Source organism: Rhamphochromis sp. 'chilingali' (genome assembly GCF_963969265.1).
Source record: "Rhamphochromis sp. 'chilingali' genome assembly, chromosome: 16".
NCBI lineage: Eukaryota > Metazoa > Chordata > Actinopteri > Cichliformes > Cichlidae > Rhamphochromis > Rhamphochromis sp. 'chilingali'.
This window is the reverse complement of record NC_137943.1, coordinates 28,405,136-28,528,027: the sequence shown is the minus strand read 5'-3', so window position 1 is coordinate 28,528,027 and position 122,892 is coordinate 28,405,136. Positions and strand designations below refer to the sequence as shown.

The following is a 122,892-nucleotide window of genomic DNA, read 5'->3' as shown; positions in this document are numbered from 1 at the left end:
ATATGTCAGGCTGATTATGTTTCCATTTGCAAACAAGCTTACAAAAAAAACCCCACAAAGCAAAAAGCAAGCATCAGATTTAATCACAAGGTTGCTTCACCACATCAACTTCCATCTTGCATCCCCCCCTCTCTGTTGTTATGTCATGTCTGATGTGAAATCACTAGTTCCTACAAAAAATGGACTCTGAATATAGAACAACTGCTGCTTAGTTTTGACTCCCCTCATGATCCACACAGCAACTGAACAACAGTAAGAGCAACAATCGGCTGTGTCACGAATATTTATAAAAGCTTGATTAACTCCATTTATAACTAAAAGTGCACACTTGGAGTAAAAGTCTATTATTAGTGTTTATTTTCATAATAACCTGGATACTGGGGGAGGTTTGTCTAATAACAGCTGCTTATATGCTGTCTAATCATCCTCTTCAAGCTTTCAAAATGCTGTTAGAAAACTCTTTTTGTTGCTTTGCGTCCTCATAATCCCCACTGCATATTTCCCCTCTAATTGCACATTAAAGCTGGAACCAGCCATGCATATAATCTGTCATTTGCTCATGGGTGAGTAAGATAATTGCTAGATTGCATGGATTCATACTTATAGATTGCAATTCTTCTTACCACTCAAAGGACACATGATGATTTTTAATAATAATGGCTCATAACTCAATAGTTTATGAATGGCTGATCTCAGGAGATATTGTGGTCTGCAGCCCTGTGGGCTTTCTGGCATTGTAAAAATGTTTCCTGGTCTCACAGCGCCACCTGGTGATACGTCTTCATTTAGATTTAGGATATCCAAACAAAACGGAAAAAACTCTCTCATTTTTAGTATTTTACTCTGTTTTGAATCGGTGCCAAAAACTATTACATTACTTTTTTTGTTTTACATACGTTATACATTAAAACATCTCTTTGCAGATAGCTCGATTCAAAAGTTACAGGATGTCTTCTACTACCACTTTTAGGTTAGATGACAGTGACGTTTAAAGCATCCACACTTGTATAAGTGGCTTACTTATTATCCCAGTTACATGTGATTGATTACAGCGGTATGTGAATAAATTCTGAATGTCTTCTTTACTCCAAGATTATTCGTATGCTCAGCATTTTACTGTCTATCAAGTCGTTAGATACCTGAGTCTGTAATGAGTTGAGTTCTTGCAGCTGAACTATAAACTCTGATGTGGATTGATAACATGCGTGTAAAAGAAGATTTAAGTAGCTTTAAGTCCTCTTGCATACATAAAGTAATGGAGTGTCATTTTTGGACTTTTCCCACTCATATCATTCCTCAAAATATATCAGGCATGATTTTGTGCCTCTACTATACAGTATTACAATATGGATGAAGCTTCCAGGTCAGAAGCCTTGAACCTGCATCCTATCTGAAGGCCAGCAGATGGCGATAGATGTGGCTGCAAAAAACATTTCCGTTCAAAGTCTATGGGAAAAGGGCTTTCTTGTCTTATCTTAATGCTTCAGCAGACTTTTCTGCTGAGCTTATGTGTTCAGTCCCTTATTTTGATTCATATTCTACAAAAAAAGTTTGAATAACACTGATATACTGAAATATTAAATTCTCACCTTTTAATGTACATGAAAAAAAAGTTTTCTTTTTCATCATTATGAGGGAAGTCTGTCTCTTTTACTGTTCAGATCATCTCAGTAGCTGCTTGATAAACACACGACTTATATTCATATATTTATATAAATATTCATAGAAATATTTGCACTTTGCATTTTTTTTTCTTTTTTTGATATATTTATAGATGGAAAGACCTCCGGTGTTACTTGAAACCTGAGGAAACGACCTTACAGAAAATTTCCATCAGATGACTAACAAAACAATCCAGTCAGTTTGAATTGCTGTCTTACATTTTATTGTGATGGGGAGTCATAGAAATGGAGCAAACCTAAAATAAAAACAATACAAAAAGACAGTGGATTTACAAAGGGTGCGGAGAGGACAAACAATATGCAGCCTTCAACAGTACAATGGAACAAGTTGGCACAGAACGGAAAACAGGGTGACGGGACGTTGGAAATTTGGCTTCAAAATAAAAAGAAATTTAAAAAGGGGAGGAGTAACGTCTTCATAACAAGATCCTTCATTTAAACGGCGACGACTCATGCTTTTAAAAAGTTTTAGAATTCAGTAGCTTTATAACGACGCAAAGAGCGGATGCACATGTAACAGTTTCTATTTGTCACTTCATTCCTGTTTTTTTTTTCTTTTTCTTTTTAGCTTAAAACAGAAGTCAAGTTTACAGAATACATGTTTTATATTTTTAGGGTTTTTTTCCTTTAATGTCTTTCTTTTTTTCATTTTTTGTTAAAACAAACTTCATTTCCCAGAACCACATTTTGGGATTTTTTTTTTTTTGTTTGTCTCGAGATTATTTTTCATACTAAAATATATTATTGTATCAATTCAAACTACAGTAATGTACACTACAATGTGTAATAAATAACCATAAAAGAAAATATAAAAATAAGACACATAAATATAAAAAAGTCTTCTAAAAACTAAACAGGTATATTTTTTTTTAATCTGTGGAAAGGGTTCTAATACTGCCATTGTTGACAAAAACATACAGAGGACATAGTTTTAAAACAAAAAAAAGTAAAACAGATTAATACTATAAACACTGTCTGGTAAAACCAAAGCAAAACTCTTCAACAGAGACCACATTCACTAACGCTTGTTACCTCAAGTGCGGGACAGCTTGCCACAATGAATTTGTTTCTTTTAATCGTCATCTGAAAATAATAAGTGCACAAGTGAGACTAACTTACTGAGTCTCTCTATCATTGTTTTATACTTTAAACTTTTGTGGGTTTGGTCTGGTTTATCTCTTCCTGAGCCGACCTGGTGAGGCACATTACTGAGTTTGAGTGTTGAGAGGTTCTTAAAAATTTGGATTTATGCAGTTCGAAAGTTGGAAACTGATTATCTTACATTAGAAGGCATTTTAAAAACATTGCTCTAAACCTCAGACTTTGGACCTACAAGCTGCAGCCATTGGATACTGATGAGTTAGTAATTCATAACAAAAAAGTTTTAGTCAAGAGCAAATATGCAATTTTAAGTACCAGGAACAAAAGCAGAACTTTTAGACATGCCTGTAGATTTAATTTACTGATAGAAAAGTGCTAAACATTCTCTGGCTTTAACTTGTCTTTTTGAAAAACAATCATTGTAAACTAAATAATTCTAGCTTTTAGTTTGGCAGATAAAATAAAACAAGACGTCACCCCCAAGTGGGCTATTTGGACAAGGGGTCTGTCTTTTTACAGACAAAACAGCCCAAATACTGTTTCTCAAGTGTCCTTCTTTGTTGCTGTGACAAATCTGCTGTTCTGTGCAAGTCAACAAACATTAGTCAACATGGCTCCTGTGTAAGTAACAGAGGGACATAATACTGGCTACATGTGTGAGGAAAAAAAATAATAACACTGTTCAATGGCACTTTTAACAGCACACAGGTCTTGCATAAGGCTGGAGGCATTGGGGTGGAGCAGGAAAAAAAGCCCCGATCCTTCACGTACAGTTTGACTTCATATATAAGCCGATAATACTGAAACACTCGCTGAGAACTAAAGTCAACCAAAATAAGGAGAAGCTTGGTAAGAACAGGCGCGTCTGTTTTGAATCCACAGCCGAGCCACGAGGTCGGAGTCTGCTTTTATGTCTTCACCTGGAGACTCCACCCGTTCGGGCAGTGCTGAGCAGCAAAACAAAGGCGCGCCATGCTGGCTTTGAGGTTGTGACTCTGCCTTCCCTGATAGGACAAATTTGGTTATGGCGTACAGAAGCCGCATTCTCATCCCGGACTCCCCATCCCACCCCCCAACCCTCCCCAAGAATACTTTGTTTTCCTTAAGGCTAACAGTCAAACTGAAATCAACAGTAATGCTAGCTAGCAAAGAGTAACACTAACACAAACAACATTTCGCTAGCTAGTGTACATATATAACACTGAAGGGCATACAATGCATGAGGCATGTATCCATAGGTAAACCAGGAATACTGTAGTGCAGAGGTTTTTGTTCGTAGAACTCAATAAAATACTGATTTTAGGAAACTTCATTGGCAATAAAAAGGTATAGAAATCTTTCTCATCTTTAAAGGTTAAAAGGTTTTCAAACAAGAACACGATTAGTTAACACTGATTGAATGAAAAGAAACAACAAAGCAACCTGGGATGTCTCAGTAACAAGTCTAATGAGTTGATGGGTGAGTTCTACTTTAAAATCTGTACTTCTATAAACAATTTTAAACACTGATATTTCATTTTCACAAAGAAAAAGTCACGTTTTTTCTTTTTTTCTATTTCTTTTTTTCTTTTTTCAAGTTCAGGCACACCTGGGTTTTTGTACACAGTAGTGGACCGTTAAGATCAGGCAACTGCCGTGACTTTCTTCTGATGGCAAGATGTGGTTTTTGTCTAAGATTACCCGACTTCAATAACCGACACACTCAAACTGTCCCGAAGAATATTCTTCCTTCATTTGGTGTCTGTCACCGCTTCCTCTGTTGTTTCGGTGTTTCCTGTCCCGTCCCTGATGCTGCTGTCTGTATTGACTTCACAGTCTGCCGCTTTCTCTGCATCCACACTTGCTGATTCCTCCTTTTCTTCGGTTCTTTCCTCCATCTCGGCGTCCTCCACGTGGTCATCTCCCAGCTCCACTTCTACTACGTCACAGGCAAACTCCTCCTGCTCCTTCTCTTTTTCAGTCTCTTCTTCTTCTGCTGTCGCCTCTTCCTCTGCTAATTCCTCTCCCTCTTCCTCCTCATCATCGTCGTCAAAGTTACCCTCGTAGATCTCGCACTCGCCGTCGTCCACCTGCACCACCCGTATGTCGTCCATGCAGATGGCCTCGTCTTCCTCTTCCTCACTCTCCCTCTCGTCTGAGTCCATTTGGGAGGGCGGGGTCGTGGTCCGGCTGTCTGACTGCAGTCTGCCGCTTGGGCTGCCGAGCTCTGACTGATCCCTGGGTGGCCCCGAGCCGGAGCCCGAGTTTGGCCCGTCCTTCTTGCAATAGGAGTAGCGGTGATTCATATGCTGGGAGTACGAGCCTGAGTGAGAGAAACGCTTCCCGCACTTGTCGCACTGGTAAGGTTTCTCACCGGAGTGCAGCCTCGAGTGTTCGATCAGGTGGTGTTTGTGTTTGAAAGCCTTCTTGCAGACGTTGCACTCGTGGGGTCGTTTTCCTGCAGATGAAACCAGAGCGAGTTAGAGAGGAACTGTGCTTAGTATAGAAAAGTATAGAAAAAAATATTCAAAGCAAGTGTTCCTTATTTTGGTTTGATTTGTTTTATTATTATTTATTATTTTGTTGTTTCACTGCCTGTGGCACGCTTTTATACTTGTAATGAAATGCACTATATAAATAAACATGCCCTGCCATCAATCAAGCTTGCGTGTTCATTCAAATAAACATAAGCAGGTTTGAACAATTCAAATATTACATAAATATAATTAAAATAGCATAAATAAATGAATGCGTTTGTAACTATAATAATTAGGTGATACAGAATAGAGATTTGTTACCGTAGCTAAACATCGGTCTCTTTGTCAGCATGAATATAACAATAAAGATTTCACACAAGTTTGTTTGTCCACTTCACTGTCCTTGTACCAGCAGCAGTGCAGGCCTATCTGAGGTTTACACTGGACAGGTAAATAAGACTGCAGCCGAATCACAGGTCTCTTTAACACAAACCCAGATGCATTAAAGGTACTCTGCAGTGAGGGAAGCAGACAGCTGCTGGCAGTGGCTGTCACTGCCATCAATCTCCAGATGCACTACAGATAAAGATTAACATGCATGACTAAATCTAGTTCATTTACATGATGAACCTAAGGGCTCATGTTAATTATATGCATTGTACCTTTAAATTAAAAACAGACACAAACTGCTGCTTTATTTCCCAAACAACTGAATGTTTAACTTTAAGATTTACTAGCGCCAGTTCCAAAAATGTGAATATTTCTAGCATTTCTTCATTGGGAGCCATATTATACTAAATATCAGAGTTTGTTCTAGCAAAAACATTTTGGAAATACAACAAAACGCCTAAAGGCAAAACAATTAACTATGAAAAAATAACCTGATACTTTACAATCCATTGGGAGAATTACACAAATATATATATATATTTTTTTAATTTGCTCAAATCAGGGAATCAGAAGTTTAAATTGTTAAAAAGCAAAAAAAGCTTGGGAGCCAATGTTTGTTTTAAGTATTCAGAACTCTCAGCACCTGGAAAAGTAATTGCTGACATACCCATACAAAATGATCAAAGCCACACATTATCAGAGGCTTTTATGAAACAGACTTTAAAGTGTCTTTAGAGTATAGCATTTAATAGTTTTTAACATCCCCTGCCAAAAGAAAATCTCACTAACAAAGCTCATATGTTATAAGAGTACGGCAAATTTGAAGGATAAGGATGTTTTCTTTCTTTCTCTTTTCTTTCCTTTTTTTAAAGTGGATGTCAAGGCTGAACCAAAACACAGTAGTGCAGAGTAAAGATAACCGCTAACAGATTTGAATAAAACCACTGCCAATATGATGCTACCTGGAGCTACTAGGAAAATATCCTTTTTAATTCACCGCACGAGTTACGTGTCTATAAGCACTGATGACAACTGGGACATTTACAGGCCAGGTGTCCCATAAAAGTCTCAGAGTACCGCGTAGTTAACGAGGGATGATGTCACACGTAAAAACACAGCCTTCAAAAGTAGAACTCTTTTGAGAAGTAACAGAAATCTTGCTTAATAGACTAAAGCTGAAAAATTCACTTAAACAAGACGTACCTGTGTGTTCATATTTATGCCTGAGCAGGGAGCTGCCCTTCTGGAAGACCTTGGAACAAAGATCACAGGGGTAGACGCCATTTTCTAGCCGCCGCTTCTTCATCGCCACGGCTGAATCTGAGTCGTTCTGCTCCTCCACTGTGGAAACACCCTCAGAGCTGCTCTCCAAACGCTTCTCCTGTTGTAAACAGAATTACAGTATGTCGGAGTCACATTATTTACTCTCCCATCCTACCCTTCAGGAAAGCAATTTCACCATAAATATTGTGTGACAGGTATGTGAAGAGCTCATTCTTTGACTGAGTTGTTCTTGAAAATGTTTTCCTGAGAGCCTGCAGTGAAGCTCTTCACTTTAGAGGTAGATAATTCTCCTAGTGTGAATACTCTAACTTACTGAGAATTAAGCAGCAACAATCATGGGTGGAAATGTGAAGCTAAGACCCGAGTGCAAACATAAAAAATCCTCTAGGTGACACTATAGGCTGGCTACAAAAGCAAGTCGATACCTTAAGACTCACATTTAAAATGCATGTTTACAGCCCTGCACATATAACAGCCTCGTATTTGAGCTCTTTGGATAGTTTTTCCCTTCATAAGAACTCGTCCCCCCCTAACTCAATCATCTGGATAATCATTAAGGTTTAAAGATATAGATTAACTAATGCTGGATTAACTGAGCTGTCTCCCCTTTGCTAATTTAAGTCAATGGCTGCTTGGCCCTGAGCGTGGTTCTGTTGGAGATTTTTCCTCTTAAAAGGGAGTTTATCCCCTCCACTGTTGCCATGTGCTCACTCACAGGGGGTCGTTTGATTTTGGACATTTTCTCTCTATTATATTAGCGTCTTTACGTTACAAAATAAAGTGCCTTGAAGCGACTGCTGTTGTGATTTGGTGCTATATATAAATAAAACTGAACTGAACTGGATAGTTCGACCCACATCTACTGATGAAATTCATGCTGCGGTGCACTGTCCAGATGGTTTCTATCAGCAGCTCCACAGACACGAGGTTTCATGTTTAAGTAAATTTGGTTTGAGGATATCGTATTACTCAAAGGCAGTTTGGGTGTTCTACAAAGTCATCACATGTAACGAGGACAGGATGTTATTGAAATGTTTAATGAGTTCACGGGGCTACTGCCATCGATTGAAACTGAGCTAATGGTATTGGTGAAGTAGATATGAACAGTTCAAGTTAATGGAATCAGAGAATTACCTAAAAACTAATGAGTCATTACTGGTAAAATAATGACTTCAGGTCATCGTAAGTGGCAACCGCAATGCTAACGATGTCTGGTACATTCTGACTCTGACTGGCTCCAGCTCAGGTAACTAATGTTTGTTGCCGTTTCTTATATAGCATATAATGGCTTCTTGCAGACTTTTATGACTGCTTTGTGGCTTGACTACCGATTCTCACTTTGACTGCTGAACTCAGCATGTCTCAGGCTTTTGGAATTTTCTATTTCTCTTGACGCACATTTCTTCAGTTTTTTTGTGTTGAAGGACTGACACTAACAGGATGCTTTTTATTTTGGGTTAACTCTGGTACTTTCCACAGCAAAATGCACCTAAAGGTAGCATGTTAGTCTTTCCAGTAATCTATAGATGCTTAGTTTGTAAGTAGTTTGTTTCAGTGTAAAAGGAAACAACCCTCACTCCCGGCAAAGAAACTTGATTAAAAAAAGAAATAGTCATTGCAATAATCAATTCTGGACTGGTCAAAAGTGAGAATTTTCTCCTTTTCTTAAATTTCCAGTTAAAGGGGAAAATTTTAGTTACATAAAACAAATAGTGCAGTGTCAAGTTAGGCCCTGGGAAAGTCGTATAGAAATTTGAAGAACTAACTAACCAATAAAAACTGCAAGCTGCAACAACAAGGTTTTTATACCTCTTCCACTTCAGTGTTTTTGGGGTTTTTTTGTAATTAAGACTTATGTATAGTCGACTCTCCAGGTACTGAATTTGTCTCGGTACAAATAGACACATACTCTTTGCTTCAGTACTTCAAAGTAGGCGTGCATGACAACCATTCACTTTAGGGAATCAAACAGAGCTCTAATTAGAAACCTCTTGCTAACTTTTTTTACATATAACTTTGTTATCACTCGCCGCAATGATCAGCTTCCCATTTATTCTGATGTTGGATGACAGACTACACAAGCAGCTATGTCTCGCTCTCAAAGTACTTTCATAATGTGACTTGAAAAGTTTCAGTTCTTTCTCAGTTATTCAGCACAAGCAAATTAATTCAAATCCATTCATTTGAGTTGCTAGTTCCTGGTGACTGGTGATCACACAGTGATCAAATAAAAGATATAAAACCTTTTATAATAAGAAAAAATAATCACATTGTATAAATAAAAAAGAAGTAACTGTTTTGCATTACTAACCTTATGACCATTGAGAACAACAGTCTTTGCTCCAGTGGCGTTGCCAGCTGTAGTGGCGTAGGTATATGTGAGCTGGGGGATGAGGATGGTGCGCTTCGTGGTGGTGTTGAGGCAGCCCTGACCAGCGATGGCAACTAAGGTAGGAAGCTGTGCGGCAGTGACGATGTTAACAGGTCTTCCGGTCTGAGGTGTGGTCACATAGATGGTTCGACCCTCGAGCTCCTCCTTCCTTAAGCAGGTCAGGTTCAGAGGCTGTTCTTGCTGCTTGGCGGGAGGTGTAGTCATTTTGTTTTCCGATTCTGTTGCGATCTGTTTAGGAAGAGAGAGGTCCAGAGGTTCCGCCTGGGAGTCAGAAGCTTCCGGGTCTTCTGGTTCACTTTTAACGATGACAAGGTCCTCGTTGTTGAGTGATTCAGAGTCTGATGGGGAGGCGCTGCGAGAGTCTGACGAGGCTTTGTTGGATACCTCCTTGATTGTATTGTCTTCTTCTTCCTTTTCATTCTGATTCACAGTGACCTCTGAGCTGGAATTTGTGGCTTCAGTGTCTTTAGAAACTGCGGTTGCATCATTGTGGCGCTTGCTCACACTTTTCCCCGAGTTCATCTTCATAAACCACTTTCTAACCACATCCACTGGGATACTGACAGACTCTGAGATCTTTGTCAGCTCCTCATCACTGGGATTGGCGTTGGAGGCAAAGTATGTCTTAAGAAGTGAGAGGAGATCGACGACAGGCGGCTCCTCCAGGGTCACCCCTGCCTCGTTTAGCAAGGCGGCGAAAGACGGGTCCAAAGCAGCAGAGTCGACGGCCTCTCCGTTGGCTGCTTTGCGATGCTGGAGGAGATGCAGCGCCTCCAGATTGTCAGGACAGTCATCGCAAAGTAAACATGTACTGGTGCTGTTGGGCTTTGGCTTCTGAGCTGCTTCTGAAGTTTTATCGGTTGCCTTTTCTGTCTGCGTGGATGCCTCCTTCTCCACATCTGCGATGGGGACTGTTTCCGGTTCTTTCTTGATAATCGTAAGGTCGGCCGCCTCTTGGGTTTGGGGTTTAGTTGTTGTGGTTGGAGTGGGAGCTGCAGCATCCACAGTCGTGATAGTGGGAGGCAGAGTAGGGTTATTTTTGACAACAAGCGGTGTAGGCTGGGCGGTGGCAGTTGTGGCAGCAGCAGGGCTAATGCTGTAGTTGATGATGATCTTCGTGGTACCGTCGTGATCCACGAAGGCAGGAAGGCTGATGATCTGTTGCTGCGGCTGCTGGACCACAATTCCCTGCTTCCCCTGCGTCACCACCCCATTGGCTGAACCCAGCACCTGCCTGAGCACATTTCCATCCATCGCCACCTTGAGCACATTCTGCAAGTCATTAAGATTGATACTGATGGGTGACATCAGACCTACTGTTGGTACAACCATAGCCACACCCTGAGGCAGGGTTGCAGCTGGGACCACAATCGGCTGTGCTGTTCCTCCGTTCACCACGCCGTTACTGCCGGCTGAAGTTGCCGGTGCCGCCGTCACAGGCTTGCACTCAATTTCCACAGGTTCTGATTTGATCTGGGTGACAGGCAGCTGCTCCTGGAGGGGTTTGCTTTCAGTCTTGTCTTTAAGAACCACACGAGCTGGAGCGATCACAACAGGTCTCGTCTGTGCAGGGGCTGGGGGGGACTTAATCGATGTTCGAGCAACACCGTTGGGGGGTGTAGCACCCACACACTTTTTGCTACTGATGTGCGAGCTGTAGGAGCCTGAGTGGGAGAACCGCTTCTTGCAGTTTGAGCATTCGTATGGTTTCTCACCTAAAAGTATCAGAGAGCGAGAAAGAAATGACAAAACTTTCAAAGAGAAGATTCGAAACATGAAAAACCAAAAACAATTCAAATTTTTAGTAACTTATTTTGAAAAGTGTTGGGATTTGATACTGAGCCCAACTTACAGAATTGACAAATTGATTCATTACAGCAGAAAAACAGAGTTTGGTCACTCCGGCCATAAAACCATTTAAAAATACTTGTTATATGTAAAGGGTATTAACTTCCTTCTTTAAGGAAAGCAGGGCATTTAAACTTCCTTTGGTATGGCAACTGGAGTGGACACCCATTACCAATCTGTAGCAAAAGATGATGCAGTAGGTCAGTGCAACCTTCATTTAACTAGATCAATTCATCAAAACACATTCCTATGTTCCCTTTTGAAGAAACAGGGATGGGGTAAAAAGCGTTAAACAGCAGCACAGATTCAAAAAAGCTTTAAAGCCCCCGACTGATAAAACAAGCACTTTTATGAGACTTTATTAAAAAAAATGTACTGACCAATTTTGCACTAGAGGCCTCATGATGTCATATTTGGACAAACTGCATTAGTGTGTCTACAGCAGGGATGCCAAACTCATCGAGGCCCACACACAGCCCACTCTGATCTTAAGTGGGCCGGACGAGTGAAACGTCACTTTCTGTCAATGTAAAGACGTTTAACTACACATGTAACCCCTGAGATATCTTAATATAAGATAAAGAAGTGCAATTTTAACACCACTTCTCAGTTTTTCTACACAATGAAATTCACTGCCCAGGCTGTCCTGTATTTATAAAACATAAAGATTTGGTTGATTGATGAAAATGGTCTTTTTTTTTAAACTAAATTTTTCTGTAATTTAACTGTTTAACTCTTACTTAAATATTTTCTTTGTAGTATATATGGCTGTGGGGGAACTTTATCAGCAGGGAAAGCTGTAAAACTTGTTTGTCCTCCTACATGTTTTCCAAAGCCGTCCAGCAGCCCATTCTGAGCCAATTCTGGCATCCAGGCCTTATGTTATTGACATAGCTTACCAAGTGCACTAAGGAAATGCTCTATATTAACCAGCTTTAATGGAACACCTGAAATCTGGTGTCCATTAACATACACAGTGCCAATTAAATACACGAACGAAAAAACAACCTAAAATTTTCAGTCGGTTAATGTGTACATTTAATGAAAATTATTAGTCAGTTGTAAATGCAGTAATTGCAGACAAATGTTCGATGATTAGAGGCCTGCAGTTTGGAACAGCTACACAGGTTGTAGCAGACTGTGCATGTGTGCAGCAGCTCACCGCTGTGAATGCGCAGGTGCTCCTTCAGGTGGTGTTTGTATTTGAAGGCCTTGGAACACTCGGTACACTTGAACTTGCGAGTTCCACCTGTTCCTACCGATCCTCCTGTTGACTGCGAAACGTGACGCTGAGTCAGAAAAGAAGAAGGTCTCTATTATTTTTCTGTGTCGTTCAGTTCTTTTAATATCAGATGAATATTTCATAGGAATTCTGTGTGAAAGCTTTAACATTTTTGAAAACTGTAGCTCGAAGGTTTGAAAGGAGCACTGGGGACGTGTTTTTGCTTACATAACAGACCGAATCTCATGCATAATAAATCAAAGTGCACAAAATTTTAAAACCGAAAAAGAAATATCAGTGAATTAAAGTTGAACAACATGACAAAATGTTCATCCTAGTGATCCTGAGGCAGAGATTTGAGTCTGGGTAACAGTTTCACGTATCAGACCTGATTTCGCTCTTAGTTTGGCGCATTGCGTCTTCGGTTCTCATGCTAAGAGGTGTTACCTGCTCTCTGGAGCCTCTGTGGTGGCTCATGTGCCTCTCCAGCTGCGAGCGATAGGTAAAGGTGTAGCTGCAGTGTGAGCAGCTGTAGTTATCCTCACTGGTCTCGTGGCGATACTTGATGTGCTCCTTCAGTGAGGCGTTGCGTTTGTAGCCCCGGGAGCAGTAGGGGCAAGTGTGCAACTGGGAAAAAGAATCAGGTGTTCCTGTGGTGGAAGAAAAAGGGAAACGTGGATGATAGATGATGATTTTTTTTTTTTCTTACACTTCATATGAAGAGCATGTCGGACAGTCTAACAGCTCCTCCTCCTCCTACACCTTTCTGATGTTGGTTAGCTCATTTCCTTAACTTTGCTCTCCAGCATCCACAACTCTCCATACAGTAACTAGCCAGCTGGATGGAAGGAAAAAGTGACATTCCTGTGCATCTACCTCTGGTTTTCCCAAACATTTTTTGTGTTAAGTCCAACACATAAGCTAAATATTTTGGATATAAACAACATAGTTTCCCCACTCTCTGTATGAAGGCCTGAGAATAACCTGCCCTTCATAAAACCTCTCTAGACTGTATAAGTTTTACTATTGTCTTTGCCCTTAAATCTTCCTTAAAGCTATAACAAGCCAGCTACTGTTATTATTTCAGCATTTATGCCTTTCTTGTGCTCCAGAACATTCAGAGCTTCCTCCAAGTAAGTAATGTTCTTTGACCTGTGCTATCTCAACTTTATCCTCAACTTCACCAGCTGCTAGTGGAGCACTCAACACTTGAGTTTAGTGGTTATACTTTGGAGTTTGAACCTTAGTGTCTCAACTGTAAATGGCAGATTTGTGTGACAATATCTCACTTTTCTGATTGTATCTTTTATTATAACCTCAGAGGTCCATTATCAAGAAAATGTGTTCTGAGATCTTCAGTGTTTGAAATAAAAGCTCTGAAAATGCAGCCGTTTGTTATCCACCCCAACAACTAGTTTACCTGTCAGCTTTTCAAACAATTCACAATCCCACTTATTTACTGCTCACTTCTGAAGTGAGTACTAAGCTGAGTATAGCATGCTATGAACTCCAGAATGCTGAGCAGGAAGAAATTGGAAATTTGTAGTGCTTGACATCAAAGAATTTGAAATTTTGACACAGCAATAGTAATACCTGAACATCTGCATCATGACATTCAGTATAATATGTGATGTTGGCGTGTTACCGTTTTCATCGGCTCCTCCCGTCTCTGTCGGACTCTGCTCGTCCTCGGGGGCTTCAGGATAGATGATGGCTGTGTCTCCCTGCTGGAGAATCTCCTCCACTAGAGCATCCTTCTCCACCTCCTCTTCTTCCTCTGATGCACACTCCTCCTTCACTAAAAACACAAATGCACAAAGGTTAGTGTTGCTGTATACAAAGAACCCAATTATCCACCACGGACAGCACTACAGATACAGACAGACTGAATGACTTTGTGTTTAAATCATTTTAAACGACTTATTTTCTCTGTGAGGAATCCCTTCTATGAGCTAATGCTTGAAGTACCACCACTAGAGGGCGCCATATAACTTGTAAATGATTTGATAACGGGCTCATCACTTGAGCTATCGTTGTGCACTTTGTATTCTCAAAAAACATTTGTTGGGCAATTTAAAAATGGCATAGCTGCCGAACATTATTCTTAAAGAAACCTGGACTAGTTCTGCTAACAATGTTCAGAGATCCCTAAAATCAGAAGATTCTGAATTTGGGAAGTTGTAGCTACAATGCTGTGGAAAACTATGGAGCAGCTTGTTTTAGCAGCAGTAACTTGAAGGGATCATTTATTGTATGACTTTATCAGTCTCTCTCGTCATTGTGGAGGAATTTGGGCCCACTCTTTTTTACAACATTCCTTCAGTTCATTGAGGTTTGTGGGCATTTGTTTATGCACAGGTCTCATAAGTTCCTGCTACATCATTCAGGTTGAGTTTTGAGTCCCTTGATTCTTTTCTTTTTCAGCCATTACGATGTAGTGTACATAAGACCATCCTGTTGCATGACCCAGTTTCATCCAAGCTTTAGCTGCTGGACAGAGCTCACATTTGGCTCTAGAATTCTTTGGTACACAGAGTTGACTCAGTGACTGCTGGGGCTGAAGTCCCGTGGCTGTAAAACCACCCTAAATGATCACCACTGTGTTTGACAGTTGGTATGAGATGTTTGTGCTGATATGCTGTGTTTGACTTTCATCAATGTGGCACTGTACATTCAGGCCAAATATCTCCATCTTGGGCTTGTATATCCAAAGGACACTGTTCCAGGAGTGGTCTGTTCACATGCAACTTTGCAAACGTAAACGAGAAGGGGATGGCTTTCTCTTGGCAAACCTCCAAAAAAGCATACACATTCATGTTTCTCTAACCGTACAGTCAAGAACTTTGCAGACCTCAGTTAGCATGGTTGATGTCAATGTCTGCCACATAGCTCTTGGGCTTTTTGCTGTTTATTTGCATCTTGACATTGGCATGAATTTGCTTCAGACCAGCAAACTGCTAAAACATCTGCTTGTATCCAAAGTGGTCACACTTGCTGATGATCCGTTAATCAAGAGCATTTGATTAGAAGCACTTGATAGCTTCTTACCCTCCTAATTAATATAGAAGCAGTAAGGACATAATTAGAAAGCTCTGACGTGAGTATGCAGACCAGTGAAAAACTGAGCCACGCGACTGTAATGCTGACCTTTATGATAACATTTACAGAGGTTCATGCTGTATGTTTATACAGCATGAACCTCTGTAAATGTTATCATATTTAAATATTGGAAAAATAAACTAAACACATTTGAAGTAATTAGAATTAACACTCTACTACAAAGTCCCAGCACATACTGTTTGCTAAGATGAAATAAAATCAAACCTTATTATACTGAACTTTTAAAAATTAATTTGGAGCCAAATATTAGACAGACCAAACCGTACTGTGATGCTGTACTGTCATGTTACTTAGGACAATATTAAAAACAGAAACCCTTGCTTCCTACATACCTGCTAATATTCATACATCTTTAATCATCTATAGCTACAGCCAGCTGAACTGTTAGCGATGTTTGAGTTCACTTGGAACAGCTGGTTTGCTGCACAGACACAGACAGTATGTTTCCCTGCAACCATAATGAGCCTTACAAAGAATAATTACAGCCCTGGGCGTGATTCAAACGTGGCACTTCAGAGGGAAATGAGTCAGGGACGTAACAGTGGCACCACACTGACAGTCTGTCCTCTACCCAAACATTCCCTCTCATTAAACCAAACACACTCCTCTATTAAAATTAACCTTAAGTAGCCGACATGGAACAAAACAGATAGCAATGAATATGCTCAGGCAAACTTGGCATCTACAAGTGCTTCAAAAAAGCACTGCGTGCAATTTTATATCAAATGCATTTTGAAAAGATGGTGACCTGAATGCAAGTAATAATTTGCTGTTACCTGTTACTTCAAATGTTTGCAGAGCACCATCAAAGAAATGGCAAAGAAGGCCAAGCCACTTAATTGAAGAAATGAGTTTAGGATCAAAGGCTTCCTCATTCCTATTTTTTTTTGCCTTTTTTTCTTAAATATGCGAAGACTGTGACGCATTTTCCAACACTCGTCTTATTTTTTCCATCCACGATCATTCACAGCATACAGTTAAACTAGACAGCCATGCAGATAACACTTCAGACTGCAGAAGAAACAGAGTAACACTGCACCGCCTGTTTATAACACAAGGTCCCCGTTAAGTAATTGAAGTCTCAACACCAATCTGAGATAATGCTGATGGCATGATTTATTTTTCCACTAACCCCCAGCCCCATCTGATTTACTTGTTCAAGTACACTAAACTCCTCTGTAAAACTGGTAGAGTGGTGAAAGTGAGTCTAATGTTAAGGCATGCATAATAAGCAGATTATCTACTCATTTAAATAGCCAGTTGTTTGATTCCTGACTTCTATAGTCAGCATGTAGAATAACTTTAGACAAGATACAAATGCATGAATGTGTGTGGCTGAATATTCCTTTGAGCAGTGCACTGATAAATGGATGCATAGTATATACTGTACAGTATACAGTGATTTTCTTTATTTTAGAGCTCAGTCAGGGTTTTATTCTTGATTTTTTGCAGTTACAGCATTTTTTGTGTGCATATTGCTCTAAGCAGGATTTCATCCCTCTGAGACAAAGACTCTTGCCGCTCTTCCCTTGATCAGATCGGATGCTGTGCTAAGTGCAAATATCATAACAAGAGTAGAAGAGGAACTTAGGCAGAGCGCTTACTTCACTTTCTGAGTATAAAAACACTGATAAGAGAAAGCAGTGAGGTGAAACTGTGACCAGTGTTGTCATGGTGCTCAAGTATTTTAAATGCAGGCAGAATCAGCAGGAAAGGCCACGCCTCTTCCTGCTGAGCCGTGTCAGGGACAGGTGCAGCTGCGTGTGTGTGTAGTCAGCAGGATCTGCAATCACAGAACCAGTCATAAAAAGAAAAAGAAAGGAGGGGTCTATGCTGAACTGTGTGTGTGTGTACGCCTTTATAAAGAATAGGCGGGCCCAGGCCGAGCCCTGTTAAGCCTCATATTAAACACACAGATCTTTACTTCCCATGATCTCATCCAAAAGCTTTCCAAATCTCTTTTCCCCCTCTGAGACTCGCTCATCTACCCTTCAAGCTTCCTTCCCCACCTCTCTTTGCTCATTCCTTTCTCTTATAGCCTCTTATATCGTCATTTTCTCCTTATCTTAGTCCTTCCTTCAGTTTATTTATGTAGCTCACTAACATGTACAGCATTCAGCATCGTCTGTCTTTAAACTCTTCAATGAAAAAAGGGAAAAACTTCACTCCTCGAAAAAAAAGAAACCTCAACTAAAAGGAAAACATGAAAAAGACTTCAAGAAGAGCAGAGCAGAGGAGTCTCTTAAATCCGTTCTAGAATATGCCCTCACTAAGCAAGCTAAAAACACATTTTGGCCCCCTGGCATTTGAAAGCCGAGCTCTTTGAAAACAGTCTCCATTTAGGAAAGTGCAGGGATGAATGTGAAAATGCTGACCTTGACTGACTGCAGACCTTTGTGTCAGTAAAATCAAGGACACAGGTCGACTCTGACTCTGATTTTAAACATAAATACTTCTAGTTACACAATGCAGCTCCATTAAGCCATTTCCATGATGATTTTGGGGGCTTTTACTATAATACTGTGTCAAGGTTGACTGCAACAGCTGACGAGTTCCTGCCGGATTAATGTGTCGTATTCATCAGATGCAATTCACAGTTTTCTAATTGTTCAACTATTAAACAGTCAAAAGTGTCACAGCTTCCATAAACGACTTGTGCATCGTTCTTATGCATGTAAGCATGTGTCCACCTACCGCAAAGGCAACAAGTCTGATAACATATGTGGCAGAATCTTATTTCCGATCATTTGATGAACAAATATATCGCTCTATGCTGAACCCCTATTCGTGGCGGTAGTTAACAAAATGCAGTGCAGTGTTGGGTATTTTCATTTGGCTCTGGCTGAAACGGTTTTGCAGAGGTTACCAAAAATAAAGACCCCGCTAAAGAGTAAGCGAACAACAGTTTGGAAAATGGCAGGTTTAGCAAGCTGAGACTACTTATTTACTGAGTCATTATTTAGAGAACTTTACAGCCACAATAAGATTATTTCCAACTGTCCCTAAGCTGCAGAAAGTTGCAGGTCTTAAAGATTTAATTGAGAAAGGATGTCACTTTCTGTTAAACGACTACTTGATTAACAGACACATGTTTACGGATTAAAAAGGTTTAAGCTGCAATACTATTCTTTGTTCGTTTGCCATTCAAAAAAGAAGAAACAAACATGTTCTATTGTCATGTTTTCTTTTTAAATTAGCTTCCTCCTCTCCCTTTCTGTCTTTGTCTCTTCCTCTTCCTTCTCTTCAACCACGTTACCAACTGCTTGTTTCCTCAACCTCTCCCCTCCCCACAATTTCTTTAATCTAACTTCATCTCCCTCCCTCCTTCACTTACTTTATTTCCCTCCATCACCCCTTCGTTCCAATCCCCCCCTCACTTGATACACCTCTCTGCATATTTTCCCACCACACTCTACAATTACTCTTAATGCCTCACAAAAAACATACATGCTGTAATGACAACCAGGACCCTGCAACACACACATGTGGAATATCAGAATGGAATGAAAACAGGAAATCATGTGGTTCGCACACACGCAAACACACACATACACTTGCATACTTACACCAGCCGAGTTATTCACAGGCACATGCACTCTCTGCACACAGCACTCGTATACCTTGCCAGAACCTGTCACTGTGAGTCCATGGTGAATTTATAAGGCAGGATGGATTGGAGCTGCAGTGCGGCCTAGACTGCAGGGGGAGTAGCGCACACTAATCTCTCACCAGAGGACCAATTCAACACCAGCTGCTCTCCGTTCTTTCTCCTTTCGCCTCAGACGGGGAGGAAAGAAAGGACTCAAAGTCAGACTATCCAAAAATATCACGCAAAGCCTTTGAAGGGTTCCCACCGTGGCCTTACAGCGCTGCAACATTTCATGACTTTTCCATGACTTCCCTCCAACACCGTCAGAGCTCCTCTGCACACACTAAATATGTAACTCCTTCCTGGTTTGTTAATGTTTTTCTAAAGGAGTGAACAGGCTGCTTTCTATCGCAGGTGCAGTTGAAAAATAACAAGTACTGCCGTGAAAGCACGAGTCAATTCAATTCGTTATATTATACATTTATATCAAGACCCCAAAGAACATACTACTACTACTACTACTACTACTATCACCACCTCTGCTGATGCTTTCCTTGTTTAAACTGTCAAGGTTTTGCAAACTGAGCATTTTTAAGATGTAAAATGTAATTGTTAATGGCACATTTATTCTATTTAAAAACTCTTCTTACTGTGAAGTCAAGAGAATTAGTGCATAACTACATATACAAGTTCACCATCCTACCTTATTACAACAAAAAGGCACCTGACAGGACCGGTCAAAGGTGAAAAAAACAGAACATTCAGTCAATAAATGAAGTCTCTCTCTGCTCAGCACTGCATATTTTTCTCACATTGCAATCTTTAATCAAAGTGTTTATCTAAAGCTATGAAAAAAGTTCGATTTTATTAAGAAAAGTGTACAAATCTAGGTATTTTAAAAAAGTCGTTTTAGCTAACCAAACACACCTTTTTATTAGCAGAAATTAATAAATAAATGAAATCACTCTGATTGGCTGCCCTTTTCAAACAGAAGCTTTGAATACAAAGGTGCGTGCTGCTTCTGTGCTCACAGTCAAAGCTGGTGATCATGAAAAAAATTTTTTTTAAAAAAAGAAAGAAACACAAATGTGTATGCCTGGAAATTTTAAAGTCAGGCCCAGTGCTAACAGTATCACATGTATTTCCATCATTATTCTCTGTAAAGCCCTCTAAAATACCAATCAAACCCTGCACTACTGTGAATATTTGATGCAGACCTGTTTAAATAAATATACATGCTGCAGGTCAGGAGGTAGAGTGGGCTGTCTGAGTATATGTGTGACAGTTAGATAGACAGTGAATATTCAGCCCTGTATAAACGTGACTTGTAGTAGTATTTGAGTGGAAAACTGCTGTATAAGAACAGTCCAAACCTACTAAACTTTGCTATGTAGTCTGGGTGTACAATCATATGTACTATTCTGATGTCAGGCTAATAAGTGAATGTATTATTTCACCTGACATGCTAGTTTATTGTGAGAATAAGGCTTAGAAGTTTTAGCTTGTCCCAAAAAGTTGAGGTTTACTGAACAACAACAAGCGTAGGAAAACCTCCATGGATAATTAATAATATCCAAAGTCAGAGCACCACCTATCACTTCAAACACTGTGGGGAGGCTTTCCTACAATATCTGTAGTTGGATACTCAGCCGAAAAAGAAGGGAAACAAAAGCAAGAGAAAGCAAGACGAAAGCCTGGCAGAAAAATACAAAGAAATGAGAAGGGATCAGTGACTGCAGAAAAGTAGTGAGTACAGAGGAGAAAGGATAGAGCTGAGAGAAAGAGGGAGAGAAATAAAGCATGGTGTGAGCAGCACTCATGAGCACTGCTCACACCATGTAAGGCTTTATTCAGGAACAATGAAACAAGCCTTGAGAGCAATATCTCTGAGTGTCACATTCTCGCCGTCTCCATGGTTTTAGTATTTCCTGCTTGGCTGTAACTAACTGCTGTCGAGATGAAGGCAGATGCTTGCGTAGGCTGAGCTGTTTGAGAGGAATCAAGGATTAAAAGGGCATTGAGAATCGGCGTAAACACAAGCCAATCAACTTCGGCTGTTGAATGCAGAGTTGGTTCTGCTTCTGCTCGTTAAAGCTTGTGACACTTTTGCTGTTTTGTTTGGATCCTGAGGTGTGTTTTTGAAAGTGTGCGAGCACGGGTAAGCGCTGATCCTGCAAACGTACTTACTTCGGGGTATCTGGAGGTTTAAAGAGTTTTAAAGAGCTTTACCATGCTGCCTGAACGTGGAGTGGAAACCAATTAAAAAAATAAAATAAACACAAAGTCTCTAGAAAGTCTATTTCTGTCTGCGCTTCCTGCAGCTGGTAAAACTTCAGAACTTCGGAGTAGGAAGAAGGACGGCAGGAAGTTGATGGATGAGCAACTTTAGGTCCAAAACTGTTGACTGCATCAGATGTGAATCATCATGATATGACTAAACCTGTTCCGCGGTTCCCAGCGGACGTGCAGCGCACAAAAACCCTGTCTGCAAAGGGAAACAACAAGCAGTTCAGCTGACTCAACTCCACACAGTCACACACCATGTCAGCAGTGTTAATGAGGGAACTCATTAAGCTGTTATTTCACTAATATATAAACCAAATCTCTTGTTTTTATGTTGTTTGAATTATAGAAATAGCACTGTAGAACTGAAGCGATAAGCTGATTTTATAATATTCAATCAATTATTCATTTATGTAAATGAGCACAATATTTAAATTAGAATTAAGTGATTATATAATTTGGTCTTTCCTAATGAATATTAATGCAGCAAAGGGTCAACTGCAAGAGCCTACAGACAGAGCCTGTTAAAGTCTGACATGAGGAACGTGGCGTTGTTGCCTGCACACATTTGCTATGCATCTGCAAGCCACTTAGCAACCCACCACCATCGCAACTCTTCTTTTTATGCTGTATCTGACATGGTTAATGTCTGTTGTCACTAGTGTCATATCCTCTGTACTGTGCGGGTCTTGCTGATCTCTCCTTGCCTCATGCTGTCCTCGTATGCATGTGGAAGGAACAGATTCATACTTTAAAATATAATTAAGAAATAAAATTCTTCTTCCTTTACTCCAGCAGTCCTGACTGAAAGGTGTGACACATCAGCAGGAAGAACACTGAGATCCTGACTGTCTATTTAGCTTAAGCTAAATGTTGTCACTGACAAATCTAAGGCTACGTTCACACTGCAGGTCTTAATGCTCAAATCCGATTTTTTTGTCTGCTTGTTCACACTACAAATAAAATGTGACAGCAAACGCGCTCTTGTGTGACCCCTCAAAGCGCCCCGCATGCGCAAAAGAAGACGTCACACACAACGTGCTCTGTTTCGACCCAGAACAAACAGTATTGTTTGACTGATGGCCTTAATATAAAGACTTGTTTCGGACTTTACGTTTCCCAATTTTGCTTTAAGTTATAAAGTTATTTTGTTATTTACAAATGGCCTAATAATGATCCTTATTGCTGTTTTAGAGAAGAGCGGTGCTTCAAAGGATAGTTGGAAATTTCTGTCAGAATCTGCCGATTATACAGTACAAATAAAATGTTCACGTTTCTCCAACGTTGTCTTCCCAACAGTTTCACTGGATGACCAGGAAGCGTTCGCGATGTCTTCTCCGGCGCTGATAATTGCCGTCTGTCAGTGACGTAAAAGACGGATTTAATGCGACATGACCATTCAAACAGCAGTCATTTTCTGAAACATCAGATATGTATCAGATTCAGTACCACATACCAAAGTGATATTTGAAAATATCGGATTTGTACTGTTCAAACTGTCATACCATGATCGGGTATGGGTCGCATAGGGTCAAAAAAGTTGGATTTGATGCGCTTTCGCCTGCAGTGTGAACGTAGCCTAATATGTGAACATCACTAATATTTTGAGCCACCTTGAAACATGTTATTAGTATTTTAGCACTCTGCAGCATATCTGTTAACAACTCTTTTCCCCTCCAGTGGGCGGGGCTTTCACTTACACTACGTCTAGTGTTTATCTAATTTATAGACACACAGTGATGACAAGAGAGGATATTAAAAAAAATGCTCTTTTTTACATTTTAATGTACATTTTGTCACCAGAAAGAAATTCAAGATGTTTCTGGCATGTCACCTGTCAGTGAGCACTTATTGTTTGGAGAACAGATAAGCAGTCAGACACCAGTCAGAGGAGAAAGATGACAAGGAATGATGGATGATGAAGCTTGTCTCTGTGTTTTATCAAAGAAGAATAGAGAGGGAGAAATTCGATTCAGAGGGAGGAGAGAGTGGATGTGTTGGTGGATGTGTGTGTGTGTCATAGTTAGATTAGCCTTTAGGATGTGGTGTCATACAGGCTGACCTACAAGTGCGAGACAGAAAGAGCAGAACATCTGGCTGTGGCGGGCGAACGGGCGTTCCCCGAGGCTTGGAGGAGGATGAACTAATCCGATCAAAGAGAGAGATGAGATGTACAGACAAACAGTCTTATACAACTGGGCTCTATCAGCAATATGGCTGTCTTTCTACATGTCACACTGCAAGATGGTGCTAATAAAATCTTGGGAGTACAACCTCAATATTGGAACAGATCAGATTGTGTGATGGATACCTAGTGGACACAGGCTCTGTGATTTAAAAAGGAAGGAAAAACGCATGCAGATCTGCAACACAGGCTCTCATGCTGATTGGTTAGCTTGTACATGTGGGTTGTACACCGTCAGAAACAATGGTACCATAAAAATCCACCTATGTCCGTAAAGGTAAAATTCAATGTATCTCTCCAAGGCTAATTACAAAACTGCAAGGTGTAACATTTAAGGTCTCTGCATGCAGTTACAGGTGCATATTTGCACCATTTCTATTTGATTTTTGTAATATACCATTTCTGTAATATACTTACATATCTATACTATTGCTAATATATATTGTAATATATCTATATCACTAAAGCACTTCTGGATGGATGCAAACTGCATTTCGTTGCCCTGTACCTGTGCATGTGCAATGACAATAAAGTTGAATTCTATTCTATTCTGATTTCAAGGTGCAGTCCAAGGACACAGTCTGTTTTCAAGCAAAAAATGCATGAATCTGCTCAGATTTCAAGATTTGATCACTTAAGCTAAAAAAAAAAGCATTAAATACACACTGACAGAATTTATTTTGCATCTGTCAAAATGAGATGGCACAAAGGTTAGTAAGTAAGGATCTTCTTTGTTAGTACTACTAGAAAATGGTTGAAAATGTGCCAGTACAGCTCCTTGTTTGTGCTGATGCTATTCTTGTAGGAATTGGAGACGATGTGTGGCTTGTAACAATCAGCAACACTTGGTCCCGGTGTGCCTGTGCTCCATAAAACACTTTTTTAGAGCTTAGTTGCTGTTCTGAGGGGTATTCTATGAACAAAGCTCAACACAACCAGGTTTTCTTTCCCTTTGCTGGATTAAAAAACTTGAAACCCCAGTTGGAGATAATGGGTATGACGGTGGTGGTTATTAACGTCCTTTTCTAAACCGGACTTTCTGCCTCAGGCTCTGTGCGTGCTCACATAAAACGGGGCATTTCACAGGTCATATGATCCTTCTGCAAAAAAATATCCCCGAGCGCCACCAACTCCAATCAGAGACATTATCAGATCTATAAAGAAAATAAAAAACAGAAACAGAAAAACCCAACACAGTTCCAAACAACACAAGAGAATAATGCTGCAGGAAATTGTAATCTTGTGATTGAATGCACAGAGCGGTAAAGTTTATATTTTATATAGTTGCTTGTTGCTTTGAACTTCTGTTAGTTAATTACATTAAGATCCATACAAACACACATCACACTCCAGTCCAGTCGCTTTTCTTTCCAAGCTCCCTAGATTATTTTGGACAGTTAACCTGAAATTCTCACAACTCACTAGATTGGCCGGTAGACCTAAAAACCCTCGTAGGGTTTTTTTTTTTAGGTATTTTCCACATTTTAGATGCTAAAGCAAAGAACAAGTTGATGTGCAAAGCTTGAAATACAGCAGACTTTCTTCAAGAAATGACTGATTAAACATCTGAAAACTCATCCCTAATATTATTACCACATTGGTTGGCTGCATGCCAAATATCCCTGGGCAAGAGACTACCCCATGTTTGCCTACTGGTGGTGGTCAGAGGGCCTGGTGGCGCCTCGCCTCTGTCAGTGCGCCCCAGGGCAGCTGTGGCTACAATGTAGCTTGCCATTGCCAGTGTGTGAATGTGTGTGTGAATGTGTGTGTGAATGGGTGAATGACTGAATGTAGTGTAAAGCGCTTTGGGGTCCTTATGGACTGAGTAAAGCGCTATACAAATGCAGGCCATTTACCATTTACCATTTACAATTGATCTACTTGCAATCAACACCATTTATCAGCATAGCAAAACATTCTGAAAATCTCCGACTGGGTTAGAGTTTCCCTCTGAGTCTCACTTCACCAGCCGTCACTTTAATCTCAGCTGAAATCACATGTGAGCATCTACTGTGTTTACACTATGCGGCATGCCGTGTGTAAAGCAGCATATGGAAATGGTTACCACTTATCTGTATTATACGTAACAAGTTAATAAGTGAAAATGTTAAAACGCAAAGGGTCAATCTTACAGAAGGTAAGGTAAGGTTACAGAAAAATGTAGGAATAAGATGTTGCTTTAAGTATTACTGGCACTGACAAAAATGTTCAAGCACAGAAGATGCAGCATAAACTGCATGTAAAGACCCGCCCTTAGGCAGAGCATTGTATTATTAAAAGGAATCTTTGCCAGTTAGGGAGTAGATGGGATTTATTAAAGTTTGCTGGATGTGAGAACTGGAGATTATAGAGAGAAACCTCTGCAAGACTGCCGGCTAGATTAAGGATTAATGAGGGCGTTACAGAAACATGTCTATTCCTCAGACGAGCTTACTTCCCCTCCTTATTTATATATCTCTTTCCTCATTTGCATCCTCTCTCTCGCTGCTATAAATTCTTGGTTTCTGGTTACTCTTTACTACTCTTTACTTCTCTTCTGATCTGAAAAAGGCACACCACACTGAGCTGTGATCGTGTTCAGCTGACTCATGCCTCCAGATTTTACACCCACCAGCACCGCATGCAGGTTGCTTGGTTCCTGTGTTCATGTGTGTGCCCCCTTCAGATCACTTAATTCAATAAAAGCACTACGTATGTGCTTAAGTTAGTACAGTTCTTCTCCACAATGATCCACAACAAAGTCAGTGAACATAACGCTACTGCTGCTCTGATTTGGATTTACTTGCTAACAGTTGGGTGGGTAATCTCCCCACCTGCGCTAATATACAGTATCTCCTGAAACACAGAAGCCAACACTTGATTACATAAATATGAGTACTGAGCGGACCCGTTGCTGTATTAATGCACCTTTTAAGCTTCACTTACAACAGCAATAAGGACAAATTACACATGCCAGCCCTAAGGACATTTTTGTGAAAAATACTGGCTGTTACCCTCCAGTGTGATAATTGACTTCAAGGTGTCATGGTCCTGGGCCATGTTGGCCCAGTGTTCTTAGTTTTCTTGTATGTTTGTATTTTGTTCCTTATTTAGGCCATGTTTTCTGAGTTGCCCTGTTGTGTTGTTCCCTAAGTGTTTTCCCTTCATGGCTTTTACCCCCTGTGTGCCCCTCTGTGTATCTGTGAGCCCTCGTCTCTCCTTATGTTTTATTCCATGTTTCCCCTGCCCATTATGTCCAAGTTCTCCCCGTGCTCTCTCTCCCCCCCCCTGTGTGCCCTGTGTATTTATGAGCCCTCATCTCCCTTTGTGGTTGTTTCATGTTTCCCCAGCCCGTTATGTCTGTGTTTTCCCCGTGCTCTCTCTCCTCCTGTCTGAACCTCTGTGCACTTCCTGTTTACTTTGTGACTCTCACGCCCGTACATGTCATGTTCAGTTCACCCCGCCCTGTCTCGTTATGATTATCAGTGTCACCTGTGTTCCCCGTGTGTTCAAACTTTCCTCGTTAACCCTCTGTGTATTTCTGTCTGCGTCTCCCTCTGTTCGGCGTGACGTCGTCCCTCATGCTGTGTGTGGATCTCCCTGTGTCTCACTGTGAGTTCTTAGTTTATGGTTTCCCAGTTTAGTCTAGTTTGTATGTTTGTTCTACCAGCAAATAAAGCTGTGTTTTGAGTTCACCTCCCCGAGTCTGTGAGTCCTGCATTTTGGGTCCAACTCCTGCCTGCCGCACAGCGATTCATGACAGTACGACGTCACCACAACATGGACCCAGCAGACTTACCCGGGGAGAGCGATCTGATACGTGTCCAACGCCTAGTCGAGTGGATAACCCACACTTCCAATACAAGGGCAAAGATTGTGGGGATAAATGCTATCGAAGCAATCCTCAAAGGAAATTCTCATCTCCGCCAGGTCAGAGGATGTTTGGACTTATTGGCCAATTTGAATGAAGCCCGGGAGGCGGCGCGAACTCGGGAAATATCAGACTTGGCCCAGCAGCAACAGACAACAGCCACCCTGGAGCAGCCGCGTCAGTTTCACCGGCCGGATGTGGTTTTTCCCGGCCCTTTGGAGCCATCTGCGGGGAAGAAACGTCGATCACGCCGCGGGCGCGCCACCCCACAGCCGGACGTTCGGACTTTTACATCGCCGGCTGTGGTGAATAAGGACTCTTTTTCTGTGTCGAACCGTGGGACTATTCGTTCAGGGGTTGTGTTTTGTGCTACGGATGGTAATGTGAACAGTTTATTAGCTGCCCAGCCTCCTGAAGCTCTCTTAGCTGCCCAGCCTCCTGAAGCTCTCTTAGCTGCCCAGCTACAAGCTGTGTCTCCTGTGTCCCCGCTAGCACAGTCATTAACTCCACCACAAGCTCCATTTTCACCTCTACCATCGCTTCAGTCATCAGTTCGGTCTGCCACTCAGTCGCCCTTAGCTCCATCATCCACACTACCACCTGTTTCTCTTCCACCACAACCGTCACTACACCCAGCCATTCAGGCTGCTACTCAGTCAGTCATTCAACCCATAGCCCTGCCATTAAGGCACTCTGTAGCCGAGCCATTAGCCGCCCGACCCGCAGCCACTTCAGCCACTCCTCCACCCGTCACACCTCCACTACAACCATCACTGCAGTCTCTAGCGCAGTCTCCTGCAGCTCTGCTTTCCCCAGTGCAGTCTCCAGTGTCCCCAGTGCAGTCTCCAGTGTCCCCAGTGCAGTCTCCAGTGTCCCCAGTGCAGCCTCCTGCAGCCCTGCTTTCCCCAGTGCAGTCTCCAGTGTCCCCAGTGCAGCCTCCTTTAGCACAGTCACCCACTCAACCACCAGCACCACAACCGTCACTACCTCTAGTTCATTCCCCTGTGAAGTCATTAACTCCACCACCTACTCCACTCTCACCACCACCGTTACTACAGACATCAGTTCAGTCCCCTGTGCAGTCGTTTACTTCTCCACCGTTAGCAGCTCAGGTCCCCGTGTGTCCAGCAGCTCAGGTCCCCGTGTGTCCAGCAGCTCAGCTCGCACCTGAACCTTTGGCCCAGTTCCCCGTAGCAGTGCAGTTTTCTAGCCAGCTTAACGTTGAGCCCGGGGTCCCAATTCTCTCTGGCTCTACATCGGCTCCTGCTGGAAGCTCGGATGAGCTCATCCAGCACTCCGCGGCTCCCGTGTCGCCATCTACCTCGTCCGCTGGGGGTTCCAGTGAGCCCAGCCAGCACCTCCTCGTCTCCGCTGGAGGGTCCGAGGGGCCCGTTCAGCCACCCGTCTCCGCTGGAGGGTCCGAGGGGCCCGTTCAGCCACCCGTCTCCGCTGGAGGGTCCGAGGGGCCCGTTCAGCCTCCTGTCTCCGCTGGAGGGTCCGAGGGGCCTGTCCAGCCTCACGCCTCGTCAGCTGGAGGGTCCGAGGGGCCCGTTCAGCCTCCTGTCTCCGCTGGAGGGTCCGAGGGGCCCGTTCAGCCTCCTGTCTCCGCTGGAGGGTCCGAGGGGCCCGTTCAGCCTCCTGTCTCCGCTGGAGGGTCCGAGGGGCCCGTTCAGCCTCACGCCGCATCAGCTGGAGGGCCCGAGGAGCCTGTCCAGCCGCCACCTGCGACCGCCTCGTCGTCGCCTGGTCCGGCTGCATCCGCCTGTGCTTCTGCTACGCCTGGTCCGGTCTCAGCCTCTGCTTCTGCTACGCCTGGTCCGGTCTCAGCCTCTGCAACCTCGTCTGGTCCGGCCTCAGAGTCTTCGTCCTCGTCTGGTCCGGCCTCAGAGTCTTCGTCCTCGTCTGGTCCGGCCTCAGCCTGTGCTTCGCCTGGTCCGGCCCCCGCATCGCCACCGTCTGGTCCTGCCTCGTCTGGTCCTGCCTCGTCTGGTCCTGCCTCGTCTGGTCCTGCCTCGTCTGGTCCTGTGCCCACCAGGCCATGGCCAGCACGCCTGAGACTGGAGGGCCGCCGCTGCCTTCCGCGCGGTCGGCCCCCTGAACTGCTCCGTCGTCTCCTTCGCCGCCGCCGCTGCCTTCCGCGCGGTCGGCCCCCTGAACTGCTCCGTCGTCGTCCCCCCCTTCGCCATCGCCGCTGCCTTCCGCACGGCCGGCCTCCGGACCAGCTCTGTCACCTGTGCCACCCACCTGGTCGGCCCCCCGACCGTGTGACCCGTGAACTCTTGTGCCTGTGGGCTCTGGGTCGGCCCCCTGAACCTTATTTGGACTATAGTCATGTGCTCCTGTGTTTTCTGTTGTTTGTTTTTGTTTCCCGTTCTGGTCCCTCCGTCCTGGTCCCCCGCCTCCCGCCCTGGGTGGGTTGTTTTCTGTTTTTGTTTTTTCGGGTTTGGGCTGTCGGGAGCCAGCCCTTGAGGGGGGGGTACTGTCATGGTCCTGGGCCAACATGGCCCAGTGTTCTTAGTTTTCTTGTATGTTTGTATTTTGTTCCTTATTTAGGCCATGTTTTCTGAGTTGCCCTGTTGTGTTGTTCCCTAAGTGTTTTCCCTTCATGGCTTTTACCCCTGTGTGCCCCTCTGTGTATCTGTGAGCCCTCGTCTCTCCTTATGTTTTATTCCATGTTTCCCCTGCCCATTATGTCCAAGTTCTCCCCGTGCTCTCTCTCTCCCCCCCCCCCCGTGTGCCCTGTGTATTTATGAGCCCTCGTCTCCCTTTGTGGTTGTTTCATGTTTCCCCAGCCCGTTATGTCTGTGTTTTCCCCGTGCTCTCTCTCCTCCTGTCTGAACCTCTGTGCACTTCCTGTTTACTTTGTGACTCTCACGCCCGTACATGTCATGTTCAGTTCACCCCGCCCTGTCTCGTTATGATTATCAGTGTCACCTGTGTTCCCCGTGTGTTCAAACTTTCCTCGTTTACCCTCTGTGTATTTCTGTCTGCGTCTCCCTCTGTTCGGCGTGACGTCGTCCCTCATGCTGTGTGTGGATCTCCCTGTGTCTCGCTGTAAGTTCTTAGTTTATGGTTTCCCAGTTTAGTCTAGTTTGTATGTTTGTTCTACCAGCAAATAAAGCTGTGTTTTGAGTTCACCTCCCCGAGTCTGTGAGTCCTGCATTTTGGGTCCAACTCCTGCCTGCCGCACAGCGATTCATGACACAAGGCATTTGGGGTCAAGATTTGTTGATTCAATTCTGCAGAAAGGCTGCATGAATTACAGAGAATTATACTGAAACCACCATGAACTACTCTTACCAAGATACAGCTGAGTAAACGTCTAACGTATTTCCCGTGAAGTGCTACACATCTGTGTGGAAACAGCTTGTATAAGCCCGTGGGTGTAGCGAGCATCTCCTGGATGAGATGCTAAGAAAGCGCAAGCATGCCCAGGAAACTGTCCCAGATTAAAAGATAATAAGATCAGTCTTAAAGGCCTAGTCTTAAGATATATAAATATAAACAGAGAAATTATGAGAGAAAGAAATGCCAATCAGAGAGTGAACTGAAAAAAATGCAGTGACCAATGAAATAAAAGGTTTTTTAATGTATTATCTAAATTATCTAATCAGAGGTTTTTGAAGATGGCTGCTAAGTGGCTCCTAGAAACACTTTGGACCTGGTACCTGTGTTTAATCTCACCTACATACTAATAGTTTGTTTACTCTAGTCCGAATCAGTTTATAACTTTTTTCCAGCTTTTCCCCATCATTTGGCTTCTAAAACCCAAATAAACTCTAAGCAAACAAAAATGCGTCACTACAAACCACGTGAGAATGTTCAGTGCGCTCACTGGCCAGATGTGTCTGGGGTCAGAGCAACAAAAGTAAACAGAAATAAGGTGGAGAACTTATATTAATCTTAGAGCTATTTTAGCCCGTACAGATATATAATACCTTTCTGCATCGCAAAAAACAAAGCATACAAAGCTACAGGAAGTTTTTTACCTTAAACTTGCGACGTACATGTGGTAGCTGGTTCAGATCACATTCACATTATTAAAGAACCGCTACACCTACATCCTCCGCCACATCCTCCAAAAGGTCTCGATGCAGTTGTTTTGGTCCGCACCCGAGTTTGATTCAAAGAAACTAAACACTGCAGGTGTGAAAACACCCTGAAAAGCACCTGTTGCTGTGCTAAACACACATTCCTCATGGCTCGTGCCTCACCTCCATTCCAGGACCCGTTGTGGGGTAATACTGTTACGGTGGCGTCATGGTCATGGCTGTCCAGCGATGTGGTTCCATCAGCATCTGTAACCTCAGGCTCCTGCAGGCTGTCCTCCTCCACAATGTGTAGCTTGTCCTCGTCATCGGAGTCTGAGCTGGCCTCCAAGCCATTGTTGAAGTTTGTCACTGCAAGGAAGGAAAAAAAAAGATTTAGTGTTTTGAAATGATGTAACCACTTGATAACCACATAAACAACTCGTTCTCAACCCCAGCACTGAAAAGCCAGCACCCTGTTGCTGTAATCAGTGTTTGATTCACATGTGGTGAACAGAATAAAGGCAATTAACTTCAGTGTGATTAGCATCTGAGCTGCATGGGGAAAAAGCCTCTATGTGCCCCCTTAATGTCTCCCATTCGTACATTTCACATCATAAAAGAAACTTCTTGAATTCAACTTATGCTTCTAGTTTGTGTGTAACAAAACAGAAAGTTGAAATGTATGTGTTGCAAAAATACATAACAGGCCATGCTGACATTAAATCATCTACTTCATTTGTACTGCAAGCACCTGTGATCCTGTATATACATAATGCTGGGCTTACACTGCGATTTTTGGCCCATTTTGAGCCGATTTTTGAGTCGTGCGACCGTTTTGGCGATCGGCCCGATTTTGGCCTTCATCGTGCGTCGTGCATCGTGTAGTATACGTGGGGTAACGAGAATCGATTAACACCTCACGACCAGCTCCCAATCATCAATCGCTTGGTCGCAGGGGATTTCAAACCCTCGCGACCGTCGTGAGGCTGTCAGCGCAGCTTCTCACACTGCGCACGCGCAAACACAAATGTCAGCGAAAAAGACGGAGTAGCACGGCAGTGCAGCGTGTGATCTGGACACAAGCGATGGAGGCACAACTTGTAGAACTATGGCAAGCTCATCCGAGCCTTTTCCATGTGGCCTCACAAAATGATCACGACCACAACAACCGTGAAAATAGCTGGATCTAGACTGCTGCCTGATCAATGTTTTTCATTAGCAATTTAGCAAAGTTGATGGTGGTGGTGTGCGTGTCTGTGTGAGTGAAAGACAGAGAGGGAGAGCGAGCGACAGAATTTCTGTTATAACCTTCATTTTATGGACGCACAGTGTGAGCACTCAGGTCGCATCAGAGCATCGGGCCGTATAGTGTGAGACCCTGCATCGTGACCTACGAACTTCTAACCCCCGCGAGTCAATCGTGCAGTTTGAGCAGAAGCTGGTTAACGCGACTGAAAAAAATCACACAGTGTATGCCCAGCTTAACCCTGCTATCCAGCAGGAAACGCATCACTCCCTGATATGAAACCCTGACTCTGCCTCTGAAGAATATGCTGTATTTTCTTGTCTGTTCACTCTTTTGTTTTTAGCATTTATTGAATTAGACACAAGGGAGGGAACAAGGGGGACTCGCATGCAGGAAACTGTCTGAGGCAAAATCAAACCCTGGCCCCTGCAGCCTCTCTGCCTCAGTGTATGTGGGTCACCTGCTCAACCAGGTAAGCTATAGCAGCACCTAGAGCTGGGCGATATGAGATTTTTTTCATTTCAGGCGATAACGATATCTATCACGATATAAGCCAAATAACTATATTTGTAAGATTTAAATGTGCCGTTGCTCACAAGTAAAATGTGAAATAATCAGCAGCTTGTTTTGATTTAAATATTTATTTCTCATAATAAGTTCAACAGGGTAGATGTACTTAAGGAACATGAGACTTTTTCAGATAAATAAAGGCAAATATTGCAAACTACACAAAAGGCAGCCGCTAAAGCGTTTAAGTTTCAAAATAGAACAAATGAAACAGACTAAATTGTCAAATCCACTTAGAAACAAAATATTAATTCTAAAAATAAATCTTAGTTTGTTTTACAGAAGAACAGACAAAACTGACTAACCTTTGTCAATATCAAATAAACTGAGAACTAAAAGGAAATTCTCAATCTCTCCTTGTTGTATAGCTGAGCTTTTCAAACAGTTTTAACAGTTACTTTAGTCTGACAAAAGCCGAATGACGAATTAGCGCTTCCAGTCAGAGACTGAGGCTACGTCCACACGTACACGGGTATTTTTGAAAACAGAGATTTTCCGTTTTCGTTTTAAAAAAGAATCCCGTCCACACATAAAGGCAGAAATGAAGGAAAACGCTGCTATGAACATGCCAAAGCAGCAGGTGGCGCTAGATTCCTAACCGTGCAGAAATGTTGGCCAATCAGAAGTCTAGAAGCCTCGGTGGGAAAAAGTAAACAAAGCTGGGGCATAGAAGCAGAACCGAGTCGTATGTGTGGACGGACAGTAACTGTGTATATGTAAGCATTTAAACACTGCAGAGAGTAGAATTAACAGTATTGTAGAAATTCATTTCACCGAAACAATAACGTGGCGCACAGTGTGACGCATGCACCAGTTTATTGTATTTCCAGACTTGTTTTCGGCACAATTTACAGTGCACGCTACTCTGTTTTTTGTCAGACTTGAAATAGCCGAAATACCTTCACACTACGGAACTTCTATGGCTCTTCCGTTCGACAATCTCTCCGGCATTGGAACCATCATCTGTTTTCTCTTCGGTCACGCTCGGTTGATTTTTCTAGTCGGCACACTCATTTCCTCCATTACGCGCTGGCTCCATTACCCGCTGGCTGCTTCCCAAACAAACACACGTGCGGCTTGGCACTTGTGCTGTACGTAACAAGTCACACGACGTGACGCTGCGGCTGTGATTGGTTCGGCTCTGCGCTACTTAATTTGGCTGACTTTTTTTTTTTTTTTTTTTAAGATGACAAGAGCGGCGAGGTCTATCGCGATAGCTTAATTTCTCTATCGAGTAAAAGTTATATCGCGATACATATCGTTATCGTTCTATCGCCCAGCTCTAGCAGCACCTGACTTGTTTTTCCAGGAAAGCACTGACTGTAATATTTTGACCTTCAAGTTAAGCCTGTAAAATCTGTGAAACGCATTCATAAGTGAAATGACTGTGTGTGTGTGTGTGTGTGTGTGTGTGTGTGTGTGTGTGTGTGTGTGTGTGTGTGTGTGTGTGTGTGTGTGTGTATGTGGACGGGTATTAACATCTTTGTGGGGACCAAAAATTGGAAGTTTACTATATTCGTGGGAACCGACAGGCCTTATGAGGACCAAAATCCCAGTCCCCACAAGTTTGAAGGCATTTTTGAGGCTCAAAATGCGGTTTTAGTTACAATTAGGTTATGGTTAGGTTTAGGGTAAGGGTTAGGCATTCATTTTTGATGATTAGGGTTAGGGTAAGCGGCTAGGGAAAGCATTATGTCAATGAGATGTCCCCACACTGCTAACATAAAACACAATAAAATGTCAATGCCCACTGAATACAGAAAGAAATCCATTATTTTGAACATGTTTGTATTAAATGTGACAAAACAAATGTATCTTATTTGAGCCACAAATGTTGGTTTTAGTGCCTTCTCTCTGTGAACACTGCAAAAACCTTTTTAATAGACCATATTATCATATCTTAATCTTTAAATCCTGAAATCTGATCCTCAAAATCGTTGCTGCCCTAAAACCTGCATCAACAAAAATAAACCATTGACTTTATGCACGTGCAATTTTCATCTCCAAATACGAGGAGACGATATTAAAAAAGGACAAATGGCAGCCGAGGGTAAAAATAATCACTTGTTTACCAGCCTCTGAAAGCAAATCTATTTCACACTGCGCTGCAGTCACTGAGTTTGTCTGTAGGATACGACTTCTTAATGGAAGCTCGGTGTGAAAAATGGACCAACTGGACCGATCTGAATGAACTTAAGAGCGAGAAGTGTGCGGGGGGGATTTAGCACAAAGCTGTAGATGCTCGAGACACGGATGCATACAAGTAAGTGATGATGAGCAAAATATGCTGCAGTGGCTTTTTAACTGTCAGCATGAAAACACAAACGAGCGCGAGCGAGCACACGAGAGTGTGTATATAAGTGAATAAAACTGCGTGTAAGTGTGTGCACTCCACAGGGAAGATGTACGTCTCTGCAGAGGTGCTGAAGACGCCTAATGAGGAGAAGAGCTCGGGCTGTTTGTTCACAGGTGACAGGTGCACACACACACACACATAAAAAATGCACGCACGTCTTCAACCACAAGACAAGCTCTACATGTATAGTTCAGGTTGTGCCGTTACCTCATACCTCTTTGCATGCAAACACTGCACACCAGATCACACACACCTACTGAAACCCACCTACATTTAGCCTATGACACCTACTGAGCTCACACACTTTATTTAAACACACAGAGACTCCAACACCACCCCTCAAGAAGTGAGGTGGTGCTTTCTGGAGACAATTCAGTCACTGCTCCAGGCAGACGAGCAGAGCTGTGAATGCAAAGCCCTGTCTGTGTGTTTATGGTGTGAGGTCGATGCCTGTCTGGATCGATGTAAGAGGCTGGAGAGTCATAAAAAACATTTGCTGGGGCTTCAGTTTATGATGTAACACCAACCAAATGATGGAAATACGAGTACTCGAAACATTTTAAAGGTTGGTGTTAGAAATCCTTGAATGTGTTTATGTTAAAAAGCGATACAGGAATAATTTTCATATGGCATCATGTATCTGTGATGAGCAGAGCAACAACAAAAATGAATAAATATCTCATCTGTACACTGTGATGAAGCTGGTGACCTCAACTATATCTGTAATTATTTAAATCTTCGCGTTAGTCTCCCAAACACTTAGTAAAAGATTTATAGACATATCTATCTGACCAATAGTCTAAAACCCAAACACCCATGTTTGGACTCAACATGCAAGCTGGAGCTTTGTATGTATACACGGATTTGTATCTTTGTTCAAAAAAGAGAAAAACCAAATGATCCAGTGATCTGCTATGAGCAAACACTCCAACAGCAGGAAGAAAAAAAGCTCCTTTTAAACTAGGCTCAGGGAGGGCGGCCGTCTGTTGCGACCGGTTATTCTGTGGGAAATGGCTTCTGGATAGTGAAAGCATCAAAGTGTGAAAGTGATCACTGTTAAAATTCATTGAAGCTGTTTATAAATAAACTGCAGTGCCCATTTCCTGTGTTCGACTTATCACTGAGTTTTTTTTTAGTGTTTGGGTGGTCAGTTAAGCTGTGTGTCACTATTGTGTGGCTATAGCAGTGTTGGGCAAGTTACTTTAAAAAAGTAATTAATTACTAATTACTTAGTCAATATTGTATCTAAAATACTTATCTAATTACTGTGTCAGAAAAGTAACTTAATTGGTAAATAAGTAATTTAACTAAATACTTCTTAAAATCCCTATAAACCTTGAGTGGGCAAACAATAGAAATTAAACTCTTTAAATAATAAATACATTTTTTTAAAGACGGAGACTCTACGCAGCAACAGTATATAAAACATGGACGTTGACCAATGGTTGAGGACTTGTGACAAGACGGTGGGGTGAAAAATGAAGTAAAAGACCAAAGCAAAAGCTTCATGGATATACCTCATACTGGACATGAGGATATATTATTTGTGAGATAATGCAAGTAAAATGCTCCAAAAGGTACCAACAGCACAAATACATTTTTAATGCTGTTAAGGTGGACATTAGGAGTCTATCGGGACTGACTGGACCAGCCTCTAGTGGCCACTCAAGACACTGCAGTTATTAGCATGTCAATGCAGGTCTAGCTCTTTGGTCCTAAAATATTTTTTTTATCGGTCGTCCAAGTTAAACAGACAAAACTGTTACCAAATTTCAAATTATTGATAAAAAAAATGTCGGTTTAGCTACTTGCTGTCTTGCTGCTCAGTCTTATAAAAATAATGCTTTCTTTCCTGACCTCAAACTCAGCAACTTTAAACACATTGTTGTCATTTAAACTAATCTTAGCATCAAAATATGATTAGTCTTATACAGTGTGACCAAAAACCTTAATGGTATTTTAGGTGAACCACTGTGGTTTGGCTAGATGCAGATTAATAATGTGTTTAAGTACCACACCGCAGGCATTCAGCGTAAACACACCACCGTAGGCAGCAAGTTCCTACATAAAAAGTCAACAAACTGTCTCTCTTCATTTAAACAAAAAGTCACATTATTAACCAGGCAGGCTTGTGACAGTTCCGATAATAGAAAGCACTTCTTCTTTCCTACACACCAGAGGCTGCCTGTTGCAAAATGGTTTGGAATTCTTAACAGAACTGGCTGGAGGGAAGCGCGAGCAGCTGAGCCCCTGATAAAACTGCTTAAGCATCACACACATAAATTCTTTTTTCCTGGATTTTAGTCAGCGTGTTGAATTTAACAGAATTAATCTTGGGAGCACGATAGTGAAGGTGACAAATCATGTGCATTAGCAGATGAAAATGTAGTTTCTTAAACTGCATTCCTAAATCTCACTCTGTACTTTGTTTCTGGTGTCTAGTTAGCATGCTAACTCAGTGATGAGCAATGCTAGGTCACAGTAAGGTTAAACCCCACGCAGGGCTCCTTCTGTGGCTCCATCGTGGCTATGTGTGCACCTCTGGGAGAATGTAATTCATTATTACTGCCAGAAGGGGAGCACTTGTGCTTGTTTAATGGTGACTGTTTCACAATCACCATTAAACAACAGAAATAGAAAACGGATGCAAATGAATGTAAATGAGATCCAGTGCACACTCTGTCAGATAAAGCTACACTGTCACAAGTCTGCAACACTCTCACAGTCAAGTGAGAGCGGTTTGAGGTGGGAGGGGATCAAATAAAATACAGCTGACAGAAAAGTCGAGTAGTTCTCAGTGCACATCCCTGATATGGAGAGGAGTGATCTTCTCCACGTTCATTTAATTCCATCCATCCATCCATCCATCTTCATCCGCTTTGTCCGGGGCCGGGTCGCGGGGGCAGCAGCCTAAGCAAAGAGGCCCAGACCTCCCTCTCCCCAGCCACCTCCTCCAGCTTATCCGGGGGAACACCAAGGCGTTCCCAGGCCAGCCGAGAGATATAATCTCTCCAGCGTGTCCTGGGTCTGCCCCGGGGCCTCCTCCCGGTGGGACATGCCTGGAACACCTCACCCAGGAGGCGCCCAGGGGGCATCCTTGTCAGATGCCCGAACCACCTCAGCTGGCTCCTTTCGATGTGGAGCAACAGCTGCTCTACTCTGAGCCCCTCCCGGATGGCCGAACTTCTCACCCTATCTCTAAGGGAGAGGCCAGCCACCCTTCGGAGGAAGCTCATTTCTGCCGCTTGTATCCGCGATCTCGTTCTTTCGGTCACTACCCACAGCTCGTGGCCATAGGTGAGGGTAGGGACGTAGATCGACCGGTAAATTGAGAGCTTCATTTAATTGCACTGATAAAAATTTTTAAAAAAAAGAAAAACACCCTCTCTGTCAGGTACCGTCTCGAAGTGCTGCCGTAACAGACATGTCTCATTTCATGTAATTAAGGTACACTTTAATACACTTTTCCCTGGTTGCCCAAATAATTTTTGGGTATTTACCAAGACGAAATAAGAACACAACAAACTTTAAAGGAGGTACAACTCTGCACTTAGAAAGCTGAACTCAGCACCCTAAATCTGCCCCCCCCTTTCACCATGAGATTTAATCACAAACTCATCTGTTAAGCAGATATGAGCATGATGTGTGTGGTTAAATATGATTAGTTTAAGGATTTGTGATTTGAGACGTTTACATCCTTATGCAATGTTGAAATTCGCTGTGGTCCAACTATTGCTCTGAAGACACCTTAATGAAAACCTATAACCAAACAGCAGCTGAGCGGAGCACACCCTGAATACAAATGATCCTGAGACTCATAATTCTTGCAGACCCTGTTCCTCCTCTGCTGTATTTTACATAGTTTTGTTACAAAGTCAACAGACAGGGGGCAGCACTGAGCAGAGCAGGACAGACAAAAACATAATAGGTAAGCCAGAGAGGGTTATTGTGTAGGAGAAAGAGAGAGACACAGAGACCTGTCCACATCATCATGACAATGCGTCAAGTGAACTGTTAATCCCCCATCTGGAGCTCTGTGAAGAGGAGAGGCCGGCTAAGAGAGGAAGAGAAAAGTCTAGACAAAAGCATTCCTCCCTTCCTGCCATCCATCTCTCTGATTAAATCTGTTTCATAACAGGCTCCTTCATTACTACTCCAAACTAATGTTTTTTTCTGATTTTTTTTCTGCCAGTTTGAGTTTAAAAACTAGCACAAAAATACATGCATTTTTCCTGCTTTTTTTTCTGTTCATGATTGAAATCATTTTTCTTTATGAAAGGCCACATATTTTACTTAAAATATCAACTTTATGTACCATATGATTCAGCTTAGGTTAACATCAGTGAATTAATAAATAGGTAATAAAACTGTGGAGAGCAAGTGAAAAGTTTTCATCCTTTCTCACCTTATTCAAGCACATTTTCTAAGCTTACACATTGTTGTAAGATATATATGAAACAGGTTAAGAGTCATATATTGATATTATGGCCTATATTCAATAACAGCAAGGGCTGCGTGCCACCACTGAATAAAAAGACCAGGTTTAATTTCAATAGCACTCTGCTGGCACACACAAAGATGCGGAAACAACATGTCACAGGTTGGAATTTACAATATCTTGGAATTTATGTTTGCAGTTTTAAATTATTTATCCATTTAAAGAGGTATTCTCACTGAAATTAAAAAAAAAAACATCTTTGAAATAAGAATTGAACTGGTGGTTAAAAACATCAATAAATAATAGACTTTAAGAACAAACAGCTGCTCTAAGAAATCACTACTATAAATACACAATTTCCCTCACTGTCACCTCTGCAGCTACTGCCCTCTACACAAAGCCTTCTATTTATCGTTCAGCAACTGAAAAAATAGTAAATGAAAAATTTCTCCCAACATTTGCTTTACGGAAAACCATACGCAAAGCAAAAATCATCAACGGTTCACTGAGTGATCAGCAAGGCAACTGATTTCCTCAGTTTTAGCATCAGGCAGCCAAACCCACATCAAGACACGTGACCATGGAGAGGAAATCACGTTGGCCTGACACACCACAACATAACCCGAAGTGGACCACATGGTCTGGTATCTGGGTTAAAGGTCAGCTGCTGTGCAGGGACAGAAGGGGGGAGGGAGAGCAAAAGCTAGAAATAGATTACTATCAGTCTGCATATGTGATTTATCAGTACTATGCTATTTATCAGTACTATATAAGTATGTGCATGTATGTGAGGCTGTACTAACTAAGTTAAGTTGTTTAACAAGTCCTCTAATTAAATGATCCTTCCTGAAATAACTATTGTAAGGACTTCTGATATGATAAATAGGGTCATTTCCACTGTAAATGTACAATCATGCCTGACTCATGTCTGAAGCTATTCTTCAGTTTCAGTTTCACTCAATTTATTTTCGTTTTCACTCGCTGTTTGGCTGGTATAAGTTTGATTACTAAGTTAGGATTAGAGAAAATTTACTCGAGTTCTACTGCAGGTGAAAATCCCTCCTCGTGCTGTTAAACAACTATGAGAAATTCCCATTTTCTAGGTTACTAAAGTCTAAAGGTGATGACATCAGAGCTCATTGTACTTGCACGTATTCACACAGCCACTAGCTGTCAATTAATGCTAAAACTAAATTAGAGGTTGTAATAAAAGCTTGCTCGATTGACCTGTGAGGTCATTTTTCTAGGAGAAGGCTACTGTTACATATTACAATTCATTCTGAGGGGACATGAATGTCTGTAAAAAACTTTGATCAGTTTCACTAAAACCACACACATCAACCTCATGATGATACTAGAGAAAAATCCAAAGGATCGTTTGTACAGAGGTTACCAGACACCATATCTTTATTGGTTTAAACGGTCACTGAAGCCCACAAAATCGCAGACCCCAAAACATTTGAGTCTGGAACAGTCATAAACTGACTGACCCACTCCGTCTTTAGATCTTCCCGTAGCTAAACAAATGAATCAATGTGTCTTGGCATATATTTAAGTTGAATACTAATATATTACTCATTATTGTCAACACATGACTAAAGACTCCACCTGAGCAAGTACTACTGGGGATGAATGAAAAAAAAAATCACTTTTTAAAAAAGTCCCAACTAAAGAAAGATGTGTGAGCAAAACATCACACTGTGACAAAACCGCAGCTAGTTTGCTTGGTGGGTGTGTGTGCATGTGTGTGTGTATTGACCCAGTGCAGCTGTGCAGCTTGGGATCTTTGCCAAACCTCTAACAGACAATTACCCCACTGTGTGTGTGTGTGTGTGTGTGTGTGTGTGTGTGTGTGTGTGTGTGTGTGTGTGTGTGTGTGTGTGTGTGTGAGACAGCCAAAGAGGAGTGTACATCACTAAAGCTGCCTGTCTGCTACTAGATGTGACCAGACTTTAACATGGTGAGCAGCTGCAGAGAGAGGCAGCCCACTTAAAGGTGTAGTCACACATTTTCTTTCCTTTGTAGTCGACAACTATGGTAGTTTATGTGAGAGACAATCTATATTTAAACTCTAAATGACGATGACATAGAAGATACCTATATAAAATTATTTTTTTCCAATAAATACTCAGGGTTCATAATTTATAACATTCAGTGGCGTGTGTTGGAAAGCTGCAACATGCAGCTGGCCTGCCAAGATCCTAGCATGCACACCTATCTTGTCATCTCTGTTATTTTATCTCCACAGCAATGCTAGTCATTCATAATGAGAAGCTCAACAGTATCCTCCAGCTCACCACAACAAAAAGGAAACACGCCTTGGTGCACTATTCAGGCGTTGCTGTTGATAAATTACTTACTGAATTAAGTTCTTGAGGCAGCAACAAATTAGCAAATGCAAATACGAAAATCAGGCAAAAACCCCCCCAAAAAAGACAGCCCACAAATCGTGATGGACCAGACTGTAATCTGATAGCTGATTATTTTTGTCCAATCATCCGACCCCTGCTATAAAAGATTAGACCGCATAACAGATGCACGTAGCTATCATGAAATCATCCACTGCTTTCTGAAATCCTGTTCTGAAGCCTCGAGATGAGCGATTCTGCCGCCGCCATCTTGGTTGCAAAAGAACGGATATGACAATAAGGGGCAGGTCTGACATTCAAGAGTTGCTAGCCAATGAAAGTACCACAGATAATCCTCCTGTTTGAAACAGAGTCAAACGGCCAAGACTTTTTTTTTATTCAGTAGAATTCAAAACAAGTATCTGAGCTCAGCAGAAAAGTGTTCACAGAGTAGGGCTGAACGATTATGGAAAATAATCTAATTGCGATTTTTTGCCCCAATATTGCGATTGCGATGCGATATGCGATTATTTTTTAAGGTCTTTGTCTTCTGTATTATTAAACAAAGACAAGCAATACATCATATAGTATGGCCAATACTATATTACATTAATTTTAAACTGTTCTTTCCTGGAAGACAGACCTCTGTTATGATGACATGAGGTGATGCATGAATTGATGACTGACATTTTTATTTAACTTCTTCTATCACAACAGTATATTTGAACATACACAATAGTTTATTTTTAGCTTACAAACATCTGAGCATAAAGTGCTGACAAGGAACCCTGGTGTAAACATTAAAATGAAAGTCAGTACAATGTGCAGATTGCAGAAATATACATAAAAAAAAATCAGTGGCTTTACCACACTCAGTTTTTCGACATCTGTGAACTACTAGACAGTCATTCAATTAAAAAATAATATTAAATAAATAAAACTAATAAATAAAAAATACACACATCTTACTGATCTCTGCAGTCAGTAACATTACACATAAAGTGCAAACATAATAGCAATTGTATAAACACACACACAAACACGCCTTTAAAGTTTAAAGGCGTGAAATTGGACGGTCTTCTGATTAGCGTCACCGCTGTCTCGGTGGAGTTTAATAAACTCGGCCGTCTGCTTCTTGCTATCTAAAATATAACCAGACACTGGTGTAAATTCTCGACTGTCTCATACTTCTGTTTAATAAGTTTTCTGTTTGACGTTTAGTCAGCTGTGTGAAAACCAAGGAGGAACCCACCCGGGGGATTAATAAAGTTTTATTTTATCTAATCTAATAACTTTAATCTCAGCCAAACCGATTTACTCACGAACAAACAAAACACTGAAAAAAGCCCAACAATAACATTTTTAGGTTGTCTAAGTGACTTATATATTACGTTTAACCCGAGCAGCGAAACTCCGCGGTGATCTGAAAATGATGTGCCGGGAGTTGTGCCGTTCTCGGCCGCATCAGTAACCCTCGAGCTCCCGGCTAGCTGTCGAGCTGGTGGGTAGCAGACGCCTCTGAAAACGTCGAAGCACTTTTGCAAATATGGGATATCTTGATAAACCGAGCAGATATTTGATGTTTACACAACTACTTTCTCGCCTGAAAATATGTTAAAAGTTTATTTTGTGACCCAGAAAGATTAGTATGAGTAATTTTAAAACTTAGTAGCGGCCGCCATCGCTGGAAACTGGAGTTTGGCTGGGCCGCGCTATGAATTCTGGGATATGGTAGTAATTTGGACAGCCTTATAATCGCAGTATAATCGCAGCCTTTGCGGTTAGAAAATTGCACTTGATCATGTCGCGATATTATCGCAAATGCGATATATCGTTCAGCCCTATCACAGAGGTGAAGCCACAAAGCTGTTTTCCCACAGACTTCTATAGGACTCCAAGTACTACTTTGTTTCTACAAATCCTGGTATTTGAGCAGCAAGTTTGCTCAGAGTACAGGTTTCTGGCATGGTTACACTTAACTTCCAAGATGCACGAAGAGGAACATAAAATCTAGACAGACTGAAGCTCCAGCAACACTTCTAGCATAAGGAACAACTTTTATTGCTTGACCAAGCAGTAAAAGTTGCCATTTTTGGACTGCTGGTAGAATAAACCAAGCTAAGCTTTGGGCTAACTGCCAATATTTCACTTTATTTTGCAACAATTTATAGCCATAACATTTCAGCAATGGAATCTGCAGCAAAGGAAAGACTGAATAGAAGAAAAAAAATGCTACTTGTATCATTTATAAGGTACCATTTCTATAAATCCCATCAACTCTTGCTGAAAAGAGGTTGTTATTTTCCTGACATTGTTTACTGAAAAGAATGAACATGAAGTGATTTGTCTGGTTTTCAGCATGCTGCATGCCTATAAGGGCTTTCCAGGCTACAAAGTGGTTATAGCAAAGACAAAACAGTCATCACTTTATGACTGGAAGTAGTTAACTGTAGCACTGAGTCATGTCCCTGAAGTTTCTGTTAAAGACGGGCATCATGAGGTAAGACTGTGGCTGCGTCATCGACACAGACAGATGGAGGTGAGGTGCGGTCGCTTATTTCCCTGGCACACAACGGCGAGTTTCCATGCCCACCTTGCTTTAACACAGCTGACAACCTCTGGACAAGCATGCGCTGTACAACTCTAAACGCAGCAGCTCCACACACATACTCAGGAAAGCCCCTCTGGCTCCAGCCAGCAATGTAAGTCACAAGCCAGGGACTCTCCCACCCTCCTCCCCCCAAAAGAGATAGAGCATCTGCCACGTGTATGTTCGTATATGTGTGTTTATTACTGTGACAGAGAAAGGGAGGCAACCTTTAAGGGCTTGGGTGTGATTAATAACCATCCAGTGAATCTCTATAAGTCACTGAGGGCTAACCTGCATTGAGAACTGTGCATGAGAACGTCTATGTGTGTGTCCACAGAGTAATCAGGACTGTCCAGCTGCTTCCTGCACTGCCCAGGTGCTCAAGCAGACCTTTTTCTCTTTCTTTGAAGGGTTGGTTCCTCAGTAAGCACGAAGTAAAGAAAAGCTGCCTGACCTCTGTATTCTGCACAAGGCCTACAGCTTACACAGAGAGAACAGCCTGGGACTTTAAATGGGATATAGGCTGAGCTCATATTTAGAAGGCTTGACTAGTTTTGGTAAACGGCTACTTTTCTGACACTGTGTCCTAAATCTAATTTCACACTGAACCAAATAAGTCATGTGCACTATCTTCCTTTAACATATCCATAAAATGACATTTGCATGATTCTGAATTCTCAATTTACTACTTACTATTGTATAAACTATTGCATATCTATTACATGTGCTTTCGGTCTTTATGATAAGCTAAAGTAATGATGGCTGGGCTCTGTATAGCATGGCATCTTCTAACCCAGTGGTTCTCAAACTTTTTCTAGCATTCTCCATTTCAGAAGCCAAAAAAGTTCACAGTGTGACTCAATCTCAAGTGGGTTGTACCAGTAAAACTATTGCGTAACCTACAAGAAAAAGACTTCTACATGTTCCATAAAATACAAGTAAATTAAAAAAATATTTACATATCTTCAGAGAACACAACAGATGATCACCAGCCTCAACTTAATTGAAAATTAAATCAGTCTTCTGTCATTGCAAAAACTTTTACTGAAGATCACATCAGCCTATCCTCTCTTATTTTGGTGTGGTATGGCAGATTATTGGTTATGTCTTTGTTAAGATTCATGTTCTACGAACACTCTCCATTCTTGATGATATATCATGAACTTGCAACACAATTATGGTTTATGGTGACATATGTCCAAAATAATACCCTCTTTCTCTGCACAATCCACAAACCATCCAGTAAACCTGAGTGAACAACTTAGAGGGTTGTTTCTGGCCTGTGTAGGGACGTGCGACACCCCAACTTAAAAAGTATATGCTAGAAAATGCTAGCATCTTCTCAGGACCCTAATGCTAAGTCCTTACAATATAACAGAGAAAAAGACCTATGATTCAGGTTGTGCGTGCTGTTGGCAAAAGCTGTAGTTAACGTCATACAAAGTGCAGTAAATGGAAAACAGCTAAATCAAATCAGTATTTGATGTGACCTTCCTTCACCTTGGAAATAGCACTAGCTCTCTCTAGTACAGTTTTCAAGATATCTGACCAGTAGAGAAAGAAATGTGTCTGCAACAGTACAAATCTGGTTTGTAACATATATAATCAAAACCTCAAAATTAATTTCAGTATTTAATGATGGACACAATATCTCGCCACAGACCAGACAACTTAATGAATGCATAAAAAAGGAAAGTACCAGTTTTTATCTATTATTTACCATTACAGTCTTAGCAGGTTACTGAAAATGTTCAGAGAGTGAGGGAGTGAGAGTTGACTACCTGATCTACCTCTTCTTGTCTTTCTGAGTGAGAGAATCATCACGAATCTAGGTTAGTCCCACTGAGATCAAGGATCCTCTTTACAAGGTAGACCTTTTAGCACAGCTCCATGAGTGTGAAGTGTGAGCGATTGATTTTAAAAGTTTCATTGCACTCTGGAGGCAAAGGAAAATCTATGAGAAATTCACATTTCAGTGTCACAGCAGAGGTCTAAAGCACGTAGAAATGCTTTGGTTGTGTGGCTATGAGATTCTGTTTTAGAACGTTTGAGGAAATTAGGATGCGTAAGGAGATTTAATCCATGAAGAAACCTTGGTATGGGATGTTAGTCCTTTTAACTGTTAAATTAGTACAATATGAAAAAAATTGACCAATGAAAAAACGTAAAAAAAAAAAAAAAAAAGTAAAAAAAAATAATGCAGTGTTATATTATAAGATGCATAGTCTGTCCTTATTACTGGTAAAAATAGCAGTCAATGGTCAACCATTACTTTGTGTCCAACCAAAGTTTCTCATTATCACTGTGATCCATTAAGCTCCTGACAAAACTGATTATATGTACCTGAGTATACAGCTCCTACAGCTCCCATAATTCATGTGGAAATGAAAAGTGTAATACATCATATCCAATAACAGAAAACTCGCAGTGCTGTTATCAGTCAACTGCACCATGTTCTAACAGCAAACTAGAGGACGGAGCTTAAAATCCAATGTCATATCGGAAAAAGCCTTTTAAAAAAAAAAAGTCAAGTACTCGACCACAATCAAATTCTAACATTCACATTAATCATACAAGAGGTACAAACTCACAAGAGAGATAAATTCCCAAATAACAAGTTTAGCCATAACAAATGATTCATAACTCTAATTGTAACCACGTTACCGTTTTTTCAGAGTGCATTTTTAATATTTGGCATTTAGAAAACTTGCACACTCTTCATAAAGAAGACACATACAGACCTCGAGTGACTCTTATACCTTAATCCCGTAATCTTCCGAGATGATGTTGGGTGGCTTATGTGGTACAAACCATGGGTGATGTCATTTCCCTCTGAAGCTACCATTTATTGTAAAGTATGGTCTCACTAGTGACTGACGGAAGCAACACATGATCGTAATTTAAATAAAGCATTGGAGGACTTTAGTAGTTAAGAAACGTATTAATACATTTGTTTAAAATGGTTTAATATTGTTGTGCTTGAACACAATTCCATATTTGGGGTGGTGAGCAGTGAGATAAATTAAACTGGTGACTCAGTTTTTGATTAGTCCTCACACCAAGAAGGCCCTGGGGGTTTTTGACTTTTTTCTGGGAGCTCCCCTTTATTACTTTATCACTCTTTATCAAAAAATATGGTAATTTAATAAGAGCTATCTTGGCCTCAGAAGAAAACAGAGGCTAACAGGATAATGATAAAGGATATTCTAAATCTCAAAAGTTTCACTTACTGGTTAAAATAAATAAACAAATAAAAATAGTCTTTCAGTCCACTATGTGCATTTATCTGACAAATATATATGTAAAGAAATATTAAAATGTAGATATAAACAAATGTGGCTGATTAAATTGGCCCAGGCAGATTCAGACCGTGTGATTATAAGTGTAAAATTCAAAACATGGACAACTGGAACATCGAGCACAAGTAAATCTTTTTGGGTCATCATCTGTGTCTACAGTTACATTTAAGTATTCAGACAATGAAATTATTTTTGTAAGTTTGCCGCTGATTTCAAATCCACTGTGGTAGCGTGCAAACAATCAAGTTGTGAATGAAGTGCAGATGTTTAGCTTTAATTTAACAGGTTTAACAAAAGTACATTGACTGTTTAGGAATCACAGGCACAACTATATATCTAACTATACCTAACTAACTTGGGATGTGCACACAGAAAGCAGTTACCGAGGACAAGTAGTATTAGTTGTTATACTTTTTTTTTGTCCAGTGCATGCCAGCTATAAGAGTGATTAATATATGTCTTTATCTTAAAATAAAGATTTGTATTTGTTTTTACTGCCACCTGGTGCAATACACTACTACTGCCAGGAGGTGTTGGTAATGTACCTAGAAGCTGTTTGTCAGACACAGCAAACACAGCAGAAGAACAAAACATGCTAACATATGTAAACCCAGTAGAAACCAAAAGTTACATTGCTCTTGTGCTATTATTTAAGTAAATAACAAACTAAATCCACTGAGCTGGACTCCTCTGAGAAGTCAGAAATTAATGAAACCACTAAAATAAATTTTTCTGTTCTGCCTTTTTTTTTTTTAAACACTAAATTAGAAAATTCATTGACAACAACAATAATTATATTTTAGCATAACAAATATAATTATGATTAAAAAGCTTGTGCTTACTGTTGGATTTTGGTAATTACCAATATTTTTAATTTAGGGTAGCTGTGGAATAAATCACTGGGCGGTATACGTGCATTACATATATACACCAACACAACCGTACATAAATAACACAAATAAATGATACAAATAAAATGAAATGATGACAAATGTGAATGATCAAATCATGAATTTTAATATGCATCAGGCTAATGAGCTGCCCAGTGGTACATGCTGAATTTCTGCAGTGTATGTGTGTAATGAGTCATGCTCCACAGGGGGTGGCAGTGCACCGGGGCATTACGTAACATTCTCAGCTCAGATCTCAGTGCTGCTATAGCTGCCTGGAAAAACCAGCAGTTTGACTGCACCTCTGCTCTACATCATAATCTGTCTAATCAAGTACAGTTCATCGGTGAGTCATATCAACACTAATGGGTGATGAGGTATGCACTGAAGCTGCTCTGGAGAAAGATTTTCAGATAAAAGTCTTCCAGTCTCATCAGTCTCCCTAAAGTGAGGCTTCAAGTCGAGAATGTCATTTGAGCAATCTGTGTCTGAGTGTCACTGTTAGGTCAGATTAGCTTTAAAAAAAATGAAATCAACAAGTAAAAAAAAAAAAGCAGTAAACAAGCACTCTGTTTACAGAAGGCCAGAGTCAACAACAGCAAGTCATCTTCTTGTTTTACCAAGAATGCTTCAAAATGTGGAACCGGCAAACCTAATGACGCAACTCAGATGGAAACCGCCTGAGAACTAGTGTTGCTATTTAAAGGACATTTCACAAACCGCAAAAAGGCAATAACTATGATGTCCATACAGTGTAAAAAGCATATTTGGAATGTTTCTTTAATAGAAATTTCCATTTATTTTCAGAATAAAACTGTCTATTTAAAAACACTTAATAAAGTGTTCCATGTTATGACACAGAGCTATTTGGTCCAATCAAATCCACCTCAAAACTGACAGCTGTGCACCATCAATGTCATCAAACGTATTGAAAATTTATTTTTTGCAATTTGCAATTAACCCTGCCACAGTGTTCTGCTGAGTCACATTCTCCAAACAATACCAACAGCCCCGAGCTGATCCTTTTGGAGTAGGAGCCGAAACATATTAAGCAACAGTTAGATGATCATAAGACTGCACTGCAAAAAAGGCAGAAGACCCTAGAAGAGACAGAGTATCTACACTAGACCGGGAAACACTTTTAAAGATCAAAGTAAACATAAATACAGTTTATATCAACACAATAAAACGTGGCCTATGTGCTTGTTGACTCTTCTCTTATTGTGTATGTTTTGGGCAAATATCTTCATTCAATAGCCTTCCACTGATGCATGCAAATAATAAACAAAATAATTATTTAAAAAGTATACCAACCTATGTAAATAGGTTAAATAAATTACTATAAATGACCTGAAGCAGAAGCTTTAGCATCTCTTTAATGTTTCTAAATAAGGAAGCTCAAAAGTATTATTTCTGTTTAAAATAAAAATGATTATTTTACATTATTTTAATGTATTTTTTTTATATTTTGAGAATACTTTGAGAACTTTGGGAGTCTGGGATTGGGTAGTGAAATAGCCACTGAAGATAAACAACAGTTGAATTAATGGTGCAGGAAAGCACAAAGAGCCTGTTCCTCACCGTCAAATCAAACTCTCTTCTCGTGTGAATGTGTCACATAGAGAGGTGAAACAATACGCTTAATAACTGAAGGTTTTCAACTAAAAAGTCTTTTCTGACGCCAGACTGAAGGCGTTTCTCTGCATGTGACCCGGCCTTCTGACCTCTGATCCTACGGGGGGGATGCAAGACAAAAGAAACTGTGCTTTTGTAAGTGCAGCTTCACAGTGAAAGCAAAGCTGGATTTTGAGATTTGCCCCAAGTCCCACTGAGCCTGTAAGTTGGTAAAAAGTGATCCACAGCCTAGATGCGTGCCTGACATTCACCTGCCATACTAGCTTACCGCTGCCTGCCTAACAAACTCAGAGTCCAGACTGTTTGACGGGTGTACATTCAGCAGGATTTAACTCACCATGACAACAACTGGGTCACACGCTAATATGACAGGATTGGGAATTGACTCCAATACAGTATAAACACAGCTTTGACCTACACATCACACACCACACTCCAACCAACTCACACTTTTGCTACAGAGGTGCGCATTCACCATTTGTGACAAATGTAACCTGAACGCGCTTACAATAAGCAGCCCTTCACATTCAGGAAGCGACATATTGGGAAGTGGGGGGTTTGCGTGGTGAGTGGTCACTTCCTGTTTACCTTAGTACCTCCCCCCTCGAGTCTTCCTCTATATACCCAGTCCTCTACTCTCAGCTCTGCTCTGCCTTCATTCCTTAAATCAGCGGCTGCTTTCTGTTCTTTTAGCCACACAAGGCATCAACATTTTGGTTTAACTGATGTAACAACGAAGCGAATAAAGTATCTGCAGGACTGTGTATTATGGAGATGAGTTGGGCAAACTAGATCCAGGCCAGAGCTTTTAGAAATGCTGTCCAGGTACTTTTAACTGCACAAGAACACCAAACTGACATTTTGCTCCTTTTCTTTTTCAATCCTAAATTCGGAAAGAAGTAATAATTGATGATTACATCTCTGGGACATTTCTACTGTTGTTTTCAGTCTTCTGCTTCAGTGACAATGATACTTCAGCATATCTATCTGCAGGTAGCAAAGCAACAACAATGCTCCCCCTTTCTCAAAATTAAATTAAACTTTGCACCTAAATCTCACTTGCTGTTCCATCATAAACTCATTAATGTGACTGAATCTGATATGAAAGCTGACAAATATACTGTATTTTCTCTTGTCCCTTTGTTGCAGATTTCCAGTCTGGCTCAGGCTAAGCTTCAGTGCCTACCCACTGTATTGGACTGGTCCGTGGCTTTACAAAACATAATCTAATATCATGCTTGCTAACAGCTTCCCAGCTGATCCTCTCTTCTATTTTTGTTGTTTCAGTGCAGTCTTAAACATCGCAGTATAAATGTAATATAAATGTAATGACAAAGAGGCTATGCTTCTGTTTTGATGAGTAAAAATCTAGTATGTCACACTTGTAATTGGGTTTGTATGTCTGTGTGATGCACCAACATAGCTTACAGCTGCAGTATGCTAACCAAATATGGTAACGTCTGTCTTTATCTTAAAAAATTCAAATGCTGTCACAGCCCCCAAGATGTCATGGGGGCTGTGCTCATCTTTTATATGCAGTCCATGATCAGGGTCCATTCCACTGGCAGTAATGTCACATTACTTGATATGGTTTAGGTAAAATTCCTTGTGTTGATGAAACTATCCATCCACTCTGATGACATCCCTCAATTCTGCCTTTGCTTCCATAAGAAGCTAAGAAGCTGAAGATGGTTTAAGTTCTTTCAAAATACGATCAATGACCAGGATCCATTCACAAAAACACAGTCTGATATGCTGTAAAACAACGGTATCGATTTATTAGTAAATCGATTCATTAATCATACAAAGGCACCGTATGACACCAAAAACCAAGAGCTACAGATGAGCATGTGTAATTGTTTTCAGCTCTCACAGACTGATTTCTCACATGCTGGAAACTCCCTGCTGCCGGTCCAGTTCTTTTAAATGCATGGGAGGAGAAACAAGAGTACTCACTTCAAAACAATGAGTACCTAACAGCCTGCAGCCTGTTGGCGTGTGTTTGTGCATGAGAAGTAAAGTGAGCGAGAGATGAGGCAGGTCATCCAACATATAACCTGCATTGTCATACTCACTCAAATTTCCCACCTCCCACACACATGTGCATACACTTTCTCTATTTTAACACACACAAACACACACGAGTGCTCACTCATACAACCTCTCTGGCAGGGCGTTTCCCTTCTTCTTCACTACAGAGGCTGCAGCGGAGAGCTTAAATCTAATTTAATACTACAGTACATGCATTAATCTGCTGCATCAGGAGGCACACACACTCACTAATCTTCCCTTGCCAGAAGGCCATCCATACCAGCTCTACACCTGGATTAAATGGTTTCATACAGTAATCTATCATAGGTGATTTATTGCATACAGCTACTGTTTGTACACTGAACTCAGTGGGTTTTACCTCTTGTGTGGCAATTAAATCAGTGATGAGATCAGACATAGGCTAACAAGGTCACAACTAATGAGACAGCTGCAGCAACATTTTCATTCAATTGTTCAGTCCAGAAAATGTCACAAAAATGTCAACATCCCAAAATGTCCAGAGGAAGGAGAGGAAATCACTTTCATCAAGATGAATTCTGACTAAATGTAGTGAGGTTACAACAAAAGGTCTATTTAACATAGCATAACATAGTATAAAAGATGGCTGTAGCCATGTGGTTAGTGAGATACTGTTATGAAGCTTTGAATCTCACACACTCATTGACTAACGACTTGTCACTCACAAGTCAGTTGACATACCCTGGATAATTCTTACTTCTTATTCTAATAAAGGTTAGGTTTAGTCAATACGACCTGCAACATTATGACTGAATGCGTTAAGTTATCAGTAAACTACTTTCCGAGGTAGCACCAAGACAGTTTACAGCCATTTTCACATACATATCAATTAGGGCTGCACGATTAATCGTTCATACTTATGTGCGATCTCATTTCCAAATGACAACGATTTTTTAAAAAAAAGAAAAAAAAAGAAAAAAAAAGACGACGACGATTTTGATCCGGGACGTACTCTGCATGAAAACAAGCGCTCACTCTTCCTGCTCAACAAATGACAAGGGCGGAGCCTTATACCACGTGATACAGAAGCTGTGCCGTGTGATGCTAAAATTAGCAGGGAAAAAACAACGGAGAGCACGTCAGGGATGACGAGAAAGTGACCGTCCCCGTCAACCACCCAAACATCAATAACGGGAACCTTATACAGCGCTATGTCGAACTCCCGCAGGCACAAAGAAATTACGGAGGCTATCACTTATCACCTGACCAAAGATATGGCTCCCATCAACACTGTGCAAAACGAGGGATTTAGGAAAATGATCAACACCCTAGACAAACGCTACACAGTGCTGTCCCGCAACTATTTTTCTATTGTTGCACTTCTTGCTCTATGCACGCAGTGTCGAGCAACGGTGGAGACGGAATTTCAAGCAGTACAACATTTTGCGGCAACCACAAAACGTGAGACATTTGTTGTTTTTATGTTTATTTATTGTTTTTATGTTCAGTCTCAACTGTTACGAAGTTGATGTGCAGTTAATAAGTGCAATAAATATTTATACTGGAAAAGAAAATCGTGAGAGAATCGTGATCTCAATTCTAAGCCAAAAAATCGTGATTCTCATTTTATGCAAAATCGTGCAGCCCTAATATCAATACAATCAGAAGTGTTTTTGCAACCAGAGGAGTCGCCCCCTGCTGACCAGTGGAAAAGATGCAGGTCAGACCAGGAAGTTGGCTTCATCTTTTATGTTATCTAAAGACACAGTTCACTTCAGTTTGCTAATTGAGATGAAAAATATAGAAGTTGAAAGTTGTTAAATATGAAGCAAAAGACTGAACGAACTGAAAAAACGGCACATTTCCAAATGTGTTTGTGTGAAGCACCACAGCAGAGCTGAAACAAGCTGATTAATCAGCCACTGCTCCAATAATCGTCACAGCTTGTCAAGTTATATGATTTATAGCTTCTTTTTTTATCATTTAAATAAAATATTTTTTTAAGTTTTTGTATTTAGTCAGCTACAAGATGAAAATTTCCCCTCAGGCTCCAGGAAGGTCACTTCTTACTTTTTTCTGACAGTTTTAAAGAGTGGGCCAGAAAAAGACAAGTAGACCAGAGAATAATGTACGTTATATTTTACAACAGAAGTCCTTATCTAGCAACCGAGATTTCTATGTTTTCATGTGGTTTCACTAATATACATCAGTAAACAGGAAAAGCACAAAGTTCTTAAGGGAACTAGAACTGATCAGTGTCTGTCTATCAAAGTAACTTCTGCTTTGCTAATCTGATTTCTTACATTTTTCAGAATTACTTTCAACAGTGGACTAAAATTGGGGACACAAACACTTCTGGTAAATTATTTAGACACAACATACATATTGATAAGACATGAGCATGTGTAATTCTGGCTTCGGCCTCCTGTTCATCTTGATGAGCCAATCTACTTAATTCATTATTAATGGGGTACAGAAACCAGTTTCTGCCTCTTCCAGGGAGGATTTCTTCCTGTTTAAAGGCCTTTTTTCACAGCAGACATTCTGACTTGTCATAGCAGGAGTTACAAAAAACTTTAACAATGGTTTTATTCCATTCAAGTGTCCCAGTAAGCCATGACAGTGTTACAATAATTTCATTGTTAACATCTGTACTTTTCTTACTCTGACATGTCAAAATGTGCTCTGTAAAAAAATACAGGCCTTTTGTAAATCATCCGCGAAAAGTGAAATGTGTAGATAAAAGCCCTCCTTTTTTTGCAAATTGGACAGCTTTCTGATATCTGACTTCACATAACAGGACTAACAATTATTTTTATTCTAAAATAAAAGCCGTTTACATTTTTTTTAATTAAATGTGTCCTACATGCCCCAGATCTGCCTTGAAACCCATTATTTTTTCCTTTTAAACACATGATTTTAAACATTACATTTTTGACATTTAACTCGAGACAAAAAACAACAGCAAAAATTACCACCGAGCACAAAAGGTCTGGGAATTCAAGAAAATCTGTCCATTTGAGATTATCAAAACAATTAAGCTGTTTTAAGTAAGCTGGGATTTTTTTTTTTCTTCTTATAAGCCGAACAGCTTCTCAGCTCAGCCTGACTAACACTGGGACACCACTATAGGTCCCTATACTAAAGTCTCAGGACACCTTTAAAAATACTATTTAGGACAAACATTGTAGCTGATAGGGTCTCTGCTACAATCACCCACCTATGAGTAAGAGGATATAAAACTGATCAGAGTGATGCTGCCTGACCCTTTAGTCTGACATTCAGCCTGCGAAACAAGACATTGAATTTTGGTGAAATATCTCTTTAATCGTCTTCTTAATCCGGAGGTTTAGTTGGAGGACAGGGTTGAGGGCAGGACCTGAAGTCAGGCAGAAAATAGCTCAAGAAGACGTGTGTGTGTGTGGTGTCTCAAGGCTGCTTGGCCAAGAATAAGCGATTAAGAGGAGGCGCTCTGACCCTGTTTTCTAGTAGTCTATGAAGCACACCCGTGGGAATAAAAGAGAAGGGAGGTTACATAAGCTTTACTCTGAGAAACCCTCACATACAGCATCCGCTGTCACTGCCACAGAAAGACTGACTGACTATGCAGACTTACTACATGGTAGGAAGTGAGATAAGTCGAAAATAATAGTGATGATAAGCAGGGGCTCTAATGACTTCTGCAGGCAGACCCCAAGTTACCTGCTTCTAAGACTTTCAGCTCTGCTGGATCTACTCAAATAGTCAGACCATCCCTGATACACTAGGCAGAACAGAGGGGAAGCCGACTGTGAGAGCGAAAATCAATCTGATAGCTTGAGTTTCCATGATAGGGGCCGCATGAGAGCCAGAGCAACCGGGGAGCAACTGATTGAATTTACCTAAGAAACCCAGCTGCTACTGAGTGAGAGGGAGAGGGAGGAGACGTGTGTGTGTGTGTGTGTGTGTGTGTGTGTGTGTGTGTGTGTGTGTGTGTGTGTGTGTGTGTGTGTGCGCGCGCGTGCGCGCCTATGGCAAGAAAAACTGCCATACTAGCACTTTCCTTTCTTCTCTCTTTCTTTATGTAATTCCATTTTATGTAGGTCTCCACTTTGGCAGACGTGAGATCTGAGGCTAAGACATTAAATCTTTTTGGTCTGTTAAACGACTCGTGTGTGCGCATGCTCGTTCACAGTGCTCAGGCTCATGGCAGGCTATACATCATGCATACATCACCTGCCTGTGACTCTTTGATTTTATTATGAGCACAAATATACCGCGGTGCATGAGCTGCATGACCTGCAGTAAACCGGTTCCTTACAGAAAGCTGCTTCTTCATTTTATATTACCGTTTATAGCCTGCGAGTTAAGGCTCATCCTCCACTTTAGTGCAGTGTGCAGTTTAATGTGGCAAATTTAAACAACTTGCTTGTTAAAAGCCATTATAACCTTTGATATAGAATGTCATATTGCAGTCTCTGCTCTCCCTGGTTTAACTCGTTTTTGGAGGCGTCTGGATTCCTGAAAACACCCCAGAAGGCAACACAAAGTGTTAATGAACAGGCCTCGGCACAAGCATTGTTGATCAATCACATGCTGAATCAGGTGACATATGTTCTTAAATGTCTTATATTAAAAAAGAAACTATATTCTGTTCAGACAACTCAAGCGTGAAAATAACTAATGCAGAAGTAGATTCTAATTAGTTTGGTTTCTATCCTCTGAGCTCATTATTATATACACAAATATAGTATATGTGATGATGTATGATGACTAAATATCCGCCAGCGCCTTTAGGTGACAGATCATTTTAGGGTCCAATATAGCAACTGAAACCACTCCTATTCAAAATGATGGCTGCAATTTCAGCGTACTAGAAGCACCTCTCCACTCTGCATCACCTTTAAAAATAGGGGCAGGTCTATTTGTGTCAGTAGACCTTGGCAGGAAGTCACACACAGGAACAAGAACTGCATAGAGAAACCAGTCAACTTCCAAAATAAAAGACCAAAGGTAGAAATGCTCCTGGTTAGATTTGATTCTCTTCAAAGGAATCGAATCTGCATCTGAGACATCACAGTGTATTCCTGGGGTGAAGCATGTAAGTGTGTTTGGCACAGCACAGTTCGAGTTACTTGCCTGAACTATCTTGCAGGCTTGGCTCCATTTAGCTCCCAGCACATTTTTTCTCAACCGTTCTTCATGCTGAGTCGTTAAAAATGTATTATTAGATTTTAGGGAAAAATTCCTCCTGTTACTTGGGAAAAGAAATGATTCTGGAAAAACAAGCCGGATGTGATAATAAAATCTGTCAACAGTGCCAGACACTAATGTGTCGGTATGACAATATGATACTGAATCATGATACTCGTTCTTTTGCTTTGTGCTCCTTGGAGAGCTGCAAGTCTCTCACCTCTCCACTACACTCTGTCTATAAAAACCTGACTCACCCAGAAAACCCCCTCTACAATATAACACAAGTATGACCACCAGACTGACAGATAAATAGTTTCCTCATAGCGAACCCAAGCTGGAGATACCAGTCCACGAGTTTACTGAAAACACAGTTCCAGAGCTGAGGCTAATTATTCGTCAGAGCTGATGAGCCTTGGCACCCAGAGCAGGAGAAGGTCAGGGAATACAGAGGCCTCGCTTTGAGCAAAACCACCCAGCATATTACTGCTGTCCAACATTTATATCTTGCTTACCCGGTGTAGAAAGGTGCAGCAATAAGCCCTGTTTAGATGAAATAGCAAAGGACATAAGGGATGTCGAGGACAATCTTTCAGTAGTGAATCAGCATTTAAATCATTTTTTTTCGTGTGTTCTGCCGATCCCTGCACCATCAGATCAATACGGGTGACAAATTAGGCCAGACTTGATTATTTGTATTCTGCTTGATGCACTGACAAGACCTTCTTGTGAGGTAATGAGGTCAGTCCTTTCCCAGGACTTCGCAGTCACCGACCGTCTGCAGCAGGACGCAGTGGATTACAAATGAGTACATTTAATTTAATGACTACAAATCAGATTTCTTCACTTAGCACAAAAAAGTGTCACTTGCACGCAGAACTGAATACTTATTGCTAATCAAATGTGACTTTAAATTACAGTTTTGATGTCAACATTTATGTTAAAATGCTTCTGTGTTGCAGTGATGTAACTGTTTTGTCTTGTCTTGTCTCTATTTTTTAATTTGTTTTTAAGTTCAACAAATTTATGATTAGCCTAATTGTGTTAAATAATCTTCATTTCAGTGTCGATAATTAAGTAGTTTTACTTCTTAGTTGGTGATTTCTGTATATTAAAGACTTGAATCTGCATGAAAAACCTTTCCTCCTTGTTTGTAGCTGTTTGTAGGTTTTCTTACTAATGAATAGCACACTCATTTAGCTTTCATTGCTTAGTAGAGAAATTACAATACAATAAAAAACATTTGAAACATATTAAGTACTATTAACTGAGTGCACTCATTGATGAAGTGCAGATGGTGACCACCATGCTGATGGTTACCAACAGCTTCTGCCACCCCCCAATGAGCAGCCTCGTTTTAGTGTAAGACCAGAGGCCAGAAAGAAGACGACGCAGCCAAGCTCAGAGCCACACAGTGTCCATTCGCTCTAAAGAGGTCGGAAAGGTCGCTACCCAGCCGTTGCCGTCCACTGACTGGAAACGACCAGTGATAAAGCATGCAGAGGCCATCTCATGGAAGGAGGAGGAGGCTGCAGGAGGAGGAGGAGGAGACAGGACAGGTTAGTGTGTTGGGGAGGGTGGAGAAACTAAGCGCATGGCCTTTAGCCACATGACACTCACTGAGGAAAAAAAGAAAGCAGGGCAGCTAGCTTGCGGTTAAAATTCAGAAATTCGTTGAGCTGGAGCTGAATCCATTCATTTGAATATAAATCAGTTTATCTTCCAGCAGACGCCGGGGAATCTTCCCCAGTGGCACCGGCACAGATGTAATTTACACTGTTGCATTACATGAGTTTTTTTTTTTTATTCCAGCCCAAGCAGTCGGGTTCTTCTGCCAAAACGAGCTGGAAAGACACCCACAAATGTCACAATGTTGAAATGATAATATTCCTAAGCATAGATTGAATTACAATTTCAAACATTAAGCCGGGACCATGTGTATTTACTTTAGTACTAATGAAAACATCAAGCTGGCATGTACTGAACAGCGGGATGCACTCGGCCAGAGGATGATACACAGGCTTTCTACAGCGCTCCTGTTTTATTGCTCCCACCACATTGGCCAAAATTTCTCTACACAGCTACCATCGACTGATCCAAAGAGTACATGTGCTTTCAAACAAAGCAAATGTAGCAAGAGTAGGATGTAGTGACTAAAAGCCAGTTCATGCTCTGCCAGAAGTAGTTTCTGAGACATGCTGTCCAGTGATGTCAGACGTGTTTATATCTGATCGAAATAGCTGCACTCAAAAGCAGAGTGAAAGACCGCCTGTCATAAAGAGTAGACAGACATGATGAAGCCTACATTTTTTGGGGATAATAGCATGTTTCCAGTTAGTTTCCCCAGAGAGACATTGATAGCATTGCTCAGGGATGTGCACATGAAAAGTGCACAAACACTAAAAAATTTAAACTCAGCCTGCTTTCTCACCTCCGCAACCCTGACGAACGCTGGTGATGTGAAGTCGGATAATTGGTTTCAGAAAAAATACAGAAGTAGAGAAGTGGAGACAAAACCCTCATCTTTGTGAAGAGAGTCACAAAGGTATTCCTCCCTTTAGCAAGCTGCACAGACACTAAGGGTGTGTGGTACAGATTTTATCATAGTAGCACTCATTACCGTGATAAACGCACATAGGTCTGGATTTAAAAACATAAAAAGGGAAATTTACCTCCCGCAGCACCTGATGAACTACACCATTGCCACAGGTTATATACATTAACCAGACGCCCCTGGTAGGTAGTGCTTCTTTCAATCCATTAGCAATTATTCTGTCTTGGAACTAGGGCCAGATTTGTTATCGAATCCCAAATCGATTCCTGATCAATTTTGTGTTTGTAAAGAATTAGGCCCACACAGGTTTTGGCACTGATTTAATTGTTTCATTACCTCTGAGTCTGAGCACAGTGCAGAAACAGTAAAACAGAGGCTTGCATGTTTTCCAGTGTGCCAGAAAAACATGTCAGAACTGATAAAAGCAATTGATAAGCCTGGACACGTGCTGTTCCAGTGCACTGGACGATTCCTATCCCGAGGTCTCACACTCACTCATTTCGTTCCGGAGGATAAAGATCTTTTCTCTTAATGTTTTTTGGCCAGCAGTATTGTAGGTAACATACTCTTCCTAACATTAGGTTATTGTTAAGACAAAACACTGTGAATAAAAGTCTTTATTCACTGAAATGAAATGATTTGAGTATCTGAATGACCTTAACTTGTCATAGGACCTTTCTGTAATGCAGCCTCTGGTGCATATGAAGAGGAAGTCCTCTACTTTATTATTTTCCAGCCTCAGATTCATGAAATGTGCCTATCCAACAGTTTCCCTTCCATACAGCTGCCGCATTATGATCAGCAAAACACACAACAAACCGGCAGCTGTGTAGCAGACGACACATTCATAAAGAATTGAAGGTACCCTGGACTTGTCCTTTGTTTTTGCAATCCCGTAGGAGCCTCTGTTGTTCTGCTGGAGTGACAGATACTGGTGAGAGTAAATCTAGGTCATCGCTGTGTATTCGAGGCTCAGCATTAGTGTTTGACCCAGTAGTTTCACCCCACGGTGTTTTTCAAATTTTTGTGTCTGACTCTCAACCTCTGGATTCACCCTGAGAACAATAGAGTGATGAATCGTGTCTCATATCAGTAAAGTCAGGTGAAACTTTTCTGCCACTTTCGACAGCTAATCACATTTCAGTCCTCGTTTCCATGACAATAAAACCGAAACGAAAGACTCCAAAAAGAGGAGTATTTGTAGAGCGGTTCATCACATCGCAGCTGGGAGAAGCAGAATACTGATTGCGCAGGTCTCGATGAGTCCGTGTGTTGGAATGAATTTAAAGAAAGACTCAATCAATAGCTTGTATAATAGTATACGTGATTTGTAACTGAAAACTACAACAACTCAAATACACAACAACAATATTACGTGTGACTCAGCAGGGATTCAGGAGAAGAATGAAAACGGAAAAAAAAATTCCCGTGGAGCAATTCTGCCAGCTCGAAACAAAAGAGAAAAAAAAATCCAAAGCCAGCCACACATTAAAATATTTTTCTACTTTTGTGCATCATTTACTGTTCCTTGGCCCTGATCATGAGATATTCATCTTTGTACTTTCAGGCAGGTCTGCATCCACAGTGATCACAAACGACTCTTTTAGTGTACTTTTGTACAATCATTTATGTGAATTTGATGCTGATAATAATGCATGTGGAACGCAACAAAAGTACATAATGCCTGTTAAGCATGAAGCTCTGTTATGCACATGCATTGGTACAACAACACAACTGGCTCCTACTTTCACTAGCTCTTTGGAAACAAGCTTTCTCCTGCAGCTTTCTCTTCATGCTCCGTCTCTCTCTTTACTATGTCTGCCAGTTTGCACAGCCATCAGGAATTGGACTGTGAGTGGAGATATGTTGTTGGGAGAAACCCAAACAGCTGGTTTAACCCCTCAAACACCCAACCTGCTTAAGTGTCCTTGATGGAAAATCTCTTCTTCTTCCAGCTGAGATGCAGTTATGCAGCTGCTGCTGACCTGTAACCTCCATGTGCCAGAAGAGCAATTCATTGTGCCTCAAACTGTCCGTGCAGTACTTCCTTATACCCTTTAACAGAAAGCCCAGCCCCCTTTCTTTTGCTTCCATCTTTCCTGTCACTCTACCCTGTGAGTGGGGGGTTGTTCAGTCTCTGGTAGGTGCAGCAAGGTTAATATCCTCTCAATCAAGCCGCCCATCATCTATGGCCTCATGTGAAGCTGTCTGGAAAAGCTACAAAGGGCTACTGGAAAGTAAAAACACAACGGATGGAAAAACACTTGACTTCTGCTGGTTTCTGCTTTACATGTTAATACTGTCTCCACTGACCTTTCCTTTAAGACTGCTGCGGGTTATCGCACTCAAAATGTCATTAAGGTTCACCTATTAAGTCTTCAATCGCCTATAGCGCTCTTCTCCCTGCCTGCCACAGCATTAGAAACATTTATAATGTAATAATTACCATTAAATATAATGGGAAAAACTGCGGTTGACAGCTTCTTGAACATGTGCCACCTGGAGGACTCTGTTACCTGCAAAATGACCTGTTTTTAAATCCATGCCTTCCGTTTTGTAAGACATGCTGTGGTTCATTTCCAATTTATAGAGGGACAACTTTAATATCCATTAGGCCCTTGGTATTGTATTACTGGTGCAAGACAAAGGATATCCTATAGCTATAGCCAAACCAGCTACTGCTGAAGCATGCAGCTAATCATACCATTGATCAATAAAACTCCAGCATCTGTTCTCATGGAGATGCTGCAATGCAAATATTTATATTGCCAAACCTATTCTTGACTAGGAATGGGTACCGGTATCGCACCGGATCTGACATAAACGGTAGTAACCAGACCGAAAAGCAGCGCACATTTTGGTGCTTTATTTCTGCGCTTTTTTTTCTTGAGACGTCATACACTTTGGATTCTAGACAATCATTTTACGTTTCCAAGGATAGTAGGCAGGCCCAGGTACGTACGTTCTTTTAGAGCAGAGCTACAGATTAAAAATGCCCAAGGCGAAGCGGTCAAAGTCTGGCTGTACTTCACAGCAAAAGATGCAAACTCAGCAGCCTGCAACAAGTGCTTTAAGGTGATACTGTGCAAAGGAGGTAACACCTCGAATCTGATGAAACACCTAGCGATGCATAGCATTTTTTTAAAAGCCGAGAAATGCACCGTTTTTGATAGCTTGCTGCAAGACCTCACACCGAGCACATCTACTGCGGGTGTGGTGCCTGTTATCGGACCCGGAGTTAGCAACATCCTCCAAGAACCCGAAGAGTAGAGTCCTGGCCCCTAGCCCTGCCAGTGTAGCAGAAATGATGACGGATGATGATGGCAGCAGTAGCCGTTCTTTTCAACGTGAGTAGCTTAATTTTGCTCGTGTGTAATTTACGTTGAGTAGGCTAACCACGCTATTAAATTAATGCATGTAAGGTGAACTAGCAAACACCGTCGTAGTTACATGCGGCTGTCTTCTTGTTTGATAGAGTGATACCATATATGCCCTATAGCTGCAAAAAAGGCTAACATTGTTATCTTTTTACAAAAAAAAACGAAAAAAAAAACCATGAGAGGTTTTAGGACAAAGTTTGTGTTTTCCATTGTTTAAGCACCAGTTCCAACCCAAGGAGGTATGTTGTATCAACAGAAAAGGCTAACTTGGTTATCATTTTGCAGAAAAAAAGAGAATGCTAAAAATAAAAACATGAGAGGTTTTTGGACAAAGTTTGTGTTCTCCATTCTTTAAGCACCGGTTCGAGCACCGTTTAAGCTCCGGCACCGTTTCAAAAGTACCGGTTTGGCACCGGTATCGGATAAAACCTAAACGATACCCATCCCTATTCTTGACTGGCTGATGAGCTTGTAGCACAGCTGATATCGCAACGCACAGGAACATTTTCTCCTCCACTGTGTGATTCACCACAGGTGCCTAAAAGAATCATGAGGTATTTATATTCAGTATCTTATTTTACAGTTAAGTCATAAATCTTTTTTCTCTTCACCTTGCTTTTAGTCTGTACACTTGGAAAAGTCCTGCCTTCATAATTCATGTCCTTCCTTGCCTCACATTGGTCACTGAGTTTTACCAGGAAAAACACTTCCATCTTATCCATAATAATATCTGTGAGCCTGATTTATGCCCCAGCAGGTACCACTGCACTGCTGTGGTCATCTTGTACTCTCCACTAGCTCTCCCAACATTTTCCTTCTCACCTGCTCAGTATTCAAATCACACACTCTCCCTCACTGGCACAAAACTTCTTCGGAAATGGGTCGGAGAACTGTGCTGGTTACAAAGTGCTGCTTAGCATCAGCAAAATCTGAGCTCTATGATGTGCAAACATGACATCTGTGTGTTTAGCTGTGTCTCTGTGAGAGCTAGCCTTTAGGGTAGAGGGGTGTATTGCCGCAAGCAATTTCTGTATCCGTGCTGTGCTTCACTAGGCTAAACTACGCTAAACTAAGCGCCCAGATTAACACTGAGACAGTCATTGTGTGGGACTGGCCTCAGCTTCAGGGTAAGCATGCCGAAGCACAAACGGCTATTGCTGTCATGTCAGAAATATTCTTGGATCACACCGCTGCCCTCAGATATCTGGGCAAATGAAGGTCAACGTTAAGGTAACATCACTCAAAATGTTTCCTTTGGAATGAGCGTGCAACCAGTCTTCTCGATGAGAAATGAGTTTGTTTAGCTTCGTACCAATTCCTTAAGTGTAGAGTAACATAAGGAGGTTGTTAAAATGGCTAGGTTAACATCTGGCCAGGGGACAAGCGTTGAAAATGAGGCATTTGGCTAACACGGGCAGTTTTACGGTTCTGCTGATTAATGTGCACTGTTCCTGGTTCTTTGTTCAACTGTTACTGGATATTTGGAGGGTAATTCAAATCTTTTTTTTCCCCTGATATATTTACTGATAGTCTTAATCAGCATGCAGTTGGCTAATTCAGGGGTTTGTTGCAAATGAGCTGAGTTCAACTAGTTATCAGCCTACCGTGAAAAAGTTTACTCGACTTCAACAGTGATACTATTCTTCTACGTATGCTGCAGATGGTGCTGTAAACACCAGTCAGAGCTGCTCTGACAGACAAACAGATGACGGCACCAATTATTTTTATATGAGATATCTCAGGGATTAAATGTGTAGTTAAACATCTGTACATTGGCAAAAAAAAGCAGTTTTCATCTTTACTTAAATGTGATTATTAAACAAAGCTAGACCCTGTTTTGCAAACTGCAACCACTCTTACAGATTTGAATTTGAACATTTTAAATATAAAATATAATATAAATATCATCTAGCAATGCATTTTCACTTTAGCTACTGTACTAGTCCATCTGTGTTATTGCACAGTCCCACCTTCCTCGCAGATTAAGCCCTGGTGAATGGGTCGGTGTATCCAGTCGGCAGCCTAATCTCATAATCAAAGCGCAGATGGAGAATGGACGCAGCTCCAGCTCCATCATCCGTTCCCTACTAACCATATCTCCATCTTTCACATCCAGCAGGCTGCTTCACACCATCCCACCATCTTACATCATATTACTTAATCAGCCCAGAGTATTTTTGGCACAGCCAGCACAATACCGCCCATCTACTGTATGTCAGGAGTTGGCAGCAGCCATTGCAAGCTCTGCAGGCAGCAATCTGGCACGTAGCCTCGCCTGGCATGGGAGTTCTGTCCAAACTAAATGAAGACCAGCCGCTGCCGTCTGGATGCCGGACGGTTAGCTAGCTCTGTTTGAACGGCTGTCAGCGAGGGGCGTGTCAAGCTGGGAGATGAGACTGTGCCCAGGCACCAGAGAAGCTGGCACTGCTGAGGACAGCTTCATGTTTGAGTGTTAGTAAAATCAAGCAAGGCAACGACACCCATATGCTTTCCACTGTTAGATTTCAAGTTCAGCTGAACCTCTCGGATGGAGGGAGATGGAATGGGAAGTACTTTATTAAAGTGTTTCCAATTGTGTGCGTTTAGTGTAAATTCGAAAGGCTCAGTTCTCACAGCACTGTCTGAGAACATTTCAAGTGTCTTAGATGATCTATTATTGTACACACAAGCAGATCAATAAGTCGTATTTGGTGCTTTAAAACTTAGTTCCGCCTACGATTTGCAGCTCCTAATGTCTGAACACAGGAAGGACTGAGCAGTGATCCTCCCTGTATAGCCTGTGGAAAATACTGCTTTGTTCGGAGAGCATAATGAGATGCTACCCTACTTTTCTTTTACAGGTGTGTTTAGGGAAAACATCAAAAATAAACAACTCAAAGCTGTTCCGTGCGTGGCAGGCAGTAAAGACAAAGGCATAATCCTCAGCTTGCAGCCGTACAAAGCAAACTCCCCAGATGTATAGGTAGTCTGTGAGGATACACGCGTGAGGTTTGTGTGTGTGTGCGTGAGTGCCTGCCTGTTTACCCAGTCGCACAATGCAGGGAGGAGGGGAAGGAAAACACAGGGACAGGCAGGACCTTCCGAACGCAGTTTAACAAAATGTCAAGCGCATTCAGAACGCCATTCGACTGAAATGCCATCCAGGCGAGGTAGCAGAGCGACAAACAGTGCAGAGATGGAGCTGCGTAAAGCGAATGCCAGACAAATATTTATAATTATAACACCTTCTGACTGATAATGTACTTGAATTTCTATAACAGTATATGGATTCAGAGACTTAAAAATTCCAAACACCTAGGCCTGCACAGTGTTGATCTTCAGCACGGCTGGATGGGATTTACACACAGTGCTTCTGGAAGTGTGTGCAGTAAAGTTAAGTATGTGTTTTGGACAGGGTTGGAGTTAAAAATAAGAAAGTGTGGCAGGGGACACTGCAAATTCAAGAAGCATCCTGTTTTAAAAATAACAAAAAAAGTCAAGTCTAATGAATTCACGAGGCCATTTTAAAGAAACAGGTTTCTGCCTTAAATGAGGGGAAAAAACAGTCCAAAGACTCTACTTGAGAGAAAGCATGTTTACTCAGACCAGCTCGGTCTGTTAAGAGGTACTGGGCAGGAGTCTAGCTTTCTTCCCCTGAAGTGTGGTATAATATAATTGTGCTGAAGGGCTGCACGCCACAGGAGGAGAGTTTTATATCGAAGCCTGCCTGCTGTAACGGTGTCAGGTGGTATTTATGAGACTTGTAATGGCGCTGAAGCCTAGGCACACCTGCCATGCTGGGAAGGGTACACACACACGCACACACAAAAGCACACATACACGTTCACTGGCAGCAAATCCTTCAGTTTCCTTGTTTCCGCTTGTTTTTAGCTGTTGTTTGGATGCATATCGGTGCTCGGTTGCTTGACGAATCTGAGGGTTTTATGTACACAAATAAAAACAGAACATGTCTTCACGTGGATTCAGTCTGAGAGAAAGCAGTGTGACATAAACAGTTTTCCCTTTTTCAATAGAGCAGCGTTTTTCAAGTCAAATCATCATCCAGCCGAAAATGAAACCAGTGTTTAAAGTAATAATTTTTATTAATCTGCCGATAATTTTCTCAAACTTTAATGCCTGAAAAACCGGCTTAACATTGATCAGTGAACACGGTGACACATCTGAACTGTTGTTTTGTCAGAGTAAAAGTAAAATACATATATAAATATATTTAAGCATAGTAAAGATAATGGAGCTCAATAAAATAAACTAATAATGGCTTCCTATAAAAGTGGTATTTGGGTTTCTCCTAAGGCTTTTCTGCCTCTTCAAATTAGAGAAGGCAGACTAACTAAAGGTTGGTGAGATTAACTCAAAGCACCTCTGAGCTCACATTAAGATGGCTGCTGCATGAGACTAGAGAGGAAAAACAAACCGTGTTGATGAAATCAAGTCAAGACGTGAAAGCTGCAGCCTCTGAGCTGCACCTGTGCCAAATCTCTCGTACCTCTAACCCAAAAAGGGAAACTGCAGCTCAGACAGACTTGTGCTTAAGTTTCGTACATGATGAAAGCAGGAAATTAAACTTTTTACCCATTGACTAGAGGGGCTGAGTTTCCAAAAGCCAGCAGCTAATCTGGTATCAGAAGTGTCGACTTATTTTGCTGTCAGTTTGATATTCCCGTAACAGTCTGTATGAGGAAACCCATCATTTAAAGCACAGTTTCTGTTCAAGCCCAGCAGCTCGCCAGGCTTTGGGAGAATTTTTAAAATGATTTTCTTAAACAAAACAACTCTCAAGTTAGCAAAAGTATATTATTTACCTATTGTCACTTTTGTTAGGGTTGGAATGAAAGAGGTTAACCACCATCAGATGTCCTCTGGCTGGTAGAGGCTGTGTTACTTGCTCTTCATGCTGGAAATGGGAAATAACCTCTCTTCTTTTAACAGCGGGAGAGTCTCCCTAAAGTCTGATGTGGAGCCATCCCAACATACTGGTTTTACTAGAGCAAGATGGGAACATACATTTGAATCCTGTAACAAGTGCATCAACCTTGACATGTCAGTTATTGAGACCTCTACATTTTTTATCTGCATGATTTTCTTTTTTCCTGAAAAACCTGATTCCTACAATCACACACATGCAGTGCACAGATAATCCACCAGGGATCAGTAATTCATGCAGAGGGTCTATTGAGTCATCCAAAATGGCTGCTGTCAGTCAGTGACCCACAAGTGACTTTTCAAGAATATCTTTGCCAGAGTAAGAAAGATTGTTACTGATACTTCAATAGGAATATTTAATGGATTAACGCAATGTAAAACTGCTTACTTTTAAAATCGCCAGATGCCAGATGTAGCAAAAGTTGATACAAGTTAAAACTCACATATCGTTAGCTTCATAGCATAAGTGCCTAAGTCATTGACTTAGTCAAATGACTTAGGCAATTATGCTATGAAGCTAACGATATGTAAATTGATATTATATTTCTTTTTTTTTTTATTCAGAAGGTTCAATAAACACTGTAGTTTCAAAAAATGTGAATTTTCTGGTAATTAATTCATAGTTCAGGCTTTACAGGGGCAAGTATTCCTGTAATGGTGCACTGCTTTCCCACACAGCTGCTTGACAATATAAGTCCTCCCACCTCATTCACTGGACTAATGTCACAATGCTTGAATTAGTAAACACGGTGTACATATACATGGACCCAAACCAGCTAATCTGAAGCAATATGGCCTATTTTTAAGATTAATTTTAAAATCGTATACTTTTAATGCAAAAAAAAGAAATGTTTTACATAGTCTACAAACTTGATCCAAAAACTAAATATCGCCTCATTTTCCACCTAAAACTGTTGCTTTCGATAGACATTAATAGTGTTCGTATAAACTGCAACCTATTCTGAATGCTTTTGTGGTTTGACATCTGATATTTATACTTCACAGCGCACACTGAAAATTACACATGATCAACAGGTGTAAAGGTTACATCTTCCCAGCATTAAGAAGAGACACCTCTGCAAAAATAATCCTAGGCTCACTACAGTTTTATGCAATGAGCCCAATATATACTGCAGCAAAATTAGAGAGGAAACACTGGGAGGACACAGAGGTCCTGCTACAGTGACACATTTTTATAAGCAAACACCCCACAAAATCACACCTACGTGTATGTTTATGGCTAACAGCTTCCATCTTCAAAGCTATTTTCTAATGTTTGCACACAGAGTGCAGTGTACATATAGACTCTAAAGCCAATGAAGGTGGCCTTCTCAAACGTGTCTTCTTATGTGAACGCAAAGCAAGCCAAAATCCCACGGAGAGACAGCAACACAAACACGCAAACAAAAAGATGAGAAAGCCTGCGCTGTCGCTGCTCCACTCTCCACCTCTTGTCAACTCAACAGCTGACACCTCAGCAATCACGCTGCAACAGCAACACTGACACCAAAACTGCTTTGATCAACAGAAATATAAGTGCGTAAGCACAGCGGCGTTCTCAGCGGCACCGGAGAAGACTGTGTCCTATATATCCTGAATGCTCACCAAAAAAAACAAAGCGAACGGGAAATAACCATAAATCCAGCAAAGAATAAAAGCAGTAAAAACAGGAAGGAGACGATTTTTACTCCAATGACCTGTAGTTTTTTATGAATTAATATTCAACCATGAAACTAGACAACAGCTGCTGCTTTTGAATTGAATTTCTGAATCAATTTGATCAATAAAATGTCAAAAATGAATATCCTGTGAAACAAAGAAAAGCCTTACAGCTGAGCAGCTGAATATGCTCCATGTTAACCAACTGATGAACAAATTGTTTCAGCTCTACATCTACTAGGATATGAAATACAAAACATTTCAGCTGCTACTGCCTGGGACACAAATGAGGGACACAAAATCACACTTTAAGCACCGTTTGATTAAAAACTACTATCGCCAAATGTCCTCATCAAGTATGGATGCTGCACGAAGATATTCATGGCTTTTTTTTCTTGTCCATGTTTATTCTCTGTTCATTCCTGTAGCGCTCATTTCTGCTCCTGAAGGGTCCAATCACTGCAAAATTAGGATCCTTACCTTACAATATAATGCGCCTTGACACCAATGTTGTTGTGATTTAGCGCTATATAAATAAATTGAATTTTACTGATTGCATCTGGAGAGAGTTACTACTGCTTAAGCTGATCAAAAAAGCCCCTTAATGTTAAAAAGTGTCTTTGGTGACAACCTTCAATCCTAAACCCTAAATATATATATTTGAAAGTATTTTTACTCACTTCTACTCCACAAGGTCGAACCAGGAAATATTTTGCACATTTATCAACCATTCGATGAGTCATTTTTGCATTTTTTAAATTTTTTGTTTTTTCATCAGTCCGTTAAAACGATGACTACCACAATTGGTATGCTAGTGGAAAATCCCCTTGCTTTTATTTTGATCTTCGATATAACTTAGTCTCCTCCTCCAGATGAATTCCAGTTTTGGACTACACCTGGTGATGACAGTTCTTCTTTTGCTCTGACGAGCCAGGGAAGGGTCGCTCTTACCAGAAACGTCTGGAGGTGGCAAGCTGCTTCACGTGATACCACACCAAGCTCCCCAAGGCTTCAAAGTAGCACAAAAAAATAGCAGCTGCGGTCCAAGAGTGTGGAATTACAGTGTGCCTGTGTGACGAGAGGAAGTTCATTAAATTCCTCAATTATATTTGTCACAAAGCACTTGGAGATTAAGACACAAACACTGCTACTGCCAGGAATAGAATCCAAATCTGTGCAAAACTGTCACAGAGTCGCTATAGGCTGAGTCGCTATCACGGCGTGATTCAATAACAGCAGCAAAAACACATATTCAAATAAAATGCTTGCAGAGTATGACTTTCAGATAGTGCTGACACCCTGCCAAGAACCACTGTGGAGTGCTAATGTGGTTATTGTCACAGCTTCAGTACAAACGTGTTGCTTCTTGCCTACAGCCCATCAAAACCCGTGCGATCTTCTCACGCAGCAAGCCACCTCAATTACGGCAGCGTCACCTCCGGCTCCATCGGCCCTTCATCCTTCCAGTCTGGGAGTAATTCATGAGGGCTGTGTGGCCTCCATTAGCACTCCTCCGCAGGGACGGGACAGACTCTAAAGCACAGCATTCAGGAAGCACACAGGGGCCCCGCACTTTACCCTAACAGCTTCATCAACCCTCCATCCCTAGAGCCTCACACATACACACACACACAATCTCTGGAGGGCCCAATTAGCAGCCATCACCTGTAATTCAATAACAACACTCCCTTTCTTTCAGCCACTCCAGCTCTCTCTTTCTCTCGACTGTGAATTTGCTTGCATAATTTAAAAAGAACGGCGCTTAATGTTCTCCTGCATCAACAAACTAATCTAAATCTACAATGACAGTCTAATAGATTTGAATAGACTTTCAGATCATGTGTGCAAGCGAGGTGCGTTCCACCTTCTGGTGTTCGCTTTCACAAGCTTCATACATCATCCTGCTGGCTCCACGGACAGCAAATCAAGCCCACGGGATACAGAACAGATGAGAGACAGAGTTCACAATCCACGTCTCTAATCAAATCCTCTGTTCTCTCCTAACTTATTCAGCTTCTATGCCTCCTATGTGGCAAGTGAAGGAAGGGAGTGAACCCCACAATAAAGAGTAGCTTAACCACAAAAACTACAGGCAACAGAACCAATGAAAGATGTGTCCTGCAAGCAACTTCTTTTGTCCCAACAACAGATCAAAAGACACAAAAAGAGACATTTTCATTCTGGATTTGAGAAGTCTAAACTGTCAAATGCATTTTTGTTACAAAAAGAAAACAAACATGAGTCTTTTAGTTTCCAATTAACTTTCTGTTGATCGAGCAGACATGTGTTATATCAATAAACCTAAAAACACCCATTTCTACAAGAAGACTCAAAATTATGAGTCAACACAGCAAGTGTTCAAGCAGCAGTGTGAAAGGTGAGAATAAATCGCTCAGCTTTGCCTCCAATCTCTTCTCCAATCTTTCTTCCAGTCCCAGCAGCAGCACAGCAGGACTGCTGGGACACTCCTCTGAGTCTCAGGAGTGTCTTTAATGAGTCGGGCCATTCCTAACCCACCTGTCCACTGCTCTTGATTTATGTCTCCTGAGACCAGAAGCACTGCCAGGACGTCGCCCTCCTACTCCTACAGTTATTTTTTTTCATATTGTTTTCCTTTTTTGATTTGGATGGAAGTGGCTTACTATGAAGAATGAAAACAGAAATGGAATTAATCACAGTGACGTCAGACAGAAAGTAAAAAAATACTCACATTTGCTCTCAAATAAGCAAAGAAACACAAAGGGAAGCACATTTCAGATGCAAGAACTAAAGAATATGGTGTCTGAAAGGTTACTGTCAGACAGCACTAAAAAATTTAAAGTAGTTTATTTTGCAGAATATATATTTTTTCCACTTCTGGAGCAGAGATACATAATGCAAATCTGGCATTACAAAACCTGATTCATTGGTGTATGTCTAATGTTTAGTCAGCTGACCAGCTCATTACTCAAACAGTCACTACAGCTCAGCTTGCTGCTATGACTCAGTGGTAGTAAGAGAAGAAAAACTCTTTAGTTCTGTATTGTGTCAAATGTGGAGATCAGAAGTGAACTAAGGTTTTATTCTTTTAATGATTCCACTGCTGTGCACATTACTGCACTTTAGTTTATTCATTTCCACTTTTACTCTGCTCTCAGCTCTGCGTGCATTTTTTGCACCAGCCTCCCCACACCTGTCGCTTTTTGGTTTACCTTTGAGAAGTGTCCCAATTTTAAACAGTAAATCAAAGCGAGTATAGCCTATCACAGGCAGGTGGCACTCCACTTCAGTGACCAGCACACGCAAAAATTACAAATCAGCTTAATCTCTACTGTACGGCGCCCTCGCCCTCGGATCGGCACTTTGCCTGGAGGCGGCGTTCACTGATTTCCTCTGTTCTCCTTTTCCGCCGGCAGAAGAAGAAAAGAGAATGGAGGATGGCAGGGTATGCAAATTGTACCACCGCCAAAGAAGAAGGAGAGGAGTTTCCCACCGGCTGAGTGCGAAACGAGTGGTCCCCCTCTCCCAGGACTTTGAATGGGACTCTTTCTTTTTGAACACACTTGCCTGCACGCGCACACACACACACACACACACACACACACACAAACATAACCCACAAAATCTCACAAAAGAGTTAATGCATTCAATATCTGAGTGCATTAAAGCGCTCTTATAAATGAACACGTATGCATTATTTTAAGGCGGTGGTCAGCGGCAGCAGATCGGCCTCCCTCCCACCGTACAGATTAAAGTCTTAGCTGCTAGGGGAACCTCTCGAATGCATGAATATTCAGGTGGCAGAAAGGGAACAAAAAAAGGCAACAGCAAAGCGTGTTAATTGTGAAAACGGGTTAGACCACCTGTAAGACGTTTGGCAGTTCCTCCGAGATTTTATGCACTGGTGGCGCTGGAGGTAATTTTCAGTTCTGGTTCCACATTTGGCTTTGTTTAGAGCGTAGGTGGCAGAGAGCAAACTTTGTATTCAAAACATCGATTTTTAACGGCGCTGTAAAGTCAGAAGGATTTGGCCTAACGATAATCTTATTTTAATATGACACGGCAGAAAATGAGCTTTCTGGTGCCTCTCAAAACATTTTGTTTTCTGGGAAGAATAATGACTACAGTCTTGCTTTTTTTCAGCAGCATGAAGCACAGGATGACTGAAAGAAATATAGAATCTGCTAAAGTAAATGCAGCTTTTACAGTAGCAACTAACAGAACAAAGGTATTATTTAGTGCTAATGCAGAAACGCAGTGGTGATGATGATGGACACCTACAAAACAACATGTTTTAATGGACAAAGACGTCATCACATTTTAAAGCGAGCTCTTTTAAAATGACATTAGTAAACAGGCACAGTTTAGTTTTCACAGCCTTTTATTTGACTACTTCCTTGTAATCTTCATGCAGAACAGAAAGAAATTAACACCGAAACTCTGAGCATCCTCATTCTGGTCACCGCTGCACAGTTTCTCTCAGCATACGGCATCTTGTACTGTACCTTCTGCTATAACACAGCTTGAGGGCTGCTCCACTGACCTCTGACCTCGCCGTGAAGGACACAGAATTTGCCTGCATCTTTTTTTTTAAAAATCTTTATTTAGACAACTCTGCTCTTTGCAGCCTGAATGACACAATTAGTTGCTCTCAGTTTCATGTTAAATCAGAGGGCGCCGCACCATTTCCTTTTCACCTTGACTAAAAATAAGTCTCACGTTGAGTGTTCACGAGCTGCAGGGGCAAAGCGCTCACACCTGCATGACAACAGGCACGGCTGGGCTGGGTCATGTTTTTAGTCATCTGTCAAGCCAGCACAGCTAATAAGTTGATTGTGATTGTTGCTGCTATATTGGGTTTACCTCAGAGCCTTCACACATGTACAGTAAGGCAACATGAATGCGACGCATCAAAAGAAGCTGCTACATAAGAAAATGTTTCTTATGTTGGTCACACACAAATGTAGAGGATGAGGTAATAACGTCCGCTGAAAGGTGGAGAAGCTGCTCTGCTTTTCGATAAGGTCGTGGTGCACTACTTCAACAGATTTCTGTGTTGACTTTACAAATCTAAGTGGAGCACATGAGTCACTGCTGGATATCTATCAAAAAGGACTCGTGTTTTATTAACCTGATCACGGATAGACAGCATTAAAAACTATCAGCTTTCCAATACTCCCTGTTTGGGCCATTCGTTCAAATATAGTATCTGATCAGCTTTTTAATGTGCATAAAACATGAATACAACCAAAGCAATAAATGTAACAGTGACTTGAAATGAAGAAAACTGACAGTATAGCTATCAAATACCTGACTGTGTTACCGTTTTTGTTGTTGTTTGATTGTTTTATATTTACCAATTCATAGAAAGAGCTACGTTCAGCAGCTCTCTTGTTCAGAAAGGTTCACCAAAGATGGTAACCCCACATGATTTGGCAGCTTTTAGTCCCGACGTCCTTCATGATGTGATTTGTGTTTCCTCCTGCTGACTGTGATAAACTCATCGACGTATTCACATTTAACTTTGATGTTTACATTTGTTACCAACAGATACACCATACAAACTTCAACCTAATGAACTGTCTGACTCTTTTATCTGATTTAAAGCTAGCACTACAGAAACACTGTACAATTCAGAAAGCTTAAAAGCTTAAACAGCCATTCAAATCTAATCCACACGCCTCGATTAGGCCACAATGAGTCGGCTGCCTTCACTTTCCGTGCCTGATCTGTCAAGGTGCCTTTATCAGCACACGTCATCTAATTGAAGCAACAGCATTCAGCGGGAACCGCTGATGTTCCCTCACAGGCACTTTGTTAATGCATGTAAATCCAAACAAGCAAGTCTGTGTTGTCATGCAAAGCCTGGAGGAAAGTAGCAGCTTCCCACCTTGATGCTAACATCCCCACAATACACAATGCACACACACACAGAGCTCAATTAGTCACAGCAGCAGCATCAGTTAGCCCTGATGCACCTCCCCCTCTGGACCATAAAAAGCGATAGGGAGGGGCTAAAGCTGAGCGGCTAAAGACATCCTGTAGTGCTTTGTCATTCCATAGCCCCATTTGTGCAAAGGAAACACACACACACACACACACACACACACAGCTTCAGGCTTTTTAGCACAAGGAGAAAGTAACTTCAATGATCACTGGCCATAGATCAATTAACAGCTAATGTTGACCACAACCACTTCTAATACCAGTCAGACCACTTCCCTCTGAAGCGCTCATCTCCCTCACAAACAGCAGAGGCGGCTGTGCGAGTAAGTGTTCACATAACACTCAAGTAATATTAAAAATAATAGCCTTACATGCAACAACTGCATTGGCTAGAGCATGTCCAGATAAAAATACAGGGTTGCATTACAGAAACAACTTGGATTTTGTGTAATTCCATTTGCTAAATGCAATTATAAGCCATTATAACGTCAATCATTTGATACCCAGCTAATCTAATGAGTGTAACAGCCAGTGTTAGCTTGCAAATAAATGTTCAGCATTACCTCTGAGGCCTCACATGACTCTGTGGGACTGTGTGAAAGACAGCTGCAACTGGAGCACCTGAGGGTGACCTCAAGAATATAGTTCAGACATAAAGATAAAAGAGACCTATTAAACAGGCTGCCACTTTTATATGCAACCCATCTTCCCGTAACGAAAGTATGTGTGCAGCTTTTCTGTGTTGCTTTGCACCAAAAATACAGTCCTGCACAGTGAAATATCAAGCAGTGATTTCAGATAATAAGCTCAATTAAATAGCAGCTATGGTCCTTTCACAATCAGGCGAAGCTTGGTGGTACAACATGCAAGACATTAACAGTGCAATACGGCAACTAGAGAGGAGTGCTCATAAATACGAGGGAGAAGGAAAATGCCATTCATCCACACATCAAACAACAGCAGCCTGATCAAAGAGGCCCAGCATTCACTGATTCACACCAAGAAATGTCTGTTTTGTTGACCTGATATTAAAGAGCAGTCACTGAGAAGAGTCACTGAAAGCTGTCTGTCACTGCAGCAGCATTGATTCTACTGGCAATGCTGCATGTCATTTCTCCAAATGCACATCTGCCAGTTAAATATTGATTATGAATAAGAATATTTGCATTAGCACAACATCAATTATAGAGGTACAGCTGAAATCAAAATGGCAACCTAAACAAAAACAACCCCATCAGCAATCACTCCGAGAACAACTCTCACTTCCAGAGTACAGACGGTGGTGACGGCAGAGTCCTGGCTCGCTTTTACGTACAGTATGAGTATCCAAGCCTGGGAGTAGGCCGCTGTGTTTATCCTGTCAAGGTATGTTAACACCAAGCTGCATTCCTGTAGTCCCTAAATTGCAGTGTTAGATTACAGCCCAGCTGAGAGTGCAGCACTTTAAAGGCGCTGGATGATGAAGCCGTGACCAAAGCAGCGGCAGCAACAGGCAGGGCACATGGAGGGCACACACCTGCCATTTACAGTTGTACTGCAGACAGTTAGCATGGCAAAAACAACTTCACACTTTAGCTTGAGCTCTTTTTCCTGCCAGACATCTGTATTATATACTTCAAAAATAGTATATTTGTTTTATGTGCACTAAATGTACAGATTAACTTCATCTTGGAAAAAAATGAGGGTTACTGGAGGTCTTTGCTTGGCTTTTGCATCGACATGTTCACAGGAAAATCATTTATGTTGAGAGCCAGAGGAAGGCAAGCTCTCTGCCAGCTATCATTAAAACCAGACAGGTTGGGTTTAGTTTGTTTAGATAGGCGAGAACAATGCTATTTGAAGTTGGGTGGCACAATATCACAGCACAGAGACAAGTGGAAATGAGACCCAGTGCTCTTTCAAGAAAACTGCCATGTGGCTTGTTATTAATGGATAAAGGCACAACTCCAGAAAATGACAAAAACCAGACGTGAAGATGTTAAACCTGACATTCTGTGCTGCTCATACATAAATAATATGAGTCAAAGACAAATCAAATTATGTAGTTTTTTTATCTTTTGGTTCCTAACTAGCTCCAGAGGAGGCACTGCAGCAAAGACCACAGTCAATGATTAGCTTAAATTACAAGGTCTGGAAGCAGATCGCTATCATCGCCAACTTGACTTCTATCAGTGACAGATTACCTGCTCCATCTGATAACGATCTGCTAATGTTTTTGTTAAGTGCTCTGGTTCAGTAAAACCTAATTGTCCAAAGTAAAGAAATGCAAAAAATCAAACTGGAGATTTTGAGCAAGAGGAAGACAAATGAAGTCATAAATGGGCCCTTAGAACATAAACAAAGCAGATATTAGGCTAATAATGTACAATACAGCTATCAGTGATTTCAGTCATTCTTCTAACGTGTAACTGTAAAATGTGCTATGATTCATTATAAAAACTTAATTAAAGGGAACAAGGCAGACTGGACCCAGGCAAATGTGAGTTGTTAGGAGCAGAGCTATAAACAATTACCTGATTGTTCTACTGACAGAAGATTAATTGAAGAACCATTCTCATATTCTTTTAGTTGATTAGGTAATATTATTAATAAAAAAGTAAACAGCCTCTATTTCCAGCATCTGAAATGACTGCTTTTGCTTTTTAAGCTTAATCTAGGTTCTCTCTCTACTGTTTGTGGAGCACAGCAATAGGGCTGCAGTAGTATAGAGACCGTGTGCTTTACCAAAAATTGACAGATTGTTATTATTTTTAAGCATTTGCTGATCTACAGCGTTTAAAAAAAAATTAACAAGCTAGTGATGGGATTGGAAAGCTGTAGCAAATTGTTTAATGTGTCAGAAACACACACAAACTTACAGCTTACAGCTTTTCTGGCAGTTTATTGCAAAACAGAGACATCAAACTTGTGGCAGTGGAGCTTTGGTACACCTGAGTCACACACAATGCTCTGTCCTACTCTGATTCTGCACTAGAATCAGACTAAGTGATAACAAAGCAGTTGCACAGATGCTAAAAATCTACTTGTCTTCCCAAACATAAAGTAGACCGGGACTTAATAAAGCAATCAGAACCCAATCGATCAAATAAATACAGCTGATGATGTAAGTGACATCTAATGGACATTCATAACAGACAGAATCTGACAGGTGTATCATCTCCTTGCTTCCTCAAAAACCTGTACATACATATTTGACCGATCAACAACGTGCTTCTGTTTTCATTCTTACCTGATGCAATAACTGTAGAAGGCCACATATATTTCTGATATGTACACAACATAAAAAAAAAACATAAACCACTGCAATTCTACAAAGTCAGCAACTTGAAAATGTTATCTGGGGATTAGTGAAATTCTAACAAGCATCTTTGGTAAATATGTGATAATTTATAGGGAAAATATACAAGCATTTAATCACAAAATGAATCAGCATATACCTAATTAAGATGTCATCCTCCTTAATGAGTAAAATCTAAAAGGTGAAATCTAGCTAAAATTACCTAAGCAACCTGAGTATTCACCTGCAAGACCAAGGATGAGGAAGTAATCCAGCTTTATTTAATTATAAAGGGTCCATTTATATGAGTATCAGGTAAGGTGAGCATTTTAACGTGACAAAGAAAGAAGCTTTTCAGGGACTTTAGTTGATTAAATCAGCAGCTGGTTGCCACATCACGGTGACGACGACTGGTTGGAGGTCATGGTACATTAGCACAGGCTAATATTTGGTACATCAGCTCTTTTAAAAATCGAAGAGGTAGCTGAGGACAAACATCGTGTGTGCCACCTGGATCAAAAGGTAACAGGAAACGAAAAAGAAAACACACACGTGTAAAGAGGAAGGGTGGAAACGAACCGAAAGGCAGAAGGCGGATGAGTTTCACCTGCAGCACATGAAAGCGCTGCGCACTGAATCACAACACCTTTTGCCATCTTGATTGTGCGCCCCATTACACGGACCGGGATGCGCTCCTTTCCCGTTACAGGCTCGTTTCACCTCAAATTTTAGAGGATGTACAGAAATGAGGAGCTAAGAAGCATTCCCATCAAGAAACCGTGGCTTAAACGCCGAGATCGCCACGAGAAAATCGGTGAAAATACACCTTTATAGGTGTTGCATCACCTTGCGTACCTGGCTGTCTCCGGTCCAGAAAAAAGCAGCAACCCCGCCTTCACTGCAGTAATGGTACTGACCGCCATTCCCTTCCGCACACTGCTCGGGAAATTGTATAACGAACTATCAGCACAATGGATGGACACGGGAGGTTTGACGGTGAGCCACATAATCAACACTGTTATCGCACATGGTGAGGAATAGGGGAAGAATAGCCACCTTATGCCCCGCTCATTTTCCAGAGCAGACACACACACGGAGAGCTGTGGGGGTGCACTCGAACAAACGAGGCAACCGGTCCCACAAAAAATACATAAAAGGGGGATAAATCATGTTCAAGTGGGTCAGAAAAACGTGTCGATGCCATAAACACCGCCAGAATAAAGAGGGGTTGTTTAAAAAAAATGGGAGACGAGCAACCATTCGAAGCTGGCATGGTGCACACGGTGAGAAGTACCAGAAATAAATATTTAAATAATCACGTCTACCTGCACAAGTTGACATTTGGAGCGGTTTTTCTGGCTCCTCACGACACGCAGAGCTTTTAGGAAACGGCGAGCAGATCCTGTTCCGTGAACGTTCGAGAGCCGCAGGTGTTATTTGTGTTTATTTATAGGCCATTGGTCAGCCCCGTTATCCGCGTTCAGGTAAACATGATGATGATGATGATGGTGATGATGATGATGGCTCCCGTGTAGACGCGCAGAGTCACCGTCGTGTCGTCAGCAGGAGGGGGAAAAAGGTGCTTTCCAGCCCCTCGGCTCACAGACACACCATGCCTCATAACGGTACCCAAAAATATATATATTTATGGGTTTACTTTTTTTATTGGTGGATGCAACGAAAGAGGGGGAGAGTACAGGTAAGGAACTGGCCAATGAGGGAGTCCGGATGTAGGTGGGTGTAATAACGTTAAATTTAGACAGTCCTTTGGAGCCAAACTCTATTTACACTTTCTTTACTTCGTAAAAAGAATGAGATCGTTTTCATAATGAGATATGTGAGATAAATCCCAGCGATCCTGTATAAACACCACTAAGCAGCTAACCGGTAATTACGTATTATTTCCTTTTAATACATAAAAAGCAGCAAAAACAATATATATTTCCAGTATTGTGGCATGTAAACAAACCCGAATTTACCAGTAAAAGAAGCAAAAGTCGAAAACGTGTAATTGAAGCAATCTGCGAGGGAATCGAGAAAAAGCACGCCGAATAAGGAGAAAATGCTAAATGAATAAAGGTACGCTGGTTCAAACGGAGACTAAATGCATGCACGCGTGAAAATAAACTCGCGAAACCTACCTACTTCTGCAGAGTAAACAATACAATATACACGCTTACCTTAAGTAAGACAGCATGTGTACTTGCAGTTGGAGCAGGGAGGGGTAAAGTGGACTTGAAATAAACATCCCATGTCTTTGCCATCACCGGAGCAGCACAAAAATAAATAAATAAATAAGTCCACCACAACAGCGTGATCCACCATCCGGCCATCAAAACAACACCCATAAAGTAAAGTTATCTTCAACAGAGAGCGACCACCAGCTCCGTCAGGGGGGCCGAGCAAGCAGCAAGTTAGCATGAAACTAACTAACACCGCAACAACCTCGCCCTAAAAGCTCACACTCTCAACTACAAGCTGCGCTCAGCGGGCCACGTTGTTATGCGAAAGCCCCGCAACCTGCCGCCAAGTGCTGCCGTCGTTACAAAACTGACCAAAAAAAAAAGAAAAGTGGAAAAAACAAAGAGCAAAGTGGAAAATGCAAACAAGTCTAAAAGCGCTCCTCGGGTTATTCTAGCAGGCAGATAACGGTTCACTCAGTCGGGTTTGCCCCATGCACCGCTAGGCGGAGAGAGAGAAGCCAGCCAGGTATAACGGTACACCACCACACTGGGATATGAACGCACTAATACGGACCAAAACTCCCTAAAATGTGCTCCAACTAACTTCCAAAAGTCCCCAGAAGAGGTGGACAGCTCATCGACAGCCCGCCTGCCTCGACCAGCAGCGGTTACGGCAGAGTTTGGACTTACCGCTGCTCCTCCTCGGGTTCGCCTGTTTTCTGCGCTTACACCTGGGGCCATCCGCCATGATCCTCTCGCTGAGTCTGAAACGCAGCGGCTCGCAAGTCACCTCCCTCCCTCCTCCTCCTCCTGTCTCTCCCGCCTCCCCCCACCTCCTCTCTTCCTCACCCCTCCCATCCACTTTACGACATCACCTTCTTCCTCGCAGAAACACCTGGTTTGCGACAGACTGCCCGCTTTTACGGCATCACCTTCTCAAACACCTCAGCACATGGCCCCTCCTACTGGCCGCACATGGGCGAGCTGGGAGCTCAGCTGCTGCTGCTGGTAACACTGCTGCTGTGTCAGAGTGGGTCCTGCTCGCACGCTGGCTGTGCCACCCACCTGACTGCTGAGTGGGAGATTGAAAAGTGTAGCAGTAAGGTGTTTCTCTGCAGGTGGAAAAGTAGAAACGTGGCGACACAGAAGAGCTAAGGGGGGTGTCAATAAGTCACTGATAAGAAGTGCTGGAGGAACACTGGGAAACATACAAGTCAAAGCCATGAACTAATTGATTAATTAAGAAGTCAGCTGGGTTTCAGTTTTCACACTTTATCAGCAAAGTGGCAAATTTGTTGTTGATTAGTTACAATTGATAGTTACACTGGAGTAGGTGATAATGGAAATACTCAAGTTCAAATTAGTACTCAAAGTTCCTGAGTGTTTCAAATTCAGCTTTAGTAGTCAGTGTTATCAGAGACACACAGAAGCCATAATTTACTGTATATTACATTGTTGTGTCATTATAAATAGTCTACAGTGTTGTTGAGGTGAAGCTAATTTACCTTTTTAATTTTAACTGTAACAGTGTAGTTTGCGTGTGTGTTTTTAAAGCGTGTTCTTAAAGTCCTTAAATAGATGTGATGTGGTTGAAGTGTGATGTATAAAGTAGCCGAGTGGTAAATATTGTACTTTTTAGCTCATTGCATGTGCTTGATACCTGTACTTACACTGCAGATTTAGATAATAAAGCAAACTATAGTCTAATCAATAAATGAAGCATGTTGTAAGTGCATGTGTTATATGTTAGAATATAGTAGACTGAGACTTTTTCAGTAATGTCATTTGCATGTGGATATTTATATATAAACAGTAATGTGCTGTGGGATGATGGGAAATAAGTGCAATAAAACATTGAAATATCTGCAAACATACATTGGAATACAGTATATAAGATGAAAACTGAGTTTTTACAATTCTAACAAGCACCTTTATCTTCAGTGGTGCCTGAACTTTCACAGCTAAGCTTTCTTGTAATTTCCTAAAGTGGTCTTTAAAATCAGTTCTTCAGGGTTCTTGAAGGACATCCAGAGTTCTTCTCTGTCGGCTGCCTTTTGTTTCATTCTGTGCTTCTGTAATATTGAGATTCAGGATAGTGTTCCACTGTGTATTTTTCTATCCAGGTATACTTTTAGTGCATTGACAGTGTGTTTGGGATTATTTTCATGCTGAAATTGCTGTTTTATGGTATTGCAGAGCATTTCTCATGATGCTTCAGAGAAAAGTAGATGGATCAAATGAAGGACCAGATTTAACTCTGAGGTTCCATGTGAGGTCTTTGCTGTATTTTTCATCTTTTTTCAGATTTTCAAATGAAGACAACTTTCAGATACTGTTCATCTGCTATGGGTAGTTGTTTAGACTTTCAATTTTTCTTATGTCTTCCAGTTGTGCAATTTCTAATGATTTTTTTAAGGACAAACTTCTTACCATGTCGGGATATGCCAATTTTTCCATTGATAGCTCTCTGGAAATCACCTTGTTGCTGTAGGTATACTATTTTATGTCTGCCAAACTGTGTTATCGTTGACATTTCTTTACATTCAACTACATGAAACGGGGACAAGTCTGATAATAAAAAAATTGCTAAAGATAGAATTTAAAATTGGCTATTTGCTATATTTTCTGTTATTTGTAGACACTACACTGATTCATCCCACAGGTTAAGTGCTTTACATACAAAAACAGAGATTCCTCTGAAAACAGTCAGGTGCAAGGACTGAACTAAAAATGGCAGCCAATGAGGAAAGAAAAACTATTCTAGTGAGCTTTTGTTCAAGACCACCTAAAAATAGAAGGATAGAAAAGACTGGCTGCATGGTAACAAAATATAAAAAATGAGGGAATATATTTTTATTTTGATATTTTGATTATTTGACTTTGGGATGAACACATAACTATTAGGCAAAGGTTTATTTATTTATTGTATTTATTTAGTACTACTACTAAGGAAAGCATAGGCCAGCAAAGTTAATCTGATCTCAGTGCCAGCCCATATCATGAATTAATCATCTCATACCCTTCTACACAAAGTCACAAAGGACCTGCCAATTAACCTGCTTCACCAGGCTTGCAGTTGCTATGCACCTGCAAGCCCCTTTGCAACCCACCAAGCTTCACTCCAAATGTTTAATGTAGATTTAAAATGTCCCTAACAAATAAAAATAATAATATTTTTTTTGAATATTATTCTTGAAAGACAAATGATTATCACCTAAAGGCAGCAAGTTAATACCTCATAGGAAGAAGCACTCTTGCACTTTGATTTAATCTCTTCTGATTTTCTTGCTCCTGTCAGCCTATGACAAGTGCATGAAGAGAGGCGAAGGGAGGACACTCATGGGGTTTTACTCCGTTGCATCACCTCTTGTGACCACTTCTTGTATCTTATTTATATAAACTCAAATACACTTCCATATTTATTTACACTAAAAGAAGACTCTCCTCTCACTGTCTTGTGTGTCTGTGGAAATGACAGACCCGACACCAACAGTATTTACAGTTGTACACGCTTTTTTTGCTCTGTTTTTCACTGTGCAACTTTCCAGCTGCCCTGTTTGTAGCACACACACTCTTGTCCACCTCAGGTCCCGGCACATCTTTTATAGAAGAGCCTTGATCAGTTGATGGAGCTCAGGTGTGTGTCAGCCTCCTCTGACACCGCACCCTGAACCCACTGCTCCAGCCCTCCCCTGCAGCTGAGCCACAAACCACACCCTGGCACAGTGTCATAGTAATCTTCTTTCAAGACATGTAGAGTAAAATACTATGTAAACATAACCCAAATTAATGTGCTTGTTATTTATTTATTTAATTAATTATAACATCTTATAGTTAAAAACAACTAGTTATTAAAATCAAAACCTGTGAGCTAAGAAAAAGAAATATTATGGCTGAATGCAAGTAGAGCAAGGTTTTCCTCTGCAGAGACAGAAGTTCATAGACAGTTTGCAGCAGGTCAGAGGAATGACCTTTAAGGTCCACTCGAGCTATTCTTGTACCTGGTGACGATCAGGTTTCCAGTTCATACATACCAGGTGCTGCTGAACACCGAGACTTTCTCAACTAGTCAGGTTCCTCTGGATGTACCGACAGCGTGTGAAGAACGGTGGATCAAGTTAGACTGAAGGAGAATAACAGGGAAACAGCGATTACAAACAATATTTAAACACGAGAACAATCAAAACAGAACAATACAGAGTTGATATGCAGTTGCAACAGACCACAGTTACTTGATAGTCTGAAGTCTTAACCTTCAGTGCTCACAGCAACATCTTCTATGTGCTATAATAAAGTAGAATCTTTGCTTGTTTGTTTGTTTTAATGAAGGTTTCTTGTAAATTAGTTGCCTGAAGATAAGGAAAGGATTTCCATTTCCATAAACTTATTTTATTTTAATTTGGCCTGATATGTTTGTAAATGTCGAGATTTTGCCCTGAATGCAAAATACAATTCAGTACTTGACAACCCTGCAGCAGATAAAGAGGCAGGGCTATTATAGTGGTCGAGAATGACTGCGGAGTATGAAAGTCATACTTTTTCATCTGTTAAATAACTCAATTTGCTTCTATGTCTGTATTTATTTGATGAACCACTACTTAAAGCATCACTTGAGTAAAATATGAAAAGCTGTATTGTAAAGACTGTAGAAAAGTGTTCAGGTGTGCCCTGGGGTCCTTGTGTAAAAATAAACCTCCTCAGATTACATAAGCAAAATTCAGTGCAATAATAAAGACTTGTTTATTAGTGGAACGTATTTAGTGTTGGAAATCTCACGTGACTACAAATCCCCTTTTAAAGTGCCCCTTTCTGTCATGCACTGCATATTTTTACTAGATGGGTGCGTAATACATTTTACTTTTTTTTATTGTTTGTCAGAACGTGTAGGATTGAGTTTGCGATTACAAATTTGTGATCAGTCTTTGTATCATTTCCTTTTGTTCATTTTACAGACTAAATGTGTCTCAATAGCTTTAGTTTCCTGCTGAAGTGCCTTAATCTCCTCAAACTGGAAATTAAGCAACTACCAGTGAAATTGGGAGGCAATATGAGCCTTTGGACAGTGGACAGTGTGACTAGTCATAGTGGGAAAACCACACTAGCAGCATTAACAATGGATGGGGTCAATCTGAGTGTTCCAGTAAAGCATGTTAGTATAACCATGAGCTAAAAACTCAGAAGCACCTAAAGGAAAATGTAGTTTTTACATGTTTTACTGTTGTGTATCAAAATGTCTGCATTACATCAGTTTTGCTGTCATAACCCTGAACAATACATCATAATAGACTCTGTATAAAAGATGGAAGTAGCCACCATCACATCAGTTTTCTCGAGTGAAGCCTCAATTTAATGGCACTTGTCATATTGGGTTTTTGTAAAGCCAGAAGTCACTACACTTAGAGTAGATGGTAAAATGCTAAGGTATGAGATAATGGAAGCTGCATAAAGTATACAAGTGCCATAAATGGACACACACGCCTGCTAATTTTTGAAGTAACAGACCAATTGCATGCTATGTTATATCTTTCCACAAAACTGATGGTAGACATAATATTTGTCTTAGACTTCCATGCTCCAAAATGCACCAAGAGAACAGGGTAAAAAGATCCATTCCAGTGTATTTAATTAGCAGAGGTGAAGCTCGGCAGACAACAATCAGCTGCAGACACCAATATCAGCATGCGCTGTATGTCAAAGAAAGTGACCATGTCTCTGATTTAAGCCTTAATATTATCCAAATGGATTTGTAATAATTAAAAAACAGTATACTTGTGCCTTTCAAACATTTTAGATTCATGGCCAAAGATAAATACAGTGGGGCAAAAAAGTATTTAGTCAGCCACCGATTGTGCAAGTTCCCCCACTTAAAATGATGACAGAGGTCAGTAATTTGCACCAGAGGTACACTTCAACTGTGAGAGACAGAATGTGAAAAAAAAATCCATGAATCCACATGGTAGGATTTGTAAAGAATTTATTCGTAAACTAGGGTGGAAAATAAGTATTTGGTCACCTCAAACAAGGAAAATCTCTGGCTCTCACAGACCTGTAACGTCTTCTGTAAGAAGCTTTTCTGTCCCCCACTCGTTACCTGTATGAATGGGACCTGTTTGAACTCATCATCTGTATAAAAGACACCTGTCCACAGCCTCAAACAGTCAGACTCCAAACTCCGCCATGGCCAAGACCAAAGAGCTTTCGAAGGACACCAGGAAAAGTATTGTAGACCTGCACCAGACTGGGAAGAGTGAATCTACAATAGGCAAGCAGCTTGGTGTGAAAAAATCAACTGTGGGAGCAATCATCAGAAAATGGAAGACATACAAGACCACTGATAATCTCCCTCGATCTGGGGCTCCACGCAAGATCTCATCCCGTGGGGTCACAATGATCATGAGAACGGTGAGCAAAGATCCCAGAACCACACGGGGGGACCTGGTGAATGACCTGCAGAGAGCTGGGACCAAAGTAACAAAGGTCACCATCAGTAACACACTACAACGGCAGGGAATCAAATCCCGCAGTGCCAGACGTGTTCCGCTGCTGAAGCCAGTGCATGTCCAGGCCTGTCTGAAGTTTGCCAGAGAGCACATGGATGATACAGCAGAGGATTGGGAGAATGTCATGTGGTCAGATGGAACCAAAGTAGAACTTTTTGGTATAAACTCAACTCGTCGTGTTTGGAGGAAGAAGAATACTGAGTTGCATCCCAAGAACACCATACCTACTGTGAAGCATGGGGGTGGAAACATCATGCTATGGGGCTGTTTTTCTGCCAAGGGGACAGGACGACTGATCCGTGTTAAGGACAGAATGAATGGGGCCATGTATCGTGAGATTTTGAGCCAAAACCTCCTTCCATCAGTGAGAACTTTGAAGATGAAACGAGGCTGGGTCTTCCAACATGACAATGATCCAAAACACACCGCCCTGGCAACAAAGGAGTGGCTCCGTAAGAAGCATTTGAAAGTCCTGGAGTGGCCTAGCCAGTCTCCAGACCTCAACCCCATAGAAAATCTGTGGCGGGAGTTGAAAGTCCGTGTTGCTCGGCGACAGCCCCAAAACATCACTGCTCTCGAGAAGATCTGCATGGAGGAATGTGCCAAAATACCAGCTACTGTGTGTGCAAACCTGGTAAAGACCTATAGTAAACGTTTGACCTCTGTTATTGCCAACAAAGGTTATGTTACAAAGTATTGAGTTGTATTTTTGTTATTGACCAAATACTTATTTTCCACCCTGATTTACGAATAAATTCTTTACAAATCCTACCATGTGGATTCATGGATTTTTTTTTTTCACATTCTGTCTCTCACAGTTGAAGTGTACCTCTGGTGCAAATTACTGACCTCTGTCATCATTTTAGGTGGGGGAACTTGCACAATCGGTGGCTGACTAAATACTTTTTTGCCCCACTGTATGCATAGGAAGATTAGCAGGCAGGGGATAGCTCAGTAGGTAGAGTGGTCGCCCCATGATCGGAAGGTTGGGGGTTCGAATCCACTGAACGGCTACCCTGAGATACCCCTGAGCAAGGTACCGTCCCTACACACTGCTTCCCAGGCGCCTGCTTAGTGGCTGCCCACTGCTTCACTGAGTGAATGGGTCAAATGCAGAGAAAAACAAGTGATTTCCCCACGGGGATCAATAAAGTGTACTTTATTATCAAGATGAAATACCCTCTGGGGGGAGAACTGCAAAGTCCAAAAAAGCCTCCTAAATTTCTTCAGACCTTTGTTTAAAACTTGGGTTGTTGAGATTGAAGGAGGTGATTCTTTACCTGACATGAATTCTTAAAAGAAAGAAAGTCAGATGTGTAAGATCTGTGCCTCATATTGAAAATTTTAAGTCAGAATATCACTACTTACTGTATGAGGAACTAGACACCAAGTTTTGATGGAACGCTGATCTGCTAACGAATTTGAACTCAACCTTTTAACAGTTTAAAACACCCTTTACCACATCAGCAACAGAATGTCCCACTAGCGGGATGTGAATTGGTATAGAGTTGTCTGCTATCCAGGAAGTCCTGCCCTGCTACATCATAATGTCTCTGCAGGCCACTGATGTCCTGCTGCCTGAAAAATAAAAGAGAATATGGATGCCATTATTCAATGTTAATTTGGGACTGGCATGAATATTGGGCTCAAAGGGATTTTGAGCTTTTCTTCTTCTCATCTTCATGTATATATTGCTGGAAAATCCTTCTCAACGCGAAGTCAGCCAGTGAACTAGTGAGCATCGTTCTTTGAAGAATATTTCACCCTTCAGGCTAAACTTCTCTTTATTCCTTCCTCAGCAGTTTCCTTTGTCAGGTTGCAGGTAGGCTAAAGGTTAACGAGGCTGTGGATCTCACTGAGATATACAAGGAATTTAAGGCCTAAACCTGTTAGCACTTATAGTACTAACCATCTGTTTGCACATGGACAATTTTCTGCACTGAGGTAATAATATAGATTAGGAATATTTGCCCTTTAGCTGGTATAGTCAGGGGGAAAAGATTGTACACTCCAGGTATGAATAAAGTCATAAGTATACTTTAAATAAAAATATTAGAAGTTCATTCAGTCCTGATGTTTTGCTTATTCATAGTCAGATTTGGAGGTAGCAGGCAAAAAACCTAATAAAGGAGAAAATGACATGTTTACCTCACCTGTAAGATGGATTTTTTGAAGCATGAATAGTTGGTATAGGTTTAAAGTGGACCTGTTTTGCTCATTTCCACCTCCATATTTTTATTCTTTGATTTTATTAGAGTACATTTGAATCATGCAAAGTTTTTTTTTTTTTTTTTTTTTAAATCCTTATCAGTGTTATAGCCGGCCCTCACGGAGCGCCTCAATGTATCCACCATCTGAATCAAAACAAACTTTTTCTGTTTGACTGCTGCTTGCAAAAAGAAAGTCTGAAGATGCATCTTCTCTGATCAGTGTGATGAGCTTAAATGTACAAATAAACTACCAGAAAGTGTGAATGAAGTGTTTAGAGAGGTCTGAATCCAGAGCCTGGATCACCTGCATCCATCATTTTAACAGTAATTATATATATACCACACAACCTTAATGGTTTTAATGGTGAATAATGGAAACATGTGAAGTGAGGTTAAAAGTTGTGGAGCACTTTTGAAATGCTAATGCAATGGTAATGTTAAAAGCTGACACCAACACAACGGGGGCTAAAATTGTGCAATAAACCTACATTGGTGCCTTTGATGCCAGATCTATTTTATTCTAATGTCACGTGTTGGTCCTCTTAGGGTTCATCTTTGAAGCAGGTCTGTTGTTCACTACTTGATGTTTTATTTTAATGTGTGGTACATAGGTTAGTGTAAGAAAAGACAAAGGTTTGCCATAGCTCTGTCTTTGATATGTTAATCGACCCAAACATGTAGCATTTCCTCAGAAGAAATCAATTAACTTCGACTCTACTGTCCTCCAGTCCAGGACTGTTGAGGGGGTTTCATGCCCAAAAGATGAATAATGTAATTTTTCTGTCATGATGAGTGATGTGAGTAAAAATCACTCGTCTCGATGAGTGGCTGGGGAGATGATAATGGTAAGTCCTCACACAGAGTTTATATGGCAGGAGGAGAGACAAAGATTATTCATCCTCTCTCTTGGTCACTCTTTCCATTTAGGATAAGCTGTAAAGACTACAAAGCTGCATTACATTATGAATGAAGAGTAGGGCATGAACGTGAAATAAAGGGAACTAGCTGCTGAGAAACGTTAACTTTATGACAAGGTTAATTAAAGGCTTCCTCTTGAAGCCTCGGTGGAGATATAACCTTGTAATAAATGTCTTTACTGAGCGATATGGCTATAATGGTGGTCGTTTTCAGTGATTCATTAATCTGTTGAAGGGAACCTGGGGTATTTCTAAAGCTTCATTACTTGCTTTCCATGAAATAGAAAACATCATTTTATTGATCATTCATTGACTGAAACAGTTAAGAGTTTCAAATTTTTTCTCCCCCGCATGTCAGATTTCCTCATGTTACCTGAGATAAGGGCTTGTTTGACAAGCCAAAGTCTGAGGGGCGTTTTGGCAACAGACAGGTAAACCAGGGTCAGTTTACTGAGTGCTCTCCCAGGTGTGTGTGTGTGCATGTGTAGAGTTTATGTTTGTGCTATTGTATATTTTCCATCAATGTCACAACTGTTTAAACATCATCAGGAAAACAAGTAATGGGTTCAGATGCCACAATATCTTGAAACACACAAACACAGTTTATTCAAACACAAATACATAAAAATGAAGATGTTTGCATTAATTTCTCCAAGTAAAAATTGAATTTAGACCTTTAATCCACTTGTAGGTCTTTTTCCATTTTGTTTTATAGGCTGCATATTAGCAGGCTTAGCAGGTCCTGTTTTCCATTTCAACAAGATAGCTCGAATAATGATGTATTATACAAATGTTATTATTGGGAGCATAACTGGGAGTGTCTAATGGCCAATTCTGTCAGTCTGCTCCAGGGCAGCTGTGGCTACAACTGTAGCTTGCCTCCACCAGTGTGTGAATGTGAGAGTGAATGAATAGTGGAATTGTAAAGTGCTTTGGGTGCCTTGACAAGCGCTATATAAATGCAATCCATTATTATTATTATTATTATTCATTATCATTTACTTATTAAAATGCCCCAAATATTAGATAACAACAATGCCATCATTACCTGCACAACAATACAAATAAAATCTTAACATATGCTTAAATTCAGTCATTAATGCTTTTAAAATTGAATGATTCACTGTTTTTTTTGCTATTAAAGACTCTACCATCTCCTTAGTAGCTCATATAATTTACATAATTTACACTCATCTGGTCAGCAGCAGAAAATTAGTGGTTGGATGAATTAGCAAGGGTTTGGTGCTTTCAGTTCTGCAAACAATGCGTGTTAGGTGGCATTGCTATAAAACCACTGTGCACCCACACTGAAGATTTACTGGTAAGGCCTACCAGACACAAGCCTCTGTTTAAAATTAGCATTTCTTATTGTAAAACCAATCAAGCAAACAGAAATAGACACAAAATGACTCCAAAGATATTGCAAAAACAATCAGAAAGAGAAAAGAAGGCACCAAGGACTCCAAATGACCACAGAGCAGCAGGAAAAAAAAACTAGTGTGAGATACAGAATAACCACAAACGATGAAAGACGCAGGCAGATCACAGGGAGATTAAAAGCTTTAAGACAAAGACACTAAACAAACCCAAATATACAGCTACATCCTTGTTGCTCATTCTCACCTTCTCTCTAGTTTCAGAGTCCAGCTTCTGTGTAGGAAGGTGGGGAATCTTTTACAAGCCCATGAGGAGGAGCCTGCTGTCTTATAATTTGCTCATTGTACATGGACTTGTGCAGCACTGCACAAGTAGACCAGCAGAGTTCAAAGCTATAGTTGGTGATATTCAGATAATTTTCTCAGGAGTAAGGGAGCAAAAATTAAAATTATAACTAAGACTAAAGCTCCATGTCTGCAGTGAAAAGAGCTGATTGTTTGCTAACACATTAGCTAAGACCTTTAAAACTTGCTCATATTTGTTTATGCTGTGTTGGGGTTGTGCTCTTCTTGTGCTTTTCTGCCCTCTGGCAGCGAAAAATGGATCAGTGCAGCTTTGTGGTTACAAATACACACAGCTGCTCAAACACACACACACACACACACACACACACACACACACACACACACACACACACACAATACATCAACACCACAACATTCATTTCCTGTCCTCCTCACATCACACTGGTGATCAATAGACTCATGTGCACTTCAGGTGATGTGTGTGGTGATAACCTGGCCTGTTTTCTTGCTCTCAGCAGAGATAATGGTGAATCTTTAGAGCCAGTGTAATGAGTCACATGCGGAAGCGGGAGCGACTCGTGTCATTTTGCATCACTTCATTTTCTTTGGGGCCAGACAGTCTGTGTTTTTTGTGCACGTATTAGCGTGCCACTGTGTGGGCCTTTACATGTGCATTAGTTTGCGTTCATTGCATGTGTGTGTGTAAAGCAGTGCTCATCCTGAGGCTCTGCCTGCTGTTCAAGCCCATACCTGGAGGCTGACCTCATTTATTGTAGCACGCATCTCTGGACACATGGAAATCATGTGATTAAGCCCTTCTGACTCCATATGGAGCAAAAGGCTCTTGCTGAATGTCCTGCCCACCCTATTATGAAAGTGGCCATTTTGAGCTTTGTGCAGGGAAACCTAAGCTCCTCTACACTTTCTCTGTCTCTCTATAATTATCAGGTTTACCAATTACCATTACCAATAAATAATAAAATAAAAAGCCTACATGCACAAACCATGTGTTTAGAAACATCTCTATAGAAAAACACTCAATAGATCACAGTCAGCGGTACAAGCTGTCATTGTACAGATAAATTCTGATGTTCTGATCAATGGAAAAACATCCTGCTAGGGAGTCAGGAGAGCAACCCAGGTGATATAATAAAATGTGACCCTTTATTTGACTGTTATTCAGAAATAAAGTAGAAACATTAAACGTAAGAAAAGGAATCTGATCTGAAACAACCACAGACCACAAGCAGGAGTAAACGGAGACACAGGTGCGAATGGGCAACAAGTGAATGAATGAATCAAATACAGTTGAAATTACTGAAGCAAAGGAATAAAGCAGCAACAAGTAAAACTGTGGTAAGACACACAAGAATCTTTCAAAATAAAACAGGAAGTGACCAGGTGGGAAATAAACAATGATGCATGTAGTCCAAATCTAAAAATGATTATGAAGACACGGCAACAGAGGAAACAGGAGAAAGTAGAAACACAAAAACTTTGCTTGTGACTGTAGTTTTCAACCAGGTGAAGATATCAGCAGGTGGTTTCCAACCTTAATTGGATGTTTCGACCATGAACCGCAATGTCCTTCAACTAATGGCCAGTCATTGCCCACCATTCGGCCGGCTTAGAGGTCAACTCCTCCCACTTATTTTAGAGCTAGCAAGATTCTCGCATCCCCCCAATCTGCATGCTGCTATCATAAAAGACACCATAAAAATAAAATGCCAAAAAGTTAAAAAAAACTTTGTTGTCATTGCTTAGAACGATATTAATCTTTTAATTGCATGCGAATTATATATTAATTTCCATCTGTCATCCATTTTTAACCACTTGTCCAATGAGGTGTTGTGTTACAGGCCGTTTAGAAATTAACCAAGTTGATACTGGGAGTGAAATGGGGCACATCTGGACAGGTTGTCAGTCCATTGCAGAGCTAACTACAAGAGCCAGACAGTCAGTCAAATTCACATGCAGATTTACAGCTAATTTAGGATCAGTAATTAACCTTAATGTGCATGTCTTCGGAGTCAGAAGCACCCAGAGGAAACAAAAAGGCCCCAGCCAACCTGGTGTGCAATAATTTATAAAGTATAGAATGTCCAAAAAAGGACTATTTGATGGTTAAAAGTGAAACAAACAAGAAAAACCACTCATGTGTTCAAACAGATTGATGACCTTTTACACCTGACAAAACGCTTTGGAACCTTAACAGTTAATAACAGTGATTTTTTGGGAGGGGGCTCTATTTTCCAGCTGTTTCCCAGTGTGATATACAAGGCACACTGTCAACGCTTGGCTATGTGATTTTCAATCTAATTGTAAAGTCTTTACCGAGTCCAAATGCGCAATGTCCCATATCAATGAATGTACACAAAGACACCTGTGCCAGCATTTTAATCACACCCTATGTTAGACCTTTTGCCGCAGCTGCACTGCAGTAGCTTGCATTAACACTGAGTATAAGCTCAGTGGGCATATGCGTGGGAAGATGAAATACTCTTTGCACACAGGCATGAAAACTATGTCAAATTAAACCACTTACTCTGGTGAAATGCACTCATATCTATGAAATTTCCATAGAAATGAATTACAGCTGTGACATCTTTACCCTGACTTCGGTTCTTCACGTTTCACTGACACATTAAATTATTATTTTTTTGTACATTTGTTTGTGCTTCTGTGTATTTGTTCCTTTTAATTTTTTCTCCCAGAATTCAGGAGGTTAATATATTATTCCAAAGTCATCCCTTAGGGTCCCAGCAATGATCTCACCCTGCCTCTGCCTCAGTCTATGACGGTACAGAAAGCAGCGCTCAGTGTCTGAGCAGATAAGTCACTGCTCAGACACACTCTGTGACTCATCCCACTTGATATTATTGAAGATGAAAGTCAGACTTTCTGCTTGTCACACTTTCACATTTACTGGAAGGAAAGGAAAGGGTTCAAAGAAAGGAAAGAACATCCTGATTTATTATTGATGCAGTAAATAGAATTACTGGCTGACTTCAGCGGTGTAACCTCACTTGTTGCAAGATGAATAAACATCAAGTGCCTGTAATCTTTTATGGCTTAGTTTTAGTCTAATGTCAATGATTAGATTTTTTCTACAAATCTGAATTGTGAAAAAAAAAAATCCAGTCATCTTTTCAGTCTCACTTTCTACCTAGATGTTAACAAATTATTCAGCTACAGGCTAATCCAACTGTGTTATTAACTGAGGATTGTTTATGGTGATATCTGTTAAATTTTTGCACTTTTTTTCCTTTTTATTAATTTGAATGACTATTTACAATACACATGTTTAACTCACTAGCTCACTCATTAGGTGCTCTTCACCAGTTGGGGCCTTTTTGCCTTTAGAATAGATTTACTTATTTCTGGCAAAGAAGCATTTCTCAGAGATTTTGGTCTGTATAGACATGAAAGCTTGAAAGGTGCTCTACTGGATTGAGATCTGGTGGCTGGAGAGTGTATTTGAGTTGGAGGCAGTCATCAGAAGATGGTACACTGTGGTCAAAAAGGGAAGGACATGGTCACCAACAATACCGAGGTAGGCTGTGGCATTTAAACAATGCTCAGTTGGTACCAAGGGGCCCAAAATGTGCCAAGAATACATCCCCCCCACACCATCACACCACCACCAGGCACCAGTCTCAATCATTGATACAAGGCAGGAGGAATCCATGCTGTCACGTTGTTTATGCCAAATTCTGACATTAGCACGAATGTCAGCAGAAATCGAGACTCTTCAGACACAGCAAAGTTTGCTAACCATCTATTGTTCTGAAAACGTATGGAAGCTAACTCAAAATGGACAATACATAATTTGCATATTCAAACATATTGTCAATGTAAATAATCTTTCATTACATGTCAGCTGATCGTGTTGCTATGACTCACAAGGAACAATATTTAGGAGCAATTAATGTTTGCACTAAATCTCGTGAAAGTCTATCTCATAGTTCTTGAGATAATTCAGTGTGGACTGAAGTGTGGGACGAGCTGTACATGGCGATGAATTATATGCTGAAAGCTAAAATGTCACAAAATAACACACAACTTGTCCAAGACTGTTATAGAAGAAGTACAGCTCTATAAAGGAAGTGTTTATATCTGTCAGTACAAACTAAGCTAAGACAGTTTTGACATTGCTTTCACCAACAGAGAGTCAGCTTGGGTCATTTCCATTACCTCCACCCATTAGATCTTGATAGGTACCTGTAAACACACTTAAATTGCTGTATTTGAATCCACTGAGCACGATTCATCAGCACAGAGGTAACACCCCCCCCCCTGCTCTCAGCTTCGCCCTGCCATCACCCTCAGATCAGCAGACGCCATCTAGCCTCCACTCCTCACTGTTTTGACACTAATTGCACTTTGTCGAGATCAAACTGACTCACTGTGTTTTCTCCACTCAGCCCAAAATTCATTCTGACACTTGATAGTCAGTGAAAGGGGCTTCATATCTCACACATCAGACAGGTATGTAGCGTGATGTGATAAAGGCTGACTTTAATATTCAAACCTCTTAACCCCCCCCCCCCCCCCCCCCCCCCCACACACACACACACACACACACTACACTCAACAGCTCCTCTCAAGTTTAGAACAGCACTTTAATCTTCCAGGTCACGTTCAAAGTGGGTGAAAGCACCAGCAGTGTGTGATGAACTCTTACTGCAGATGAAGATTTACTTTCAGAAAATAATCTGGAACATGACTCCAGATCTAAAATGCAGAGGAAGCTAAATATAAAAGCTGACCCTCACACAAGCTTCTCTGTTGTGTTGATTTTCTGCACTTCCGAGTAAAAAAAGTATTCAAAAGATTTATTATGACTTAGAATTCAAATTCAAAGTGGTCATGAGGAGCTCTTAGTGAATCTTTCACCAGGAGCTTTGAGGAAGTCCTCTGTGTTTGCAGTGTTTTCGCTCTACTAGTGAAGTGCTCTCCAATGGTTCATTAGTGCACACACACCGAAGCAAAATACAGGAAATTGAATCTTAAACACACAGAACTTGTTTAGATTAAAAAACAACAACAACAAAAAAACAAAACAAAAAACAAATTTCACTTAATGCAAAAAGAGCAAGATCAGATGTTAGCGGTGGTCCCCAACCCCCGGGCCATGGACCAGTACTGGTCCGTGAGTCGTTTGGTACCAGGCCACGAGAGTTGAGGCTCGGGTGTGAAATTTATGGTTTTCAGGGTTTTTATCTTCTTCTTTTTTTAAATTTTTATCGCAATCTCAGTTTCCCTGGGTCTTTTACTGTGTGCTATGAATAAATCTTCTTTGTTTTGGTACCGGTACTGTTTTTATCTTGTTGTATTTATCCGCGACACATTAAAGGCCGGTCCGTGAAAATATTGCCCGACATAAACCGGTCCGTGGCGCAAAAAAGGTTGGGGACCGCTGTCCTACAGAACTGCAGTCAGTCTTAATAAATGCTCTAACACACAGTCTTCTACATGTGGACACAGTGCAGTCATATTTCAGAATAAGTTTGGAAATGAGCTTCTTACCAATAAAGTCACATGAACACTCCCAGAAGATGTAACTCAGAAGACAGAAACATTGTAAATGGATGTAAATGTGTGGTTTGCATCTCTAACATTATTTATTTGCTAACATTTAATTGGAAATATAGTGCTTTCTAGTCATCTGTCGTAATAAAGTGTTTAATAAGAATACAACAAAGTTGAAAATATGACTGACTATATGACGATATGAATAAGAACAATACTGTCATTGGAGTGGCAGAGACACCTCTGACTTCTAAATAGTTTTACCCCAGGGGCAAATCACCGTGGACCCAAATTGTTTAGCACTGTATTTGGCCTCTGCAGTTATCGCTGCCAGGTAGGTACACTTTGTAGGCTCATATAATAGCTGAAAAGGCAATTGGAGATTATGCATCAGAATTTCAGGAGCGGTACCACGCCTCCAAACACGCTCCTTCCGGTTGTCATCTACATAGGCTCCCCCAGTTCTGCAAGCTGTTTTCAGTTCTTTAACTTCTTCACTTCTATTTAGTACACGGAGATCTGCCAGGTGTGGGAGCCGCCGCCAGTCCCCTTCGAGGCCTTCCCCAAACCACAGCTCAATTCATGTCCATGCATTCACCTTTACCTACTAAAACACTGTCAAACCTAAATTGAGGATGTGGGCCCAGCTAGTGAAATGCTAATAAAATGTAAGCTGATGCTGTTGTATCTGTCTGGTTGTAGAGAAATAATTCTATAAAGTTCAGCTGGAAAGACAGTAATGCTTGCAAGTCCTCCTTTGCTCTTTGTGTTTTGTTTCATCCAGCTTTTTTCTCTAGTTTCAGTCTCAACCCACATGTAAACAGCACCAGAAGACCAACAACCTCTTTAATTCATAATTAACCCAAAATATTGCCAGACACCATCTCCGGGCCTGCAGGATGTCTCCTGGCTTTGTTTTGCCCTTCTCTGTCTACCTTGCCAGGAGTGCTGGTGTGGTGTTTCGACAGAAGAACGGAGACGGCTTGGTTTGTAATGGAACGTATATATTCAGCAGTAGTTCGCCATTTTACATCTCACCATACACTTCACTTCTTCTCTCCTTCCATCATCCTTAGTCACAGAGCCCCCTACTGGTAACTGAGTATATGTTCATATTCAGTCCCCCTTGTAAGCAACCCTTCACCATCTTAGCAGTGTATGTAAACACAACATCTCTCCTCATTCTCACAGAATTCTACTACCTCAGTATTACTTACTTAGCATGGCAACATTACTATTTGCACAGAACATTATCAGTAGTAAACTTTGCAACCAGACAGCATTTTCAATACCTATTTCACTTATAACATTACTGGGTGTTTGAACTATACCCGTGATCTTAACATACAATCTTGTTATGGTGCCTAAATCGTCCTTTATAATGAATACTTGTACCGTTAAGGTTACTGTAGTAACTTAACAACCTTAAGTCACAAAACTCACAAATAAATCACAGTAAATCAATCCTCTATTATACTTGGACCTCAAAACTAGCAGTATGGAACTTAACATTAGCACCCAACAGCTCAAGCGTGTTTTTTTCACTTTTTTTTCTTTTCATTTTTTTTTTTTTAAAACTCATTTCATAACATAATCCTTGGTCCAAGCTGGTAACTGTCTCGGTCTGTTAGGAACAGAAGGTCTTTTAGGAGTTTCTCTTGTGTTATTTTCAACCTCGTCACCAGCCTACAACGGCTCAGCATTCTCTGCGCGGCAGAGTGAGAGACGGGCTGCATTCCATCTCTTTCCATCACTCAAGATGAAGGTGCTCAGTCCAGTCTGTTGCTGCACTGACAGTGGATCAGTGAACTGTCTCTCTCCCTTCCCCACTCGAAAAGGTTTACGTATCCGCACCCTGTCACAGACCACAAGCTGGGGAGGTTTTGCCCCCCTCTTTGCATCAGTGTAGCGTTTACTCTTACGTTGCTGGTGAGAGACTCTGGCCCTGCATTGGTCATACTGTCCTGTGTCTTTGGGAAACGGCAGGACATTTAGCTTTGTTCTCATGGGTCTCCCTCTGAGAAGCTGGAACGGAGCTGCTCCAGTCGTTGCATGAGCTGTAGCACGGTAATTCTGTAGCATCTCTGTCACGGCGGGCTTCCACAGCTTCTGGGACACCTGTGCAGCCTGAACACAGTCCTTCAGCACTCTGTTGAATCTTTCAACACACCCGTTCGCTTGAGGGTGATACACACTTGTTCTGATGTGCTTGATGCCCCTTTCCGTCAGGAAATCAGCAAAGGCAGATGAAGTGAATTGTGGTCCATTATCTGTGGTAAGCTCACAAGGGTTTCCCTCCCGTGCAAAAACTGAAGACAAGAACCTAATCACAGTGTCTGTAGTAGCTGATGAAGTAAAGGCTACTTCTGGCCATTTGCTGAAGTAATCGACCAGTGTGATGGCAAACCTGCAGTCCTGCGACCCGCGGTCAAAAGGTCCAACAATGTCAACGGCCACATGCTGAAAGGGACCATCTGGAAACTGAACCGGCTGTAAGGGAGTAGGAGCAGTTTTGGCCGTTTTGTCACACAATTGACAGACTGAGCACGATGACAGAATCGCATGGACTTGAGTATCCATGCATGGCCACCAGTAAAGCTCTCTGAGCCGCTGCTTTGTGCGAACTATGCCCTGGTGACCTTCGTGTGCGAGGCATATCACCTTTTCCCGCAGGGACCTTGGGACCACCAGACGTGTCCCCCGGAAAACCAACGGTGATTCCACAGCAAGTTCATGTCGCACCAGGAAATACGGCTGTATCTCAGGTGAGAGAGACCTTTTCACCTTAGGCCAGCCTGAGCGGATAACCTATTGGAGCAGAGAAAGGTCAGGGCAGTCCTCACATTCAGCTTTAAAATCCGTCAACGGTGTCGCTGTCAAGAGAGGAGAAACTTCAGCTATCTCCAAGAGAAGGTCTTTTTCAGCATCAATGTCAGTGCTGGAGTACATCAGGGGAACCCGTGAGAGGCAGTCTGCAATGACATTCTGAACACCAGGACGGTACTGCACATCATACTGAAAACACATCAGCCTTGCAGACCATCGTGCGATTCTCATGCCCGCTCTGTTCATACCTTTGGTGCTGAGAAGGGTAGTAAGAGCTTGGTGGTCAGTACGAAGTGTGAATCTGCGGCCCCATACATATGTACGCCATCTTTCCACCGCCCAGACACAGGCTAACGCCTCCTTTTCTGTGGTGGAGTACTTTCTTTCAGCAGGAGACAGTGTTCGGGAGGCGAACGCCACAACCCGCTCCACTTGATCTGGATGTAACTGTGTCAACACAGCGCCTAGCCCATAGTCTGATGCGTCTGTGGTGATAAAAGCAGGTAAGTCAGGGTCATAGACGGCAAGTGCGGGACTTTCCAGAAGGAGTTTTTTCAGGTTACTGAAGCTCTCATGTGCTGCCTCGTTCCACTGGAGTTCGACTTTCATGTCTGTTTTCAGCAACTGTCGCAGTGGTTCCACCAGTGTAGCATAATCTGGAATAAATTTACTGAACCAGGATGACAAACCCAGGAACGAGCGCAATGCAGCCATATCCTTTGGAGCAGGAGCCTCAGCAATAGCAGTAAGGTGATGTTGGCTTGGACGTAGGCCTTCCTTTGAGATTACATGGCCCAGGAATGTGATGTGTGACTGGCAGAAGGAACTTTTCCCAGCATTAATCTGCAGGCCGACATCTCTGAGACGTTGGAGAACAGCTTGCAGGCGTGTATCATGCACCTCCTTTGATGTTCCGTAGACGATGATGTCATCCAAGTAGTTGCGAACACCAGGCAGATCTTTCAGGACCGTTTGCATCATTTTCTGGAACGCCGAAGGTGCTGATGCTAGGCCAAATGGGACACGTGTGAACTGGAACAGTCCCTCATGAGTGATGAAAGCAGTCAGCTTGCGGCTCTCCGGATGCAAAGGTAATTGGTGGTATGCTGAGCTGAGGTCAATCTGGCTGTAGTGAGTGGCACCTGCCAAGTCAGAAAACAGATCCTCCATATGAGGAAGAGGATGGCAGTCAGCAATAATGCTCTTATTGGGTTCACGAAGGTCAACACACAGTCTCAACTCCTTTTTTCGCTTTCTGGCCACGACCAAAGGACTCACCCACTCAGCTGCATCGATCCTTTCAATTATGCCAGCTTTGAGTAAGCGAGAGAGTTCTGCTGACACCTCTGTACGTACACTTAATGGCAGGCGTCTCAGCTTTTGGCGTACAGGCCGCACATTGTTGTTTACCTGTACTTTATGGATGAACCCTTTAACACATCCAAGTTGAGCTGGTGGAATAGGATCAACATTGTACACAGCAGACTTCTGGTTAGACGAATCCGGCTCATCTGCAGTTTCATCCTGAATACGGTCCACTTTGCCTCCGACGATGCAGACGTTCAGTGCTCTAATGAGGTCGAGGCCTAATAGTGGGGAACCAGCTTTGACAATGTAGAAGGAAGCAGGAACTTTCTCATTCTGTGCATGCAGTGCAACTGATGCAGGCAGACAACCCATCACAGCCAACTCATCTTTAGCATAAGTAACTAGTTTGACTTTAGGTCGCACCAGTGAACAGTCTGCAAAATACTGTCTGTAGATAGTTTCTGGCAGAATAGACACAGAAGCTCCAGTGTCTACTATCAGCTCTACTGTCTTAGAGCCACCTTGTACAGTTTCAATGTCGACAGTGCAGGTAAGCTTATCTTGAATAGCTGCCATCATTTTAGCATCTTGCACGCACAGTACTGCCAATTCTGGAACCACTACTTCTCTCACTTCACTGACTGACGACTTACATACCTTGGCAAAATGTCCTTTTTTCCCGCAGTTATTGCATTTTGAAGAAGCAGCCGGGCAGTTTTTATCATTAGCTAAGTGCTTGTGAGAACCACACCTGAAGCACTTCCGCTGCTGCTGCTTTGAACCTCCCCGTTTGCGTTGGTCTGGAGTGCAGCCTTTAGCGGGGCGAGGTCCTCTCCTCTGGTGAGAGTGGGAATTTGCCGCGTCGACTGTCTGAACAGGCGCGGTCGGACACGAGCCGGGTGTGGAGAGTAGAGTAGCGTTTTTGACTGCTGCTTCTACCTGGCTCGCAATAGTTAGAGCCTTATCCAGTGTGAGTTCATCCTCCAGTAACAGTTTGTCTTTCACAGCGCTGAGATGAGCATTGGAGATCAACTGATCTCTTATCATTTCACTTTCCATTTGTCCAAAGTTACAAGATGAAGCTAATGCTCTCAGAGCCACCACATACTGAGAAACAGTCTCATCCGCTCGTTGCATACGCTGTCTGAATGTATGACGGCACGCCACGACATTCACTTTCGGCACAAAGTGCTTCCCCAGTGTGCTCATGGCGTCAGCATATGTATCACCTTGCTCCGGTAACGTGTAGAATAACCGCTGTCCCTCCGGGCCCAAGCAGTGTAGCAAAACAGCGCGTTTCCTAGCATCCGGCCATGCGTCTCCCGTGGCATTGATTACTAGCATGTAATTGTCGAATATTTTCCGCCATGTAGTAAATGGAATCGGCGGCTCACCCACATGTGGAAGAAAAGATGGTGGACTCGGAACTGATGCACTCATCCTCGTCGCCAATTTGTGGTGTTTCGACAGAAGAACGGAGACGGCTTGGTTTGTAATGGAACGTATATATTCAGCAGTAGTTCGCCATTTTACATCTCACCATACACTTCACTTCTTCTCTCCTTCCATCATCCTTAGTCACAGAGCCCCCTACTGGTAACTGAGTATATGTTCATATTCAGTCCCCCTTGTAAGCAACCCTTCACCATCTTAGCAGTGTATGTAAACACAACAGCTGGCAACACCTAGAACAGGGGAAGTGCATAAAGGATTAAATTATGAATGGAGATGCAGAGAGGCAGAAGAAATGGCTGTGATAATAGCACGACAGCATATTTAATTTGCAGATAATTGCACTTTGGGGGCTTTTAAGAGGCTCGTCTCACACTGGCATTTTTAATGAAATAGGCAAATGATGGCTTACAGGACAGAAAAAAACACAGAGTCATAAAAGAACCATGGCTAGGATTGGGTCAGCCGTTTTAATCATTCAGATTGTGGTGAAAAGGGAAACCGGGCCTTTGCAAACCAAAAATGTTGCATGTGACTTTAGCATTATAAGGGACAGTGATGTGTAAATGTTTAGGTGACGGTGGGTAAATGAGAAAATTGTATTTTTTTAATGAAAAGAAGTCAATGTCATGATTGCAGTGAAACACACAGAGTTTGCTGCTCTTCCATGTAATCTCTGCAAGGTTTTTATAGTGTAATATTTTCCAGTACTTCTTTTTAATATTACAATTTACTTTTAAATTTCATTTTCATTTCAGTTTAGTTTTGGTTAGTTTCTAGACCTGGTTTCAGAATTCATTTTAGCTTTCGTTATTATGATACGTGTGGTATTTGTCACATTTCAGCAGTTTAGAAAAACACATTCAACACAACAACTTACTGTAATGACTCGACACTTCGTCGGAAATCCCGGTGCTATTAAACACAGTCATCTCTTCTTCAGGCTGTTTGTATTAACAGACTTGACAAAAGTGTTTTCCAGTATGTTGTATTTTACCCCAGTTAGTTCATTCAGTCATTCAGTGCATTTTCATTTTGGTTAATTAAAGTGTTTATTTGAAAATTTGGATTTAGTTTATTTAGTTAACTAAAATAAGTAAAGCCAATTTATTAAATTAAATTGTTATCATAGCCTGTTTAAATCTAACTATGGGTTTTCAGACTTTCTAAATCGACTCCAAAAGCTTGTGTTTCTGAAAAAGTTCATGGAGGATTGAGAGGTCTGCTTTGGATCAGCATCCTGTTGTTAAAGTCAAAATCTTATCAGTTTCACTTTTGTGACTGTTTGACATTTACATCCAAAATGTGATATTTAATGGAATTCACTTTTCTCTTTACAGGTGCAATGTTCCCTGTGACCACAAAGAAGAAAATTTTCCCCCACCCACCCATTCACAGAGTGGAACCGTCAGTCCCGTATCAGATAAACCTTCCTGTGACTCTTTGTAGTCATATCTGAATATTTTAATTCACCTCCTCCACAGATTTCACCTCCACCGATCCCATTAACTGTCATTTCTTTACACAGTGGACACTGCAAGCTGGAAGTACGCTTGTGTTACTTTTATAACAGGTGCTGGTTCACAGGCAATAGTTGGCTCTTTCACTTGCTTCACTGGAGTCCATAGCTGACTGTTACCACAAGTTAACAATCACATTAATGCTTTAGCTGCCCTATGATCCTGAGTGGAGGCCCAGTGAGTCACAGTTAGAAATGTGCGCATGCCACAAGCACTTGTGTAATTTTCTTTTTAGTTCTAACCAAAATTGGCATATCATTAAAAAATTGAAGAACTTTATTTTCTGTGTTTAGTTGTATTTTGTAGAGAAATAGAAGACATAACCATAATCAGCTTTTAAACAGAAGACTTTTTTTTTCTACACATCCAATTCAGTTACACTAGCAGCTTTTCAAATCCTGCCCTGAATTTGAGACTCAAATCAGATCTCTTTAAGACTTAGTTTGTTTTTTGAGGGATTATATTATCATATATAACAATTAATTTTGGATTAGGAAATTGCTCTCAACCTTAGTCTAAAATCCTGATTGCAGCTAAATGCTGTCATTGTCATGGTAACAAGCTTACAATGTGAACACAAAATTTTTAATTTTTGAAAGGTTTTGAAGATGGAGCTGCTGGGCAGGAAGAAAAGAGGAAGACCACAGGGAAGATTCATGGATGTAGTGAAGCGGGACAGAGGATTGGTGTGACAGAGGCAGGATGCTAGGGATAGAGCAAGATGGATGCCACTGTGGTAACCCCTAAAGGGAACGGTCGAAGAAGAAAAAGAAGAAAGAGACGGAGAAGAAGGATAAACTGATTACCTTTAAGTTTATGAAAGGTGACATATTTTATAGGATTAATTATATATTTCACCAAAATCATTGAGATTCATCCTTTGTTGTCGATTATTCATCTGCACTGAATTTCATGACAATCAATCAAATGCCTGACAAGACAGGTGACTGAAGGCCAAAAACATCAGTCTGGTGGTGACAATGGAGGAAAAGTGTGGTCATAATGTGGAAACCCTGAAGGTCAGCAGTGACCTGCCCTTGTCATGGTCCCTGTGCCTCCCCGGCCAGCCCAGTGTGGCCACAAGTGTTTGTTGTTTTTCTCTCACTCTGTCTCTCCTACCTGTCTGCCTGGGCGGAGCTCTGATTGGGCTCCTGCCCTTGGCCCACGCACCTGCAGCTGATCTCGAGCGGATTGCAGTTCTCTGGCTCTTAAGGCTGGGGCTCTGAGCTGTTCGTCGCTGGAATATTGAGTAACTCTCGTTAGTATTGCCTGGCTTCCTTGCGATTCTACTGTTCCCGTGTTTGCCTTCGACTTACCCTCGTCTGTGTAAACAGGTTTACCTGGATCAGCCCTTTTGTGACCCCTGGACCCCGTGAGTAGGAGAGTGAGCTGAGCTGCTTGTGTGGAGACTGTTTGGACGAGGAGCAGAGCGAGTGCGAAGAAGTGTGTCTCCCCAGCCAAGTGATCCCCGGGACCCTGGTGTTTCCCCCCCCTTCACGTGTATATAGTGCACCAGTGTGATTAATAAAGTGTCGTTGAACTGTGCTACCTCAGTCTGCGCCTGAGTCCGTTCCACTCCCGTGACAGCCCTAGTAGTTGTTAGGCTATACAACTCTGAAATAAGGTACAGTGTTTTTTGGTTCAGATTTGGTTCATGATTTTAAAGCCTTTTTCCTGAGTTTCCAGCTGATGATGTGGCTGTTTCTCCGTCTGCAAAACAGAAAGCTGATGTTTGTTTTCAGATTTTATTCAGTCTCTAGTACACCTCATGTTTTCCACCACAGTTGCATGTGGTGTCAGCACTGTCTGGGCAGAGGATGCATTTAATTTATGAGCTGAATCCTCTGGCACTGTGGACACTGTGGATTTAGCACAGAAACAGAAAAACACCTTTATGTCATCATCCAAAGACAACTCTGTTACACCAGCTCGTCCAATTCTGGCCTACATACTGTAAATGTAATTCTCACATTTTTTAAGTAATAACCTCACTGAATGTGGAGCGAATCTTGCACGTATGAGACATGTTTGGTCAAAAGCAGCATTTGCATGAGTGTGGGATAGCTTATGTATTTATGAAATGAGAGTAGCTAAAACACGTTTAACCCATTTCTGCTTATTTTGCAGACAAGTGCTTTGTAGAAACTTAAATCTGCAGATATATAAATGTATTTTATATAACATTTACATTTATATTGTATATAACATTTATATAGCACATATGATGAGATGATCAATGTCATTCACTTCTCCTGGCAGTGGTTTTAGTTAATCACGTGTTGTGCAGCACTGCAGCAGTCCCACTAAAGGGTCGGGTATATATTTGATTTTCGCACCAGCATCTTCATCTGTGAACACTGTGACATTGTTATGAAGCTGATGGTGCCTTAAAATATCATTAGCTACACTTTAACACACTGAGAGCCTGTGTCCTCTACATATAACGCAGCACTCCTCCACCTGCGACAGTTGTCTGCAGCAGACATTTGTAATATCTCCTCCTTCTGACTGCTTTCTTGCTGGTCAGTTTGCCACTTTGAGTCTTGTGAGCACAGAAGTGGAAAAAGGTAATCTGTGTCTGTGAGGAAGAAGTGCACACGCTTGACAGCTCACGAGTGCCCAAACAAACTGTAGGTGGAGATTCCCATTTTGCAGATTAATGAGGTAATTCACGCAAATGGTTTGGTTTCTAATTAGCATACTGTAATGAAGGGAGCAGCCCACTTCATTCTTTTACTTCTATCTTCTGCCTTAGGTTTGTTGTATCTTACACTGGCATTCACGGGCAAATTAATACAAAGAGACAACTGTGACCTCCTGAAGAGGATGTGCGCGTGAGTGTGTGTGCACCACCTGTTTTTTTCAGCCATCTGTGGTGTCAGATGTTTGGAAGGAAGCTAGAAGTTGCTTAACCCGGTGTGACAAACATTATTTGGCGTTTACACTGCACACACACACACACACACACACGCACCCACTGCTCATCTTTGCTAAATGACTCGTTCTGCTTGTTCATGATTTTTTTTTCTATGTCCTCTCCCTCTTTCTCCTTTCTGTTCAGCTCTGTTATATTTTTTATCTTAATGACATTGCCTAATGGCCACAGGAGTGTCTGTGACAAAATTAATGATTACAGAACAACAACTAAACTGCAGAAGTAATATTATATGTGTCAACATGTTGCTGCAGATCAGTTCATTTACATGAAGAAGAGCTTTTAGGAGAATGGATTAGATTCATAAACCTATATTTCAACATTACATTACAAAGTGAGCAACTGGCTGTGTTTAAAAAATGAGCTCTGAGTTATTAATACTGATGTTTTACTTCATATCTTCCGCTATATAAGTTATGATAACATTGTACTCAGTGAGTTAATTTGCCTTTTTTTAAATTAAGCTTCACTCTGTAGAATACAAACACACTGAACTACTGACCCAAACAGTCAAGAGTGTCCCGAACTGTCAAAATAATCATGCAGTTACTAATGTAACTATTTTAGTTCCTTGATCAAAGAAATGTAACTTGTGAAATATGATAACTTTTGAGGATTTATGTGGTTTGTCTTATAAACAATATGAACAATATTGTCCTCATGACATCTGAGAAGAGTTTGAATATCATATTACAAGGAAATACTGGCAATCCCTGCAAGACTGATTGATAAAATGTCAAACCTGAGGACAAACTTAAAGCCTGTATAGGACACTTCTGGGCTTATTTGAACAGTTAGAAACACTTCACGTTACAGACTCGGGTTGCTTAGAGCAACGCAATGTTACTGGCAGATGAGCCGAGGTGCAAATTAAAACAGGTAAACTAAATGGATCCTGCGTAGCCAAAGGAAAACCTCCTTCAAGCCATTGTACTCTTGCACTGCCTTTGAAGAATTGCTTTTCATCCAATCATCATATTTACATTGATATGTGTCCATTAATATGGTCTGTTCCTTTTAGATAAATAAATTGAAATTTATTTGAGAGACTGAATATTACTGCATTATAACTGCATGTCCAAAAATGTAACCAGTATTTTGATTATTGCCTTAAATTACTTTCGTAGTAACTATACCTGATTCAAATTGCATTGGTCATTGTGATGTTAATTCAGTTAAGTAACTTTTACAGCAGTATTAACAAAAGCTCCTCCTCAGCACTTCTACAGAGTGATTTTGTTACCTTAATTTGTATTTGTATTTTGCTCTCGGGACATGAATGCTTTGACTTTCTAAGAAGTGGAGCCACACAGCAGTAAGTACAAAATAAGACTCAAGCCCAGACTTTTTAATGACTTTAGTTTGTGTGGGTTTTGGATACTGAGGGATTACATTAACATATACAATAATTTATGTAATTACAATAAGTAATTTTCCATAATAAGATAACATAAAAATATATATTAACCCAAAAGCAAAAAGTAAAAAACAGCTTAATAAAATCAATATAACAAAATATCTAAAGGAGGAGTTTAGGTACATAGAAAATATGAATGACTGAATCATTGAGATTCATCCTCTGGTGCTCATTGGCTGTGCTGGATTTAATGACACTGAAGGCCAAATATATTCATCTGTTTGCAATACTGTAGGAAACATGTAGAGTAAAGTAAGAATCTGTGTACCATGAGTGTGAGAGGCAAAGCGTGAATCTGTGTGAAGAAGTATCTGTACAAAAGGTGTCTGATATCTGTTTCCAGTGTTCATTTAGTTTCTTGTATGTCTCTATATTTCCTGCAGCAATTGCATGCGTGTCAGTGTTCTAGTTTTACTATTTGGGCATGTTCTAGCTTTAATTTATGATGTTATGTGAACTAAATCCATTGTCCTGATGGAACAATGTGTGGAAAAGTTAGGCTATAACCCCTGACTGCTTCACTGACAGAGCAGCAAAAGATTATGTTTTACTGGCATGTGGGGATCTGGATGGATGTAAAACTTGGCAATTGTGAGTGAACTGCTCAGATAAATGTGTTTAAAAAAAGGCTACTTCAGCTGGACTACATCCTATCTTCTCAGAAATGACTCCATAAAGCAAGCCGTTCTCCTTTAGCTGATCACCCATGTGATCAGCGTCAATGCCAGGATGCTGTAAAGAATTAAAGACCTGATGTCCGAACAGGACGGCAGAGCAGAGAGCTGCGAGATCCTTCCATGTACCTGTCAGCCTGAAATGATGGCTCACTTCCTGCTGGCTGGAGAAACACTAATCATCTCCATCTGGATGGAGAGAAATCTTCAATGTGTGTGTGTGTGTGTGTTTGCTTCAAACAGCAGGAAACCTTACACCTACGTTAGGTCAGTGGATGACTTGAACATATGTGTTCACCTGATGCCGTACTTTCTGGAAAGAGGAAGAAACGATTGGTCAAACTCCAAGAGCTTGAGAATAAAATCGGAGGTGACTTCATGATTACTACACTTTCTCACATGCTGGGGATTTCTCCCCTGCTGTCAGGTTGATAAGACTGTGGAGGTTTGGCTAAACCGTATCTTATTTTTTACAGACTGCCAAAGCTGTCTACTACTATTATAGAGCCAGCTATGAGATGAGCAAATAATAGGGCGGGTATATTGTGAAAAAGTCGGCCAAGATACCTGAAAAGATGTGTTCACACAGCTGTATGAAACAGTCTTACAGGGTAGATTTAACAGTTTAACTGCTCGGTTGCTGCTATTAAAAAATACAAATGTAAAAAAAATTCTAGCATTAGCTGAACCAACACAGGAAAAACGGTGAGGCGCAATCAGAGTATCTGAAGGCAAGACAAGTTTATTTATGTAGCACAATTCAACAGCAAGGTGATTCAAAGTGCTTTACAGAGACATTAAAAAACAGAAACAAATAAAAAGCATGATTTAAAATGGAAAAAAAAGAGTAAGTTTCAAAATTCAAGCTTAAAAGTAAAACAGTGCGGATTTGGTGCTTTATTCAAATGCAGCTGAGAACAGGTGAGTCTTCAACCCGGATTTAAATAAACTGAGTGTTTCAGCTGATCTGAGGCTTTCTGGGAGTTTGTTCCAGATATATGGAGCATAATAGCTGAATGCAGCTTCTCCGTGTCTGGTTCTGACTCTGGGAACTGATAAAAAAACAGATCCAGATGACCTGAGGGATCTGGAAGGTTCATACTGGGTCAGGAGGTCACTGATGTATTTTGGTCCTAAACCATTCAGAGCTTTATAGACCAGCATCAGAATGATCTTCTGACGGACAGGCAGCCAGTGTAAAGACCTCAGAACTGGACTGATGTGGTCCACTTTTTTGGTCTTAGTGAGGACTCGAGCAGCAGAGTTGAACTTTTTTATCAAACTGAATCTCTTATAGGCTTTAAACATCGACCACATTAACAGGAAAAAAAAAAGGCGTCATTCGTCAGTCGGTGAAGAATTCCAGTCTCGACCAGCTTGTTTTTTTTAAACAGGACATGCTGAGCAAAGGGAGTATCTGGCGGAGAAACTAAGGGACGATGGACACTAATAGTAGGGAGGCTTTTTAACCAAAAACATAATGCAACAATCAGCGACCTGTCAGAGAACTGAAAACAAAACACTGTCACAAGAAATTTGTGTATGACAACACACTTTATTTCACAACTGTCACACTTTAAACTGGAGACGTTAGATAGCGGTTGGGGAGGATGGACATGTTGCCTGCCTGGTTAAATGCAAGACCTCGCCCCCAGGTTTTTAGCATTTTCTAGCATTACTAAAAAATGGTCAGAGATATGAATTCCCACATAAAAAAAGTGTTGAGTGCTAATGCATAAGGACAGCATTTTGGAAGCAGCAGACGAGGCCTAGTAAGGAGCATTGATGATGGTATCTTGCATTTATGGGGCGCCGTTTTCATATTTAAAACACGATTTTAAATGTTAAATCTAAATGTTAAATGTTAAATCTAAATATTATATTTAAATCTAAATGTTACAGGAAACTAAAGCTAACATGCAAATTGATTTCATGTTAGCAATCAATTTGCCGCTGGACATGTGCTGCAGCAATAGTGAAGTGGAGACTGCAGCTGCTGAGAGTGCACTACTGCTGAACCTTTGAATGGCTGACAAAACGGATCTTCTGATGTTTTAGCTAAATCGCTGGACGTGCTGGTAGGCAAGAAGTGAAGCAGCTCATGGTGGTGAGAAGTGACCATCATTGGAGAGCAGACACAATCTGACCACTACCGGCACACTTTTCCACTGGAGGTTTTTGTAAAGCTTTTATTTTGGTATTTCCGTTGAGCCGTACAGTAAATTTGCATGTTAGCTAAATATTTAGTTTCCTGTAACATTTAGATTTAACAATTAACATGTAGTTTTAAATACAATATTATATTTAGATTTAAATATATTTAGATTTAACATTTAAAATTGTGTTTTAAATATGAAAAGTTACAAATATTTTACTAAATAATGTAAAAAATGACTTGAAAAAACATGTTTTTGTAAGGTTTTGAGCTAATTGTGGAAAAATGTTGCCGTTAATTTCAGCATGTTTCACTTTACAAACGGCGCCCCATATGCATTACTACCCGGAGCCCTACATTAACTAAGCAAGGCAACAAGCCTCCCATCCTAATACAGGAACACTGACCCCTTCATTATCTGCCTTCATTCACAGCAGCCCTAACCAGCTGCGAACGACACCCTCCTCTAAGGTGAATGCAGTCCCACCATGTAGCTTCCTGCTCCTTCTTACACACACACTTCCCAAATGCCCTTTTAATCAAATCCTACAATCCCAAACACTGTGCAGTTAACCACACCTGATATCAATCAGTCATTCCTGTTGGACCAATGATAAGTTCAAAGTTCATCTCAGTCACATTATAATCATTTGCCCTATTGATAGTGTCTGTCTGCTAAGGGGGCAGTGTGTCGCTAGATTAACCACATAGAATCAAATCTGAGTGATTGTGACCTTCTCAGGTCAATATTTAAGATATTATAGGAGCACAGGTGCCTCATTAACTGTCTTTGCAGCCAGCAAAATGGCATTAGCAGCTGCACTTTTCACCACTGGAGCTTCTTTGATAACTAACAAAGAATGAGACTCTACAATGTGAAAACTTTTAATTATAGCTCTGCAAAGATGCATATTAAGGTTGGACTGAAGATGTTTTGAAGACTCAAGGAAAAATTTAAGAGGTAAGACAGAGCGCATGCTGTAAAAGTTAAGTGTAGGTTGTTCCCGTTATACGAGGCACACTCACCTTTAGTCACAGTGACCTTTCCTTGATGTCATCCTAAACTTGTAACAAACTTCTTACGGCCAACTTCCACTCATCAAACTTTGGTTCTTTTTGTTTTTTGAAGCTTTTTTCTGGTCATTATTTTGTAATTGACTGCATGCACTTATTGCTGTATCACACTTAATCCCTGAATATAACGAAACCTGCTGTAAATTGGACAAACTTTTCTTTCTGTAGAAAAAGACCATGTCTCTTATTTCTGGGTCAAAGCATCTACTGCACTGGATATTTGGATGGATTTATATGGATTTTTAATGTGCTGCAGCACTTTGTCCCTTGCTGTTGAAGGGACACAGGTCATAAAATGATTCAGTCATTCCAGCCTTCTGGAGCATTTTATTAGTATTTTCCAAGTGTAGCATGCCTTTAAGCTAAGGTTTTTAAAAGAAACTCTCTGTGTATGCAACACTTGGTTTCCTGGACACCAAAACTAAAATTATGGTATGGAGATTCAGCTGAAGACCACAATTCTTAATATATTAATGCCTAACCTTGTGTTGTGTACTTATAGCAACAACTGTATCCATTCTCAGTGTCTTTTTGTTATATTCCACATTTGCCAGTCAGATGCAGGTGCTGCACCATCTCTAACTGACTCAAAACAATCTAATGCTTATCCTTAAACTTTTAGATGTTGTAGCCCGTACTGACCTGATTACATTTTGATTAGCTATGAAATAAAGGAGTGTGTCTTCCATTAAATTCTAATATATTCTCCTCACTTAATGATTATGGATCAGCTGCACTGCATCACAAACATTTTAACTTCAAAGTGATGCACAAGTTGTTATATGTTGAGGTGCAACATGAACTTATTGTGTGGCAGATTCAATTTATTTTTAGCATCCTTTTACTGAATTTTTATTACATTTTATTCTCTCGTTTGGAGCACTGGGTGGGCATTAGGGGCACAGCACTGGAGTGGTTCAGGTCCTACTTGACGGGGCGAACTTTTTGTGTCAGCCTTGTGACTGTGTCGTCCTCCGCTCCCCTCTTGTGTGGTGTCCCACAGGGCTCAGTTCTAGGCCCCCTCCTCTTCTCTTTATATTTGCTTCCTCTTGGTTCTGTACTGAGAAAGCACGGCATTGCTTACCACTTTTATGCTGATGACTGTCAGATCTATGTCCCTCTAAAGAAAAAAGGCAGATACCTTACACAGCCATTACTTCAGTGTCTCGATGACATTAAGGCTTGGATGTCTGTTAACTTTTTAAAATTCAATGATAAAAAGACAGAGGTGATGGTTTTTGGTAGCTCCACTGAGACCCCCAATGTGTATGTAGATTCCCTGGCACAGTATGTTAAGCCAACTGTCACAAACCTGGGGGTCAAAGTGGACTGTGATCTGAAGTTTGATAATCAAATTAAGGCAGTGGTAAAATCTAGCTTCTTTCACCTCAGGCAGCTGGCAAAAATAAAGCCAATTCTTTCACGGCAGCACTTTGAGACAGTGATCCACGCCTTTGTTAGCACTCGGCTGGATTACTGTAATGCACTTTATATTGGGGTCAGTGCATTATATATTAGTCATCTACAGAGGGTGCAAAATGCTGCAGCTCGTCTTTTAACAGGCACTCGAAAGTTTGAGCACATTTCCCCTGTTTTAGCTTCACTTCACTGGCTGCCCATTTCTTTTAGGATTCATTTTAAAATTCTTTTATTTACTTTTAAAGCTCTCCATGGCCTAGCTCCATCTTATCTCTCTGAGCTGCTACAGCCTTATACACCCACCCGCTCTCTCAGGTCAGCTGATCAGCTGCTCCTGAAGATACCCAGGACTGGGCGTAAACTTAGAGGAGATCGTGCTTTTGCTGTAGCAGCTCCAAAACTGTGGAACGAGCTTCCTTTAGAGATCAGACAGGCCACTTCTTTATCTGTTTTTAAGTCACTCTTGAAAACCCACCTCTTTACCCTGGCCTTTGACACCACGTGAGATGTTGGTTTTTTATTTTAGTTGTTTTTAGGTGATTTGATGCCGTTTTATCTTGTTTTTGTTTTAACATAGGGCTGTTTTAATTTTGTTTTATGTGTTTTATTTATTTATTTTGCTGTTTTCTGTTATTCTATTGTTTTAACTTATTTTCTGTACAGCACTTTGTTCCTGTGCTGGGTATTTTAAAGTGCTTTATAAATAAAATTGGATTGGATTATCTCACTTTACTTTGACCATAAGCAATCTGTCACATCCACCAACTCAGCTCTAGTCAGAGTATTTCAGAAACTGCAGATATGCTGGCATTTGAAGATGTCAGAAAAAGAAAATATCCAGTGAGTGGCAAAAATGCTTTGTTGATACTAGAGGTCAAAAGAGAAAGGCCACACTGCTTTAAGCTATCAGGAAGGAAAAGTAACTTAAGTAACCACTCATTACAAAAAAGCTATGCACGAGAGTCTCTGAATGCACAATAGGTTGAACCTTGAAACAGATGGAGTACATCTACGCAAGACCGGGTGTCAATCGTGTAAGAACAGGATATTAAGAGCTCGATTCACATGGGGTAACCAAAATTGGACAACAGAAAATAAAGTTGGGGGGGGAAATGGCCTTGTCTGATATATCTCAAATTCTATTGCAATGTTCAGATGGTACGATCAGAATTTGGAGTAATCAACATGAAAGCATGGATCCTTCCTCGCTATCAGTGGGATTAGAGTTGGGGCTGTTTTTGTTTTTTTTGTTTTTTTTTCCCTTGGGAAATATCTTCTCACAGTCTTTGAGCTTAGTACCAGCTGACCACAGGCTACATGATTACTGCTGCTGATCATGTCCTTCATGACCTTAAACATGACGATGAGTTCCATGTACTCAAATTGCTTTCACAGTTACCAGATCTCAGTCCAGTAGAGCGACCACGGAATGTAGCAGAACAGGAGATTCCCATCATTGATGTGTAGCCAACAGATCTATGTGATGCTGTCATGTTATCATTTTGTTGAATCCTTGATCCAGAACAATCTCAGTCTCATCAAAGTTTTTTTTTTTTCTATTCAAGTGAGAACTTCCTCTTGTAATCCTGTTGTGTATGTTTCACAGCACAGACATCCATGGAGTCCTGTCACTTCTTAAATTACTGTTTTGATCAGACAAGGAAAAACTGCAGATCTCTCTCGGGACAGAGACAAACATTTCTCTTTCAAACATGCATCCTAGTGTTCCTCGGGACGAACAGATGGAAATAATTCCTTGTATTCATTTTAAAGTGTTGGGTTAGCACACAATCGCGCATCTTGATGTAGACTTTTAGATATTTTGCTCCTATTGCTTGAATTCCTGTTCATTGCCCTACAAGGTCTGCAAAAACAATTTTCCCTGGTCAGATCTACTCAAAGAGTGGGAATGAAACCATATTGAAATCATTAAAGGACCTGTGCACTGTTGGCTGCATTTCCCAGCCTCTTGCAGGTAAGAGCTGAAGTCAAACCACAATGCATATCTGAAATATCTGGCTGGAGGAATGTGTGTGTGCCATGCTGATTTCTATCATGAGGTGTGTTTTCAAGGTCTCAGGCTGCATGGAGGTCCCTGCTCCGGGCCTGCTCCACATTAAAGCCACATGTCTATGTTTTTCTTTCCTACAGGCATGTGATACCTGCAGCTCTCATACTGGCACATGTGCACAATGCTGTCTTAGGATGGAAACCTCATGAGTCCATATGATCTTACTCAGTGTAAAAGATTAGATGACTCACAGAGGTTTTATAAACATTTATAGGTGCGTGAAGCCTGTTTGAAATGTATAATCTTTGATGACTCCAAAGAACAGGTGAGGTAAATGGTAATTGTTGGAAAAAATTACCAAATGCACCAGTTACATTGCATGTATTTATTAGGGAACATACACTTAAAGAAACTGGCAATAAAAGTCTTCACTAGTGCCTATAAAATATTGCAATGTTTCATAACGCAAAATTAAATCATAAAGCTGCAAAAACGGATATTTTTGCCCATTAGCGGACAGAAAAGTTTGCAAACGAATGTATGGGGTTGGGGGTGTGTTACGGTACCTTTTTTACGCCTCAGTGTGAGCAGGCACCTGTGAAACTGAAGGATGATGCACCCTCATACAGTAACTTTTCCATCATAAGGTAGGCCCAACCATATTCATCTACCTTTTTGACTCTAATGAGGACCATCATTTACAAAATGAACATAATATTTTATTAAATAACACCCTTGAACTTCCGAGGAAAGAATTTATTGAGGTCATAGTTCAAACGGACCAAAGGGGGTATTTCCATCCAACTCTACATAAGCAGGTTTGCTTTTGCAACCAGAACAGCTCCCTCTCCAGGTCATTAGAAAGATGCAGCTGTGTGCTGTAGATTAAATGGCCCGTTATACCTGCCTCTGTTGCCCTTGTGAATGGTGAATGAAATATGAGCGTGCAACCATGTTGGTTCTTATTTTTTGGTGAAAACATTAAAAAAAGAAAAGAACTCTGTTTTTGCACAGATGTGTTTAAAATGTATGTCGTAGTCATACAGTTTATTCACACAAAGACCCAGAAATGTGATGGTTATGATATAATCTTGTTCGCCCTTACTTGCACACACTAACACACACTCAGAGTTGGACAGGAAGGGGTTGAGTTTTGCGTTTCCTGTGCTGTATTCCCCACTCTCGGCTCATGCCTTGATGTGAAACGTTCCCCATTTCCTGCAGCTCCCAGGTGAGTGTGTGGCTGGAAACTAATGTTTTCACTGGGAAATTGAAAATCTCCTATATTCACCTTCTTTCCAGCAGTTATTTTCAATGTTTTTCCACTACCTTTCTCTATTGCAAAGACAGGTATGTGGGCCTTTTTTTTTTCTTTTTTTTTTTTGCAAACTTGCTGCAAATTTACAGATTAATTTGGGGATATAGTTGAGTAATCAGAACTAACAATGAAATGAAATGTATCCAGCAACCTATCATGTAATTAAATTCTGTCTGGCCGTGTCGACAACAGTTTCTCAAAGCCAATTAAAAAAAACCATATAGGGCTGTAATGGGCCTTGGAAAGAGGTCCTGACCTTTTTCTCATTCATTAGCTGGTAAAAATTCATGTCTGCAAATCAATGATTTTGAAAACATAATCTAACTATTATTGTTTCTGTATATTGTTCTTTATACCGTAGAAACACTAAAATTCTTCCCAGATGGAAAACACATGAACTCTACCTGGATTTGGTGTTGAGCTGCAGCCTGTCTGCATTTTTTTTCTGCCTCTGTCTGTTTTCCCCTTCTTCCTTCAAGCTCTACCTGTCTTCTTGTCTTCCCATCTTTTCCATAACCTCTTTCTGTTTACTTCATCTTCTCCCTGTTCACTCAGTTTCTTTTATATTCAGTTTCAACGCTGCTGAGGCGGAGTTGTCTGTCTTTACGATGTGCCGGTTATGATGCCTTAGGGCGCTCCATTTCCATGTTGATCCGCTCCTCAAAACAGACTCAGACATGCTTTGCTGTGCACAATATCTGATAGCAATGATGTATTACAATACCTGCAACCTCTTTTTAAAAAAGACCAGAATTGTGCTGAATTAGGTAGAAAAGAGTCCCTACAGTTTATAGGGACACTCAGGAGTGAACTCAGCATGCCTGCAGCAAACTACTTGGAGGGGGCGGAAGACTGGACTGGGAATGTAGGAGCTAAACATTTTAGTCCAAGTTTCAGTAAAATACTGTTGGGATGGAACTACACAAATCATTTTACAGTAGCTGTGTTGATGTTCAGCGTAGCAGCTGCAGGCTTACTCTTTTAAGGTTTAAATGAGTGAGAGGAAGAGCCACCAGGGCTGACAGCAGCAACTGCGGTGCAGTTCAACATCAATGTTTTTTAATTAGAGGTGAGAATTTAAACCTTCTGAAGCAGTGTGGCTATTATAATGAAAGACTCTACCTACTCTATAAAATGTCTTCTTAAACCCCCCCCCCCCCCCCCCCCCCCCCCCCCAAAAAAAAAACAATCATATAAGAACACATCCACCCATCCACATTAAGGGGACGGCTGTGGAGCGTGTGAGCAGCTTCAAGTTCCTGGGAGTCCACATCTCCGAGGATCTCATCTGGACGACCAACTGCTCCAAGCTGGTCAAGAAGGCTCACCAGCGCCTCCTCTTCTTGAGGACTCTGAGGAAGAACCACCTGTCCTCAGACATCCTGGTGAACTTCTATCGCTGCACCATCGAGAGCATCCTGACCAACTGTATAACAGTCTGGTACGGGAACTGCTCTGCCTCAGACCGGAAGGCGTTGCAGAGGGTCATGAAAATTGCCCAGCGCATCGCCGGAGCACCACTTCCTGCCATAAAAGACATCTACAGGAAGCGGTGTCTGAAAAGGGCTGGGAAAATCATCAAAGACCCCAGTCACCCATCACATGGACTCTTCACCCTCCTGCCCTCTGGGAGGCGCTACAGGAGCCTCCGGACTAAGACCACCAGGTACCGGAACAGCTTCTTCCCCACAGCTGTCACACTCCTGAACTCTGCCTCCTGACATCTGACCCACGTTAACACATGGACTGAACATACACACACCCACAATGGACAACTGTACCCTCAAACACACAATAATAACATGGACTGAACCACCACTCACAACCACTAGCACTTTATATAGCCTCTGTAGGAATTATATCTCACTTATCTTAACTGCACTACTGTATAGCTCTGTGTAAATAATCATTCTGTACATTCGATAATTTTTAATCCTACAACTGTTTACAACTTGCATAGTTCCCATTTCTGTATAACTGTATATCTCAGATTTCTGTAAAGTTATTTAGTTCATATTCTGTATAGTTTTTCATATTTATATCCTGTTCATATCCTGTACATAGCTTGTACTCACTACAGCCTGTACATACCTATAGTTATAGAATATTCACAACATACTTCATACCGTGTACATTATAACATACCATAATAGACCCATTTCTGTAATATACTTACATATCTATATTATTGCTAATATATATTGTAATATATCTATATCACTAAAGCACTTCTGGATGGATGCAAACTGCATTTCTTTGCCCTGTACCTGTGCATGTGCAATGACAATAAAGTTGAATTCTATTCTATTCTATTCTATTCTATTCTATTCTATTCTATTCATGCTAAACAAAGAGTCCTGAATGGTCCAGTCAGGACTTGACAGTTTTGTAGAGTGTAAATGTTTCAGAGGAGGAGGGCTACATTTTTGGGCTTTTCACTATGACATTATCTATGGCTTACCATAACACATGGTGGTTAAGCCAAGTAACCTTTCCAGTAAATAAAATAGAACAGATTTGTCAAAAATAGCTGGAGGAAGGACACAAATGCAAAGCAGAGAGGCAAAAATGATCTTTAATACAAATGAATAAAGAAAAAATACATAAAGTGCAACAATTAAAGCAAAAACAGAAATGCAAAAACCCAAGAGAGTATTGAAACTTTCTCCTTGAACTTTTTTTCAGGCTGTTGGTCACTGGTTTTGTTGTAAATGTTTTCAGAATATATATGCACTTTTTCTTACACAAAAGAAGCCACAAGTTACCATGTTTTTAACATACAAATAAAATGAGAATACGTTTAATCACACAACAATGTGTGTTAGACTGGTAGGGCCCTGTGGCTGTCTATCAAAGAGCTGATGCCCCTATTAATACACACCTTTACTTTGGGGATACTTTTTAAGCTCTTCAGGTCGTATCAGAGGGTAACGTTTGAGCTCATCTGCTCATTTGTTTAATGCAGGAGTCTGTGGGAACCTGTATTCCCTATGTGCGATGATGGAAACTCTATTGAATCACTTCAGGTACAGTTGTTGATACAGTTGGTAGAGAGAGAAAAAAATCACCTCAGCAGCAACAGAAGAAGTGACTTGTCTCTGAATACCTCACTCAGCTAAATATAGCAAAGAGATTCTTGTCTGTCAGCCTCCCCCCCCCCCCCCCGCCCTTATCTTAATTATTTCCAGACCTCTCAGTCTACACCCAAACATTCACAAACACACGCATATGCACACAAGGCTGATGGAGAAGAAAATGCCAGTGTTGTATTGATTGGCTTTTCCTGTTAAAGCCAGCCTGGGGTGTGACCCTGTGTGTGTGTGTGTGTGTGTGTGTGTGTGTGTGTGTGTGTGTGTGTGTGTGTGTGTGTGTGTGTGGAGGGGGGGGCATCTGTGTGCCTATGTAGGATATATTGTTTTAGTGCATGATCTTTGATCTTTTCAGACAAATAAGGAGCTGGAACAGAAATACAATTCTTTTAATTGTTAATTGGGATTCTTCTGAAAAACATTCAATCAGTTTACAGTAACTATCTAATAATTTCACATGATTACCATAAGATAATCTAGCATAGAAAGTTCAGCAGTGGTTAAATATGCCACAATGGGTTTTTTTTCTTTTCACACATGCAATCCTGTGTCACTGGTGCAGTGATTAGAACTGTCGTCTCGGAGCAAGAACGTTCAGGTTTAAAATCATCTGATTGGCTGGTGCATTAACCTGTTCTCCCTGGACCTGCATGCTTTTATCTCCAGGTGATCCAGCGAGAGGTTAATTGCTACTTGGCTGTAAGTGCTGTTGTTATCATGTCTGAGACTTCAACAGACTCAACAGAAACATCTTGGGTGTAATGTGCTCCCTTGCCATCATCAGCTGGGGTAGGTTTAGTCTCCTATAAACATTTAGAGCGGTCATTCCCAACGGCAAGAGTGCTGCGGCCCCTTAAAAACCAGAAAATCCCACAAGGCCCAGCCAATCCTAAATATTCACTTTAATTAAAATACAAGAAAAAGTGATGTATTTCCTTGAAAGGTTTATCCAAAAAACCTAACCTACA

General features: G+C 41.1%; 1 protein-coding gene across 2 annotated transcripts; it reads right to left on the bottom strand.

Annotated features, from left to right (window-relative positions):
* Positions 1-1,874: 1,874 nt before the first annotated feature.
* LOC308412921 (zinc finger E-box-binding homeobox 1-like) lies at positions 1,875-82,712 on the bottom strand. 2 transcript variants are annotated; one of them, XM_080907615.1, is made up of 8 exons: positions 82,576-82,712; positions 31,617-31,802; positions 14,021-14,173; positions 12,823-13,025; positions 12,316-12,442; positions 9,225-11,020; positions 6,833-7,010; positions 1,875-5,220 (listed from the first exon to the last, which is right to left on the bottom strand). In XM_080907615.1, the coding sequence occupies exons 1-8, from the start codon at positions 82,631-82,633 to the stop codon at positions 4,514-4,516; spliced, it is 3,408 nt and encodes a 1,135-aa protein (XP_080763741.1). In that variant the 5' UTR covers positions 82,634-82,712; the 3' UTR covers positions 1,875-4,513. The 2 variants fall into 2 exon arrangements, with proteins under 2 accessions (XP_080763741.1, XP_080763742.1); XM_080907616.1 differs by lacking the exon at positions 82,576-82,712 and adding an exon at positions 81,028-81,114.
* Positions 82,713-122,892: the final 40,180 nt, after the last annotated feature.

Bases quoted from the DNA above. Each gene is read 5' to 3' on its own strand.
- LOC308412921 (XM_080907615.1), bottom strand. From the start codon at position 82,633: ATGGCGGATGGCCCCAGGTGTAAGCGCAGAAAACAGGCGAACCCGAGG. The intron at 12,443-12,822 runs GTAACACCTCTT...TTTCTGACTCAG, and splicing joins ACAGAGGCTCCAGAGAGCAG to CGTCACGTTTCGCAGTCAAC. The intron at 7,011-9,224 runs GTTAGTAATGCA...TGTTTACAACAG, and splicing joins TTGTTCTCAATGGTCATAAG to GAGAAGCGTTTGGAGAGCAG.